A 138353-nucleotide genomic window follows, 5' to 3' on the forward strand; every position below is an offset into this window, starting at 1 on the left:
TTACATTACACTTACATTGGCATTTCAGAGAAAGTACTCTTCGTGATGTATTTCATTTTTTATTTGTTTAATGACCTCCCTAGGACCTTAAGAGGAGGTACAAGCACCACTCTGTATTGAATATTTTAATGAAGTTTTCAATGTAACGATTATATGTTGCTCACTTCTTTTTATTTTATGGCCGATTATGAGATGATTTCCAATATAGGTTCCAGCTTCTGCTTGTAGGTTGTCTTGAGATTGGGATGTGGAAAGTGATGATTTCAATTTAATCCATCTATGGTATATATAGTTCTTAAATGATGCTTTCTTTACTTAATAGTATAACTCGTTCCTAATCTCCATCAGTCCATCTTATTCACATCGGGGAAGAAACATACATAGATGATGTAAGATATGTACGAACCAATATAAAAAAATTAAGATGAGACTAGGATTTTATTTAATAGCTTGTATTGATATGAGAAGTTACGGTTATAACTTTTATAGAAATGACCATTAACTATTTAAAAATATATTGCAAAACTTGCTTGGCATCAACTGCGTGACTGCCATTGCGTGTTTGTTTTTATTCATGGTAACTAGAAAACAATACAAGTTTATGAGGATATGGCATGTTAGAAGCTTGATTTAGACGACGTTGTTCAAAGCCAGTCCAATATATAGAAGCCTAAAGTGAATTAAAAGAGAACTTTTGTTCAAATTAATTTATATATCTGCATAAAAAATGAAGGGAGGTTTATATTAACAGGAACGGTATACGGTGCTAATAGTGTTGTTATTATATAAATTTGTATACAGTAAAAGAAAGATAAAGATATCAAGTGAAATTGGACTAAACTTATGGAGATATTAGTATAAAAATTTATCCTAATTAAAAACAAAGGTACTAGACTAATTCCCTGTTCACTTCCTTTACAACTGCTATCACGTGGATTAGGTTATGGTGCTCCAGAATGATACTACAATACTTGAATTTCAATTTTAGCCTGTTTGGCCAAGCAATTTTTTTTTTTTTAATATTTCAAGCAGAGCACAAAGTTTACACTTTACAGCCACATGACTTTGCCTTCACGTGTAAATATATATAAAAAAGGTCCAGTTTCGTATATTTTTAAGACCCAACATCCCAACCCAATAAAACATGAACTGGTTGGACTGAGTTGGGTTCGTTTGTTATTTTTAGGCTATTTATATTTATACCTCCCTTTTCTTCTAACATACCTCCCTTCTGTATTTGGTTTCCTAACGTACCCATTCAACAAGAGCTCGAAGCCCTCTCTTACTATAATGCATGACGAAGAAAATGGGATTGAACGAGACTCCTAATGTGGGTTTTATGAAAGCCAGCAGTTGCAAAATTGAATGAAGTAGATTTATCATTCACTCGTGTTAATAAAAATGCATTACCCTCATCCTCATCTTTTGGACGTCAAAGCAAGCTCTAAATCCTATGGCTAACAAATATAGAACGGTCCAAGGAGCTTCCACGACCATGAGGATAATGGCAGAAATACTGAGTAATGAATTACTATAACTTTCATTGCGTAAGATGAAGCAATTCTTTGTATAGGAATGTTTTGGTATGACATTCACAAAATCATGATGGTGAGTTGCCACCATCTTCAAATTTTTAAGCTTCCTTTGATATACAATTAATTGGATAATAAAAAGGAAACATAACTTTTTTCTAAAAGTGAGAGTAACCTTGCTTATGAATATATTAACATTTAATTTAATAAATGCCTAGAGACCTAACATTTCTTTCTTTTTAAATTTTTCTATTATATATTCTTCAGATGAAATCTCGGCACCAGCTTGTGAGGTGTTGGACCACCATTCCATGATTTCTTCCTGCTCAAAAGGACACAAAATAGAATCAGGTGAAATTGGAGCAGATATCCCAAAAATAATAGCCAAAAGATAAAATGCATGCATATTAGAAATTGAATTTTTATCACTAAGATTTAGGTGACTTAAATGCAAAGTGAAATATTGCATTTTACTAGATTAAATTTATTTGAAGTTGTTTTTGTTTCAACTTTCAAGAGAACTTATTCATTATAACTAGTGACAATCTTCACTATAAACATAGAGAATTAGTGAAGAAAAAACACATGAAGAGAGTGTGTGGGAAGAGAGTCACTTTGTTGAGAGAAAAATATCTTTTGTACGAGAGTGTTATCATTTCTTAAACCATTGAGTGAGGTATTTGGATTTATAGAGTTATACACTATTTGGGATGTGTTATAATCTTGTAATCATTTTTCTAATAAGAAAATATTTTTGTCCGTGAATGTAGTTAAGAGTTGTTGAATCATGTTAAATTTTTGTGTTTGTTATTATTTGTTCTAAGGTGTTATTTTTGCTGTATTTTTAAGATTCTTTGTGGGTATGAGTAATTTTGTTTGAGAGAGTGTTGATTGATAACCACTCCATGAGTTGATGCTAATTTTGTAAATCACTGCACTAAATCTAACTACATTTCTATGATAACCCAATAGTGGAAACATCAGGAAGATAATAATTAGAATTTGATTCACGATAAACTTGCTATTTCTTTTCCATTTCCGTTATTTGAGTAGGGAAAGTTATACTTATACTTGTAAAAGGCAAAGACAGATGCCATTCTGATTTCTGACATATATTGTTGTGAGATTGATTGGGACCACGGACAGGTGTTGGTCTAGGACCTCTTAATAATTTTCGTCCCATTGGCGGTAGCTAACAGCGGTGCAAGTATAGGATGCGTTACGTCCAATACTCATGGGAGAATATTGAGATAATAGGTATGGGGGAGTACACCAAAGTTTGCAGAGAGGAAGCATGATGAGCAAAAAACACGAAGATCATTGCAATGAACATCCCTAACAGCAGGAGTTGAAAACTTTAATCGAGGAGGAATTGTTGGGAGAATAATTCAAATTTCCAACTTCAAATTTTTGGGATGTTGTTTAGATAAAAAAAATATTATTCTTATCATTTAGATCTAGAATGTTATCAGTTCACAATTTGATTTTAAAAGTAGGATGCAAGGTGTATAAAAAGGATCCATATAAAGAGAGAAGGCACCACTCAAGTGAGACGGGTCATCTAATAGGGAGGGTTCTCTCAAGTTTCTCTCAACTTATTTGAGATAATGAATATTTATTAAGATATTTCTGTGGACATAAGCAAGAAGTACTAAGAAGTACTGAACATGTTAAATTTGTGTTCTTCTACTATTTTTATGGAGTTGTAGTTAGTGTTTTTTATCCTTTGATGTGTTCTTCCCATATTTCTATTTTATGGTGGTGTTTTTAGTGTGTTCTATCTTTGATCTTCATTGTACCTAAAAGGGTTTGTTTCCCTAACAATCGCATTCAGCTACTACAATTTATCATAGCCTGAATCTCACAGTAGTTTATGGAGTCAAAATGATATGGAAACTAATAGCTTCAATACCAATAGGAACACAATGAAAACGAGTAGTTTATGGAGCCAAAATAATCATTGATTATTACCTCAAGAAAATCATGATTGGATATATACTGACTTTCGACCATACACTTGATACTCCCCACTTTCACTGAGAGAGATTTTCTTGTATTCTGCTCTGAACACTGTCTCTGGGACTGGGTCTCTGTAGATAAACCAGAGCAAGGAAGAAGAAAAAAGAAAAATAAAAGGAATAAAAACAGCAGTCTTGTATTCAGGGAAAAAAAGAAAAGAAAAGACCAGCAGTCATTACGTCTCATCAAACTAAAGAACTCCAGGGAAATTTATAATGTGGTCTAGTAATACAAGTCATGCATGCTTTACATGCAAAGAACAAGGTATGCTTTTAATTATACCATTTATGTATGCCACATGGTATCCAGTTCCCCCTGGTCCTTCTTCCCACTTTCCGAGCCGCAGTCGCAGGAAAAAACCATCAAGTTGAGAGATTGACCCACGAGTATTGATCCATCTGACGTAAAGGACATTCTGTTCAGTAAAAGTCACAAAGATCCATTTGTTTTATAAGTGACAAAAGTATACTCTATGATAACTTATCACAAATATACATCTCTGTCTCTGCCAATGATATTTTATACATTCCGGTTGGTTTCATTTCTCCTTTATATTTTCAGTTAATACTTTACCTGCTAGAAAAATTAGCAACACAAAGGCTCCTTCCCAATCAATACCAAGAGGCATAAGAAGTGTATTTGTAAATAAATATTTTACAGGTAACTTTTGGTGGCATATATGTAATCTCATTTCCTGTTCTTCCCTTATTTATTTTTTATTTCTATTACCATTCTTGTAACCTAGTGATTGTATGCCTGGTTTTTGTCTATACATGGTTCGTCTTTAACTCAATTTATTTGTTGGCCAAGTTATCTTCCATTTCAGTTAGCTTCCATGTTGCTTTAGTTAGATTATTTATATTTTAGCTGGTGTAAGACTAATTGTGAACATCTTTGAATTGTTACATTATAATTGTGATTTTATTAGGACATCGTGAAAATGTTTCTAAAAGTCCAATCTTTCACATAAAAATGGAAAGGTGTCTATAACACAATTCACCTACTTTTTTGTGTACATTATTTTTTGTGGAGTCCCTATGATCATATAGATCAGAAAGGAGTAAAGGGTGGTGACCTGATAAGAGAAATTCAACTCATGGAGCTGCATTCTGCTTTCAGTTTACTTGAATGTTTGTTTAATCAGATTGTGCAAGGAGCAATGGTATAATGGCTCTTTTCATGAGAAACAATAAAAATGCAGGAAAAGAAAATTGTGAACAGCTGAAAAAGAAGGTTCTCTATATGAAAACTTCTTGCAATAAAAAGGATGTGCAAACTACTGATTTATATACCTGACATCTACCCTTTTACCAATGCATTATGATTTAAGCATGAACACCGGGGTTAAGAATTTATTTGCACCATTGATGCAATTTGGAAATTACCATAGGGCATAGGCTATTTATAGTATATGCATTACACATGGACCATAAAGCCACATGATAACTAGCTGCACTTACATGTAATGACAAAGTATAAGTTAGTTGGCTAGTATTACTTACTTCAAGATGTCGGTGCGGGACAATTGAAGCTTTTTTACTGCTTCAAATATTTCCTTTGGCACCTGTGAAATCTGCCTTTCAGCCAATTTGGATGGAGATAATGTAGGATTTTCTCTGAATTTGTTTTCCTCTGAACTCAAACCACGGTATTTCTTGAATGATGCATTGCACCCTACCTTATGGGTTATAATTTCATTTGATTTCCACTTCAAATTAATATTTTGACCTGCTCGTTGATCTGTTTCATCATTAATAGAACCTCCAGATAAAACTCGGTCATCCTCATCAGTCAGCAGCCTGGCACTCCCTTCATTGCTCGAGATTAAATGTTTTCCACAATCATTGACCAAGGCATTAGCTTTCAGTTCATGTTTCCTAGTTGAGATTGAAGTGGGACATGAAATTGCCCAATGGTTGGGCTGAAAACATTTGATGCATAGACAATGATGTTCTTCCAATCCTCCATATGAATCTATATTCTTCTGGAGATCTTCTAACTTGTTTTCTGCAATAGCCAAGCAATCAGAGAGTTGATGTCCTCTTGTTCCACAAAAAAAACACAACATATTAACCTGTGTGGTAGTATCTGTTGCATTTGTTGGTATGATTTGTTTGATGGCACCAAATCTCCTTCCAAACATTGAAGCCGTTGGCTCTAAATTTCTGAATCCTGGGGAAGATGAAAGGGGTTTGAACAAATACATTGATTTATGATCATTATTTCCCTTATCTTCCTTAAGATCAGTAGAGACCTCTGTGTCATTGGCAGGTTGTTCTCTCAAGGGAGCAGTGAATTTTGGAGAAAAACGAGTTATCCACAGACTTCCCAGATTATCTCTTCTGTGACAGATATTCTCTTCTTCCTTTCTATCACATAGCACATTAGAATCGATGTTATCATTATTATCTGTATTTTGTTTGGTTGAAGATGAATGTGATGCCACTTCTTCCTTGTCCTTACTATGGCCCAAGATGGAATAATTTTTAGTCTCCACTGGGTTGTTTTTGCTGCTTTCATGACAGTTAAAAAAATTTAGAGGTTTAATCTTAGGCTGCGAGGACAGACCGGCATCATTTCCCCCAGTAGATACTTCAAACTTATTTGATTGCAAACACAGTTTGGAAAGGCTATTGTTTTCTGCCCAACAGGTTATTGGAGTAGCATCTATTCCATGTTCCATGTTACCTGGCACTAAATCCTGACTACTCTTTCCTTCTTGATGAGACATTCTCGTTCCTACATTCTTCAAGCTTGGACAACATATGGACTGAAAAATGGATTTGAATCCTGTATTTTTTGGCTCAGGATCTTGATTCATATTGCATGCGATAAGTTTCTCGTCAGGCGGTAGATTATGATGATCTGGATTTGCAAGGGTAAGAGCCAAAGTGTTTGAATCATTTTGAATTGATGGTGAGAGTCCTTTCACCATGTTTGAAATCCAGTTCATGAACGAGTTATCCTGTTTAACATAGGATTTGGGACCAGAAGATTCTTCAATTTGCTTTTTGACTCTTTTACTCCCAATTATCAACTGTTGTTGAAAGTTACGTCTCTTCTTACCTGTTGAAAAAAAGCCAGTACTGTTACAGCTCTCAACACTTGAATGGCTGTCATTCTCCTCCCTTGATAACATTACATTTGCATCCCCATCTGATAAGGATTTTTCCTTGCCTTTGTTTATTGCCATATGAATTCTGCTATGACATGGAGAATGCAAAACTGGAAGAATCTTATCACATGGTAGCATCATTTCAGTGTCCTGAAATTTGTTTTCAGTCTCACTAACATTAACTCTGCTTGTTCCAGCACAAGCAGCTTCACAGTTGAAAGTTTGCAAATCATTCTCTGCACTATATTCCAGTTTTTCTAAAGGATTCTTGCTGGAGGATGCTAAATTAGTCTCATGAGCACCAGAGCCTCTGTATTCAATTATAGGCTCAACTGCAGTATGTAAATCATCATCAGTTACTACAGCCTTTTTTTCAAGACCAATATTTACGCTTCCATCAGAATGTCTCCCTGGAGAAGGATTTTGGTCCATGCTAGGTTTATTTTCATCTGATTGAAGTAATAAATGATCAAATGGCCCTTGGTCAGCTTGGCCTGCAGGGAAATCGACAAATACATTTCAGTTATGCACAAAAATGTAGAACTTGATATTTTCAATAAATTTTCTTCCTTAAACAGAAAGGACATGTTTAAAATTTCAGAGCCTGTGTGTTTAGAAAAACAGCCTGCAGAACTATCAGGTATTCTTTCTTATTATTCAGCTATAACCAGCAACAAATACTACAATTAAACAAATTAGAATGTGCTACAAACATGGGTGACAAATATACTGAAATGTATGGATTCTTATCCTCACAGTACTTAAAAAGGCACCAAGAAGATGCACCTAAGGAAGGAAGCTAGAAGGGGTTAGTGCCTCTTGTAGAAGTGCATGATAAGTTGTAAGTACCCTAGTTATAAATAGAGACGCGTTAAGTCAGTTTCACACTGACGATGCCACCTCTTACTCTCAATTTCGTTTTTTCCTCTCCTCCTCCCAAAACCCTTTCTTTTTTTCGCATACCACCAAACTTATCGCATAAAAACGAGGATCTCGGACTCATTCACCGTTGGATCGTCGTGAAATTTAAACACTAGGTTCGCAACTCAATTTCGAGCCTTCTCACCGTTGGAAATTACGATTTCGGAGCTAAGAGAAATACCATTTGCATCGTAGTTTTTTTTTTTCTCGCAGAAACCCAGAATTGTCTCGATAAAACTACGATCCCGAACTCGTTAACCGTTGGATTGTCGTGAAATTTTGATATGTGGTTCTTGATTTAATTCCGCACACCTTCACCATTGGAATTTACAAAAGAATGCCTGTGAATGGAGAAAGATACATCGCACGTAGGACCAGAGCAACAGAAGAAGAGCTCTAGAGAGTAGCAAAAGCGTCACAATTGATAACGAAATTGAGGATTAATGAGAACATGTGTAGGTATGAGAGTATGAATTGGAATGATTTTTAGGGTGTTTCCGTAATTTTTTATTTATCCTTACAATTATAACTGTGAATTATATATGTTTGATGAATATGTGTTCTTGTGTTGAATGTGAACCCTTAAAAAAATTGATCTTTTTTATCAATGTGAATTATATTCTAAATAATATTATTCAATGAATTATTTTATAAAAATTATTATCTTATTCTAATTTTTTCCACGACGATGATCAACATGTTATGTGTATATATTTATTGTAATACTAAAACAATAAATTAAAGAAAGTTGTAAGGTTAATGCCTAATGTTAATTTCAATGACATTATAGGATTATTATGGAGATTGAGTAGTACAAAGTGGAATATGTCAATTTGCGAGATACATGTAAACATGAGATGATTGATTGTGACATTATGAGATGTTACATTGTGGGCATGATATTTGGTTGTAAATAAGTGTATGTGTTTAACACTTATGTGACAATAATTATGTTGTGAGCTGTGAATTATACAATAAGCCGATCAGTGTTGATATTGAGAAAATGTTTATACATAGTGTTAAAAGAGAAAGTGTAGGTTTCCTATTTAGGAACCAGTATTAAATTGTAGCAAAATATGTTAAACATGTTTAAAACATGAGTGTGAGGTTGTGGGTATTGTATAATTCATAGTTTTTGCATGCAAAAAAAAATTATTTTAGGGGTTGGACCTGAATCAGAAGGGAGAAGCCCTGACGGACTCTTCGGAGTGTAGGCCTTGGGAATAAATACACCCGGTTTGAGTGCTCCTTTAAGTTTGTGCCGATCTCACATGGTTGGAATATTCTCGCAAAACAGTGCGACCCTTAATGGTCTTCCTATGATTTTACTTAATGAGAGTAACCTGACATACCCATGTTGTGGTGTGTCTTGTTATGTACTCTTCAACACTCCAGGGTGATTTTTCATTGACATGCTACCACAATACATATAGGCTTGAGTCTTAGCATAACTGATACATACGCTTGCTAATTATTTATTATGAACTTAATGTGTTATTATGTCTTGATCGGAGTGTGTGATTCATGTGTAATGTGATTGATGATTGAAAAGTGAATTTTAAATGACAAAGTGGTAGAATAACGTGAGTTATTTTTAAGTAAGTTGTATTTCATTTATATGATATGTATATCTAGTTGTCTTGTTTCTCTATTAACTAGAAATATAGATAATTAGGTGAATTGCTTTAAGGAACCTTATGCTGAAGGACATCGGGACACAATGCTCTGATAGGATGTGACATTGAGATATAGGTTTCTATACTAATTGTATAAAGTCTTAGGCGGCCTTGTTTGAGTCGAGATGACTTTATTATTTATTTGGATAAGTTTGAATATGATGTAAAAGAGAGTGAATGTGAGCCTTTTACCCTGTTGAGAGGATTTTATTCAAATGTGTTTTAAAATTTTTTAATTAATTATGATTTCTTTTCCTTTTATTAGTATATATATATGTATGTATGGGATAGAGGATGTCACAACCTTTCTGGATAATAACTAAAAATCTCTAAAACCAGCCACGTAACTTGCCAACTGTGATACTAAGGAGTAAGAGTTTGGGACTCTTACCAGCAAGCATCTTAAGGACTTGTAAATTGAGCATCATAACCTTTTATTTTTACTGTGAATTTTTTGCTTGAACAGTTAATTTATATGGGAAAACAATTCAAAATAGTCAAATATTTAACTGTTTTAATTTTTGTAATGTTTAACACCTTTTTTTGTAAGTCTTGTGCTTTTTGGTAAATATTTTCAAATCATTAAACTCTGTGCCTTAAGGACACCTTTCACCTTTACTTACTTTGATGACAGCACATACCTGAAATAGCAGAAATTCTGTTTCCCTCTATCCCAGATACTTTATCAGTTCCACTGTTGGCTTGATCACCGGTAATCTTTTCCCAATTGTTCGTTAGATTCCCATTTTGTTCATTAGGCAAATTAGGTGCTGTTGCTGCGGTGTTTACTTTCTCCTTATTACCAACAGATCCTGCCAGATGAGAGTTCTGTAGGATTGAGAAAATGATTCAAGGAAAAAGTGACCAGAAAGACACTAATTCAAACTCACAAGTACCAGTTAAGTAGTTAACTAATTAGGATAACAGATATATTTCTTTGTCCTTCAGTAAGGTTTATTTGAACCCAAAAATATACTGTAAAACCTCGTTTCCTTTTTCATCTACACACTTACCTATATCATCTTCTTCATAGGCTTTACACTTGGCCTTGACACCTGAATCACCTGTAGGAGGCATAGTAGGAGCATCTGCTTCAGCAATATCACTCTTGGCACATACAACTGCTATAGGTTTCAGAAAATCATCATCTAAAGGTTTATCAGTGGTAGAACTGCCGCCAGTAAAATTTTGTGGCGGAGCAAAAACCATACAGCTTGTTCCAACATCCCGAAGAAGAGAACTATTTTTATGAGCAAAGCTTGAATCAGCACATTTAAGACTCAAACCTTTATCTGGAGACCAAACTATTTCAGATAGGGGGTCAGTGGCAGCAAGTGTCATGTCCGCCCTGGAGGCTGCATTTGCACCTGCACCTGAGTCATTATTCAATTTTTTCCAAATGCACTGGTTAGCATTATTGAGAAAGAGTTCAATATCAGTCTTTGGTTTTATTTTCTCGTTTTCGGCACTCATCTTCAGAAGGATAAACTCTTGACAAAAAGGCCCTGAAATATTATTACAATTAAAATTAACCTTCAGCGTAGCTCTTAAAATGAAAATTCTGAATGCAGGGTGAATGTTGAGGCAACTGATTGCGTAACACTAAGCCTAACACCAAATTACTTGACTGGATTATAGATTACTGATTGATCAGTTTTCTAAGATGCATCGTATTAGATGGCATGCTGGATAGATGCATTTGTTTCACCTTTTCCCATGCAAATTTAAGTGTTTCAACAACGGACCATTATCCTAACTTCTTTTTGCGACATTCTTAAGCCAAGTGTTTCACAAATGCAATAAGCATTACTCATCAAATAAGCAGGATAAAATGAAGGTTAAAGATAATTTTATTGACACGGATAACGTGAAGGATAAGACATACCAAAAGATCAAGTTGCTAGGTACAGGTTTATGAATGATATTTTATTTCGGAAACACTTCCTCATCACCTGGGGATTAAGTGTGGAAAAAGAACAAGGTCACCATCATCACCTTGAAATTGAATTTGATTCCATTAGAAGCAGCAAGCAAGGAGGATTCAAGTCGATCATTTGGCTACATATCTGTAAACATTTGGCTATAACCATTCATACAAGGCAAGCAAGGAAAATAACACAAGGCAATACATTAATTAATCATAGGATAAGCTAGAGTTGGTAAGAACATACAAAATCATGCTATAGCTAGACTAGACATTAGGGCGTGGAATCAGGAAACCGGAAACATGTGTTGTGTTGTGTTGTGTTGAGTAGCTGCTGCCTCCACTCCAAACACACAGCTCAGAATAGTATATATTTCCAAGCTTTAAGGAAAGGAAATTAATGGAGAAGTAAAGTAGAGAAGCGTACCAGTTTGGTTTGGTGTGATCCACAAAACAAAGACAGAGAGAGAGAGAGAGGTTGGGGTGCAGTTGTTGCAGAGCCAGACGTCCTGGTATAACAGTTACATGAAGCTATCTACCTTTTTCCTGCTCGGTGAGGTTAAGGATCTGCCACGTGGGCACACTCTCTGCCACTGACCACCCACGTACGTTGTTGGATCATTGCAATTTGCAACATTTCATCGTCAATGCTTTACTACTAGTAGTTTCTTTTTTACTAACTTGGACAAATAAATTTAAATTCAATATCTATAGCGATCAATTTTTAATGTGTATGTTTAGATTAATTTCTTGTAATTTAAAATCCTACAATAGAAAAACTCATTAATTTGTTTATTATACTCGTTGTTTAAAAGGGCGAAGAAGAAAAACTAATCTCAACTTATTTTGGCATATTAAATTAGTGTTAAAGACACGAAATTTGATAGAGTTTTTACTTTCTTCTTCTTAATTATTAATTTCGAATCATTATTATTTGTTAGAGGGGGGAGGGGGGAGGCGGGTTTAATTTCTTAATTCATACATATGAAATGTTGATAGTGGATTTAATGGACAGTGCCCGTCCATTCAGCTTATATCTGTATCAACAAATAAAATTGATTTTCTATAATCAAAACTTCACCCTCGTCATAAAAAAAAAACTTCATTTCTATGTTTCAAACAAAATATTATAATTACTATCGGGCTACACTGTAGAATTATTTTTATTAAAAATTTGTTTGGATAAATTTTTCTATAAATAGTTATAAGAGAGTAAAATAAATTAAGTTTATCCTGTAAACTAAAATTAACTTATACAGTTAACTTTCATAAAAAACTTTTCTTTTCTAACTTTCATAAAAGTTTATGTGCTTAAATTAATTTTAACTTACAAATTAAATTCAATTTTTTTTCGTATTTCATAAGTATTTAGAGAAAAATATATCTAAATAGAACCTACAATTATGATATTATCAACCTTTTTCTTTTCAATACCATGGATGGCCAATCATGAACAACGCTTAGCACATAGAGCTGCTTGACTGCTTGATTTGCGCTTGCTTATCTTTTCATTTTCCCCTAGGTCGATGACTAATTTATAACCTTAAAAAATCTTATTTCGTTTTTTCTCCGTTTCGGAGAGGATTTGCTAATTTCACAATTTCATAATTCCCATTTCAAAATGCAAACCATTTTTTTACAGGAATTATTTTAAATTAGTGCACTGCAGCAAAAAAAAAATGGACAAAATTATGTTTCCTGAATCGAACGTGCCGACGAAAAATTGGATACCGTGGTCGTGACATCCATATCATATATCCACTATTCAAAGTGCAGCTCATTATTGAACTCAATCGTTTCTAGCTTAGCATTTGACAACTGATACGATAGGACACTAGTTTTTATCTTGTGTTTGAAGATAGAACCTAGAATCACTTTAATCCGACAAAATCTGAAACACTCAATCATCAAATTACATTCTATTAATAGGTACATATTTAAATTTCAGTTCAAGATGTGATACATAAATTCCGAATTAAATTTAATGGATCACAAATTCAATTTTGCAAAAGAAAAGAACTGAATGTTTTCGCAAACTTCATTTTGCTCCAAGTATCTGTTTACAACCGAAAAATAAACATGCACTAAGTCATGCAATTGATCCTGCTAAAATATAAAATTACGCTCCACAATCTGATAACAACGCGCCGTTGAAAGGATTTCGTTGGTTATGGAAAAAAAATGGCAAGTGATTGCAGCTTTGCATTCTAAAATGCAAGAGCGAGATGAATCTAACCAGGCTGTAACTAATACAAAAAAAAAAAGAAAATATTTATAATAATAATAACCGCAAAATTAGCATTCGATACTGATAAATGATAGTCTAAATATATTTATGATGAATATTCCGAACGGTGATAAGTGGACCTTCCCATTAAGCAGATCCTAGATCAGTCACCTCCGTGCAATTCTGTGCCCTGCTCCCAACAATAACGCCCTCCCCACAGCACTAGTATGAAGACCCAAAACCAGAGCAACAGTGCCACCTACAGCCACCCACTTCCAGTCTATGCCATTACCCTTTTGTGCGGTATTACTCATGGCTTGCACCCTATCTTCCATGCCAGACGCAGGCTCTGAGGAATGCATGTTTGTGTCAGAAGAAATCTTGGTTGTTTTACTTGCCATCAATGCACATCTTGATAAAGAAGCCTCTGTTTTCCTAGCATTCTGGTAAGCTCTCATTCCAGAATGCAATTTTTTGACAGCTCCCCACATTCCATGCCGGACTCCCAACTTCGCAACATCTTTGGGAATCCCCATGTCTTCATAATGTAGCAGGGTAACCTCACATGCAGACATCTGACCATCTCCTTTGCGAGATTCCACTGCATCAATTTCCCAGAATTAGCAGTTGAAACACCACACCATTGAATTGTTTTGAGGTTAAGGAGCAAATAATAATTGTTCCGACAGTTCTTACCAGGTTTGATTACCCAACTAGAAAAATAGAGCTCCACACGTCTGGGCTTATCCCGTTTTGGCAAACTTGGATAGGGTACTCCCTACAACATTGAAGATTGAATAGGAATAAACCAAATTGAAAACCAAACAAACCGGAAAAAACAAATTTTTCATTGGATTGGATTGAAATTCAGATCCTAAGTTGAAAACCAATTTAATCCAAACCAACTAGAACATTGATTGTGTATTCAAAATTATTCAATAATTAGTTACGTATCTATGCATTTAAGAACTTGTATTAGCTATGAATTTGTCATCCATTGTATTTTTATTCCACAGTAATAAATGTTGGGCTTTAAAGGAATAATAAGAGAGAAATGTAAGAATAGAAAAAATGAGTATATTAAAATGGATGTGTGACCACACAAGAAAATATAAGATACCAATGTTTTAAATCTTGGATGGCAGCTGACTCTAAAAAAGCTATAGCGAGATAGTGTATAGCGGGGTAGCCACTATTTTGAATTTTTTTACAGTTTATATAATGTATACTATATGTATATAAATTCTCAAAAAAAGATAACAAAAATACTCAAAATTAATGACATTCATAATTAACAATAAAAAGTTAAGAGGTGTCTTTAAAAAACACACAAGTACCAACAAATGTCAAATAAAAGCTTCCTAGATAGGAACCATCAACCATCTTTTAAATCCAAGTCTTCTTTATCATTTTCACTATTATTAGTTTATTACATAAATTTTATTTTTGGAAATTAAGTATCCCTCCAAGAAAGCCCTAATGTCTATGTTCAGAGGGAATTTTTTGGAATCAACACTTAGCGCCGCTATTTGGTTTGCTATGGCCGCTACACTAAATGTTCCGCTACGGCAGTCCCAGTAGCGGGCAGGGACCACTCTGCACCGCTATAGCACGCTATTTAAAACACTGCAAGATACAAAATGATTGTATGCAAGGAGATATTGATGTAGCACTTATCAAGGAAAAGATGATAAGAAAATTGGTTAAGATGGCTTCTACAATACAAAAGAGGTTACTGAAGACACTAGTGAGGTGGGTAGATATAGCATGATTTTTAATCCTCTAGATGGAGACCAAAAGGAACATTGGAAGGGATTATTAAAAGAGATCCCATAGTGAATAATAACTCAAAATTTGATTTTTAACCGAGCCTAATGAATGTCAGTATGTGATCCATGTAGCCAGTCTCACATAGTGAGATAAAACTATTGTTGTATGTATAAACTTCAGTATAGAGGTCCTCATGCTACCTGCTTAGTGCTGACTACTACAGCAAATTTGGGGTTTGGCCACTACACTGCTATTCAGGGTGAATAACTACAATAATAACTAGTTCAAATTACATTATCAACTCAACGTGTGAAACTGGGTTTAAAAAAAAAAAAATGGAGAAAGGGGGGACCATTTTCCACTTATTCCTTTCCTTTATGCCATATAATTCATTACTCAAATGTTTCTACTGAACTGAGAAATTGAAACATTCACTGTCAGTGTCATCACATCAACAGGACTTTCTTTTCTAGCAATAGAAGAGTGGGGGCTAGTCATTGGGAGAGGAGCAGAAACAAGAGGAAAAGCCATAAAATTATAATAAATCATGTTAGAACCATACCTTCGTCACACAATAGTATGTGTTTCCAGCTTGCCATATTCTTCGAGCAATGATGTATTCTCTATCGCTACAAAAAAAGGGGAACTACAAACAAAAGGAGTAAATGACGAATCAGTGAACCATACTATTGCACACTTAAAATACAAATTTAAGATCTTTGGTGAAGATACCTTTTTAATCCAGTGAGAAATCATTGTCCCATTATGAGGGCATTCCTCCAATACTTTGCAGTATGCAAGCATAGCATCCCATTTAGGACGAAAGTCATCATCCCAGAAGAAATCCCTCACCAACTCTGGAGTTGCATCATCGAAGACAGTTCTACTACAGTAAACAGTAGGACCTGTCTGTTAACAAATCCAGGTCCAACATCAGATGGTGGTATATTTCTAATCTAAAGTGGAAATACAAAAAGAAATAAATCAAATAATCAACAACATAGATGGTGAGGATGTATTAATTATTTTGGGTAGGAAATATAGAATGGAAAAAACTGGATGACAATTCTACTTTAAACTAAGGGGTATACGTGCCACTGATAGAAGAAAAATATCCAAATTCATAATTAATACAAGATGTATGTGATTTTTGTTAGATTACAATGTATAGACAGTTGAAATGAGATGAAAATTGAACCTCAGGATCGTGACGCCAAGCTTTGTATTGCATGTTTGGTGTTGACCTTTCCATAAAACTCTGCCAGTCCATCATTTCATCCTTCCCTTCAAGAAGATGAAGAAAATGTTCCAAATCGGCCTGTGTAACAGTGTCCTGCTCCCTCTCCTCAGCCATATCACCGGACCTAATGCATGTGCAATAACAAAGTTGCCAAATGAATAAAACAATTAGTTCTTCTTCTAGCAATACAGCACAAATGCACAATATATCATAAAATCTGATAGCTAGAACTAGAAGTAAGCAATTACAAAGACAATAATTAAACACCAATAATGCAACAAAGAAGCCGATGGTCATATTGAAACAGATTAGAGACACAGAAGAAATCGCACACAGGTCAGCTGTTCTGGTAGGTAATCATTAAAATATCCCTATCCCGAACCAAACTAAATTGGATTGTCTAGATCACTTCATAAGTGTTTAAAAATAGTTTCTAGAAAACCTGAAAAACTAAATGCAAAACACAAATTATTACAAAACAAATACTACACGCCTAATACATGATACAATTCAATATTTTCATCCATCCAATCCTCTCAATAATGCGCGTCCTGGTTTCCTTTTCAAGGATTGCTTATCCTAAACTATAAAACTAGCGTACTGAATAGATGTAATCAGAGATCAACTTGTTGCGACAAACCTTTCAAATAAATCACCATTGTCAAAATTAAAAGAGATGGAAAATTGAGGAGTTACCGAGCAGTGAGTGAGATGGCGTTGGAGTCGGCAGTATCGGATTGCGAAGGCGAGGGATCTTGAGTTTTGGCCTTGGTCTTGCCTTTGAAATTGAACCAATAGGTGAAGGCGGAGAGGGCGGTGAAGGCGAGCCAGAGGCGGCGGGCGCCGAAGCCCGGCGGCGCCGTCCAGAGGAATCTGAACTTGCTGCGGAGGCCGAGGAAGACGAGCCCCGTCCAGCGCGGCCGCCACGACCAACCGATCACCAGGCCGATCATCACGGCCAGCCAAATCGGAACCGCGCATAGCAAAATGTCGACGAATGTCTCCGTTAACGAGGGTTTCTTCAGAAACTCAACCACGTCGAAGAAAGAATCCTCCATTTTCCCGAGAAAATGAAAGATCCCTCTCTCTTTCTCAATTAATCAATCTATGTTTCTCTCTGCTAACAAAAATCGAATCAGATGACGGAAACCCTGTTGCGCAGGAGGACACACCCAAGGAGTTCCCCCTCTTCCATCTTCAACAAACAAAAACAAAACGCAAACAGGATAGGCTTCGCTGAGAGAAAAAGGCACGTGGCAGCGTACCTGCCGTCGATTTGTTTGCATTCATTATTGGAAAGGATTTGTTAGGTTCGGCAGTTCAAGTCCCCAACCTTTTGTCTGATTAAAATCCAAACCAAATGCCGCCTAAATTTGTTCAAGATAGAGATATTCTTTTCTGTAACCCTCGCTGTTTACATTAGCTGTATTTCCTTCATCATGTTAAATTAGATTATTTGCTTGTTTTATTCAGGAATAATTCTAAGATAACAAATGAATATATTTTTTTACAAAATACATTATCCAATGGAATTTCTTGGATTATAATGACATTGATTTTATTTTTTAATGCACTAAGAAAGGCCCGAATCAAGCATGGGATGAGAGTTGACTGAGGCCGCATGGTCGTTTTGCAAGAGAAGCCCAAATCAATACAAACCCAATAGAGGAAGACAGAAGCATAATAACTCATGAGCAGGTAAGTAAGAAATTAATGAAAATCAATATTACTCACATAGTGTAATAATGACAGAGAGTTATTTTTTTAATCCATCACTATTTTTCAATTAAAAAGCAATGGAAATATAATTGAAACGAAGGGGAAAAGGGGGACACGTGTTCTCTTTTGATTAGTTAAGGGCTTCTATAAAGGCGCCCCCGTGAACAGAAATAGCATTTCATTTCTTGTTGTCGAAGCTTCTTAAAATTTGCTGCACAGAGGAGAGTGAGAAGGCAAGGCAATGGAGATGACGAGGGTGAATGCTAAGAGCAATAACTCCAACGCCAAGACTAATGGCGTGAAAGAGAAAGCCAAGAAGATAGTCCGAATTCAGGTTTCCAAAACCAAGAAACCTTTCTTCTTCTACCTCAATCTCGCTAAGGTGTCACTCTCTTTCATTCTCCCTCTCGTTAACTTTCAATCCCAATATTCAACACAATCTACTTTCGAATTGGTTTATTGGCAATTTTGTGTTTTCTTGATTTTTTTTTTTCATTTTTCATTTCGCTTTCCTTGGAAATTGGATTAACGCCGCTTAGAATCTTTTTCCCTTACATTTCTTCGACAAAACTTCTCTATGAAATTGGCTTATCGATCTTGTGTTTCTTTCTGATGCAGAAATACATAAAACAGGGCAATGACGTCGAGCTCTCTGCATTGGGCATGGGTATAATTTTCTTGAAACCTTTCTGTGCTTTCATTTCCCCCAACCCTCAATTTAGGCCGATAGATTCTGCTCATTACTAATTGGATTATGGTTCCCATCAAGAGCAAGTTACACTTTGAACATTAAAGGGTGTTCTTGGTTGAGCATGTAAAAAATTTAGAATAAAGATCAATTTAAATTGCACGAAAATTATTTTCAATCTGTTCTCTATTCTCCACTTGATCGAAATTAATCGTACCCAAAATGTCAAAACTGTCTGCATTGTGCATTCTTTTTATGTAATTGAGTTTCTCAATTCTTATATGTGTACTAACTGATGTCTCAGTGAAGGGTTACACACATGCATTGAAACTAATTATACCCTAATACACCCTAAATGTCAAAACTGTTTGCATTGTGCATTCTTTTTATGTGATTTTATCATATCGTAGTGACTGATGTCTCACTGAGGGTTATATAACATTACACACACACTTGCCTTTTGTTTTTCTAACTTTTTTTCTTTTTAAATTGAATCTCAGCTATTCCAACTGTTGTAATCATCTCTGAGATTTTGAAAAGCAACGGGTGGGCATTTGAGAAAAGTAAGACCAGTCTTCTCCTTACAAAGCTTGCCAAAAACTAAACGTTTTATTCTGTGTTTTAATTAAATTGGTTTTCACGTGGGTATGTGATGCAGATATTACGACATCCACTGTAGCTGCCAAGGAAGACAAGGAAGGTCGAGAGATTCCAAAGGCTAAGGTAGGTTTTTCCGCCTGAACTTTCCTTATTTGGATTATCACTCAATTGTTCAGTTTGCTATGTTATTTATGGATGACCATAATGGCATGTCATTTATTTATTACTACAGCTTGGGGTTTTGCTGGGAAAGGCTGGGGATATGGATCAAAGTACTGTTGATGCATCGTTGGGGAAGAATGCTGATGACTGATAATAAGGCATGACAGTTACAGAGTAGTGCCAAATAATGAAGCATTGAAGCTCTTCTGGTTGTAGTATATGTAAATGTAAATGAATTCCCAGTATATGATCTATAGTTCCTTTTCTTTTACTATGTCTACTGTTTAGGGAGGTAATATACAGCGCTGATAGTCCTTCGAAATGTGGTTTGGGCATAAGGCTATTAGGATTTTATCCTGTAAAAAGTGTTCCTTGTATAGATGTACTTTCTCATATTTCGTATTACTGAAGCATAATAGAGATTGGAATGTGTTAGAAGTTATGATTCCCTCTTTCTCTCTCTACGCGACTGACAAAGAAAGGCGTTTCTCAAATTTTACATTTTATAATCGCTAATGACTACAATCAGTACATAGATTACAGAAGAGACAATTTGTTAATTGGCTACGGTGAGCGCCACTACTTTGTTAGATTAGATGTTAGCTAATGGCCAACTTCATAAAGTTTTCTTCAGCCAAGAAATTTGATTGATTATACTGTGGTAACTTTTCTTCAGCCAGCATATCCACATGCATAATGTTGCTATTTCAATGTGGAATAGATGAAATTTTAATATTCTTTGCTTCTTACTCAACGTAGTTGAAAAATCAAAAGAAATAAATGTGGATAGAGAAAATAAACCCATTTACAAATTGCAATTTTGGGTGTGATTGGCGTTAAAATTGGAGCACAATAATTTGATCAAGGCTAAGTTGAGGTACACCTTTTCTTTCTCATATGTTATTTTATTTCAATAACCTTGTGATATTATTAATCACGTTGATATATGATACAGCCACGTTTATTTACTCTCAATTAATTATGAGATAAAATGATGATTAATTTTACCTCACAATACATTTTGTCACTTGTGAAACAAATTTAATCATATTTACACAGATAAATTAATCACATTTAGTCAATATTAACCACAAAAATAAAAAATTTATTTATTGTTAACTATTTATAAAATAAAATTAACTAATGTACTTAGAACGTTCATTAAAAAATTAAAAAGAAAAATTATTTGAGACCGCTTACCGTTACACCCTGAAGCACACCGAGTACATCCAGAACACCTTCTCCGTCGGCATGCCTTCTTCCCAGCCCTTGAAGGACCCTCATTACTGTCTACAATGTCAAGGTGCCAGGCCCGATTGTGTTACTGTCCAGAAGAATCTCAGTAGGGATAGGGTTGTAACCGCAGTTATTGGAGTCATGCAAGACTGTCAAGCAGTAGTCTAAGCACACGGTTCTAACTTGCTGGCGTCGGCAGATTAGTAAGAACAAGCGACCTCAAGACAAGGGCTGCAGCATTGGACGTCTGGGAGAGACTAGAAGATTTTGTACGCTCACGGTCACATTCTTGATTTTGTACCATATTTACGGATCATGTACGTACACAATGTTGCACTTTTTGCGGTCTTCATGTTTTATCAGATGATATGAGATAAATGTTTATGATAACATGCTCCGTATAATGGACGGAAATGTTTACACCTGCAGCGAACTTTTAAAGCTACATATGTCAAATTTATGCCCCCAAGTTCTTGTCCATATAAGATTAATTTCTGTGCAATGTTTGGAACATTTACCTTTACTAGTACTTCTATTTTTCATCAGGAGTTGCTGGATTTAGAGATTGAGTTGACTCAGAGTTCTAGCTCGTTCTTTATTTGTTTTCTTGTTCTTGTCTTACTTTCAAGTTGGACATTTAAGATTTACAGTGTGTTTGGGAAATGGTTGAAACCAACTTAAGCCCACGTTAACTTCAATCCAACACAACACTCATCTTTTCTATTTTTTTTTATCACCAAATGTTAGTTGTTAGAATGTTAGTTTTGTTAGCAGAAGGGATTACCTTCCCCTCCTTCCCTTCTAGCATAACCATCCAACCCACCTTATATCTCCATCCTCTCTGTTTAGTGCATTGGAAAGTGCAAACCAACAATTTTTGCCTTTGAATCAGTGATCCAAACACACTATTAGTTATCTACGTGAAATGTGGTTGTCCTGTACCTACCTATCTGTTGTGTTTCCTCATTTATGTGTTTCATGGCATATGACCTATTTATTCATCTGTTCTGCTGTGTCTAGGAGGAAATCATGCTAGTCTGCCACTGCATCATGTTCTGTAATTGAAGCCTGTTGATCTAGTAATCTACTTGAAGATGGGACCTATTAATTTGGCTTGAGTTTATTGTTGGCAGCTTTTGTGAGGGTTAATGTGTAAATGAGCTTTTATGTTATTAACACTTCTATGGCTAAGAAAATTAAAGACAATCCTTTCATTCCCATGTCTAAGAAAATAGTAGAAAATAAATGGAAAGGGTGTGTTTGGTAAAAGGAAGGGGGGAGTTGGATTGACAATAAGTTGGACCTATGGTCTAATAATGTGTTTGTAGTTTGTGGATTGCCTAAATTCAGTTTCATTGATCAGTTTCAATTAAAAGTTGATTGCCTTCATAGTGCCGCAAAGTGGTATACTCGAATTTTGTTTGTTTTATGAGGTTAGAATCCATTGACGTGTTCCGTGTGAATAAGATTATAATAGCAAACCAAGTGACAACCCATTTTATTGATAAATGAGAGAACAAATGTCTCTGATTATACAAAACTATGTAACCCAGTAGGGGTCACGAATGAATAGATTGAACCCTTCAGCATAAGGAAACTCAATAATAGCAAATGATTAAACAAGGACAATTGGCAAACAAGCAAAAAATAGCAAATGGGAAATCAACTGATTATGGAATCAGTATGATGTGAAAGTTGACACGTATGTTGCTGCCAAAATAAGTATCAGAGGAATCGATAACTTAATGGAATTTCCGCTGGATGAGCCATTATCAGTTGTGGGTAGGTTTTTGGATCCTCCAGTTCCTGCAAGTGAATGTCAACTTGAATGGTTAACACGGACAAGGGACAAATTGGATAATCAAACCGTAAAGCATCAAACCAAAATACTCCCTCAAAATGTGGTGAATTAACATCCAATACCTGATGGAGCTGAATTTGGAGATTCCGCAACTGTTCCTGTTGGTGGTGAAGCAGCAGCTGGTGACGAACAAAAAATGTTAAGTTAGCAGAAGGATATTGATTATATAGTTTTGTTTTTTTTGTTCTATCTATTGCCTCCATACACCATAGTGTGCCAAGGCTGATTGATGTTTACATAGTATCTCTGGTGTCTCAATATTCTTACTAAGGTTGGATACACATGTTTAATGGGAGAATGTTCTTTTTGTTATTTTTGTATTCAATGTAATGAAATAGAAACTTGTTGTCATATTTACCATTGTTACACTGACTGGTGGGTGGGGTCTGCACCTCGCAAGCACCAGGCAAAGCCAGAGCCTGAGTTTGGTTGATGTTGAGCCCCAGTGATGATCCACCGCCGCTAAGAACCTGACATAGGCATTGTGGTTGTGAGCGCACCACACTGGCAAGCTGTGAGCAGCATCCTGAAGATGGGGTCGAAGAATTCCCTGTGATATAGTTAAGGCATGGTGACAGGCTCACTAACACATTTGTGCAACTCGATTGTGCCACAGCTCCTGCGCACAGCATGGCCATTACCACCAAAACCAAACCCATCTCCATTTTTGTGTGTTCCATTTGAATTGTATAATGCAAATATGTTGGAATCCTTTTCCTTTTTTTTTTCTTCTTTGGGAGGGGTAAAGTAAAGTTAAGATGGGGATAGTTTGGATGAGGATGAGGATGGTTTTGGAAGAAGGAGGGAATGGGTTTTTGTAGGGAAAGGGGGAAAGAAAATGACAATGGTAAGGTGATGTGGTTGAACAACTCCTCCTACTCTCCAACGGGATCTATTTGGTATTTGGTGGCGGCCTTATATATTATGTTAGGTATTCAAACTTGGATTTATATGCTTAAGTGGGAAAATTCAAAAGGCAGTTCGGTTAAACAGATGACCGACTGAAGCATCTGAGGCTAGTCTCTATAATCTCTTTATGTTTACTAAAGCTGTAGACTTCAAAAATACCACCAATCAAGAAAGAACCACGTGTCCTACGAGATGACGAGACCACACTACCTGTATGTTTGATTCAAACGTATGTATTTTTTAATTACTTTTTTTATACAGTTTTCTGAGAATTTCTTTCAAGAAGTTATTTCATCAAAATAAAAAAACTCTCCGGAACATAAATTTAAGATAAAATGTATGTACAATTAGCGTCCTCTTGTAGCTTCAACTAGAGTGCAATTGGCATTATAAGTTATATTGATTTACCATAAAGCCAACATCTCCCAAAGAATTTAACTAGCCAAATTTTGCAGAATTATAATAATTTAAGGAATTTTTGTACCATCTATATGCAAGTAAATTTTCATTTACGCAGTCAGAAACTTTTGTTATAAGGAATAAGGAGAGGCAAAATATCGATTGTCAATATTTTCACCGAAATATTGGTTGTCATAAATCAAGTCGCCATCAAAAACAGTTTGGATATGGTTAATAAATTGGGTCTTTGAAAAAAGTCTAGCTTGGGCTTGACCCCAAAACATGTAGACCCACTGACACACACCATTTTAGTTTGCTATGTATGTTGCACGAAAGGTGAGGGCCTGGGTCCTATACCCACTTAAATGAGTTGAGTAAGTCTAATAGAAGCTGTATGTGTTAACTTAGCAGTTAGCAATACATTGGTATAATCTAAAGAATATATATTATAAAAGCAGAGAAAGGAACTACTACTAGGATTCGGTTATCCACCTAAGCAGCTGACCTAATACTTAATAAAGAATGATTTGATTTGAGAACAAATTAAGGTAGTTTGTTTCAGATGCCACTTGCAGAGCTTAACATGTCTAGTTCTACAGAGATCACAACACTCACAAAATACCAATGCTACCTACTCCATCTCTTTTCAATTTCCATTTCCCATTGAATGGTTATGGCAGTTGAGCTTTCAAACCAACTTCAACACCTCTATTTTTTCTCCCCTCCACTTCCATTCTATTCTCTCTTTATAAATTTCCTTACCCTGCTGCACTTTCCCATCATCAAACTTCCAATTCCAAACTGCACTTTTGAACACAAGCAGCCAAAGCTTCAAAACATGGAACGTTTTGTGCGCCTAACTGTGGTATTAGCCATGGCTATGGTGATGGCTGCACCAGCCTACGCTCAGATCAGCAGCACGCCTTGCAGCACATCGATGATAAACAGTTTGTTCAACCCTTGTATGAATTTCCTCACAAATAGCAGTGCCAATGGCACTTCACCTACTGCTGAGTGCTGCAATTCCATCAAGTCACTCACAAGTGGTGGCATGGACTGTTTGTGTCTCATTATCACTGGCAATGTTCCCTTTAGAATACCAATCAACCGAACCTTGGCCATCTCTCTTCCTCGTGCTTGCAATTTGCCTCGTCTTCCACTTCAATGCAAAAGTATTTATATACTATTTCTTTTCAATCTTTATTCTCTTAATTTGTCTAGTTTTTAAACAACTATTACTTCTATTCTGTTTATCATTAATGAGGCTAAGATCAAGATGAATTATCTTCTGCTTTGTTATTTTTCAGCCTCAGGCGGTTCACCACTTCCAGCTCCAGGTAATGCCAATATATATGCCTAAAACTTGCTATATTAAGTATAAATCATTATATCCTTTTCCATGTTAACTAATTAATGTTTTGAATGATTTTGATTTATATTGACAGGACCAGCGGCTTTTGGGCCATCTCTTTCTCCATCTGCTCCATCTCTTAGTCCTGAAGGTACTTACTTATGCCTTATGGTCAAGAAAAATACCATGCATGTTTTTTATGACATGCATTGTGTCAGTTTATTGAGTAATAATAGCTTCTAATGTTTGATACTAATATCAGCATGTTCTTTCTTTGAACAGCTTCCTCTGTACTTCCCTCACCTTCTTTGGCACCAGTGTCTGACACAACCCCTCCTCTTTTGACTCCGTCATCTGCAACCACTGGAAGTGGCCGTTCTGATCTGACCCCATCATCTGCCATGTCATCTTACCGTTTTCTACCTTCAGTTGTGTTGATTGTGTTAGGATTTGCTGTTCTTAAACACTACTAGGTTGCTGAGCCTTCCACAATTCCACATCCTTAATTTGTGGATGTAAATGTACCTAATAGGTTTGCAATATGTGTGGTTGTTGCGTTAGGTTTTGCTAGCTGATATTGTTTCAGACCCACCTTGGGGGAGTATTATTTGTGTCGTAATGCATATGAGTGCATGAAAAACAAATTACTATTATTTTATCGATTCAAGAAGTTTATTGAGTTTGCCGAATTTCATTACTTAATTAGTATCTAAAGAATTCTTTGTAGACTAAACAAAGTGTTTGATATGGTGTCTGATCTACCTACAGTTCCACTCGTTACGTTGGTTCATTAGGAGACCATATAGAATGCATGTAGTTAGAATAGAACATGTACCTAAATTAGGTACCGCAAAGAAACACACCATATATTTATCTCTATCTAGGAACACCTTCCACAAGAGGATCAGCGGGGGTTCCACTTCCACTTAATATGTGTATACACCATAGTGAATGGATGCCTTGCTGAAATGGTTCAATTAGGCATCAATCCCGAAACAAGTGTAACAGATCCTCCAAATGATTACCTTACCACAACCAATACATAAATCAGTTTGTGAAAAACCCAACCTATATATATTTTTTAATCATCATATTGGTATGGAGTTATTAATTTTATCGATAACTAATTTCTAAAAGGATGAAAAATTTAATTGATTATTTTTAGTAAAGTTTTTTTTAATCATATTTTTTTATTTATAAAGTTCAAATCCAAAATATTATTTAAGAAAATCAAATTCAATGTGAGAATCATATATATAAGCAAATTCAATAGTAAATTAATATTATAATATGATAAAAAAAAGATTATGTATTTTAAATTTGTTAATTTTTACAATAATTATTTAAAAGTCACATTAAGAATGATTTGTAATTATACTATTAATATTATAATTATAGCAACTAAAATAATTTATTTATGATTTTTAAAATTTATTATAAAGTTGAATAATTTTATGATATAGTAGAAGAGAGAAAATACTATGCACTCATATGATATAAATTTTTTATATTATTATCCGATGACTGTGATAAGATTATTAGTTTTAATAATAATCAGGCGAAAACTGATTTATAATTGGTTGGTTGTTACTGTAAACGAAACTGATTTATAATTGGAAAAATGGAAAGATGGTGGCGTGAGAAAGAAAATAAAGGTGATTGATTTGTTAGTGTAGAATGTAGATTGAAAAAATAGATCGTGGTAACGCAAACGCAATGATGAGAGTTCTTGATCAGTCGGCTTCGTTTCTTTCAGTAGTCACGCCAAATGATAAGCGTATTACGGCCACAACCAAAAATGCAGCGGCGGCGTTGCTCCTCCTTGTATTCTTCCTCAGTGCAGCGACGGAGGCGGCGGCAGGGTGCACGGAAGAGCTGATATCGTTTTCAGCGTGTCTGCCATACGTGTCGTACCCGCCGAACAACCTCACAGAAAGTGCTTCGAAAAAGTGCTGCGAGGAGTTCTCCTCCGCCGTAGAATCAGAATCGGTTTGCCTCTGCTATCTGATCCGGCAGCCACTGATTCTGGGGTTCCCTCTCAACACCACCAGGCTCCATTCCCTCTCTTCCCTTTGCTCAACCTCAACCTCCTTCCCTTTTCTTTGCTCCTCATCATCATCAGGTTTGTTAATTTCTTTTCTTCATTGTTAGTTAGTTAGTTAGTTAAGGTCTTAATTTGCACTGCATTGCATTGTTTGACAGAATCTTCGGCTCTGCCCCCTCTCAACAGCGCACTACCAACTCAAACTGAAGGATCTTCCGCTTCTTGTGAGTAGTCATTATATTGATTGATGTTTAACAAGAATGATAATGAACATTAACATGTATGTATACGTGGCAACAGTGTCAGGGGCAGGAGGAGGTGGGTCCCGCGGTAAGGGAGGAGGATCTTATGGGAGTGGGACTACAGTAGTACCCACATTCACCGGCGCCGGAGGAGGTTTTCACCATCGCTCCTCCCATGTTTCAACCCTCACTACCTCTCAATTCCTATCCATCCACCTTGCTACAATATTCCTCACAACATGTCACCTTTACAATTCTTGCTAATTTCTCTCTCTACCATGTTACTCTTTTTCATTTCCCGCATGGGATTGTTGAATAGCTTAATTAGGGATGTATTGCTCTCTCTCTCTCTATTATCATGACTATTTCTTGTTCATTTCTAATCCCTATTGATTGTTTCCGTCAATCACAACTTACATGCTTAGCTATTTGTAATTCACCCAGATACCATATACTGTGGGTTAGAAAAATTTCTCCCATTTTTATTTTCTTTTTCTTGTCTCCACGTGCACTCATGTTATCATTCCAAACACAAGTTTAAGTCGGATACAAACATTTTTATTTTGGTGATCATAAACATATAACTCCAATTGTTAAAACTAATATTCATTGATCATTAACATATAATTTTAGCTTGCCTAGCTTGTGATTATTTTCTTAAGCCAATAGCTAGCAGCTTTCAATTATGGCTTACCCTAAGGTCCCAGCTATTTCTGAGCCTTCTGCAGGCATAGCATAACCCTCCATATATGCTGTTTATAGTACGTATCCACTCCATATATCCGTAAAAAAAAAAAAAAAAAAAAGCCTTGTTATCTTTTTCTGAATAACTTTCATTAATTCAGTGGACCAAATAAGCTTCATTTTTATTTTTTATTTACTTTAATCTTTCTTCCTTTGCACATCCGTGAACCGATGTTTGGAATTGGTCGCATCAACACTTTTTACGTGTATGCAAACGAATATTGGTAAAATTAATTTGGAATGAAGTTAATTTTTAAAAATCAATGATTTGAATTAAAATTAATCTTAAAGTAATGTGATTTTTGTTTAAATATCTTTATTATAAAATTAAATTAAAAATAATTTTAATATAAGATTTTGAATTTAATATAAAAGTTGCTTAAAGTTATTCTAACTCAAAATTAATTATAAACATATAAAAATATATTTAAAATTAATTTTAGATTGGAAATCAATTATTTAAAATGAAATCCAACCCATTTTTACACCAAATTCTGCACTGTCTTTTGTGGCTAGCTGCACCACAATTTCAGACTTTGCCTTATGTGGCTGCACAACATCATCACTCATGATCCCCCTTAAAACATGCCTATATCTTGTCTCGATCCACTCCCCACATTTTCCTTATAGGTTACTTTCTCTACTCTTTTTTTTTTTTAATTAAAACTGTGGGGAGAAACTGTTCCAGGAATTAGAGAAATCTCTTCCTCAATGCTTTTTGCATAAATAAGAGAAAGACCTCGTTGTATAATATCCATATATATACACACACTCTCAAGCCTTGATCATGCTAAATAATCATTTTTGTCTTTGAATGTGTAAGATTTCAAAAGATGAAAATTAAATTTTTAGTCATTGAAAGTGGGAAAAAAAATGCAACAAATTCATTCATCTATTAACTTTCATCCATTAACATTAATGAAAGAGTCTACGTGGTACGTTCAAGGACGAGTTCATGTTCTATACATTTAGGGACAAAAATGATTATTTATCCAAAATATAATATAATGTGGCAGTATCTTACCCAAAATATGAAACTCAAACAAAAATGAACAGTCATTAAGTTAATTCTTACAAAAAAAATGAAACTCAACTTGATTTTGTCACTACTTAATGTTGTTACAATAAAAATTTCAAAGCAATAGATATATTATGCTTATTAACCAATATTATGTTTATTATTATGTTTGTTCTAACTTATGGTTGTTATTTTTTTAAAAGTGTTTATTGTAATGTTATACTTACAACAATTAAAAAGGGAGAAAAATTAAGGTTCAATTATATTTTGAGTAAATAACAATTTTTGTCCTTAAATGTGTAGAGGACTGACAAATTCGTCCCTGGATATACTACGTAAGCTCTTTCATTAATGGTAATGAATGGAAATTAACGAATGAATGAATTTGTTGCACTTTTTTCACTTTCAGGAACTAAAATTTGAATTTTCATCTTTCAAGGATGAATTTGCCAACGTTCTTCACATTCAGGGATAAAAATCACTATTTACCCTAGTTAGAATCATGATTGGTGAATGGTGATGGCATCCAGTTGTCTCCCAAGACCGAACTTCCATAAAAGAGAGAATCTATTGCATCTTATGCTACCATGAGGTGTAATTTGTAACATCTCAAACAAATTATACCATAATGAGAAAGACTCACAGATTGTATATGTATGAAATTATACAGTTTAGAATGATAAATGAATTAATTGGTATTACCTATACCGACAAGATGCATTTATTTTTTCGGTAGTCTATCACTTAAGAACATCACAATTGACTGTGCTTGGCTTGGAGCAATTATGAGATAAGTGACATTCTAGAAAGTTTTTCGAAAAGTGTGTGAGTAAAGACAAAACACACCAAAAAGTATCATGTTGGTTTATAGGGATAGTCATTGATCCTAGAAGCAGCTAAAACATGTTGTAAGGGACTTGAAAAGAGTTACCTATAGTGGATTATGACCGATGGATGATTTTGATCAACAAGGATGTTGGGTGAAAAGTCACTGTGTGAAGTGTCGTGAAGTGTGAGTCACCGAGAAGTAAAAAATTAGAGGCATTATAAATGGTTTCAAAGCAGACCTCTCTCACAATACGGTATGGTTCGAGGACGAACCAAGTGAAAGCTGGTGGACATGTAACACCTTAGATGAATCACACCTGAATGGAGGGATCCAAAGACTATACAGGTATGAGACTATATAATTGAAGATGACTTAAAAGGAATTAATTAGTACTATCTATACCAGTTAGATGCATCTACTTTTCGATAGTTTGTCACTTAAAAATGCCATAGTTAAATGTGTTTATCTTAGGGCAATTATGAGATGAATAACCTTCTAAGAAATTTTCCAGAAAGGATGTGAGTAATCCTAAAAGAAGTTGTGCAATGTTAGAACTGGTTGTCGAGGCCTTGAAAATGACTACTTATAGAATGTTTTTGATAAATAAGAATATTGAGTGATGTGTTACCATACAAAATGTCATAGTGTGAAACCTCTTTATGCCACTAATTCTTAGCGAAAGTAAAAGACAATAAAGCCAATTCGCGTGCCTATCCTATTGCGTGCCTTCCCTTCTTGTAAAACCCTAATGTGTGCCTTCCCTTCTTGTAAAAGTGAGTCTTCTAGAGTGTCTCTCTTTGGTAAAAGTAAGCCCACTAGAGTGCACTCTTGTACTTCAGTATTTTTTTTCATTCTAAACACAATGGAAAAGTTTCAAAAAATCTACTATCTATTTTAAGTTAGAATTCGTTAGTCAGTGTAAATTTAAATCTTAAATTGAAAATAAAAAAGAAAAAATAGAAATAAGTTAACGTCTTTCATTTGCTCTCCCTCTTTGTGTGCCTTCCCTTCTTGTAAAAGTGACTCCTCTCTCTCTTTCATTTGCTCATCATCGGTCAGGTTCGATCTTGTTCACTAATATTTCTTTCTTTCTTTCTTAATCTTGCGTTATAAGTTAACGTCTTGCATTGCATTCTTGTTGGATTTTTTCGTTTTCTGACCTGGCTTGTTTAATTCCTTTTATATAAAATTCCTCTTGTTACTCTTTTTCATTACCCCTCATTCTTTCTTTTTTAGCTTAGGGAACTAAGTATTGCTATAATGCTATTGCTGTTACGTCCCAATTGGTCTTTATTTCATGCAAACAAAATAGCACACTTTTCCCCTTGAGAAACCTTTGTTTCTAATCCGAATGACATTAATTTGCAAGGTAAAAGCTACGTGCACGTTGTTTCTTTGCAAGTAGGTACTCAAAATTTTAGACTCCCAAGAAAACTGGTCAATCACAATTTACATGGCCATGAAAAAGAAACCATGACTGGTTATGAAAAACCGGTTATATAATTGGATATATATCGATAACCGGATATTCGTATATAATCAATTTTAAAAATAAAAATAAATATATTTTTTAATATTTATAATTGATTTTATTTACTAATAACTGTGTCGTGTTTAATTAAAATTTTCAATTTTAAAGATTAAAATTATATTTTAAAGACCAAAATTAATTATCAAAGTTAGATATATAACTAGTTATAACCGGCTTTATATATATATATATATAGTTAAGTAATCAATTTTTTTTTGTAATGGTTATAGTTTGTTTATAATAATCACGTATCATATGTGATTATTTTTTATAATTATTTTTAATTAACTGATTATTTATATATGATTATGGTTAAATATTTAATAACCAGTTTTTTGGTCACCCTTACTCCTGACTGTCTCCCCATATTGATCTCCATCTACTACAATGTCGTTTTCCCTCTTAACCGAGAACTACTTCTTAACCCAAAATACAAGTTTAATTTGTGAGTTGGTCTGCCATTGATTGAAGGAATACTCAAATAACTCTTTAGCCACATCCAACTACAGTATATTACATCATGCATTACCATTTCTTTGTCAAAAGTTTCAGCCCGAAACACACAGTACAATTGTTCCTTCTCTTCCATTCCTTTATTAATTGGAACTTAATTAATTTGTTCTACTATAACTAGAGCCTAACTACAACACTTGGCCAAGGGAAAAATACTACCTTCACGGAGTTTAAATCAGTTAAAATAATACAAGGCATCATCATCACAACTTCAAATACCGCCACAGATCCAAAATTGACCAGTCATGACTTGCTAAACCTTAGTGTGATGCCATGGCTTTCATGTAGACATTCACAATTTTCTGCCCAGATTAAAGCAAAGATGACACAGATTAATTCACAATTTTCTGCCCAGGGGTTGAGGTGTATGAAGGGATCAGAGTGAGTCCAAAACTAGCAGTCCCTTAAACAATATCTTTTCTTCTTGGGGATTGGCTGATTGTAGCACCTCCACTAAGAGGCCCAAATTCATACGCATCAATGTTATGTTATTAATGCGAGATGGATCATGCTTCAATTCTTTCTTTTCAACCTTTTTCACAGCTAACAGAAGAATGCAAGACACAACTTAAACGCGTTCGTGTCTATTATAGTAACTGAACACACTAACCGAATTGAATGACAAAGTTTACTCAATTCAATCCTGAACTAACCTGAAAAGGCATATTTTATTCAAAACCGTACAATAAAAAAGAGTGTAGTGTAGATTTAGATTTTTTTTTCTTGGTAATTGACCAAGATTTTTGCTAGCCGAACATATTGGTAAATGCACGGTCCTTGTTAATGGATTTGATGGAGTTCAACTATTTGGTGAGATCTCGTATTGTGTTGAAATAGGAAGCCTGAACCTCATACAAGTGAGGATAAAACTCATAAATCTGAGTCTTAAGATTTTAGATTAAAATATACGGTCAAATTCACTTATATAATTATTTATAGCTCATTGATATAAATCTCTCTAGTATTTACCCCTCATATTGTTCAACAATTGATATCAGAATTGATTGTTCGAATTGGTGATCAACTTAAACGAGTAAATGAACTTAGCAACGGATCCATGGACATATGGATCCCTTGTGTCGAAAGTCTTCCTAGCAAGTGAATACATGCATGAGATCAGGCAACAGGTTCCTCAAGTGTTGCGGTCATGTTGACAATAATGGTTATACAAGTCGGGACAGTCATAGTTAAACTCTAAAACCATCATTAGATACATGTGGATTGAAAATAGTTTTCGCTTGAAGGAAAAATTATCATGTGGAAGAAACTCATATTTGAGGGAGAAATTGTTGAAGTTCAAGTGTAAAGTGAAATTCTACATCAGGTACAGAAGAGAACATTGAGCATCGTATAAGTGAGAATAAGACATATAAGTCTAAGTGATATAGTAGTAATCCATCGTGGTAACGCAATTATGAGAGTTCTTGGGTCGACCACGATGAATGCAGCAGCGTTGCTCTTCCTCTTCCTTGGTATTGCAGCGATGGGGTGCACGGAGGAAGAGCTAATGGTATTTCCGACATGTCTGCCATACGTTTTGTACCCATCAAATAACCTGACAGAAAATGTTTAAGTGTGACACTTTCTGTGTGAGGTTATTCGGCGGATACAAATCAGAATGGGCTTGCCTCAACACCACCAGACTGGATTCCCTCTCTTCCCTTTGCTCAACCTCAACCTCCTCCCCTTTTCTTATTTGCTCATCATCAGGTTCGATTGTGTTCATTAATAATTTATTTCTTAATCTTGCGTTATACTTTAACGTCTTGCATTGCATTGCATTCTTGTTGGATCTTTTTGTTTGACAGAATCTTATTTGGATCTGCCCCCTCTCAACAGCGCATCTGTGCAAGTAAGTACTCGAGATTTTAGACTCCAAGAAAACTGGTCAATCACAATTGGCATGGCAATGTTTGATTTATTTTTTTCATAATCACAGAGAAAAAAACTATAAGCTAAAATTAATTTAAGGAGGATGTATTAGATTAAAATTTCAAAAGTCAATTTTGACGTAATAATTTATCCAAACAGACCTGACAATTCGTAATTAATAAATTCATCCCGATATCATATCGTGGGTTAAAGTGGGTCTACTCAAACAATTATTAGCATTTTAAAATTTTCTTTTTCTTTCTCTAGTGTCGTAGACTCTGATAAACTTTACGGTATAAAGAAGATCAACTAGGGAGTGTTGCTTCCCGCACCTCCTTGTGGATAGCCCAATCCGGAATGTAAAGTTACATTTCAGTTTGGGTTTTTCGTAATTCAAGGGAAGTGCAGGAAGCAATTGTTGGAGGTGTAGGAAGTTTTATCCTCAACTAGGCCTCGTTCCAAACAAAAGTCCACAGAAACCTTTTTTGGTTATAGGCGGCGGCTAAAAGCCAGAACAAAACGCAGAACAACTAATCGAGAATGCAAAGTTCCCGAAGCATCACCTAAAAGCTTACCATGCACAAAATCAGGGTGCCCCTCAAAATCTAGTATCTAACTGCATGGAAAGAATATAAATAAACACAAAAAAGAATATAAACATCAATGTATCAAGTCCAAGTCCGAGGTGCTGGATTAATTACTTCTCCAGCCATCAGACCATTCAGCTTCATCTGTAACAGGTTTAGTGAAGGATGAATCTTGACCCCATTCTCCATTATTTGATGAATCTTGACCCCATTCTACATTGTTTGAGGGCGATGCATTATCTTCAGTAAAGCAAGTGTTCTCTCCAGTGTCCTCATCTTCATAAAGTTCCACCCTTTCAGGAAGAGAACAACCCTGATAAGATGAATTGTCCACACAGTGCCACAACATTTGGCTCCAATGGTCGTCCTGCCAAATGACAAGTGAAGAATGATTTCATAAACAATCATAATTATCAGGATAAGAATCTAGCTAACAATCAGGGTTTGAACCTGTTTTCATATTATCGGCATCTTTCTTTGAATATTTTCTAACCATAATTATCCAGCTAGAAAGACAAACTGACCAATTAATGTAGAAAATAGTAATGCAATTATCTGTAAGCATTCCAATTTCTCAGTACAACCATAAAAATCATAGTAATCTAACAGGGTACCATCTTGAAAGTAGAACACTTTCGCTTACATGCGATACAGTCAATCAATATATGAAAATATTCATTTTATAGCACAAAAGGTGATCAAGTAGGTAACTGACTTAACATATAGTCACAGCTTGTTGGATGAGATGCAATACCTTGCAGATAATATGCGGGTTCCCAATTATAACCAGCAATGATATAGCACGGGTTATAGCCACATTAAACCTTCTATAATTGCTCAAAAAGCCAAGACAGTGGACTCTGTCAAACTCATTGTGTTTGATAGTTGATCGAACTGTAGATATGATAATAACCTCCTTCTCTTGTCCTTGAAATTGTTCGACACTGCCCACTTTGATTTCAGGCATATCTAGATTTTCAAGTGTCTGTTTTATTTTCAGCACTTGTTGCCTATATGGAGTTATTATGCCAATGTTTTCCTCCTTTATATTCCCACCGGCTATCAGTCTCCTGACAACTTCTATAACCTTACTTGCTTCAATTCGATTGAACCATGATGGGTTATTCCCTTCTCTTTCATCACATCCTTGGATGCCATAGAAAATAATAGGGAAATCCTTATTAGGTAGCAAATCCCCAATCACCATGAAAGATTTGGAGTCTCTACAGGCAATCAGTTCCCCACAATAGAACAGCTTTGAAGGGAGATGTAAAATCACTGGGTGACATCGATAGTTCCTAATCAGTCGTGTTACATAATTTGTATCTCCACTGGCATATAATTCGCATTCACACAACCGTTCCATGTATGAAACCCCCAACCCATACTCATCTGCTTTCTTGGAATATATTACTGGACCCAACTGCAATTGGTCTCCAGCCAGAACAACAACAGTATCGCTTGTGCAGAGGTGGGATACAGGGATCATGGTTTCAGGTTCAGAAGCTTGGCCAGCCTCATCCAAAAAAATGTGAGAGAAGTGACCATGGGAAACATCTTCAGCATAAAGAAGAGAGGCACTCATATATGTGGATATTATGATCCTATAATGAATGAGGGCATTGACTGGGGGACACTTAAATACCATTTCATCAAAGAAGCAGAAGCGGACAAATTCAGGTTTGACATCCTCGTATGGCCTGGCAGATGCATTGAGCCTGAATATTTCATTCTCTCGAAATTCAACATCCTGTTGAGCAAGTAGTTTCTCTAGTATGTAGTCTGCTGCACTATTTGAGGGTGCACAGACAAGAATACGAGCATTCTTGTGATATTTGTAGAGCTGGAGAATTGCTTCTACCATTGTCCTTGTCTTTCCCGTACCTGGGGGCCCATGAATCATATAGGGTGGTGCACCTTTGCAACCAAGAATCATTTTGATTGAACTAATTTGCTCCTCGTTAAAAGTACCAGATATGGGAAGCAGAGAAGTGGTTTTAATGTGTCTCTTTCTGGATGTAGATGGAAAAAGAAAATCAGTTACCAACTTTTCTGCAGCCTCAGCTGCTTGATATAACCTTCTCATATTGATCCTGTTATATGTGAAGTGAACATCATAGCGATTTTCATCCCTGTGGTAAAAGTGAAATCCAGGATCAAACTTCAAATAGATCTCATCAGCTTCAACTCGGTGGATATATCCCTGCAGAATTCACAAACAATTTTATAAAGGGAAGAATCCTAACCATAAATGATAAATCCATTTGTAGACTAATGGAAAGTAAATTTGATAATTATTATGAGCAATATAAGAGACCCAAAATTAATGAATATCTGAATGCACTTCATACAGACATAGTGCTTGTTTGCAAATGATTAAACTTTGGGAAATAATAGCTTATTTTTTCAAAAATTCTCTCATTAAACTACCAAAAATAAGCTATTGTTTCCACAAAATAAAATATCAAACACACGTAGTGGATTTGGTTACTATAAAGATCATACAAACGGCTATAGAAATAGTTTGATTCACAATTTGGATCGTACAAATCAATACAACTCACTCACCCAGTAACACAAACCAGAGAGCAAATCGGAGCATGGACAGAATCATCACCTGAATTGCTGAACTTGTTCTCATTGGATTAGAAATTGCAATTCAAATGCTGCATTTTCTGCAGACGACATGTAGGCCATGCAGTCAGGTCAAATATGACCCAACATAACCCAAATAAGGAAAAAAAACTAAAATCTGGCCTTTTTAAAAACACACCAAAAAAAATATTCTGCTAAGTTTTTCTTGAATCCCAAGCAATAAAAAAATGTGCTTCTAGCTCTGGAGTTCCAGAGTAAAAAAGAATTTGAGTTTGACAACAAAATAAGACCAATTTCATTTATTTATTTATTATATTCACATCAACATCAGGTGGTTCTGTTATTGAATTACTGAATTTAAGTTTGACAAGAAAACAAAATCTGTGTATTATGGCTTCTTTATTTATTTGCTTATATCTGTGTTGATAGAAAGAATCAATTATGCACTTATGACTTTTTTATTTCCTACTCTGAGCACTATATACTTGATAATTAATATATCATTTATTTGATATATTTCTGGCTATTTTTCGTTGTTTCTAAATCCAGATGGAATATATACAATATCATATCTGGATGAGTTTTAAGATAGTCCAAGAGCTAGTTAAGTAGAACTAAGAGCCATATATCAAAAACAAAAATCATTACTCGTTGGTAATGTCTTGTTAGTAAAAGTGATTCTAATAAGAACCTTAGGAAAACCACACCACAAAAGCTAGTCATTGCAGTTGGAAAACACAAGGCTATATAAAGCTCACATTTGAATCCCTTACTTCCAATGTGGGACTCAAGACACGTACCTTGCAATGAGATCCTAACATCCCACTACACTCCACAACCCCAGCGCACACACATACTAGTTGTGCACTAGTCCTGGGTTAGCATGGCAATGCCAACATAACCATACAAATGAATATATCATTTATATGATATATTTCTAACTATTTTTCATCGTTTCTAAATCTGAGCATATGTACATGTTATATCTGAATGAATTTTAGTTAATTTGGAAGACTAAAAAGAACAAGTGTAAGAGCTAGTTAACAAGTTTAACTAAGAGCCATCTATCACATGGAATATGCAAGTCAAAAACAAAAATCATTACTTGTTGGTAATGTTCAGTTTGTATAAGTGATTTTGATAAGAACCTGAGGAGAACCATACAAAAAAAGCTAAATGTTTTAATTGGAGAACCCAAGTCCTTATAAACCCCATATTTGAATCCCAGACTTCTAATGTGGGACTCAAGTTCCAAACCTTGCGATTGGATCCCAAAATCCCACCATACTCCACAATCACAGCGCCCACACGTACTAGCCGTGCACTAGTCTTGGGCAAAGTGAGCAAATACTGCAATGCAGCCATCACCAGCCATGCCGCTCATTTGCTGTTGAACTGAGAAACATGGTGGAAGGCTCCAATACCAATTGATAAAAATCATGGGAAAACCCACCACAAAAGCTAACCATTGTAGTTGGAGAGCCCAGGGCTTTATAAACCCCATATTAGAATCTCATACTTCAAATGTGGGACTTAAATCCCATACTTCCAATTGGGACTCAAGTCCCATACCTTGCAATTGGATCCTAACAGATTGGGAGGGAGTCAAATAGAAAAAGATAAACATGTCAAATCTATTACAAGTAATCACTTTTCTTTATTCTACAATTATGTAATAATCTCTGGCTTTAATTTTATTCAAGGTTTAGAACCTACACTCAAAGGGAAGGTGCATACAAAGGTGTTCAATCCATCATAGCTGCCGCTGGATGATGTTTGTCATCGCAGAGATGAAATGCAAGAGCCATGCAGTAAATACGGAAGACAATTGACACATAACAAATGTAGCCAACATGAATACATCAACACAAATGAGATGGCATTCTATGATCAATGGTCAAGATAACAATATCACAACAACGTGTAGTTTTATGATCTACCAGATCGGCAGATCAGATTCTATATAAATATAACATCAAAAGAAAAAAAATATATAATTAAATACAGTATACATCTGCTTGTAGTATAATGACCAGATTCTGGTGCAACAACATCTAGCTAAAGATTTGATTTATCCAAATGACTGAAGTGAGAACTACCAAGTGAAAATGTGACATGCAGCCAAATGAGGACCAAACCTGGTAAACGGGTGTGGTGTTATTATCACGTTCAGATGTGAGCTTGACAAAGATAAAATCCCCATGAACCAGCGAGGGTCTTCTCTCAGCTAGCCCGGGAACCTCCAAAGTCACGAATTGATTGGCCCTCTTTCTCATAGATATGCATTCCATGTCATAAGTCCTCATGTCTTCCTGAAAGTAGAAATCAGTGGCAAGGAATTAGTAGAAAAAAAAGATCAGTCTTGAGGTTTTTGATGACTCACAAGCTGCTATAAAGTATAACAAATAAGATTACCTCCAATTGTATCTCTTCCATGATTATTAATGTTTTGAAAAAAGAAGCATAAGTCCTTTTTGTAAGACCTTCTTCTACAACTTGAGGGACCCGATTGCTCTCAAGCAACTGTCTAATGTCCCTGGGAATGTCGTATTTTGGAAGCCTATTAATGTATCTTCGAGTTGGCTTCCCTGCAGGACGTGAACCTGCAACAAAAGTATCTACAACAAATTTGTCTTTTTTCTTTCTTCTTGAATAAGGCCTGTTAGAAGCCAAAGACTTGGAGATTTTGTCTTCAACTAAGAGGAAAACCACCCTTTCGATTTTTTCATCTCCAACATCAAAATACACAACTGACGAATACATCCCCATTTCTTTTGTCTTGCAAGACAACCATATTTTTAAGTTCTCACCAGGCTGAAGCACCCTGTCCTCCAAAGTGAAAGATTCTAAACAGCTCTGATCTTCGTCTGCATTTGAATTTGCTGACGGAGGTTCTGTGAGAGAAAGAGTGAAGGTGTCCTGAGGATTAGAGGCAAAAATATGAACACTCCACAGGTCCACGGGTTCATCAGTAGTATTCCTAATGGTTATTAAATCCACAGCAGTATCTCCTACAGATACAGATTGAGGCTTGCCATCCACAAATGCAAATGGGACAGATACAATAATCGGTGCCCCTTCATTATCAATGTAACTGCAAACAGACTTCTCTTCCTCAAAATCTAGAAACCCAATTTCTGCCTTTTCTCCGATGACAGAGCATTCCTCATCTGACCATCCGGCAGTACTCATCGAAAGTATTGTATAATACCTCCCAAGTTTTGTTTGGGCTCTACACAAAATATCACCAAAAAAATATAGATGAGATTACGAGAAAGGGAAGCTACAAAACAAGAAGGTTTAGTTCCCCTTGAATAAACTACAATCACGGACTCATAAGTATACCTAAATGGATCTGAATTTTCTCCTTTTACTAGCAACAAGAGAGGCTCATACTACGAGATAAACAGACACAATTAAAGTGCATTTGTATAAAATTCGTTTCTAAATTACAGGATTTTCTTTCAGTATAACCTAAATTACATTATTATACTACTTGAGATATAATCATGTGTTCGAACAAGCAATTTTACGTTTCGTTCATGTTTCTCTAATATCCAACCATACGAGAAAGAAATAACAGTAAAAAGAAGGAGGCCAAACGAATAGAAAGAGAAAAAGAAGCAGAAATTGGGCTGCAATGAAGGTTAAGAACTTAAAACATTGAATGATCGAAGAAGTAAAGACGAGTATAATAGCATTGTAAAAAAGGGAAGGGATAGGGTTTTGGTTGGTAGAGTGAAGAATGAAGGAACACACTCCTCCTTACCTTACCGACGAAGTTTAGCTAAAGTGCTTTCTTGTTTTCTCTGCGCACTGTAGAGTGAGCCAATCGTATCCTACTCTTTGGAATCCATAGCATCTGCTTACATTCGCTGCTATGCTTATATACAGCCACTCGCAACTTTTCTTCGTTCAATTTTTTTGAAATAAATAAATAAATAAATATTTCACCCTAATTTTTAAAATAATTGAAACAATTTAGAAAATAATAAATGAAAGCATGATGAAAAAAACAAAGCAAGAAAAATGAATATCACTTTTTTCTCTTTTTTTTGTTTTCATAATAATAACATGATTATAAATTTATTTATATTAAAAAAAATCAAATGTAACCAGTAAAAAAATTAGCGTTGATAAAGAATAAGTTATGTTTAGCAGTAGAAATTATAAATAACTAAAGGCAAGTGTTGATAAACAAGTATTCGTTAAATATCTCACTTTAAATCATATAATGACTTAATATTCATATTTTTTTTGTGTGCGTGTACAAAGACAAATGACTTCATATACATATATTCTGTGCGAAAATACAACTTCATACGCACATATAAAATGACTTGGTAAGTTAGGCTATGATAGTCAAAATTAATTAAAAACTGACAAATTAGTTGGTAGTTAAAAGTTAAAAGTTTAATAATTAGTTTATTAAATTATAAATATTTGATAAGACTAATTGTTAAAATAATGAAAAGTATAAAATAATAGAAAAATAATAAAATTATGTAACTAAAAAATTGGATAAAATATTAATCGTAAAAATGAAAAAAAAAATAAAAAGTTAAAAGTTAATGTTTTGAAACATGTAACTTCAAGTAATATTTAAAAAACATTAAAAGTTATTAAAGAATTTATTTATTAAATAATCAAACAAATTTTTTAGTTAATAGAAAAAACTAATCTTTTTATGATCTAACACATAGTGTAAGTCATGTTTAACCTACTATCCTTAATATATTTTTATAAAATAAATTTTATTAATTAAGTTGTTGGTTTGATTATTCGCATTAAATAAATCAAATTTACAAATTTTAATACAATTTATAATTCAAAATATAAGTTAGCGTTGAGTATAAGATTCCATATCTATCTATCTATGCAAATATTCAATTTATCTAAAATTATATATGGGTTATCATCAAGACAATATTATTATATCTACACTTAAAAAAATAACAAGATATTATATAATTTAATGGTTGATTTTGTATTTTGTAGAAAATTACTAAGAAGTATAAGTGAACAAAACTAACTTAATAAGTGTAATTCAATTAGCAATACATGCTAAATTTGTGCGGTAAAACATGAATTTGAATCTCGCATAATACATTTCTCAAAAATGGTGAGAAACCTTAAATGTAACTAAATTTTAAACCAAGTGATTATAATTTATTTGATAGACATATCTTATTGCTTACTTACTCTCGTCGTAGTTATTATACTTAATTTCATATTTTTTTTCTTGTTTTTATTTAAAAATGCAAAATAAGAAGAAAAAAATATAAATGTCATAATTTCAATAAAAGGAGTACATACTCCCACTACATTAAAAAATATTTTCCCTTCTAGTTTTCACCACAACATTTTCCTATTGTAACTTTTGTTTTAATTTCACCCTTGCAATTCTCAAAATTTTCAAATTAGCACCCTGAGTTACATCAAAGTTTAAATATGGAAAATGACACCACATGACCATGTAGTCAACTTCACCTAATAAGATAAGACTTGTGTTATTATTAAGGTATATCAATATTGGACTTGAATTCTTACGGAGAGAAAAAAAACAATTTTAAATCCAAATCCATAAAATCAAGCCTACCTCACATTGTCATAAATCTAATTATGAATAGAATTAATCATCATGCATATGAACTATTCGACACTAGGACACCACATATTGGATGTTATTATTGATCCTTACAAAATTCCTTTTAACCCCTATCAACCAATAACAAGTACCGAAATAAATGTCATTTAAATATTTCACCCCACTTTTTCGTAACCCATCGCTCTTTCCTCCTTCCCTTTATTCATTTCTTTTATCTTTTTTCTTCTCCTTTTCTTCATTCATTCATTCTTTTATTCTATGCACTCACATTGGTGAAGGTATTTTTTTATTTTATTTTTATAAACATAATTGAATCATGATTTCATTTTTTTGTATAACACAATGGAATCGTGATTGACAATACAATAAAATCACGATTTTATTGTGTAATAATTTATGTTACTCAACGGAATCACTACAAATCTTAACACAATGAAATTATGATTCCGTTGAATAAAAAAACTTATTGTACAATGAAATTGTACTATACAAATTTTAACATAATGAAATCGTGATTCTATTAGGCTGCAAATTATGCATCAACCAATTTTTTTTTTGGAAATAACCAATTTTTTTGTGTTGATTGTGTAGGTCAATGTATTGGAATACATATATATCTGATGAGGTTCCAATGCCACCTGGATGAGAAAATATGGATGATGAAAGTCAATGTTTCTTTTACTAACCCTCCATTTTATATGGAGCCGAGCCTAATGATATTGGTATAGTGATTGATAATGACAAAAATGTGGATGGTGATGACATCGATATGCATTCGCTACCTAACTATCCTGACTTTTCTAGTTATTTCATGACTAATGAGGTATGAAAGCCTTGTGTTTTGTTATTGGATAATTGTATCGATTGTTTTGCATTTTTAAAGAGTGCAATGATTTGTTAAATTGAGTGAGGAGTCTTGGTCTCTCAAAGCGAAATGGATGATCATTCCCAACATAGATTATGGAATTGCTAGTCAGTATAATGTTGTATTTGTCCACTTATCTAGGTTGCAAAATTGGACATTCTTTTCACTTGAGAGTCTTGCGCCAATTGTGTCCCACATTATTGCAATTGAATTTGTCAATGAAAATCACTTTGTGCATGTATACATTATCCACTACGGATATCATTTACTTTTGTAAGCTAATATTGGTTTATTCGCTAACTTCAATTTTTGTATCATAATGTAGCTTTTTTAAGGGATAATTGTCATTTGCCTGCTATTGTACAACAATGGAGAATATATTGCACATTCGAAGCCCATTCACGGCAAATGCCTTACATGAAACTCATTTAAGCTTTCAATTCAATACAATTTCAATCAGGTAGAGAATCTCAATATGTAGTAGACCTTTTTAAGGATTGATATAATTTTAAATGTTCAATGTGTATCCAATTAATTTTATAGACGTGTATCTCAATATGTAGTATGTAATAGACATTTCTATGAATTTTTTTTAATACATAAGTTTTTTATTTTTGTGAAACCTATTTGTATACCCATTAGAAAAACAAAAAAAAGGTACAACATGAGTATGATTCCATTGCACAGTGTACAACAAAATCATATTCCATTGTGCAATTTTTTTACAAAAATAAATTGTAAAATGGAATCACGATTCCATTATGTAATTTTTTTTTGTAAAAAGACAAACAATGGAAGTATAATTTCGTTGTACATTGAGCAATGAAATCAACTTCTATTGTATATGTCATATTTAGCCCCCTTGCACAACATAATTATGATTTCATTATGTATTTTTTCCCTCACCTAAAAGGCACAATGAAATCAAGATTCTGCTGCTTTAGAGGTGCAAAAACTATTGTACAACATAATCAAAATTTCATTATGCAATTATATGACAGAAATACAATTCCGTTGTGCAGTTTTCGCACGCACCCCCCTAATGTAGCAGAATTGTAATTTTGTTGTGCCTTTTGAGTGAGGTAAATTTTGAATTTGAAAATATTAGTAGAGAAAGTGTTTAGGTTGGGGCCAATAGCAACTCCCTCACATCTTTATTACATTTCATAGATAGATGGGCTTCGCTGGCCAGCCCACTCTGTATAACAACACAGCCCACTCTGTAACAATCCTGTCCCAGCACTGTCTTTGTAGAGTACAGAAATGTTAAGTTGGGTGTGTGTATCACCCTCGGTTTATTTCTCTTTCTCGTAGGTACGGGTAGTAATTGTCCTTGACCTCTCCAATAAAATTCATCTCATCGATGATAAACAAAAAAGAAAGGGGCATCGGGCCATTGGTGCTTTTGCATTGTGGAGTATTACGAGTCCAGTGAAAGTGGCACGGTTTTAGGCATTAACACTAGAGCATTTATGGAGCAGCACGGGAGAACACCACTCACAATTTTGATCTCCAATAATTCAATTCAGCTTCACTAAAATACTTACTATATTACATGCCTTAGTTGTTTGATTAGTAATTTTAATCAGATAGGGGTTGACAATACTCTGAATACAGCCGATGGGGTATTATTTTGCGTTATGAAAACATAGGTCCTAACATCTGAATGTATTTTTTCCTATTAAAAAAGGAATTGATATGCATGCAGTGGTATATCAGGTATATATCCTTATAAAAAAAAACCGCTGTCGGGCTATCGAAATAATTGATGACTATTTCATATCATAGTTATTAGTTAGAAGTTTGTTACACCTTGGCCATGATGATTCCAAATACAATTTTATTTTTATATATAGTTGATGATTTAAAAAAAAATTCAAATATATTGGGAGGAGCGCAAGGTCTTAATAGAGAATGAATAGTTTAACAAAATCAAGCTTGACTTAACTATTAAAAAATGTAAATTAACTTTTTCATATTTTCTAGCAATCTAACCCCTCCTCCCCACCTTTGGTCTCGGTAGCACACTTTAAATATATGCAAAATAAAACAAAAATACAGTTGATTGAAGACGAACCCTTTTTTTAATTTTGTGACAAACCAATGTTGTGGCAGTTGATTAGCTGATCAATCAGTAGATACGCATATATATTACAAACGGATTCAGCAGCTAGCTTTTTATTTCCAGCTAAATGCTTCTTTAATTATTTATTTATTTTCGTTGCTTCTAATGACAATGACAAAAAGTATACAAAGGGAACACATGCTGGCCCTGATTAGGCTTCAACTCAATTCTTTGTGACATTTTGTCCACGGTCAGATTTTTACCAAGTCTTGGAAAATTGTTAGAATTTCGGAAAAGCTGTGTGGTCCTGAACTTAGATGAATCATAAAACAGATGAAAAGAGAGTAAGCATAAAGGACTGGATCAGAAATACAAAGCAGACAAGTCTAACAAAATGGCGCTGGGTGGCTGAGGAACTACAGCAGCAAGCAGCACTAGGAAAAGTCATATGACAAATTAATGGACCCTTTTCCAGTTCATATGCTCCATGCCACGTCTCTATCAAAACTCTAAGGATATCACTTTCTTTGAAGTAGTTCCCCACTCGCAACCACAAAATCAGGGTCACATTAAGGAACACTCTCATAACACATGCAAGCTCAGGTCATTATTTTGATTGCTTCTTCAACAACAATTTGGAGGAAAAGTAGAAAAACAGTATAATTAAAACCCATCATTAGACCTTTCTTTCTCTCCTTTTTCGGCTACCAAAATCTCATTAAATTTAATGCTAATATTTTCTTTACTTTTCTTTTCTTTTTTTAAAACTTTAATCAATGTTCTTGTTTCTTACCACTACCACTCTAACAATTCCTTCAAATTAATTATATGGCTAGATAGGCTATTTATGAAATCCGCTATGAGAGTTTATGTTCAAACCTTGTTATACACCAAAAGAAGATAAGCTATTTATTTACTTTCATTGGTGATGAAGAGTTGAGAAAATGTTGTTTGAGTTTTTGACATTCAATTATTTCGGACTTATGGACTATTAGTTAGTCCTCGTCCTTTGCTACATCATGTTGCAATAGTAGGCTACTACTCCCAACTTTTATAGGCATATATCCTCATTTATGTTTAGCCACGTGAAGTAGCTACTATTCCAAAGCATACCCTCGTTTACGTTTTAGTAACATGAAGTGTCGTTCAATGACGGCCACACTGATAAAAGGTTGAACCGTTTACCTAACACCATGTTTCACTTGTACGAATCTGAGACCATTCACCCAAAAAAAGTATGAATACACAGTCATGTAAATAGCATTTCAGAAGATTGGATAATGTCTTTCATACATTACTTTTGGATAGCAAAATTTAATTTATGAGAGAGATAAGGGGGATGTTGCATAAAATAAATAAGAAATAGAGAGATAAAAAAGAATTTTTTTTATTGAGAGTACTATTGTAAAAATCGTTATTATCCTTGTAGTAAGTTGTAAGGCGTGTATCATTACTCAATAGGAATCTCCATATACCTTCGAAATCTGTGAACCAGGTTTAAGCCTTTCTAGTTTGTTAATGAGCTCAACAATAAAAAGAAGAGCACGCAGCAGGAAAGGAGAATTATTTGATATCAAAGACACCTTTATCAATAAAATCATCAATCATGTGAACAGAGTCAGAAAATAAGGAGTGGAGGCTCTGTAATTCTATCATTAATTAACAAGATTTTGTTTTTTGTACAATTTCTTTTTCATCACTGTAGCAATCAATAAGTGGAGTATACATCAAAATTCTCATTTTCTCTGCACTTAAAAACCAAAAAAGTTAGTACCCTAATAATTATTTTGACGATCTTTTCAGCTTCATTCAGTCATCATGAATATTCTCCAAAAACAATTAAAGAATGATTAATTAAATAAAAAAATGGTCTCCTTCCGCCTCCTCCTGCACAAAAAAAGGGGGGGGGGGGGGGGGGGGGGGATTGATCATGAGTATGCGTGCGGCGTGCGTATCACTAGTAATTTATAGAAACAGAAGCCAACATTAATAAGAAAAGAATAATGTAGTACCTAATGATTGTGCAAGACTGCCAATGAAGTACGGAGTTTTGAGACATTGTAAAGTTGAGTGTTTGTTAATTGGCTATCAAATAATGCACACTTGCACAGTTGCTAACGAGATGATGATGAGGGACTGTGTGTACTGATCATGTGTTAGGCATGGCTGTATAGCAAAATTACATGTTAGCACCTCACAATGAAAAAAGTAAAGTTAAAATTAGACAAAAGAGGTTGAGACCAAAAGCAGAACCAATAAAAGCATGAAAGAGAAAAATAAAAACTAAACTAACCTTTTTCGGTATGTGGGAAATGGGTTGTCTCTATCAGTCTCCATGGATAAAATTCTTCTAAGCGAGGTGACTCCCGCTTGTTGACCAGGTGCTGAACAGTTATAGGTGCATGCATATAAGATTTCGTATTCAGAGGGGGGGAAATAATTGTGATGACAATAAGAGGGTGAAAAAAAGGACATTAAAGCAGAAAGTTTGAGAAATACACTAATCAGACTACGCAGTCATTGCACTGAACATATTCTGATTATTTTGGCTAACGGATTGATAAAATCAGTTTGTGTATCTAGAAAAGAAGGGTACAACTAGTGGCATAGAACATATCAGCATCCAGTCTATTATGCTCATATATAATATAACTCAGTTAAAGCTTCTGAATCTTGTACTTGTGGTCTAGCCAATAATAAAATAAGAAAAAGGCTCCATGAGTCCTATAAGGAGAGGGGGAGGGGGGGCATTGCTTTCCATTTGTGTTTATACCCATGCGCATGAACTTGAAGGAAAAAAAAACCATTTCAGGTACCTAAGTTTGCCATACAAGCAAGAATCTTGTATTTTTGGAATTGTGAGTATATGCACAAGGGATAGAGAATGTACCTGAAATCCCATATCTAGTCCTCTCCTTCCATTAGAAAAAACTTAGTTCAGTATATCCGTGGGAATATGGCAAGAGTTCCTCCACCTCAATTCTGTTCCGAGAACAGCTCATACTCTTTTTCAGTCTTCCATGACTTGACTCAACCTCAGCCCAAAATATGCCATAAACCGGCCTGTGGTCTGAAAACCTTGATTCTCCACGGACGTAAGATAATTGATGGAGACCTTCTCCGTACCACAAAATCCGGTCACACCTATACAAAGAAAAATATTCACATTTGCATAAGTTGCAACAATTCAGAAAAATCAGATCATAATTGGCTCCTTTTTGTTTTTTTAGCATTTATGGGGTTGGGGTGTTTCTGCTAAATTCCTATTGCTTTGGTTGGGTGACAGAAGATGATCTTACCAAGCAGGTGTTCGCCTTTTCTCCTTTGGGTGCATATCATCTCCTGCATACCTATCTGAATTAGTTGAATACTTGTATGTTGGAGGGAAATAAATCTTCCCTTCATTCCATCCCACAAATGCACGACCTCTCTTCTGCTCTATTCTCAACTGCCAAGAATGCCAATATAGATAGATATTAACATTGATTGTTTCTGTTTGACAGCAATCCAATTGAAGGTAAAAGATAGAAAATTAGAAATTAAACGAAAAGAGTTATATAGGCATACCTGGTCATTCTCCAACAATGCTCTCCAGTTTTGCATCTCAACAAGTGCCTTAGCAGAACGGTAAGAGAGAGCAATCCGATAATTCAAGTCTCCAAGCCATATAATTCGACTAAATAAATGAATCCAAAATCCAAAGTTAGAACATGTAATGCAAAACAGGCAAATGCAAGGAGGGCCTCAAATTACATGAACATGTTAAAAATATTAGTCATACTAAGCAGTATGCAAGTAAATTCTTACTCATGCTCGAGGATTGTCTCTGGAGACTTCTCGTTGTCAGCACCATGTACACGTGGAAACCTTGTCTTTTTAAGAATCTCCATCACATCAGAATTTCTTCTTAGTTCATCACCCTCTTTTTGTCCAGAGGTTAGGTGGCTACATATGAAGCAAAAGCTTGTTTCATGTAGAGACATGCTAATTGAGATGGATCCCTGAAAATACAAGCAGGGTAACTCTTATGTAAACCAATTTCAAGTAATCAGCAATTTTGCCATGAATATATCAAAGCAAAAGGGCAATGATGAGTGACTTTAAATTTACCTTATTTCCAAGATAACCCATCAATCCTCTGCCAACACAGGATACTTTCATGTTTCGTACATGATCTTTCAATTCACTTCTCACCCATATGGTAAGAAATATACCTACCATTTGCTTACTTGCAACAAGGCAGTACCTGGAACGCCCTGGCATACCATATCCATCTTCAGCAGAGGCAGGTCCACCATAAGACAATGGTGAGACTGTGCTTGGTGAATCTCCAAGGCCATTGTCATCATCAGATGAACCCCATCTTGAATAGTCACTGGGTCTGGAGTAGTCACTTGCCCTGGAATAGTCACTAGGCCTATAACCCCATCTAAAGCTGGGATCAAAGTCACTTTTCCTGTGACCAAAAATCACACGATCACAGACACTGAATCTTCGATCTAGTCGTGGCTGCATAGTTGAAGCATCATTGTCCATTCCCCAGCCACTAGAGGTAGTCTGGAAAGATCGGCGATGGAAGAATGATGAATTCTTTTGCCTAGCTGATCCCTCAAAGTCTGCATTTATTTCTACCACTGGCTGAGGGATTGGAGATGGTGTATAATACCCACCACCTCCACTAGTACCCGGAAGGTTGTTTAAGGTCTTTCCAATGAGAGCTAGCCATTTCTTGGCAGGTCCATTGTCTTCTGCGCCTAAGATATTACCAGCATTCAAGGGAACTATCTCTTGAAATCTGTAACACAAAGTTGTCATTAGTAACCACTACTAGTACTAAGTTTGCTTGGAAAAGAAAAGATGTTAAGAAGTACCAAATCCTACCCAAGAACATAAATATCTACCGGTGGTGAGGCATGAAGCCAATCATCTATACTCAAATTACTCGGTGGGGATCTTCCAGCCACATTCCACGTAGCAACAAAAATGCTGCTCATAAAGTAAGAGAAGCACTCATGAGAAATTGAACACATCAAAGCAATATTCTCTTTCCTGGTGAAAAAGTAAAGTCACAGAAGTAGCATACCTATAGTTATGGACATCAATAATTCGAGGATGGTCGAGACTCACTCTTCCTCGCCTGACCTGCTCTGTGTTCCTGCTAAACTTCTCTGCACATGAAAATGAGGGGTTGTAAACATTTTGTCTAAATGTTAGGCTAAAAGGCAAAAAAAATAAAAAATGAGACAGGTAACGATTCTGGGTAATTGTGTACCTGTTTTGCTCTTTTTGATCTCTCTCTCAGAGAAGCTGCTGTTCCTGCTTCTATATTCTACGTCATCTCCTAGAGAAGGAAACGGGTTCAGAGCATCAAATTATAATTCACAAGAAAACTTTGGGGAAGAAAAATGGGAGTGTCTTGCGTGTATTGGTGAAAGCAGCCAAAAACAGAATTAACTAACAAGTGTTTCAAATGAGCTTGCACTTTTTTTTTTGGCTGCGTAAGAAACAGAATCGGAGAATATAAAAATTCAATCAATGATTTGCAAAATATGGTTGTTGATATATAAAAACAAAATCGGCCAGAACTTAACTAATGACGCGCTAGGCTTCAATTTTGTTTTTCTATTTTTAGTTTTTTTTTTTTTTACTTCCCTCAATTTTTTCGCCACAACGCTTTTGCATCTCATTGGATTGAAGCAAGAGCATATTGGTGCCCAATTCTTGTGGGAAAAAACCACTCTTAGTAAAGTGAAATTTTTGAAGAGAACAAAACAAAGACACCCACCTCCATAAGCAACACCATTTGATTGGTAGGAGTCCTCAGCTTTGCTTTTGATATTGAAGAACTTTCTGACCATTCTCTTCGACCATGACAGCTTCACAAGGACAAAACACACAAATCAGTCAAGAAATTGCCAAAAATTGGAAGATGCAAAATGTTGAATTTCATTTTCCAGGAGAACAACAAAAAATAAAAGAAAGAAAAATCATCTTTCAGCAGCAGCAGAGTTGAGTCAAGAGTGTGAAAAAGAAAAACCTTGCTTTTCTTGGAATTCCCATCTGTCATTGTTAATCTTCTACCTCATAAAGCTCCTCAAGTATGCTATGTTGTACTCCAAGAGCTACCCAAAAATTGTCAATAATTGAAGGAACAAAATTCTCTTCTTGTGAAACCCCTTTCTCCGATTTTCAGCCTGTCTCTTTGTTTGAGAGTATAGAAACAAGAACAAGCTCTTATCCGGGTGCTCAGCTTTTCAAGTTGAGAGCAACAAAGAATCAAAGCAGCAAAATGGGTGAATGTGTTCTACTCTTAAAAATGTAAGAACAAAGAAACAAAGTCCCGGTAAATATGCAAGGAACCAACTAGAAAGAGAGGCAACGCCTTTAAGTCTTTAATGCGTGGAAGTGAGATGAGAGATTCTGAAGTGGAACAAGACAATGCGACAGGTAAACAAAGAGAGAGAAAGAGAGAGCTTCAAGCTGTGTTTCTCTCTCTTGGAAACATAGTGCCTCGTTCTCTGCAACAACAGCAAAGTATCGAATTTGAACAGAATAAAGCGCAGTGAGTGTGTAGACTGTAGAAAGAAGAGCTCTTTATGTTATGCAATTAACAAAAAATAGTAATTGTTTTCTTTATTTATTTTAAAAAAATAAAATGGTAACCTCAGTTGAAGACAAGGCAAACATGAAGGGGGCAACGGGCAGGTCGTTTAGCTTTAACGTTTCTGAACATAAAACGTTTCGGTCAGATGAACAAAGCCTGCCCCTGGTCAGCAAAGTGAGTGAGATCTAGCAGTATCTATAGCTGTAATCTTTCTTCCCGTTTTGGTCTTCCAACCAAAGCAAAAGCAGTTGAACGAGGAAAAAGATAAAAAGGGTGGTTATGATTTGGGAATATATGTATTTATTTGGACTACATATCTATCTATGATCTATGTGTGTATATTTATTTTGTTTCGTCTATTGTAACACAAGTATGCTTGTGTTGTATGTTTGCTCACGACCCCCATACAGCTCTAAAACAAAAAAACAAAAATTATATTGCAGTGTCCCATTTTGGGTATGTGAATGAATCCCTCCAAAAATTGATTTTTGTCTTTCTCATATTTCCCATCTTATGGCTAATTTATGGAGCAATGTAATGTTTTATATTTTTGCTTCCATAGATTGGTGATGGAATGGAATATAGATAGGTATGGTGCATGCCACGGACTGTGGGGGGTTATGTGTGCCAAAGCCAATAAACTACGCGGCCTTTTAGCACTTAGCTATTAACCTAGTCTCACTGTCTTTGGAAATAAGGGCAACTGACCCAAATTTGTGGTCTTGGGACTTAATCCTTAGAACCTACCACCAACTTTGTGGAGTTGCTGTATGCGCTGCAGTATATTTGTACGGCGTTAGTATTTTTTTATAGATAAAAACTTGTATAGGATTGCAAAGTGAGGGTTGAGTTTAACAAAAAAAAAAAACTAGTCTCTTGTAACGTGACAAATCAAAATTCTAATTTCCGTTTAAAGAATTGTCTACATAGATAGATAAAAAAAAAAGCTTGAGAGAACAATACCACAAAAGCTAACAGTTGTAGTTGGAGGGTCCAAAAGCTTATAAACGCAATATTAAAATCTCACTCTTCTAAATTCTAATACGGGATGCAAGTTTAGTTTCATATCTTGTAATTGGATCCCAACTCTGAATGAGGATGGCAGTTAATTATTTTTTTTGCGTATGATTAGTTTGAGTAATTTATGCATTGGGAAAAAATAGAATAAGTATGTGTTTGGATTAGATTGATGATGAAAATAATCAATTAAACTTTTATGGTAAAAATAAAATAACAAATAATTATTTATACTTTTTATGATGTCATTATAATTTTGTGGAATAAAATTAATTCTTGTGTGTTATTGAAATGCACTTTAATTTAGCGTGTGTTTTTCTTTACGGCCTCTGGCGCAGCCCAAGCAGCTGCTTTTGAATCCTCGAGCGTTCAACAGTCTACGCATCTCAAAATAATGAACTATGTGAAAACAAAATGAACTTTTTTGGCCTTGGCTCACAAGTTTGAACTCCCTCCATTGACCAGGTCAACCTGTCCAACCCTTCAACATTTTTTTTTGGGTTTTGTCTAATCCTCATTCATGATTGTTGGGACTCAAGTACCTGATTATCAAAACTATTTTAAATATGAATGACCAAATATATTTAGCTGACGGCGCAATACTGCTATTTGGAGCATAGTATCATTGTTATTTTTATTATAAAAATAAATGAAAAGGAAAGAAAGGGATTCCATTTCCATCTTACAATCCCACCGTCCAAAAGAAATTCTTAAAACAACTCCATAAGCCTCCACTAAGCACTGCCTGTGACAACATAACTAGAGAATATTGGGGATTTTTTTACACCTTAAGCCGAAGAAACATCAATAATATGACAAAATTAATACTTGTCAAAGGTTTAACTAGTTTAACCGCCATTTAGTTTCAATTTCTAAAATTCAGAATTTCAGAAACTGATGCAAGAACTGTTATAGTCTGGTCTGGTGGGATAGGTACAAATAAAATGGGTCCAATCAAACCCGAGCGAAAAAAAATCGTGGAGAATGAAATAAATGCCAAAAAAGCTAATTGGTTGAAGCTAGTAGGATCAAAGCACAAAATGGGGAGGCCAATTGGAACCCCTTTTCGGCCTTGTGAATTTTTCTAAGACATGAGTAATGGGTGGACTTCCATAGTGATCAAATCAAGTTATCTTATCAGCAAACATAATCTTCTCTTTTTGTTAAAATGTTGCATAAATTATAAACTTGTATAAAAATATCTATTTTAGTCATTAAAAAATTCAAAATAAATTAATGTGTGAAGAATATAATATATCTACTTAATGAATGGATGGAGTCACTAACATGACTCTATTCTTACATTCACAGAATAGTGTAGGTGATGATGATGTGATCTACTTTTCCTTTTTGCGGGAATTCAAGAGTATGGTTGCGTTTATGCGTCGTTAATGTGGCTCTTTGGAATGATTTGAGGCAGCAAGGAAGAAAAAGGTGGGCATTTGAATAGTCCAAATTAACTTATAAAGGGAAGAATTGGGTAGCAAAGACTACAGAGATTTGGGCCACATATGGTAATTGCATATATCTAAAGCAAAAAAGAAGTGGTCCCACAATTTCGGATGCCCAAAGTCTTCATCTATTTGTCTTCCATCTTTGATTATTGACAACCTACAAGATACAGCATATTCTTCAGTGGTATCTAACCTTGAATCAACGTTTTTGGATTCAATAAGGATATGATGAAAAAGGATGATATTTGGATGCGCAATTCATTGATGCATCATTCTTAGGAAGAGAGACATAGTTTGAAATTTTTTTGTATCCCATTATTTTGATGTGATTTTAGTTTTTTTTTTAATTTCTATTATTTTTGCCGTGACATTTAAATGAAAAACTCCTTAAAGTGTTTAACATCAACCATCAGAATGGCACGGGATAAAATTTAGATTAAAATTAAGATTGACGTATTTTAAGTAGAAAATATTTATCAAGTGTTAAAAGTCGTGTGTGTGTGTATATATATATATATATATATGTTGTGTGTGTATGTATCTAGGAGTAGGAGAGAATTTGCGTGTAGTCTTTTGTCCAGAAGTGAGGAAAACATGTGTTAATGGAGTAATTAGCGCATGTTTAGTTTTGCTGCTTGGTGAAGGAAACTCACTTAATTTTTCATGTTTACAGTGAAGTAACTTGTTATCTCTTTCATCTTTCCACAAGTTTTTACGAGTTTTTTGTCTTTATACTTTAAGTGACATTTGTTTAAAAATGTTTTGACACTTATTCATAATCTTCTTTTAACTTGTAAGTTGTCATTTTTCTTCGCCACATGCCTATATCTATATGTGTTTTCTAATATTCTTGTTTTTTTTTTGTTTAACCTCTCTCTCTGTCATTTTTATTTTATTTTATATTTAACTGTCTTCACTTAGTTATATATGCATGTTCTTAAAAAAAGTATGCATGCATGATTTCTAATATCATATGTGGGTCCTTGTTCAAATGTGAAAACTGGATATGCTACTGAACTTAATTTGACTAATTTATTTGTTAAAAAATATGTTGATATTTTGAATTTATGACCCCATATATATATATATATATCATTTAATATGTTTTGAACTCATAATGTGAGATATATAACATATATGACAAATATTTAGCCAAAAAAGAAGAAATGAGTGATTTTATAAATTTTCAGGAGTATAACCTGTAATGCGTAACTAAATGTTTGAAGTAGTTCCAACTACTATAGGATCTTAAAAGAGAATTCTACATGGAAATATGTATATGGGAAATGACTATGATAACGATATAAAAAAGAGCAGCACTAAGCACATCTTAAAAGAAACTATGATACTTTTTTTCAGAACAGAAAGGAATAGAAATATTCGTACTGTCATCAAGTGGTATCAAGGAGAACACTCTTAGTTAATTGAACGCAGAGATTTGAATCAACCTCACGGTATTGCAACAAACCTTGTCTTGTATTTGTGGCAGAATTTGATTTTAAAGGATACTCTCATTATTCAACAAAGAAGAAGAAAGAAAGGGCAAAATGGGAGTTTTACTGTGTTAATGTAAGATAGATATCTTGATGACGAAAAGGATTAATTGGTCACAATTTATCAAATTATTGTAAAACATTAATTGACTGGTTGGAACAAGGGACCACAGTATTCATTGCTGTACTCTCATGCAGGTATTCATCATAACGGACTAACAGAAGTTGGTGTTTTAAAATTGTAATTCAGCAAAAGATAAAAATTAAACATATGTTTTAGTATCATTTTCTAATGAAAATCAAAACTTCACATCCGTAACTCAAATCAACCTTGAATGCCCTGATTATCTGAATATAACTACAATTTAAATTCAAAAAAACACCAAAAATACTGCAACATAATCAAAGTTTAGTCCTAAACCAAAAGCTTAATCAATTTCCGCTCAATTCCACCCCTACCTCTTGGGGGTATTGGATAAGGAGTTCTAGCTCTCTGTCATACTTCTTTCAGTACACTTTTTTTTTTAAACTACACTCTTTTTTATTTAAAAACTACTGAAATTATAGGTTGAATTGATTAAATTAATAAGAAATAAGTTTCATATAATTTTGCGATTATTAATGAATTTAAGCTAATAATAAAAGTGTATTTAGATATAATTCGATGATGCAATTAATCAAGTCCAAGAGGAAAAAAATTGTAGAAGCAAAAATTAATAGCTTCGACCAAAATGTGAAAAGCCACGTCAAATATGATTATAAAAAAGTTTTCAAACAGTAAGACTAGTGTATGAAAAAGTGTGATAGAAAATGTATTAGTGTCATTTCTCTTATTAGATTAACATTGCATAATATGATAATACATAATAGTTTTGTACTAATACTAACAATCTTCATTCTTAATTAACATATTAGAACGTGCTCTATCTGTTTCGAGTTCATGTTTGTGAGAAAAATACATAATAATATCAACATAAAGTGTGTTAGTATGTATTTGGTTTAACGTTAAATTAAACGAGTATACATTTCTATACATATTTTGTGATAGTTACGAATTCATAATTTTTTATTCAACGGTTGTTTGAATAAATCAAACACGCATTTAGTCACACAATAAAATTTAGATTATCTTCCCCGAAAACAATTGATGTTTACACCTACAAATTAAAAAGGTCACAAAAAACCAAAAAGAAGTGCAAGAAGATCTGCTTCTTGCTTTTGCTTTTTGTCTTCTTAAATCACCCACCTTGTAAAAACGGTGGTAAAATTATCGAGGCAGTCAAAGGCGGCAGCAATGAATTTTTCTTCTCTCTCTCTTTTTTACTGTCTTCTAGTTTGATTTTTTCTTTGCTTTACCTGCTTTGAGAGGGAGACCCCATTGGGCTCCTTTTCTTCTTTCCTGCCTTACCATAGAATGGATTTTGGGTTTAGTAATTCAAAATGTGACAAAGCTATCCTCATCGGTCACTATCTTTTGCATTAAAGAGGAAGACATACACAAGCATATTGTACAATGGTATACCTCTGATGTAGACCTCTCACTTGTATAAACACATTTTTTATATTTGTTTTTCGATTCAAGGTTAAAGGAAGAATCTATCTCTCGTCTTTTTTCCCTTTTTAGATTTTTTTAATGTGTCACCAATTAAAAAATAAAATAAAAATCTAAAAACGACCAATAACATATATTTTAATAAAAAAAGTACAAGTGCTAGAGACTAGAGTGATGAAAAACTATGTAGTTCCTAGGCTGCCATAGAATTTTGATTACAAGTATACAAGGTGAAAAAGGTTGTCATAATTAGGAAAACATGGCTGGGCCAAGTGGTGTAGTTTTTGGTAACAATTTTATAGAGTAGTTCAACCGCACTTCCCATTGCGCCAACTGCAAATGCAGGTAAATCATTTATCATAATTGAATAATGATTTTGCTTGTCCACATTGTGCTGCCTTTAAGTTTCTTGTTCCCAGCTCAAGTAAGTAAATATATATGTATTCTTCTGGCTCTATATATCTTTGTTCACTTATATATCCGCTCGTGGCTAAAGTTCTTCTCTTTCAATATGAGGTAAAAATTTATTGCTGGTGGGTAAAATCTTGAATGCATTATTCGACCACTGAACTAATTTTAGCTACAAGTTTTTTTCTTCGACAAATTTTAGCTACAAGTTCAACAATACAGTTATTCACTGGAGGCGCCAGTAGCCCCAACGATTCATAGTTACCTGAAATTTAATTAGGTATAAGTACAAAACTACAAAATGTAGGTGACTCGTTAATCTTAGATTCAAAACATTTATTAGTGAAAATAAGTTATTAAAAATAACTATTGAATTAACAAAAATGATACAGATTTTTGTTTTGCAATCAATTCTATCAGGACGTGGATAGTAGTTTGGTACCAATCTTCGCAAAATCCAGAATATATTATAAGTTGATATGGGTCAGAACCTACTTTTAATATGACCTGCATTTAAGAAATATTTTATTAACTTGTTTTGACTTTTTTCCCCCCTTCAAATATCGTTAATTGAAAATGTGTCAATGACACTTTAAAAAAACATAAAATGAACAAGGAGCATCACAACAATGCACAACAATTAAATCATAGCAACTCAAGCAAATGAAACGTGATAAAATGCTTTATTTACTTATTTAGTCTTTCAATCTGGGGTTAGGTTTCTTTTAGTCTTTCAAATTTAAATTAAATAGACATCTCAACTATGTTGGCATCTGATCCTTGTTACACCTAAAACTCACCCTAAAATATATCCATCCAAATAGAAAGATAAAAAAAAAAAAAACACTTGGGAGGTCCAACCATATCTAAGGGAGACAAACTAAAGGAACCTACAAGAAGAGAGTTTATTCATATACCTGAGGAGCTCTTGAGAAACAAAGGATGGCAGGGAGACCCACCACGGTACATATATTCAAAATAATATGGAACAAAGAGTAATTCAACCCATTATGCAAGCTTAACGCGCAATCACTTATAGTAATTTTATTTTCAATGGAGGCTTAGTACGATACGCTGGGACTAAGCGCATACCATTATGCAGCAGAAACGATACTCTATTCTCTCACTCTCACATAAGTCCTCACTCAAAGAGTGAACTTCTATAAATTCTGCACTTTTCCTGCAGGTTGTATCAGGTGTTCTCAACTTCTCATGAGGTACAAAACAGTCTTATCTTGCAACGTACATGATGCACCATGCAAATGCTTATGTGCTAATAAACTTAAATATAGTTTGTTGTTCTTTATGGTAATCTGTGTAATAAAGATTTTCATCAAATGTTAATGTGAATTACTAAAAGCACCTATAAAATTGCATCTAAATGTTGTCTTTATCTATAAATTTGCAATTGCTTTGAATACATTCTCGTGGAGTGCTTTGTCTTGATAGCTGATTAGGAGTATATTTCTTAATTGAGTTTGGCTACGCATTGGTATTTTGCTCATATATAGTTTCTTATTTGGCTTGCTATTGGAATATAAGGTTCTAAAACTAGTTTAATCCAAGAACCAGAATAAAAAATGTTGTTTATTATTTCAATCATTTTAATTATTTAAACCAATAATAAAAACTTTTAACCTTTAAGTACATTTAAAATAGAGGATAAAGTAATTTTTCAGAGAACAATTTTTTTTGTCTCGGTTAGGAACAAATTTGGGTACTGAAGTAAACCTCTTTTAGCTCAAAGGTAGTATGGTATAGCAAAATCAGGTGCATAGGTTTAGTCCAACACATAATGGGGATCCAGTGACATTATTAAAACAATACTAGTCATACATACTGCATGCCCTCACATTTAGAAGATGTCCCAACTGGTTCCAAAGTGTTAGCAGAGAAGTATGTAAAGAATATGTGAATATAAGCATCCTTACACTGACCAAGCAAATTGCAGATAGGAATGAGCAAAGGAAGAATAGCTTATTAAAATTGGAGAGCCTACCCTTCCATGCTACAGCATTGGTTTCTTCATTCAAGAAAGGGGTACCGGATCATCAATGTAAAATGTCTCCCGGTTATACTTGTTGAGAGGAGCATTGAGCAGAAATCTCTTTGGCAAATCTGGATTAGTCCCTATCTCATTAACAACAGCTTCAATAACTTCCAAAGTAAATCGGCAACGGTTCTCAAGGGATCCACCGTATACATCCGTTCGGTCATTCACCTTATCTTTCATAAATTGCTCGAGCAGGTAGCCATGAGCCCCATGGATAGCATTCCTTGCTTCCAAGGTGCCAGGCGTTTGGGGATAGCCTTGAGCAGTGTCAGAAACACCAGTAGCTTCTGCAATGAGAAGGCCTCCGTTGGAAGCTCTCTGAGAGTAATAGAGGATGGCATGGTGTTGAGGGACGAAAAACAAAACGAATTGCAATTTAACTGGAAATAGGACTAAGGGACTTACGTAACCTTTTCTCAATAGGACAACTCCACAAGTGATGCAGCAAACAGTACAACAGCAACGCATAAACATAGATTGAAATAGCCCAACTTGTATGGAGTAATAAGGGGAACGGGAACAGAAGCAGCCATGGTATGTTCTCAACGAGACTTACAAACTTTTCTTATCTCATTTAGTTACAACTCATATCCATTACCTAAAACCAATAAATTTCTTCTTAATTAATCATTAACTTTAAAATTATTTAATCATATTTAATATTCATTAGCATTAAAGATTTTCAAATTTAATTATCACTTTCATAATATATAATTTAATAAATAAAATTTATTTAATAAAACCATTACATTACATATATATTAATTTATTTTGATTATTGATATTTTAATTATAATAATCTTACGATAAAAATAATTTAAATTAAAAGTATAAAAGATTATTTTTTCATTATCTTAATATCTATTATAATAAGAAGTCCATACTTTTAATTAACAACCTTATCAGATAAACTATTTTATAGTAAAATATGATAATAAAACTCTAATAATATCATATTATTAAAACTGAAATTAGGTACACAAAGTCTTTCACATACACACTTATTTCCAACGAGATGATGCATGGTTGACGTACTAACATGTCTCACTTTTCAACATTTATATAAACTGCATTTGCGTTGAATACATTATCTTGTAGTGCTTTGTCTTGACAGCTGACTTTCAATATATTAGTTAATTGGTTTTTGCTTCGAATTGGTACTTTACCTATCGTTTCTTACTAGGCTTGTTATTGGAATAGAAGGTTCTAAAACTAGTTTAACTCGAACCAGAAAAAGACTTTTGTTTATGTTTCGATCATTTTAATTATTAAGCGGAGACAAATCTTCCTCTCCTCTGACATCTTTTCAAAAAACAAAAAAATAGGTTGAGTTACACATATACATTAATTTGTGTACTGACATAATCCTCTTCTATTAGCACAAAGCTTGTATGGATTACAAATCAGGTGCATATATAGCTTTAGCCCAACACTTGTTTTGATCCAGTGACATTATTACAACAACAATAGTCCTACATACTACATGCCCTTAGAGTTTAGAAGATTTGTCAACTGGATCCAAAACCATAGCAGAAAAGAATGTAAATAACATGTGAATAAAAACCTGACCAACCAAATTGCAAATATGAATTTGCTGGGGAAGAAAGGGGTAGTCAGTATAAGTGTAAAACCAAGAACCGGATCAGAAATGTAGAATGTCTCCCTGTGATACTTGTTGAGAGGAGCATTGAGAGCAAATCTCTTTGGCAAATCTGGATTAGCCAAGAACAAACGACCGTAAGCAACAAGATCAGCCCTGTCTTCAGCTACTGCATTGATCCCATCTTGCGATCATAACCTCCTGCAACTATAAAAGTGCCATTGAAGGCCTTTCCCATAGGCACCAGGCAAGGTTATACTTATTGAGGGCATTCACCATGTACAGCCCCAATTCTTGTAAGGAGTATGAAGAAGATTGAGATCCTGAGAACTGAGAAGGTGCAGCTAGCCATTTGAGTGGATGGTAATAAGAGAAATAACGACTCGATTTCAATTTCAATGCTGGAGCCGTGCGAGTGGCTGTTATTTTTAGAAATAAACCAGACAGACCAACGCATGGTCTGTGCCATTGCCTTACCGTAGTTTGATTCCTACAGCCACCACCACGTCACATCTTACATCACCGTCCAATTATTATAGCCATCGCCCCCAAACCAAACCAAACCAATTTTGGTAAGCTCACTTTTACGTATTATTACTGCGTATCACTTTGTTAAATAGACAACTCAGCAATATTGCATCCTCTGCTACGTAATAACATCAGATCATCTATGTTTAGATTAAAATTTGTAAACTTTCGTTGGACTTAATTAAACTTAAGTAATTTTTACACACTGATATATTGTACTGGAGACCCTGAATTTGAGTCCCGGAGATATTTGGACTCAAATTCTAGGTCTTCAACCTTAATATTTACTCAGATTAAAATCTGAGTAAATCTTGTTAAGTAAGACCTTGAATTTGCACACTGATATTGTACTGGAACCATCGGAATTTTCATTAAAAATGGACGATGAACATGGTTTTGAATTTAAGATTGAAGACTAAAATTGTACTTGATTTTTTATATTAGAACTGCCTAATAATGTATTTTAGTACACCTAACTCTAATAATACAGTGAGTCTCAGGCTGAGTCATACTGGATAACACATTCATTGATGATTCTTAAAGCCTGTTAAGACTTAACAGAATCCCCCATTAACAATTGAAGGGGCATCATAGCAAAGATAATTTGAGCAATATGTGTAGGCAGTATATCCTGTACAAGTCATCGTGGAGGGTAACTTCCACCACTCCAAGTCTGAATCAGATAGGAATTTAGTAGCATAATTAGAAAGCTCCCCAATTTGAGGAATCCACTCATCCAACCACAACAAAACATCTCTGCATGTTATTGTTTGGCTTCAAAGTTCAAAGTAACCTAACTAACCAAGAGTGAGGGAAAAGATGGAACGATTTTGTTTCTTTCACAGGAAAACCTGTCACCTTGTCCAAGACATTGTTCGTAAGTACTTGCCGGGAGCAAAAAAGCATCAACAGCCAGTGCGATACTTCTCTTGGCTTCCCCATCAAGAAGGCATAATGGCCGTTGTAGCCTTGGCTGGTAAGCTGGGTAACGGTAAGTGTACTATCATGAAGGCTGAACTTTGGGCCATTTTTTTAAGATTTCAATTAGCTCTCAGCAGAGGTTTTTCAAATCTCTTTGCTGAAGGTGATTCATTAATTGCTGTTAAAATGGTTAACCAGGGGGTCCATGTAAGAACTTGATCCGGCAGATTCAGAGCTTCGGTTATTCGGTTAAAGAGTTTCAGTGTAGGCATGTTATGTCTCCAATAAATTTCAACCAATCAGAATGTGTTTAAAAGAGGATTCCTATTTCCTAGCATTTCCTTTTTTCTTTTTTTAAATTGCATTTGTGTTGAATACTTTCTTGTGAGGTAGTTTGTCTTTAGAGCTGATTTCAATGATTTGGAATATACTAGTTAATTGACTTTTTGCTTCGCATTGGTACCTTGCTCATCGTTGGTATTGCAAATTGAAATATAAGGTGCATATATAGCTTTAGGCCTTTAGCCCAACACTTACTAGGATCCAGTGATATTAATACAACAATAATAGTTCTACATATTACACTCCCTTACAATTTAGAAAATGTGTAAGGTGGATCCAAAACCATAGCAGAGAAGCATGTAAAGAACAAGTGAATGAAAATCCGACCAACCAAATTGCAAATATGAATTTGCAGGGGAAGATAAGGTTATTAAAAATGGAGGCTCTACCCTAGGATGCTACGGCATTGGATTCTTCATCATCAAGAAAGGGGTAGTCAGTATAACCAAGAACCGGATCAGAAGTGTAGAATGTCTCCCGGTGATACTTGTTGAGAGGGGCATTGAGAGCAAATCTTTTTGGCAAATCTGGATTAGCCAAGAACCAACGGCCATAAGCAACAAGATCAGCCCTGTTTTCAGCTACAGCGTTGATCCCATCTTGGCGGTCATAACCTCCTGCGGCTATAAAAGTGCCATTGAAGGCCTTTCTCATAGGCACCAGGCTATGAGGGCATTCAGTTTTTTCTCCAACAGTCTTCATTCTTGGTTCCACCATGTGACAGTAAAGAATACCATACTTATTGAGGGCATTCATCATGTAAAGCCCCAATTCTTTTGGATTAGAGTCTCCAGACTCTGAATATTCTGCGAATGGCGATAGCCTAATTCCAACTCTGTCCGCCCCTATCTCATTAACAACAGCTTCAACAACTTCCAAAGCAAATCGGCAGCGGTTCTCAAGGGATCCACCATATTCGTCTGTTCGGTCATTCACTTTATCTTTCATAAATTGCTCAAGCAGGTAGCCATGAGCCCCATGGATCTCAACCCCATCAAAACCTACAATTCGCACAACCATGGATATGATGTTAGTATTTGGCAGGGTATTTGAAACATTAGTATTTGGCAGGAGCAAAAGGTGGGGGAAATTACCAGCTTCGATGGCATTCCTTGCAGCAAGTCTGAAGTCATTTACAATATGCGGAATTTCATCAGTCCTTAATCTCCTTGGAGGGGTAAATTGTACTTGATCAATGCCATTACTTCGAATTTGGGGTGTGAGTGGCTTGTCCGTAGAAGATATGGGTGCTTGTCCATTTGGCTGATAAACTGTACAAAATTCAGAATATAATCACCCGCCATTATCAATATAATTTTGTGTGAGAGTTTTGGATAAAAAAAATAAAAATTCCATCGAGTCTTTGATAACAAATGTGAAAACTTCATCAAAGACTAAAAAATTACTAAAAAAAACAAAAAAAAAAAACTCAAAATTCAAATATTTATTGAAAATCACAACAATATGGAATCAACTAGTCTTGAATTGAATGGTTATTTTCTACTGAAACGTGTTAAAAATTGAAAGTTGAGTTAATAATATAAAGAAAAAACAAGTCTAAAGGAGGAGTTGAGGGGAATAAAGAAAAAGAAAAGACCTGAATCTGAAACTCTTCCAACGTGCCAAATCTGACAGAAGAAAACACCGCCTTTGGCGTGGACGGCATCGACAATGGGTTTCCAAGCTTGAACATGGTCTTTAGTCCATATGCCAGGGGTTTGCGGATAGCCTTGAGCCGTGTCAGAGACGCCAGTGGCTTCAGTAATGAGAAGGCCTCCGTTGGAAGTTCTCTGGGAGTAGTAGAGGATGGCATGGGGTTGTGGGACGTTGTCGTAAGACCTCTGTCTGGTCAGCGGTGCCAAAACAACTCTGCAAGCAAAATTAATCAGCAATTGAAATCTATGGAAATAGGAAGGAAAAAAAGAGATAGAGATACCTATGGGACAGATTGAATTTGCCCATCTTGTAAGGAGTAAGAAGAGGAGAAGCCATCTCTTGTGTGAATTCAATTTCAACTTTGAAGTGGAACTGCCTCTTATTTATACTAAGATTCCATTTCTGGGCGTTGAGTGTGACGTGTGCCATTGCGTTACCGCAGTCAGCTTTGACCCTTATAGCCCCCACCTCCCATCTTATTGGCCGCCTCCACAGTCACACACCGCTACCTAATAGCATCACACTCACTTTTTATTTCAACTTTCATATTTTTCTAAATTTTATCATTTTATTTTTCTTTTCACCAATTTTATTACCCAACTTTTAACCTTAACAAATTTTATCATTTATGAATGTACAAAATGACTATTTAGCAGCTGCAAAAAATATTTTCCACGTTCCAACTATTTTTGGTATTAAAATTAAAGACAACTTTTTTTAAAAAAAAAAAATCACTTGCTGATTAACGTAACTGTACCTCTCCATGAAATCGTCCACATTCGTCCATTTCTATTGACTTTGGAAGAAATGATGTCACTGTCGTCTTTAAAACTAAATAAAATAAGTCGCGTACTTATAATATAAAATAGTAGAAAGTGATTTTGCATTTTCAATTAATCACAATCACCGTATAATCGTATATAACAAGCTTTTCACTTTTACCGTAAATATTTAAAAATTATACCTACTACGATTTATAATTGGTTAATAAATTTATATTTTTAACGTATAATCATTAAACTTTACAAATAATCTGATTGAAAATTTAGGATTAATTATGTGTATTTCTTTAATTTTAAAGTAAATACTTTATTAAATAATTTTATGTCACTTTCTTTTCATTTTCTTTCCTGCACCAAACGGTGCCTTGGGTTCGGGTCTTGTTGAGAGGTTGAAGAGGCGGGAGTAAGGTTCGCAGGTTGTGTGGTCAAAGGAAGCAACGTTTTCGATCCATCCTCCGTTACCGCAATCGCACGTTCCCCACCTTTCTTCTCCTTTTCTTATTCTATCCACATTCACATTCACACTCTCTTCCCAACCCAATAACAAACAATGGCTTCTTTTCTTCTTCGCCGCAACCGCAACCTATTCGCTCGCTCTCTACTCGGTTCGCTCCCTCCACCTTCAAATCCTTATTACCATCTTTCTCATTTTGTTTTCGTTATTCTTTGTCTGCCTTTGTGCTTTTGCTCAAATTTTCACCATAAAAAAAACAGAGTTGTAATTAGGTATAGAGCATAATAACACATGGTTCAACGATCATCACATTTTTCATTTCCAGTTGGTTTTAATTAGATACGTTTTTCATTATTAAGAAGCATTGGCTGCATGACTGAACTGCCAACTAATGATTCAAGGAATAACTTACTTAATTCAGATGTGAGCAACCAAGTATTTTCCTATGAGGGGTTATAAGCTTGGTTTGTTGGTGAAGGGAGAAGGGATGGGTGGAGAGGTCGTGAGTTCGAATCCTTCCACAGACCCACTAACAAAAACTAACAACTAACATTGATGGATAAAAGAAAAAAAGTATTTTCCTATGATTTTTTCCCTTAAACTTGGAGCGATTAAAACACTAAAAGTATTCACATTGTCCATATGTTTGTTCTCGTTTGAATTCCAATATAGGGTTACTTTTGTTGTTTGTATGGTGTTGATGACCCATCTCGTCCCCATTCAGGAAATAAGGAGCCTTTTCGTCCATACTTTCAGTTAAAGTTTCGAAGTTTAGGTGGTGCTGCAAACAAGGTGCACCCATATAGCAGCTGCAATGGTCCCATCAGAAATGATTTTACTGATTTGACGTAAGCATACATGCCCCATATTTTATCAGTTTGAAAGTAAAGTTGTTTGCTTTTGTTCTCAAAAGCTGTTAAGCAAACCTTTATGTGATTATAAATCTTTATGACATGGTCATGACTTTGTAATTTTAGTTTACATATAATGGTTCTGAATCCTGATGCTTAACTGTTGGTTGTTTTAGTTGCCCTCATACATGGTATCCACAGGCCCGAAGGAAACATCGCAGGGTTATCCTGCATGTTGGTCCAACAAATAGTGGTAAAACACATCATGCTTTGAAGCAACTTGAGTCAAGTGCTTCTGGTAAGTTAGTTAATCCATCTTTTGCAACGGTAAAGGTAAACAATAGTGTGGGAGGATGAAAACTTAGTCAGCAGATTAAGTATTATTGTACTTTGCAGGTGTATATTGTGGTCCTTTAAGATTGTTGGCATGGGAGATAGCAAAACGGTTGAACAAGGCACAAGTTCCTTGTGATCTCATTACAGGTCAGGAAAGAGAGGAAGTTGACGGTGCCAATCATAAGGCTGTTACAGTTGAAATGGCTGATCTATCAGCTGATTATCAATGTGCTGTTATTGACGAAATTCAGGCAAGTAAAATTTTCGTTTGGAGATACCTTTTTCATATTATTTCTAAATAACTCCAAGAATTATTTGGTTTTATGTGAACTGACATAATAAATTTCACATTGAAAAAAGGGTAGAACTTTAGGTTCCACCTTACAGGTTTGGTTCATCATAATCTTGTAGTGTCAGATATTCAATTATAGTTGTATTACTAATTGAGAATTGGAGTAATTGTTTTATGACTGAAACATCTGCATTTGAGGAGGAATTGATGGCATTGTGGGCTTTGGTAGTTGTTATTCCATATCTAGTGATTCTATGAAAATAACTTGTAGGCTTTCCATGGTATGTTTGTTATTGTGACTTCTTTTCCCATCTAACAATTATCTTTATTTTTGCATCCAGATGATAGGGTGTACTACAAGGGGATATTCATTCACACGTGCTTTATTAGGAATTGCTGCTGATGAACTTCACCTTTGTGGTGATCCAGCTGCTGTGCCCCTTATTCAGGAGATATTGAAAATTACTGGTGACGAGATTGAGGTACCGAAACTTATGTCTTTTTGTTGAGTCTCTAAACAACATCAAGACCATTTTTGTGGGGATGGGAAGGGAGCATATACATTAGACCAATATTTTCATTAACAACTGCTGTCCTGGTCCTCTGCTTATTCATGGTATTTTCATTAAAATGTTTGGTTTCTCTCACAAAGTTTTCTTCTTCTTGTGTGCTGCAGGTTCAATTTTATGAGAGACTGTCACCTTTAGTCCCACTAAATGTTCCTCTTGGATCTTTCTCTAATGTAAGAAATGGTGATTGCATTGTAACCTTTTCACGTCAGGAGATATACAAATTGAAGGTGAGCTTCTTGTGTGTATATGCAATTTCCATGTTATTGTTATTGTTCCCTTTTTATTGTCTCGTTAAATAGTTCTGAAAAAAGAGGTCATCCATTTTGGTTAACATAAGAGAATGACACTTAGGATGATATTTTATCTCATCATAACAAATGAAAGCTTCTAATGTATTGTGAATTGTGCAAATTCAATTGCATGTGTATTAGTTTCTGCACTGCAAACTAACTAGTAAAAGTTGGTATTCATGTTTCTCAGAAAAGAATTGAGAAAGAAGGAAAGCATCTTTGTTCAGTGGTTTATGGATCACTGCCCCCAGAGACTCGAACAAGACAGGTGTGAGCTCCTATCTCTGTCCAAGTAGTGTTTGGTTTTCCATTTGAATTACACTTGTTTTGTGCTAATGTAATCTTTAGAACTTAACATTTATGGCTCGTACAAAAATTATGCCATTTGTTTTGTTCTTTTGTGATTTTTGTGTTTTCTCATTCATTGGCAGAAATGTTCTTGCTGACCATAACCGTTTTTATGTGATTTCAGTGTTATTTCGTGGTTCTGTTCTGAAATTCGTTCACTTCTTTTGTCTATAGTTTATAGGTTTACCTTAGTTTACTGCTATATTTATTGGAATATGTTGATAAATATTTCCCACTTCCTTTGTATTGCCCCTCCTCTACACCAAGAATTTGCTGAGTTTAAAGTTTCATTAGGACTGCAGGCAAGCATGTTCAATGATGCTAGTAGCGAGTTTGATGTTCTTGTGGCCAGTGATGCCATTGGAATGGGTCTTAATCTAAACATCTCTAGGATCATATTTTCAACCATGAAGAAGTTTGACGGTTTTGAGGTGCGGGATTTGAGTGTACCTGAGATCAAACAGATTGCAGGTAGCATGAAATTCGTATAAGTGGATTCGCCTTGTTCCTGAATTTGATTAAAGGATCATATCTGATATATCTTAACACTGATGTTTTATGTTGTATTAATTATTTTTGGTCAACAAAAATATATATTATTATGTTTAAGTAAGCATACAACTCAACTATTTTTGGAGATTCTGCAAATGTTACGTCAACTTTCAAGCAGTGTAGCATTGAGTATTAGCTTTTCACAGTTCTTGGTTTTTGCCACATAGTATGCAGCTGGAGCTATGTATTGAATTTAATAGCTTAGATAAGTAGACATCAAAGCATGATTATTATTTGTATTTTATCCTTGTTGGATGCTGAGTTTGCTGGATAATTCAGGGTAGGTACTTGCATTTAACATTGTGCATATAATAAAATAATATTTTGATTCTGATGCTTTTATGATACTTGTCAAATCTTCTAGGATACACCTAGGATATGTCAAGATTCTGTGGGACCTTCAAAAGATGTTTTTTTGGGGAAAATCCGTGTTACATTTTAACAATAATAATTAAACTTCTCCTTCAGACAGCAGGAATATCTCTATTAATGTCGTTGTTTTTGTGTTATTTTTGAGATATTAATTGATTCAATTTTAATGTTTATTACATTATTTAAGAATTGATTTGGAATTCACTTTGGATTCGAAAAACTTACTACTATCATCAAATGATTCAGTGTTCTAATAGATATTATTTTTTATTTTATGAATGCGTGGAGGCTTGGGCAAATATGTCCTGTCTATTTGAATAATATGTTGTTCTTGGTTGCATTGAATGCATTTATACTTGCAGGGAGAGCTGGTAGATATGGATCAAATTTTCCTGTAGGAGAAGTAACGTGCATGGATGAAGAGGATCTACTCTTGCTCCATTCATCTTTGAATTCTCCATCACCCATTTTAGAGGTAACCTAACACCTAACTACCCTACATTGAGTATGCAACCTAAATGAAACTGAAACATAGAAAGCTTCTAGTAGATATGCGCTGTTATCTGAACTTAGTTCACTTTATCTTTTATTGATGATTTGTGTATACTACTTATTCTGTTACAGCGTGCTGGCTTACTTCCTACCTTTGATCTGATGTATATGTATTCACGATTACACCCAAGAAATGGTTTCTATCAAATACTGGTAAATTATATCTGCCTGTTTCTGTTTGCATTATCTTCCATTCTGTTATGTGTCATCCATAGCACTCTCTAAATTGTTTTATTTTTCATTGTTGCCCATTACAAGTGCAAAAAAAGTCGTGTGATTGCTAGTTAGTGGGCAAGCATCTTATTCCACTCAACTGCATCTACCGAATTATTAAAGCTGAAAATCCTTAGGTGTCTTAACATTTAATGCATTATCTTATTATATCCCAAAACTAAATAATTATGCCTCTTTTTTTTCTTTAAATATTGCAGGCGCATTTTCTTGACCATGCGAAATTGTCTGAAAATTATTTCATTGTCAATTGTGAACAATTACTGGTATGTCTATTAATAGCTGCCTTGCCATCGAATTGCGACTATTTCATATCAATGATGTCTTGTTCGTCAGTTCTTAAATGCCTCAATTATTTTGTTATTATTTACTGGTTTCCCTTTTGTTTGGTGGGTGTTGTTTGTATATGTTGGTGCCTGGTACTAGAAAGTGGCTGCTGTTATTGATGAGCTTCCCCTTGGATTACATGAGAAATACCTTTTCTGTATCAGGTACTTTCTTATCTTTTCAGGAAATAACAAAATATCAGAATACAATATATGTCTCTAGGACAATTCTATGAATTGAAAACCTACTGGAATGAAAAAATTAGGGTGTCTGTATTTTATAATTTATATTAGTTAGCCTTTTCAGTTAATTTTTAACTGATCGATGTAATATTCAGCCCAGCTGACATGGATGATGAAATTTCATCTCAAGGCCTAACACAGGTAATTATCATATTGTTAAGAGTATGAAATATGTTGATGCTAGCTTGAATGGTTATAAATATGACATAACTTATGACAAACCAGTTTGCAGAGAATTATGCAAAGAAAGGCCTTGTCAGGCTTCGAGAAATATTTACACCAGGATCACTCAAAGTGCCCAAGACGCCAGCTGCTCTTAAGGAGTTGGAATCCATCCACAAGGTTTCTTTTGTTACATTTTCTTAATTCGCTTGAATGGTCCAGTGAGAGGGTGAAGGTTGTTGCCTTTATAACCTAATTGTCGGGTCAATCAATGGTTGTGGCCATGTGCAATGTCATGACTTAAATCATCATTTTAACAACCATGAGCGCTGTACTCTACTGTGTTGAGGGTATTTTTTGGTTTGTCCATTTGATGGAAAATGTTAATAAATCCATTTTTAACTGATCTTCAACCAGTTAACCTCTCAATTTTTTACGGTTTTTGGTTGGTGCTAAAACTGCAGGTCTTGGATCTGTACGTTTGGTTGAGCTTTCGGTTGGAAGAATCTTTCCCAGACCATGAGCTGGCCGTATCCCAAAAGGCCATTTGCAGCATGTGCGTGTTAGTTTTTATGTGGTTTACTGCTTTTATCCCTTAACTCTCTTTATATTTATCAATTTGAATTTATAGGTTGATTGAGGAATTCCTAGAAAGACTCGGGTGGCAAAAGCCAATGGCTAGAAGGTTGGCTTCTCATAAAATGTCAAGTCCCCTATTATCCCAACACATGAGGAAATGCCTTTAAGTGCATGTTTGGATACACATTTTCAAACAACCGATTATCATCCAGCCAGAAGCTACTATCAATTGATTCTGTCTCTTTCTTGAATTTGATGTGAAAATAACAAAGGAGGTGCGTTCGGAAGGTGTGTTAAAAAACACCGGAAGTTATTCCCTTCCCGTGCCAGTGCCACAATCCCGTGTTAAACATTACACAAATTTCAGTAACAAGATCAAATATGTTGTACATTTTTAGGTTATTTTTTTACCTTTTTCTACGTCTTAGTGGTTTTTTTTTTATCAGGATATGTTTATACACATTCGATAATGCTTCATCTAAATGGTTATTGATTATTTTATTATTTTTTTTCCCCGAACGTGTTTATGTTCTTTTTCAAGCTAGACTGGAAGCAAACCAAAATGCTTGTCAATCTCAACTCTCCTTGTAAGACACAAAACCCTGGAAATCACAAGTGTTCTAGAGACAAAAGTATATAATTAATATTATTTGAGTAACAAAAATTCATCCATTCTTCAAAATCCAAAATAATAATTGATAGGAATAAGACATCAAGACAAGAATCCAAAATAATAATTGATAGGAATAAGACATCAAGACGAAGTCGTAGAGGAGGTCCATTTTTTTTTTAACTTTTTATAAAACTGGTTGGGTTGAATCGGTTCAATCGAGATTGGTACCTAACTGACCGGGTCAATTGTATAATCAATTCAATAGTGAAACTGGATCGATTAGGTCACCGGATCCCGGTCGGACCGATCCAATAGGCCAGGCCGAATTGGATTCTGCGAAAAGCGGTCCATCCATTCCTCAACACGCACTTTCTCTTCTAACATGCTCTTGGACTCAAGCTCTCCAGCCAATTTCTTGAGCGTGCTGGGTTTCGGAGTGAATCCCCGCAAGACCATTTCCTCCAAAAACGAGTAAGCATCCTCAACTTTTCCACTTTTACGTAGAGCATTTACCAAAAGCGAGTAAGTTGCCAAATCAGGGCTTATATTGTTTTTGAACATGTGATCCAACAAAAACTTGAGCACCTTCATTCTCTTCTTTTTGCAGCACATCTTAAGCAACCGATGGTAAGTCCCAACATTCGGCTTGCACGACCCATCTTCCATTTCCTTAAGCAACCTAAGAGCAGTCTCTTCCCGCGAGTGAGCACAAGCAGTAGAAATCATACTGTTGTATGTCACCACATCTCTCACGACCCCCTGCTTAGGCATATCCTCAAACACATCACAAGCATCCTTTAACCTCCCAGCTTTGCCAAGAATAAATATCATGCTGCTATAAAATGGAGTGTCAGCCACACAGCCATCACTCTTCATTTTTTCATAAACCTCCAAAGCTTTACGCAGTTGCCCTGCTTTCCCCAGATGAAGCATCACACTAGTATAAGTCACAGCATTAGGGGGGCACCCATTTTCCCTCATCTCCTCCAAAACTTGATCAACCTTGCGGAAATCTCTCTCGTGGCCATACGCTTCAATGAAATTAGTGTACGAGAAAACATCAGGCTCAAACCCGTGTTCCTTCATGTCCTCCATGGCTTTCCTTGCATTGTCAAAGTCCCTCGCTCTGCACCAGCCATGCATCAAAACATTGAAAGAACGAGAACTCAAAGGTATCGAACCCTTAAACTCCAAAACAACCTTGTGGGCATGTTCAACACTGTCTCCTTTCACCAATGCATCAATGAGAACATTCAACGCTGCAGTGTCCTTCTTGACACCAAACTTCTCCATTCTGCGAAATGCTTCAATAGCATCTTCATGCTTGCGTGCCCTGGCAAGCCTCCTCATTACCTTGGTCATGGTTTCCAGTGTGACATACCCTTCGAGTCTTGCCATTTCCTCCACCAACTCCGACATGGAATCAAAGGATCTGCACTTTCCCAAGATGTCAACCATCAAGTTGTAGAGTTCGGGGGAATGCCGGTAACCTGTTAGAGATTTTGCCCATTTGAAAAAACCCAAAGCTGGGACCCAGTCGTTGCTGAATCTGTTGAGAACCTGCGAAACCAAACCGCTTGATGGCTGAAAACTAAGTCCATCGAGTGCTAAAGCGGCTAACTCGGGAGAAGGGTAGCGTTTTTGGAGAACTTTGGTTACTGCTTCGAGTTCGTCGAGGTTGTCTTGCTTGGGTGATTGCGTGAGGACTTTGGGCTTGGTAGTGAGCATGTGGGTGTCGACCCAGTGAGCGAGTGAAGGGATAACGAAGTTGTCGTCTGAGTCAGCGTCTGGAGGGGTCGGGGTGTCGGAGAACTTGAGCCACGGAGGGAGCTCCGGGGACTCCGCCATGGTGCAGAGAGGGTTGCCGTATAGGAAGCGGTGCGAGCCATTGGCGGCGGCGGTTCTAGGAGAGAGACGGTGAGTGAAGAGTTTTAGGAATCGGAACTTGGACGGCATTTTTGGGGGGCTACGTTCAATACGGAAACGGACGGTTTCATTTCTGTTCTTTAGGAAGGAAGAAAAAAAAAAGTTATGCACTCGCAACTGTGTATGATAAGTTTGTTGCTGTCTCTATAAGTGTTAATATTCTAAACATCATTTCTATTTTTATTTTATTGTAAATTTTTATATATGATAAATTCATTTATTTTTATAATAATTATTTTAAAAGTTAAAATTACACTTATGTTTAAATGGACTAATAAAGTAATTTTTTTACTACAGAGGATGTCTATTAAACTCAAATCCTTCTTTGTCTCATATGGGATCAAAATACCACAATTTAAATAAATTTTAAACAATGATTAACTAAGTATTCATTCTTACTTCAAAAATGTCTGTTAACTCACATATATTAACTGACTCAAATGGAGGATCAAAATACCACAACTTAAATAAATTAAAGTGATGTAGATTAAATAGTGTTTGGCTGACATTCTCTCTTTTTAAGAAGAAGAAAATTTTATAAAATATTGGATAAATACTACCTAAATTAATAAACTTTATCACATAAATTATTGAGCCACTTTGCCATATTTGAATCTTTTTAGAATATAAATACAACGATTTTTTCCTAATCGACCTGACGCAACTTTAATACAATGAGGATGATTTGATTTGTGTTGTCGTTTAAAAAGAATCTGACTTTAACTTATTACTTGTCACTAAAATCAAATTTAAATTTTTTGACTTACAAAATGAAATTTCTCTTTTTAATTATATTTTTTTATTTATAAAATTTGAATTAAAATCCTATTTATAAAGATTAAATTATTTTTATTCAGATCAACTTTTGAGTGATAATAACAATGATGCCTTTAAAGTTATCTTATGTTTGATAGAGAGGAAAAAAAGAAAATTTTAAAATTTAAATGGAGAAAAGTTTAAAAAAAATTATTGCTTATTAAAGTCAAATTCTTTGTAATTTTTTTTTCTTCAACCAAACAAAACAAAATTGTTACTCTTATTTTATTTTTTTTTCTTTTGAAATTTGTTTACTTTGGCTTAAACTCCTTCCAAACGGACATTTAAGTGAGAATAGTACTAGAGTAGTGGTGTTCGTAAACGCAGGGGAATCGAGTGCGTGAGGGTTTGCAGTGTGCAGTGTGCAGTGTGCAGTGCACTTGGATGCATCAATAACCCCCGATTCAATTTGGGTGCTTGCTTCCCCCACTTCACTTGTAGGGTTTTTGTTTCATTCAATTTAATTAATTAATATTCATCTGTTGAGCAGGACCAAGATCCTGGTTCGCGATGAAGAGGTCATTTCCATGGGAAAATCAAATTGATGTCTCTTCTTCTTCTTCTTCTCCAAACTCCCTTCGTCCCAACCCCCTAACTATCCCTAACTCCCCCATAGATACCAAGTCCCAAGGTATATTCACTTTAATTACTTATTTATAAATCTTATGCGAATTGAATTATTAATCTTCCGCTATGTATTGCCTTGCCCTATAGGGATAGATAGATAGATCAATATTCTAGAATCTAAGATTAATGATTGATGACACAAATGTATCTGTATGGATGGTTTTGTGGTTCTGTTTTATGGCTTCTTATTGCATTTTTTTTCCATTCTCAGATCAGTGTAATCAGAGGCATGATTTTAAATGGTTAAATGGTCACAATGTTGAACTCTATCTGTGATTTGTAGTTCTGTTTTAAAGCATATTGTTTCGTTCTTATTCAATGTTAATTGTTAGTGACAGGTCAATTTTGTTTTATAATGTCAATAACATGTATGATGTATTTAACTTTGAATAAGAGAATCCTTTTTTTTTGTCACCTTGTTTTGCTCAAAATATTTATTTTGACAGTTGCTTTTAAGCATATCAGCTAAGAAAACACTGTTTGAATTTTTATTTTTATTTTTATTTCGAGTTACATTGGAAATGGGATACCTTTGCCTCATTCTCTTTCAGGATCCTTAGCTTGTAACTCATTGCTGTTATCATTTGGATAAACTTCTTATTAATACTGTGGCCTGAACTCGTTTGTACTTTGGTTTGTAGATAGCTTGTATGTGTCTTCCTTAATCTTGTGTGCTTGCTATTCTTATGCATGCACTTACTTTAAGGGTCATGCTTGCACGCAGATGCACTCATCAGGCGGGCAGAAATGTATCAGGATTACATGAAGCAGATCCCAATCCCAAATCATCGAGGCACTATGATCCCATTTACCTCATGGATGGGATTAGGCAGATCCATGAAGCAGATATACGGACAGCCTCTGCATTACCTCACCAATATTCTCCTCAAGCAATGGGATCAGTTGAGAATTGGCAGTGAGGATGAATACAAGCCCTTGGACAACATAGTTCATCCACACAAAGCTGAGGCCACCATCTGGCTCATTGAAGAAATCCATCGGCAAACATCATCGCATTTTCATCTTGCTAGTCTGTGGAAGGTGGACCCAATGTACAATGGTTTTGTTGATTCCATTTTCCCAACATTAGAGCATACATCATGAAAATGAAGCCATTTAGTTTTGAGGCTTTGTGCTGTATCCTGCAAATAGTTTCGGTTATGTTGTCCTTTTCGTAAAGCAAAAATGGAACGACTTCCTTGATACTTCCCTTACTTTTTTCCTGGTTTTGGCTATTTTCCGCTTTATACATGGCTGCATCTCAGTATGTCTACTCATCTCCTGGAGGCCAGGACTCGTGATATTTAAGTCACCGCAAACCCTCGTTTACACATTTTTCAATAGCGTTTAACAAAGGAAATCCATACTTCCTTGCATGCAGAATTTAAAACAAACAGATAGATGTATGTGTTTTGATTAGAATCTGTAAACTTTATTTGTAAAATTGATTTTAGTAAAAGAAGCGAGTGGTTGAATTTATTTGTGTTTGGACTCATTTATTTGAGTAATAATTTTATCATAATGAATGTTGTTTGAATACTGTTAATCAAAATTATTTATAGATGTGTAGTTATTTAAAAAAAAAGATGATTTTTCTCATTTAATATTATTAAGTTAAAAGTATAATTTTGTCAACACATTTTATTCAACGGAAAGTTGACAAAATGTTGCTTACGGCGGAGACTTAAATCAAATTTGATGCCACTTTTTTTTTTGGCTTGAAAATTACCAGTCCGTACGCATAATGTTCAAGGCAAAATACATCTTGTAAGCGGGAATTTGACTTCTATAACGTGGTGACCTTCGCTTGATGCTAGCGCTTTTGGGATATCTATTAAGTATTTGATCTGAGGTGACCTAAAAGATATAGTCACTTGAATTGAGGTGATATCTAATACTCTAACGTTGGCCAAGTGTGGCTAAGCATGGTAGATGAGATAATGATACTTAGAAGAATGCCTTGGTGTATTTGCTTCGTCGCTATGTCAGACAAGTTAATAGTAACTTTGTGACTTTGGGGAGTCATGCCCTTAGGATTGTTTGGTTTCCTTCCCTTTTCGTGTAATTTATTGCTCTACTTTTTACACATTTTCTTTTTCAATAGGGTTGAACAAATCAACATTTCCTTCTTGCACAATTTATAACAAAAATGAAGTCCTTTGATTTCAGCCGATGATTTTGGAGTACCTGTCTTCCGAGTGATTCCAGTATTGTTTGGTGTCTTACCCTTCTGTTTGTTTTAAGAAAAAAAATAGAAGCCCAATAGTAGATGTTAACTTGAATTGCCAAGAGTAAAGTTGATTTGTAAACCAGAGGTAAGAAGTTCCCTCCTAAATACTAATAAATCTATTACCAATAATCTCTACAAGCACAGAACCCTTCCTTGAAAAAATGATACCTTTTATTGTCTCTAACTGTAATTTCCCTATCGTATAGTTTTGACACTAATTTTGCAAATGAATGACAATCAGAACACATTCGAAGATTTTTTACTACCCGTATGGGTATACCTTGATCAGTAGTGATTAATCCATAAGCCATGGCTAGTTTCGCACTATGTCTTCTGAGCATATGCTCTTTCTCCTGCTCATCAACATCGAGTAAGACATTGGTTCTATCAGAAACATACCCTGCCTCGCTTAGCCTGCAGTTTATTTCCTCAAGCATTAATCCAATCTGGGTGTTCTCTGTGTGTGATTCATCACCTGAGGTGAACTCGTGAATCAAACCGTGAACCTCTATTGAGCTTGATCCAGGAACTTTCTGGACCCCTTTCTTCTTCATTTGCAACCTTACTCTTGCTACATCAGTCCATTTTCCAGCTGATGCATATATGTTAGATAACAGCACATGAATCCCAACTCTTTCAGGGGCCAATTGTGTTAACTTTGCAGCTGCATAATGTGCCAATTCAACATTTTTGTAAGCTGCTAGCAGAGATCCCCACACAACATCATTAGGTTCTATTGGCATAGTTTGTATGAGATCAACAGCTTCTTCCAGCAGCCCAGCTCGACTCATCAAATCAACCATACATCCATAGTGGACAATCTGAGGATGTACTCCGTGGCTTTTTTCCATTGACCAAAAAAGTTCCCTCCCTTGGTCCACAGAGCCCCCATGGCTACATGCTGTCAATAGTGCCACAAAAACAACATCATCTGGTTTCACCTTTTGTTCAAGCATCTCATTAAAAAGCTCAATAGCCCCTTCTGTATTTCCCTCCATTGCCAAAGCTCCGACGGCAGCAGTCCAGGCAGACACGTCCCGTTTTTTCATTCTTTTGAAAACATGCATAGCACTTGAGGGATCACCACATCTTGAAAACATATCAACCAAAGCTGTGCCAAGCTGCAAGTCCAAGTGAATGTCATTTTTCTCAATGTAAGTACATACCCACTTGGCAAGATCAAGAGCTCCTAAATATCCACAGGCAGAAGCAATGCCCACCATTGTCACTCTATCTCCTTGAATCCCCTGGTTGTGCATCTCTCTGAATAGCTTAATTGCTTCCTCAAACATGCTCACTTGAACCAATGCACCGATCATAGTGTTCCAAGATACAAGATCCCTCTCAAGCATCTCATCAAAGACTCTCCAAGCTAATTCCATGTCACCATCTCTAACCAAACCTGCAATTAACGAATTCCAAGTCACCACCGTCTTGTTTGGCATATGCTCAAAAACTTTGCAAGCTGCTTCTCTTTTGCCACATTTCATGTACAAGTCAATGATCGCATTGGAAATGTTATCCCAACCTTCAAGTCCATTCTGTAAGACATAAGTATGGGATGACTCCCCAACAGAAAGATCATCTAACTGTGCACAAGCTGCAATAGTAGATAACATGGTCACCTTATCCGGTCGTGGTCCTTTTTGCAGCATTTCATCCAATATTACTAGCACATCACCAGCCCACCCATCTTGCACATAGTTTGACATGATAGTATTGTACATAACCAAATTCTTATCAGTACATTCATCAAAAATCCACCTTGCAGCACATATATCCCCACATTTCATGTACATATCAACCAGTGCATTCACCATGAGTGTGTTAAGTTCCACACCCAACTCACTGATATAAGCTCACACTTTCTTACCCAATTCAAGATCTTTCAACTTGGCAAAAGCAGATATAACGCAGATCATGGTAGCCGGATTGGGTTCAACACCAGCCTCAACCATTTGAAAGAAAAGAGAAACAGCCTCCCAGCATAACCATTGATCAAACTAGTCCAAGACGCAACATTTCTCTCAAGCATTCCTTCAAACATCTTTCGTCCCAAGTCAACTCTCCCGCACTCCTCATAGAAATGTATCAAAGAGTTGCTGACAAAGATATCTCCCTCCAAACCCATCTTAACAACCGCCCCATGAACTTGAACACCCTCAGGAAGTGCCATAATCTTAGACATCACATCTCCTGTTGTATATGTTTGTATAAACTGTTTTTTATTTGAAAAAATATTTTTTACTTTTTCAAGAAGCAAATTATATCGGTTATTTAATTATTTTTTAAAAAACGAAAACACTTTTAAAAAAAACATATTATTAACGTTTAAACAAACTGGCCTATAACTCCATAGTTATTGTTTAATGGCCAAAATAAACATAAAATTAAAAATCTTACAGCTTGACATTAAGAAAAATATTAACAAAGTACTGCTATCATTTCCATAAACTAATTACTAAATTTACGTGCCCATTATTTTTGGTTCATATTATGCCAAGTACAGTGCGGGTTATCTCGATCGGTTTTCAATTCAATCATTCTGGGTTTTTCTAAATACAAACAGTTTTTTTTAAAAAAAAAAATTACTTGATATTTGGCTAAGTATGTTGAAGGAGAGACTATTTTTACCTCTTCACCCCTCTTTTCCTTATTCCTTTGTGGCCAATGGTATTATAGACTCCAAGCATGTTTTATCTTTATCTTATTTATTAAAAACTTCTCAAAATTTTATTAAAAAATTGAGATACCATGTCTAGAGACAGATTAGAAATACCATATCCTATTCGGACTTCAATTCAGTTTAAGTTGCTCACCGAAGCAGGGACAAACAACCAAAGTAAACTCAGTACTCAAAATAATACTATTACTCTAGTTAGCCAGCCAGGCACAAGTAGTAGTAGTTAGTATTAGGGGAAACTTTGATTAGAGATTATAATTAATAACCCATTTTCATGCTCAAAAGAAACCAGTTTTCAGTACTAGATACAATATGTAAGAAGCAATGAAATCGCTCCTTTAGCCAAAAATTTAAAAAATAAAATACAATTCCCTTCCTTTGTTTTCACAATATTCTGGCCATAAGGAAAGGAAATTGAGCTGTGAACTGGCAAAACCATAAAATATCAATTGCCAGTTGCAGTGCTTGATATAATCTCTTGAACACGCAACAAAATGATGTTATGTTGGGTTCACGGATTAGGGACCACGGGTTGGGGCAAAACAAAAGCAACCTGAACTCTGATCTTCAGGTATCATACCACCACCTTTGCTAGTATCAAGTGCTTCCAGCATCCTCACCACCTCTTCCATTTCTGGACGCTTGTTTGGATTTGCATCCCAGCATTTCCGCATGATATTTGCCAAGGCGCTTGGACAACATCTCGGAATATCTGGTCGTAAATTCTGTGCAAGAACACAAAATTCATGTATGTATCATGGGCAACATATAGGCAAACATGATATGGAAGTGTGTTTCCATATATGAATAGTTTGTCGCGTGAACTGACCTGGCGAACAACTGCAGATGACACGTCAGCAAAGCTTAGATCTGGATAAGGCATATCACAGCAATAAATTTCCCACAAGCAAATGCCAAAGCTATAGACATCACATCTCCTGTTGTAAGGTTTTCCATCCAGAACCTACATGTGGCGTGATCTTAAGATTAAAGTTAATAACTGGAAGTGACTGTTTCAGAACAACCCTGAATGTATGCACACAAATAGTAATAGAAATAGCACCATAAGCCACTAGAATTGGGCTAGTGCTGAGGGGTTTACATAATTTTTATGAGGTCACAGGTCCAAACCTTTGTATTCCCATTATACCAAAGTAACTTGAAAGGTTGCAAGTTGTATTTGAAATAATAAAGGACTAATAGAATAGGGAGGCGATCCCATGGAAACACTTACCTCTGGAGCCATATATCCTAGGGTTCCAGTTTCACCAGTCATGTCACTTGGATTCATAGCTTCAACCCGAGCAACTCCAAAATCAGCTATTTTTAGATTCCGACTAGTATCTAGTAACATATTCTCTGTCTTAACGTCTCGGTGAACAATCTTCTTTGAATGTAGATAATTAAGACTGCACATATTGGGGAAAACAAATTATTTATATTAGTAGAAGATATGCAGTTGGTAATTGTAGAGATGTTAAAAATGGGACATACCCCCTAGCAAGGTCCAAAGCCAGCTGAATCACAATCTTATAAGCAAGTTTCCTCCTCCTACTTTTAAACAAATATTGCTTTAGTGTCCCACCAGAGACAAACTCAACAATAACACAGCATGCCCTAGAAGGAAGGGACTCTTCGTCGGCATTCATAGGGTTTTTTGGCGGAATCTTAAGATTTGAAGTACCCATTGAAGCTCCAACAAACTGTTGCAAAAATGAATGCAAAACAATAACTAATCTGAAAAAGTTATTCATCTAATCAAAATTGCTGTGCAGAACTATGAACTTAATTTATATTTCCTTTTAAACAGATAACGAGAACAGAAATCTAAGCATGCAAAAATGATATAACTAACAGTGGTGTGCTATCAGTAACAGCCACTTCTTTCTTCAACTTTGTTAAAATATGAAGTAGCAGTCATTAATTTAAATAAATGGGATTGAGGATTATGAGTTTTTACTTTTGTCACATTTGGATGGTCAAGTTTTTGCCAGACAGCAACCTCCTGCCTAAAAGATGCCCGCAAAGCAGCAGTTTCAGCAGCAGTAGCTACACCATCCTCACCCCAGTCCAACACTTTCACTATAAAATTCAAGATGACAATACAAAAGTTATAGAAATTATTTCTCGTTCTGTCCTACTCTCACAGACCAAAAAAGATAATAGAATTAGTACACTGCTATATTCCCCATACCATAAATTTATTATAAACATTAATAAAGATGCAGTTTGACATAAAGTGAATATGAGGAGTAAATATTTAAGTTTGATAAGATCTAAGGAAATCCACTACTTCTAAAAATTCTATAAGCTTTAGTTTTGACACATCCACTAGTTTCATATTTTCAGCCAACCAGCAAGGGGGCTTTAAAACACATCTTTCGACATTTAACTTCTTGCTAAAAAACTGGATGTGTCAATAGACCACCATATAATGACATGGAGAAAAAAATTGCCAAAACATACCTTGTTCTAAGAACAATTGTAACTCAAATCATAACAGAAGGACATCACATAACATTGGTCATTTTTATTCAACACTAAGCTGAAGCTATGCTCTCGCACACACAACATCCTCAAACTCAGGCAAAGATGTAAATAATAATATTATAGCAAAGCCTATATGATCGATTTAAGAAAAATTTTAAAATCCAGATTCACAGGGTATGAGGAAACCAGCCAATTTTGTCAGAAACTAGAACCGATGCAGAACATTTCAGTATTTAATGATACTGAATGGCATATTCAATCTCTATTCACTCACTTTATAAGATAAATAAAATCAAACAGAATAAAAGTGAAGAACACAACATATCTAAATGAAGTGTAAATACCTGCAACGTCTTGGGTATCATATGTACCCCTGTATACAGTACCATATGCCCCATGAGCCACAACATATCGCAGATCCAATTTGGCCAAATCAATCTCCCACTCTTCTCTAGGCCGTTTAGTCTCAATGCTCCTCGACCAAACCCTGCTCAAGTGCTTTTCCAGCTGTGCATCCAAACTCTTGAGATCAATCTTATCAGCTCTGAAAATCATATCCTTACTGCTCACGTTTCCAGCACCTTTCATCTTTGAATTCAGAGCCCCTTCTGCTTCCACTCCCATCTTTGGTGTCCTAACACCCTCGCCTTCCGAATCCATCTTCAGCACTCACAACTTCAAATTCCAAAACCAATTTTTTGTACAACCCCAACGATGTTAAAACAATTATATAAGCAGCAAGAAAATTCTAATTAGCAAAAAAAAATTTGAAATTTAATAAATATTGAAACTGATAGGAGCACGGAGCACCCTCAAAAGAGCGTGCCTTCTTCTCTACATTATATCATGTCTACGAAATTGACTTTCCGTGATTCAAACTCAGAATTTTCTCTCGCCAAACATTTGTTTTATTGACTATGTTCCCTTGAGAAAATAGTACAGGAATAAAGAAAAGTATAGCTATCAGAAAACGACCCAATTCACACTATTCGACGACCAAGACCAACGAACCAGAAAAAATAAAAAAAATTATGGTGAAAAAAAAGAGGTATCCGGCAAAGCACAAACCTTGATAGCAGCAACCACGAAACGGCCAGCTGAAGCATCAAACGAAACAAGCAAAAACAGATTAAGAATTACGCTAAATTAGAGAAAAGCCACAGACGGAAAAATTGACCTTTTTTATGGCCCCCAAAAAAAAAGGGGGTCGGTGTGTGTGTGTGTGTGGATACCTTTTTAGCTTTTCTAAGAATCAAAGGCTTTTGGCTTTTGATGCAATGAGCATTGCGGAGGTTGTCATCACCAACTCTGAGATGCCAACAGGAACCTGATCCCAACAATTCATCGCTCAAATTTTTGGTAAAGGAGCGATTTTGAAGGGTAAAGCCACAAAAAAACAAAACGAAACCAGCAAATAAACAACCCCAAAAATAAAAAACAGCTATGAGGGTCGCAGAAAGAAGCGTGGGTGTTCCCTAAAATGTGGTGGAGGAGAGAGAAGGAGAGAATGTTTCAAAATAGGAGGAAGAACGGGAGGCAACTACATGGATTACCTTGTTTGTTTGAGTTGTTTTCTTTCTGGTATGTGAATATGAATGTATGTGTCCTAAGATCTTTGATATATTAAAATGTCTGTTGACGACAACAAGTCCTTTTTTTTTCTGATTCTTATTATTCGGTTAGAAAGGACAGCTTGATTCCTAATCTTCGAATACTTGCGGTGGTTCTTATAAATCTCGCGGCATCCGAGTGTACCAAAACAACTAAACAAGGACAAATATATGGTACATTGTTTTGATTACAATGACAAAATTGTCGGTCACAAATCATTTCTGTCGTTTTACTTATTAGGGATCAAGTTTATTATTACTACAAGAAAATAAATGGGATTGGATCTGTTTCAAAAATAAAAAATGGGATTGGATTATTGGAGCACATATTATGGAGAGAAAAGAGGAGGAAAATAGTTATAAGGAGAGTTCCTACCGTGCACCCAATAATTTGGGAGATTTTAAATAATTAATTTTTTAACCAATCAAATAATTTGTTATTTTTTTAAATTAATCCTTAACTATTATTTTCTAAAATTTTACTTTTTAAAATTAGAAAAATAATTAAAAATAATTTTAGAAATTTGAATCCTAATTTTTTTTAGTTACTTTTAACATTTTTATAATACATGTGCTTGAAAAATAATAATAAGAAATTTTTATACCTGAAATCCCAAAAGATTTTTTTATAAAAAGTGTTCAAAGTAACTAAAAAGATTTTAGGGCTCAAACTCCTAAAGTTATCTCTAATCATATTTTTTAATTTAAAAAATTACAATTTTAAAATTTCAAAAAATAATAACTTAGCGAAGTAATAGTAGTGATAGAGTATTTTTATTTAGGTTTGGCGTTATTGGAGAATAACAATTTAATGTTGTTAGAGGTGGGGATTTTTCGATTAAGGAACAACACATTAAATGAAAATACGTAGAATCTTAAATACATAAAAAATAACCCAAATCGACTTATATTTTTGTCTAACCTTTATTAACTTGCTAACTTGGTTGTAAAATAGAGAGTTTATAGAGTTTGCATACTCAAAGTCTACTAAAAAAAATTGCATTTGACTCAACTTGTAACAAGTAAGTAAACTCATAAACTTATATCAGTTAAGTTGAGAGTTTGATTGAAAAATAAAAAGTCAACTTCATGTTTAATACTAGAAAAAAATTTGTATGCCAAAAAATTATGATTGGCAAGATTCATGAATTTTGGGAAACTAGAAGTAAAGGTGATTTATAGAAATAATTAAAATATGTTTTGGTTAATAAAAATATTCTTTTTTACTGCAAAAGGCTTATAAAATTTCATTCAAGATAATGATATCAATACAATTTGAAATATGCTAAAAAAAATAAAACAGGACTAACATGAAATCTAGACACCCTTGTTAAGACATGAGCAACTTTATTAGCTTGTATTCTAATAAAACTCACATGCAAGTTATGGATAAGAGATAATTTTTGCCTGTAGAAAAACAAAATGTAACCATACCCAGAGTCAATAGCAACACTCGAACTGATGTCATCAACGACTTGCTTGCAGTCTGTTTCGAACAAGACATTTATCAAATTTTTGTTCTGAGACCCATGTTACTGCTTCAAGAAGAACTCTGGTTTCCACTACACCAGGACGTTATATTTGCAATTATACTAAAATATTAATAGTTTTATTACCTTCTTGTTTAATTTAGACATAGTTTAATACGTATAATCAAAGTAATATAAAATTATATCTCAATAGGACAAAATTCACATATTACATAAATTCGTCCATGATTTTCAGGTAAACAGTAAAACTTGTTAATAAAAATGTAAGCCACCGGGTGAATTGGTCCTTAAACGATAAGAATTTTAATTTAGTTCATGAATAGTAAAATGTGTACAAATTAATCTGTAAATAATTTAATGACAAATTAATTCTTAAATTTTGTAATTTAATATCAAATTAATCCTTGAATATTACTGATAAAATGATCTGATGAACTTGCATTCAAATACTAAACTTATATATTTTTATGTTTTAAAGAACAATTTATCACTCATCCTATTTTTACTGGCAAATTGGGTTAGTTTCCTTGATTTATATTTATATTTACATCATATATAAAGTTAAACTCGACAGTAATAAATTTTGTAAGATTGAACCGGTGCATCCTTTGGCAAGCTTTGATGCGTCTATTTTATAAGTCAGCGTGGTTTAATTGTGGCTATTAAATTAAAGGGAAAGTATAGCGGCAATTGGATATATGATATACCAAAATGTCATACCCTCCAATCATTTTATTTTGTCAACGGCTGGCCTAATTCCATTTCACAATCGATTATCTGCAAGAAATATGGGTTATCGCATGACTTCATGAGTCTCATGCTTGATGCCTGTTAAATCATTCTTCTTTTTTCTTTTTTGGGAATAAAACTATCTATCTTCTGGAGGGAATAAGTTCAAGGTACAAATTACAAATTATTATAGAGGTGATTATAAAAATGCAAACAACATTACAACAAATCAAGAATTAATCATGCATTAGGATTGAAGTTACAGATACAAAATTCACAATTTATAATTGAGTTAGAGTAATTCCATGAGCAACAATAATATTATTTGGGCTAATAGAAAATAACACTTGACATTTATGTACTTGTATATGATGAAATATTTCATCAAATCTAATAGATTTTTCATAAAAATTAACATAAAAATTTAATTACAAATTTAAAATTAATATAAAAACTTAATTAAAAAATAGTATAAGAACCCAGTTAAATATTTTGTAACAGTATGAGTATGTACATGTATATGTACATAATTTATATGTACATGTATATGTCCATTATTTATATGTACGTATTTATATACAAATAAAACTTAAGAAGAATAAAATTTTAACTGATCCTTTTGTTTTTTAATATTTTAATTGATCTTATAATCAAGAAAGTATAATCTATTGTCCTAATTATTATGATAATTAAAAAAATATTGTCTTAATTATTATAATTAAGAATGCCTAAATTATTAATTCAATTACAATAACTATGAAAGCTAATAACTACAACAAAAAACTACACAAATCATGAAAACAAATCACTACTGATATAGTTAATAATAAATATACAATAAAATTAAATAAAGATATAATAAAAAATTTATCATTATTTCCACAAGTTATTGTATTTTTTTATCCATGAAAATTAAAAATATATATTAAGAGATTAATTTACAACAAATCACATGCTCTACTTAATTAGTAAGCAGTTGAGTTAAATGTATGAGTTTTGAATGCCCAGAGTTATCAAAGAAAAATAAAAGGCACGTTTTAACGATTTAGTAAACAATAAACATAATTGCAAACGTGGAAACGTAACAAGGCTAATATGTTTGTAGAAAATAGGGTTCTTCATAATTTGAAGAGAGAGCATCCTGACTATTGATCATTGGAGAATGGTACAACCGTACAAGGAAAGAACAATATTTGGAAAGCCAAGAAAATTCTAGAGAACAGTATTTACATCAGCAAGTGGCTTTGAGAATCTGCTAGAGTAGAGAACGCGACAACCCATTATATTCTGCAGATAAAATTTCAAAATCACTAAAGAACTATACCAAGGAATATTATTGTATACCAAAATAAAAGGAAAAAAGATATTATTTGTTTATAGTTTTATACATTTTTCCATTTATAATTTATTTCTGTTTCAAACTAAATTATGTCATTACGTAGAATTCTAATATACTTTATTTTGTGGTACTCTTCTATTTTCCCTTATTTCCATAAATTAAAAATAATTATGTTTTGGTCAGTTTTCTTTCCTTGTTTTTTAGTTTTTGCTAACATTGGCTTTAGTTTTGGGCTCAATTGTTTCTTATGTAGATGTATTCAATAATGATCATACTATTTAAACCCCTATATTCCTAAGTACACCCCTGTACCCCTTTCCCACTCTTAATTATCCATTATACCCTTTTTCTTAAAGAAGTACACCCCTCTTTCTTTCCAAAAATCTTTTTAGATTTACATATACCTATTATGGAAATGTATCTCCAAAATTATGATTCATAGTTTTGAAAATATACTTCCATAATAGGTATATTCTTACAATAAAATATCACTTAAGAATTAAGATAATTAATGAGAAATAAAAAAATGATAAACACTTATCTTATACCCATGTTTGTTAGTTTTATTTTTATCCTATCATTAGTGTTCTTTAATTCATATCTAAAATCTTATTTTTATCTTATCTTTATTATTCTTTAAATCCTAATTTTAAACTATTTTCCCCATATATTCATTATACAATACCGTGTTTTCATCATTACTATATAATATTTCGTGTTTTCCTTCATGTGACATTGCATATTTGCATTTCAAGGTACATCAATGATTTTCGTGTCATATGAAGTTAGTGATGAATGGACCTTGAAACGTATTGCAACATGAAGGAAAACGCAAAATGTTGTATAATAATAATAAAAAAAATAATATTATATAATGAATATACGATGAAGATAATTTAAAATTAGGATTTAAAGAATCATAAAGATAAGATGAAAATAAGATTTTAGATAGAATTTAAAGAACACTAATAATAAGATAAAAATAAGACTAATAAATATGAATATAAGATAAGTGTTTATCATTTTTTTTTAATTTCTTGTCAACCATCTTAATTCTTAAGTAATATTTTATTAAAAAATATATATATTCTTAAAGTATATCTTCAGAATTATAATTCATAATTTTAGAAATACATTTTCAAAATAGGTATATATAATTCTCAAAAGATATTTCGGAAAAGCAAAGGAATGTATTTCTATTTTATGCTTTATTTCACGTTAGGCCGATGTCCAGTAAAATTGGTACAGGCTTCATCAATATTCATAACCATTTACTGTGTTAGTAGATTCTGAATTCTAAGTAATCACTTAACACACCAATATATTTGGTTTAGTGCACTCCAATTACATGACAGATTGGATAATCCAATTCACAATGCAATTGAAGTGCACCAAAATAAATACTGCGATGCGTTAAATAATTACCTGAATTCTAACGCCAAGTTTGTTTCGTCTCAGCTTGGAGTGGTGGATTATGATAAAAAAAAAAAAAAAAAGAGTTATGTGCGTCATATGGTCCACTCCAATAAGGCATAAAATGTTTGGAAGATACTTATAGATAGGTCCAAATCTTATTTTGCTCAACACCATCCCGTAGACTGTCGTATTAATCTCATCATAACAAAATACAATTGAATGTTCCTTTCCATAGCTCAAAATGATTTCAATTGGAAGCATAAAATGCAACGTTTTGTAAACAAATAAAGAAGGGACAAATTAAATACTTGTACTTTTTACTGTCAAAAACTATTGGATTCTACAACGAATAAGAAAAGGAATCAGGCTATCTGAGAAAGTTCATTAGCAACGTGACAATGTGACATGAAGAAAATGAAAAGACTATTCATTTGGGTTTCATGATTCACGGTTCATTCACACAGACCATAGTCCATACATACAGAGAGCTGTCTCATTGTACTATGGATGTAACCATATTGTGATATTTTTTTTTTTCTGAACTCTGACATTTTCCTCTGTACACTAGTATTAACTTTTACTTTTGTCCATTTGTAACTTCCCAGAGCGCTGCCATTTGGTATATTACCATAGAGAAAAAATATAGATAACTTTTTTTAATATTAGAGAAAATTAGGGGGAGAAAAGTGATATGGACATACGAATGTAGAGAAAATAAGAAAAATAATTCTTGTATTTCTCTTCAGAAGTTACCACCGAAGTTCTTAATTAGTATGATAGAAAAAATTGTTTACTAAACAGTTTGTGTTTACGTCTAATTGTATATATCTTCTTTCTTAAGGATATATCCTTTACACATCTTTTTCTTTGATCAATATTCTATACTACTTAAAGAATTAAAATGATTTTTTTATTAAAAATATTATTAATACATTTTATCATTAAAAACATATATATATATATATATATATATATATATATATGTCAATAAAGTTGAGTTAGAAGGTGTCTGATAGGCAATTAAATTACCTACTAATTAATAAATTGTAACTAGTACTAATTAAACTTGCTATTGTTTATTTTCCATTTATAGCAAGAAAGTTTGCCGACGTATATGGATGGTTGGTTTCCAGGATTGGCAATCATGGAGTTTGAAGGATTCAAAGTCAAAGTCATAGAGCTACTCTCTAGAACTGGTTTTGATTTGACTTTGACCACTTTGTATATATAGTACTATTTACCCAGTCGTTAACGGTTGTGCCGAGTATATAGCTGTTTGGTCACAAATAATGCTCCACCACATGGTTGGTTCTTGTGATAGTCGTCAACTCTATATAAATGGAGGAGATTATGACCTAGAAATTACAATATCATTTGTGTTACCTCTTTGCTAGTTTTGATTAGATCTACAACAAGAAATTAAAGAAATGGCTTTCAGGGCAGCGGTACGTAAATTAACACCCTACCTTTCCCATTTTTTAATATAATTTCACATTTTTACGTACATGATAATTAACCTTTTTCTCACAGAAAACAAAATAAATTAAATATGTTAGAACCATTTTTCCTTTTTGACAGGCTAGAATGTGATTTGAATCAGAAATACTGTCTCTGTCTGTATATATATATATATATATATATAATATTAATTGGTTTGAATACATATATATATGCATGGATGCAGAGAAATGTAGGATTGAGGTTGGGAGGAGGAAGGCGATCAATTGCTACTGCCAGCGCTAAAAAGCATGATGATTGGGCGACTCTGAAGGCAGAGTTAGCACCGGTGTACATGGTGTGCGGAATGGTGGCAATGGCTGTGGCAATTGGATCACACACTGCGTTTCAACAACTGGCGCGTTCTCCAACTGTTCATATAAACAAGAAGAGAAGAGAGAGCATGCCAGAGGTCTCTGATCCTGATCGCACCTTCAACTCCGCCACCAAATTCATCGATGGTTCCTTCTTAAGGAAACTCTCTCACATTCAAGACAACAACCCCACACTCCACGACCCTTCCCACCCTAATCCTTTCACCACTCCTCGAACCGCTCACACCTTGAAGACTGTGGGCGTTCACCCCTCCAGCCGTTGATCCTTCTTTCATTTTCACTATTTCTAAATATGACAACTTTCTCCACCTATATATTTTTTCTAATTTTCCATTTCTATGCTAAGAAATATTGTAAATAAGCCAATTAATGTTTTATATTTATTTATTTATTGGCCCATTAGTCTTAGGATAGCTGAGACTCACGCGGCGCCACTTCAATAATTAGATCTCTGCATGATCTTCTACTCATGCAGCTTTGTGTATATATATATATATCTATATATTATATAAATAACATCTGAAATAAAGCCACCACGGCAATTCCATGAGCATCACATTCTATTTCTCTACCAAATTTTATTGTTCAACCTGGCTCTACATTATGCCAATGGGTCAAATTAGCTAGCGTTAATATGTACAAATTTTAAAAAATAAATTTAATATATAAAATCCTAAAAAATATGTATAAACTGGTAAAATATAAAATTAAATTAGTTTATAAAATTGCACCTGATAACCCGAGTTGTTTTTGGGCCAAAATTTTACTGGATCAATAAGCCCATCAAACTTGGGTACTATTTTTGGTCATGTTTACATCTATATGAAAAGGTAGTATTTTTAGCTTGGAAAAATTGAAAATAGTAAGGCGTGAGAGAAACCGACAAGTGGACAACTTTAATTTATTTATCGACAAAATTCGCAATTTCGCATGCCCTCTTTGGAATGATCATATGTTCGTATGCCCATGTAAGAAATTCCCTCCAGAAACGTACATTAAGTCAAACAAAAGAACCCAAAATAATAATGAGGACTAATTAAACAAAAGAAAAACCTTCAGTTGATTAAATATCAAGTGGAGTTCAATTTAGAAGGAAGGAAGGAAGGAACCCTCTGGGACACCGCAAATGGATTAATTATCCGTGTGTTGTCTGTCACCAACAGTTGACACGCACAATACACCTACCTTGATATTTGATCTGCCTCCCATATGTATCAATTTTTAATTAAAGACTCTTGATCTTTATTTTGGACATGTCCATGCAGCAAACAACATCCACATAATTAAGAATTGAAGAAACAAACTACCCCCCCATCTATAATAGTAATAGTATTTGTCAACTGTTTTTTTCTAAACAAAAAAATCTAGAATAATATCTCCGACACCCTCTTCCCCTCAAAAGCCCTGGAATGCTTGATTATTTATTCATTTGGAATCCAAGATCAGAATAGCAAGTGATCCGTGTTCAATTAATATTTTATTACTGAGACACCCAAAAGAAACTAAGGTTCCGCTGAATATGCTTCATTTGTCAGCAGAGTTATCTAAAAAGACCAAGACCTCGGCATTATTAGTTTGTAGCGGGGATGCCATCAATATGGCACGTGACGGACAAAGTACGCGTGTTACTCAAATAGTCAACACTATATATGATTTCTCAGTGGCATGAACTCCACCTCACTCGGAAAAGACATACATACCCTTGACCACTCCACTCTTTCATCATTGTTTGGTTCCTTTTGTCCCCATTATATATATATATATTGATGAGGGCGGGATAAATCACGTGAGCAACACCACACCGATCTAGCTAGTCATGACTTACAGGGACCACATGCCCTGTTAAAATAAAGGGAACCCAATCTTCGGGAAAGAGGAAACGGTGGATATTGGGAGGGAGCAGAAGGATAAGGTAGACGCATAAGTCGTGAACATCTTAATTTTGCACCTCTACCTCACATAAATGTAGATTTTATCACTATGACTTCACCATCAAACCATAGACCCTACACTTGTCCAGTCCTTCGCTGGGAGTATCAACTCGTTTGATTACTAGCTAGCTAGTAAAAGTACCAGTGTGTCACACCAGATTAATAATATTAATTACTGTCACATGATAAGTATCATGTTTAAAATCAATAAATCTCATGTCATTTTAACTTTTTTTTATTTATTAACTACTTTTTCTATTTATATCCTAATGGAGTACTTTCTTCATCTCATTATATTTTTCGTCCTACATTTCTTTTACATAGAACATAAAAATTAATAAATAAAAGAGACTGACAATTTATAAAATTAATCCTCTTAAATCAGTCTATAATAAATAATTTTTATTTTATAAATAATTTTGTTTCTTTTTATATTGCAATTATTGAAATAAGATATTATTATTGACCTAATAGTATTTCTTATGTCAAATATCTCAAATCACTCTTCTTTCTATCAAAGGTGACTTAGTTAATTCTTCAACCAAGATTAATTAGTTATTAATAAAACTAATATATACTTTGCATTAATAATATTGTGACCTAAAAAATTACCTTCCTTTTATCTTTAAAAAAATGTATATTTATTTTTCTTACCTATTGTTTGGATATAGGTTTCCTTTTACAGGGTTTCATGAGTTTTCTTAATCAAAGTATTCAAGTGTGTATTTGTCACTTTCTTAGATCTAAAGGAGATTTTAATTATCTCATATTAGTTGATAGTTATTAAAATTAGGTGAATATTTTGTTATTATCAATCTTATCACAAATTCAAGATGAATCAACCACAACAAACCCACAACTCAAGTAAAAAAAAGTGATTAAAACTTAAAGGGAATGTTTAGTTTGACTGTTTTTTTGTTTTCATTTTCATTGAAAATAGAAAATTGTAATGAGAATGCATTTGGTTGGATTTTTGAAAACATTTCATTTTAAGTAAAAATATTTTTTCAAATGAACCAAAAACTGAAAACAATAAAATCTCGTTTTCAGTGTGTTTTCAGCTGAAACCAAAAACTTCATTTTAGGTAAAATGAAAACGCAGTGGAATTTTAAGCAAATCTAAAAATACATTTCCTTTTGAAAATAAATTTTCAGTGTTTTTATTTCTTGAAAACAAAAAACAATAAATCAAACCAAACATGTTTTCAGAATTCCAGTTTTTTAAAAATAAAAACAATTTTTAGGAAATGAAAACCGAAAATAAAAATGTAAACCAAACACACCCTATAAGAAAACTATAACTAATATATAGCTCCACCTAAAATTGAAAGGTTACAATCACTTATCTCTTTCAATATATGAACTTGTATTTATTTTTTTTAAATTGAATTTCAATTATCAAATAATTAAAAACAATAACTTTATATCCCAATATAGCTTTAAACAATGAATAAAAACAACATAAATTATTTGCCAAAATCTAAAATAAATTTTTTCTATTAGAAAATGTTTATTCATTAGAAACTTTAATTGTAATATAATTTATATGTTTAAAATGATTATTTATTATAAAATTTAATTATATAAAAATAAAAGTTAAATATATTTCACGTTAAAAGAATTCCATTAGTTAGTTAATCGTAAAAAGTTGGATGGGAACGGCCCAAGAAACGCACGATAACGTCTTATTGGGTTGGTTGTGATCCTAACCGTGGATATTAAATTCCGTGCGTGGAAGTGCGTGTTACGGAATTGCGCTCTGATTCAGGTATGCATGATTAGCGTACCATACACGCGAGTGTTCACGACTTTCCGTGTGCCTTAGTTGCATCAGACTACACCCTTTTCAAATTCGCAGCGCGCTAAAACGCAAAGCCTTCTTATTCTTATCTCATATAGGAATAGGAGTAGCCATTAAATTTAACGGCTCCAGTTAGGTCAGTTAAAATATTACCACCATGAAAAGCAAATTATTGTTATAATTTTCAGAAACACAAAACCGTAACAACTATTTATTGGGTAATTGTACGATTTTTAATAAAAGTGAATCAAATAGTCAATCGTGGATTTTCATGAGGCCGAAACGTTTCCTAAATGATTTCTAACACAGGTTGAAAATTAAATTTTGGTTCAATTCCTTTCCTTTGCGCATTAAAACTCGAGGAGGATATGAATGTTTTCTTTTAATAGCTGTGTGTACGTAGAAGGAAGAGATTTTGGAGCTCATAAAATAGAAATATTCCAAATACGTACGTTGGCGAAATAAATATATTGAGTTTGATCTTATTCCTAGGGTGAAGTTTTAAAATATTTTTTACACCAATGAAAAAATAGAAAGAAAAAAGAGTACTGCACGGGATAAACTTAATAATATGCTAATGGAGATATAAAAGAGGGAAAAAGTTTGTAATGAAATTATTATACAAATAAAATTACTCAAATATTATTCATTGTGGTTGGAATATGATTATGACTGTAGTGCCTACCACTTTCTCTTCACACAACTGAGAATACAAATTCCACCGTATTGATTTAATTTTCAGTAAAAGTTTGGTAAACAAATTTATGGGCATCTGATGGCTACAAACTAAACATTTTATTTTGTGGTACAGCAACTAGAAACAAAACACTAGTATCCGAATATATACATTTACAAATTATGCCAGAAAGTTGAATTTCAAGGCAAAAAAAAAAGACCCGTCATAATCCGTATTGAGAGATCTAGAGCAGTTAAGTAAGACACCGATCTGGTTATAAGTTGGAGTCAAAAGAAACGGCGCTAAAAGGAAGAAAACGGCGAGTGAGAGGGAAGGAAGCATTACAGAGAAGAGTAACTGTTTATAGGTTACGTTAGCGACAAAATAGAAAAGAAAAGAGGGACAGCTATGGTTGTGGTCCCCAGCAGAAAATGTTTGTTCTCCCGCCCTCCCGCTTCTTGAATCCTAGGAGGCCTCATCTCTTACTCTTATCAACAAAACCCCTCTTACTCCCATGCATACTTAGGACAAACAAACACTGATGTAGTCTCTGGACATGGACACGCCAGAGAGGAACCAGATCACCTCTACTCTCTCTAAGTTTGAGGTTTCACTCTTCACCCTCTTCTTCTTTTACTTCCAACATTTCAAACAACTGTTTCTCTTTGTAATTCGTTCAAGTCTTAGTCACAGTTCTTTCTGCGTATAAGTTTCAATTTTGGGAGCAAATCTTCTAAGTCATCGTCTGAATTACTTAACTGCACTAGATCTCTCTTCAACTTCTACTTAGAGGTCGTTTTGTTACTTTTTTTGTTTTGTGGCCTTCGGGTTTTTTTTTCTCTCCTTTTCTTTTGCTGATACAAGCCTAAACTTTGCGGCTAGCAATACTTGCTTTTTATGAAATTTTTGTATTTGCAATGAAATTGAGAAAATTCCACCACTTTTTTTTTTCTCTGTCTCGGTCCTTTTACTTCTGCGGAAGTATATCAGAGAGAGCCAGTTAATTTGCTAAGGCGGGATTAGACTGGCTCTAAAGTTTTAAGAGTAAAGTTTCACCGCAGACTTGATAAACATTTTCTACAATCTGTTATGTACATTCTTGTATCTTTTATGTACATATTTATGATGTTCAATGAACAATACTTGTCAGATCTGGTCCGTTAACAAATTATTTATAATTTTTTTTTTCTGATTTTCTGTACTTGGTTGGTATTTGGTAACCTGTGAAATGACTTTCTCCATGTTCCCCCCCTCCCCCCTTTTTTTAACACAAGTTACTCTTCTTTTCTGCATGTCTATATGATTGTTATTATTCTTCAATTCATCGGGTTTCAGTATATTTTTAACCTTTGCTATATGCAGGATTCACCTGTTTTCAACTATATCAATAGTTTATCTCCTATAAAGCCCGTTAAGTCTGTTCCCATCAGTCAGACTTTCAATTCACTGAGCTTTTCGTCCCCTCCATCGGTTTTCACATCACCCCATGTCAGCTGTCTCAAGGAATCTAGATTCCTCCGGAGGTAATTTTGAAAATCACTTATTTTTCGTGCCATTTCTATATAAATGCTTTAGTGATCCATTTCTGATGGTTGCAATTATTCATCTTTAGACATAACCCGTTGGGCACATCAAAGCCTAAGGTTCCTTCTGAAGATGTAATTAAAGTTCACTCAAGTGAAGAGACTCTTGCAGATTCTACACGTGCACACCATAACTCAAGTAAATTAGAGGAGGAAAACACTGGTAAAGGGATTTCAGTAAGAGATGCTTCAATCGAGCTATCTAGGGAGCACATAAAATTTTCAGATGAGCTACCGCAAGCGTTAAAATATAATTGTGGTAGCCCTGGCTTTGATCCTCCACCTTGTGGTGATGAGGCTAACTCTCTTTTGGAATTGCCTGGTGAGGCAGCAACAGATGTTGGCTATGTTCAGGAAGGCTGTAAAACTGACTCGGTAGAGGTTGAAGTGCGTCTTCAGGAAGTATGTCAGATGGAGCCAAAGAGTGAAGGTCCAGACTGTTATTGGGATAGTTTAATTCCTGATGCCCTGGATATGCTAATTTTTAATTCCCCAGGTGATGCAGAAGCTTTTAAGGGTCTAATGCACAAACCCTTGGCCTCTTCTATTCGACTCAATGAATTTATGTCTATGCTACCACATTCTACCATCAATAATGGTAGGAAAATGCACATTGTTGATTCAGATGCTTCTGGTTCTGCACCTGAAATTGAAGATCATTGTTCTGAGCTGATGACAGCCACAGGCACGAACCAAACACAAGATAATTTTGCCAATGTTGCTTTAGTGACTAGCAATTCAAATGAGAAAGCAAACGACCAGGTAAGCAAATGAAATTTGTCAATGTTGAGCTGAATTATCTACATTGTGATTTTTCTTGCATATTGTTGGATATTTTCAATGAGTTTATCTCTAAGACATGATTTTCTAGGATCCCAAGCACTGGTTTGAGTATCAGTACTCATATGATGCATTATACTAGCATATGAACAAGTGCACTGTTAAATCATATAAACATCCTTTTCCACATTTTTTATGTGTACATGATTGCATCTTATTGTTGGTATCATCCTATGGTTTGTGTTGAAGTATCATTTCTAATTCTAGCAGAATACTGTATCACTGTGGTTTGTAGCCAACCAGGGCTTTATAATTTATATGTACATCACAAGATTAAATCCATTTTTTTTACAATTAATATTGTGCTGTATTTTGCATTCCCTGGTATATGCTGGTAGTAAAGAAGCATGTTATATGTCATTTTGTATTCTGTTTTTTGTTTATAAATATTTAAAACTTTTTTTTTTCTACTTGTTTTTATAAATGTATTTAACGAGTCAATCAATCTATAAACACTTTTGCGTTTTGGTTTCAGCTTGTTTCTGCCACTCACCGTACCATACGGAGGCGCTGTCTAGACTTTGAGATGGCCAATGTGCAAAGGAAGAACTCTGATGAGAATTCAAACACTGGTTCTAGTACATCTGAGTCTGATGAGAGGAATGTTGCTAATGAAAAGCAATTGCTTCCTGCAAAACGCAATGGGGATTTACAGAGGGGAATTTTGCAAGGAATTGGTCTACACTTGAATGCACTTGCTGCCTTAAAAGAATACAAGGGCATACAAATTGAAAAATTGTCTTCTGGAAGACAACTCAGTCTGCCCAGCTCTACTTCTTTGCAAATCTCTACAAGCCAAGAACATCAGAATCTATCATTGGTACCTGTGTCATCTGAAAGAGAATTGGATCCATCAGACAATGGGGTTCAGCCTGCTGAAGATTGTTCCCAGCCATCAGCTTACATGGCTGGTGAAGACTTCAATCAGAACAGCCCCAAAAAGAAAAGGCAAGTGAAGTTTTTAATTACCTGTACATTTTCTTGAGGAACTACATCCCATTATTTTGAAATTTTCCTTTCTTCATTAGCCTTATACCAAATTGGATTTGCAGGCGTAAGTCGGAGACACCAGGAGAAACCGAGGGCTGTAAACGCTGCAATTGCAAGAAATCAAAGTGTTTGAAGCTGTAAGTTAAAATTAATTTTATATTATTTTCTTTATTTTTGGGTTGCAGCAATGGAATAGTTTACTGTAGGTATATGTTGTGACGACCTTTATCTATTTTTATTAATGATCGAGATCCACTTGTACAGCAATCTTGAAATTCTCATATAGTATCATCTCTTTGATTAAAACCTAGTAAGCTATGCTTTTTATTCTATAGAATTTTAAATTTTAAATGACTTCCAACAAGTAAATTGGATTCAATTTTCCATGTTTTAATTGGTCCTGTTACGGCTACAGGCTATTGTCTGTCAATTTCTTTTGGGTTGTTTTCATTGCTTTTTTTTTTTTCACTTGTTTTCATTCAATGAAAGCTTTAGAACCAAAAAAGGGAAAGGAAATTACCTCACTGTATTTGAAATTAGCCTTGTTTTACACTTATTTTCTTTTTCTTTTCTTTTTGTATCACTTATTGCGAGTGCTTTGCTGCTGGTGTCTACTGCATAGAACCCTGCTCCTGTCAGGATTGCTTCAACAAACCTATTCATGAAGACACTGTTCTTCAAACTCGCAAGCAGATTGAATCTCGTAACCCTCTTGCATTTGCTCCTAAAGTCATCAGAAATTCTGATTCTGTACCTGAAATTGGGGTTAGAAAATAAACTTGACTTAGTTTTTCACGTAAGCAATTGAAACCACCTTTTATGGGTATTAATTATTATCTTTTTGCAGGATGACCCAAATAAAACACCAGCTTCAGCACGACACAAGAGAGGATGCAACTGCAAAAAATCAAGCTGCCTAAAGAAATATTGTGAATGTTATCAGGTTTTCACCCTTATCCCATCATGTATGTTTCCAATTTTAGTCATAACATGAGTTACAAATGGTAGTTTTCTTTTGAAGGGGGGTGTTGGTTGCTCCATTAGCTGTAGATGTGAAGGGTGCAAGAATGCTTTCGGTAGAAAGGATGGTAAGTTTTCAATGAGAACCATCAAATCGGCTATCAATTTGTCCTATTGAATTTCTTGATGCATTTTGATAATTCTGTGTGGTAATTAACATTCCTGTTGTCAATTGACTCAATTCCTTGTTTATTTTTGGTTCAGGTTCTGCTTCTGTAGGCATAGAAACTGATCCAGAAGAAACAGAAGCCACTGACAAGGGTGTGACAGAAAAAGCTTTACAGAAAACTGAAATTCAGAATACTGAAGATCATCCCGATTCTGCTACTGTGGCAACACCATTACGGCTTTCCAGGTTTGATATGCTGACTTTTTGTCAACTGAGATGATAAAATTGATGATGACCCTTATTGATTGACGTTATTTGATTTCCATGGGACAGACCATTGCTTCCATTGCCTTTTTCATCAAAGGGAAAGCCACCAAGATCTTTTGTTACAACCATCTCTGGCTCTGCATTGTTTGCCAGCCAAAAGCTTGGGAAACCAAACCCTCTTTGGTCTCAAGCTAAGCATTTTCAAACTGTTCCAGATGAAGAAATACCGGATATTCTGCAAGGTGATAGCTCTCCTATCACTTGCATCAAAACCTCTTCTCCAAATGGCAAGAGGATCTCCTCACCTAACTGTGACTTGGGATCATCTCCTAGTCGCAGAGGTGGCAGGAGGTTGATATTACAATCCATTCCTTCATTTCCTTCTCTCACCCCTCACCCTTAGAAATGGGGAAAATTTTCATTGTAAGTTAGCCCCCCCTCCCTTTTTAATCCCATGTTTTTAGTTTGTTGCTTTAGGTTTATGTATATTCGGTTCAGTTTTACTTTGGCAATAATGTGTTGCATTACTATTTAAGTAATAGTTATAATCATTCCCGGGATTAATCTTTACGTTTTTCTGTTATGATTTTGGACATTTCTTTATGAATAAGTTGCTAATGGTACTCGTTGGAGGAATTATCTTAATTTAAGCTGTTGATTTGTCCCAAAAAGTGAATGGTAACTTCATCAACCAAACAAGATGTATAGTTTTTAACCAATGCTGTGAGAAAAATCAATCGGTTCTAAGTCACAAATTCGTATATGAAGCCTACGACCAGTTGTCTAGCCTCGTTTGTTTTTTATATGGAAGAACAAAGCAAAAGACAAACTAAATATATGAAAAACAAGGAAATAGAAGAATGATAACAGAAAAACATGACAGTAACATCTCTGAAAGACTTTGACTGACAATTAATTATTTTACAACATCCATGACTGAAAAATTAAGGCATTTTCTAACAATTTTCTAGTTAATGTGGAGTTTCAGTTGAATTTCAAAGGTTCAAATACGTTTTTTATTTTTATTTTACTTATGATTTTTATCATTGTCTTTCTCAAGTTCTCTGCCTTCGCGTTCCACTTTCAGTTTTTCCTAAAAACTAAATGCAATTTTCATGGCATTCATGGTTCCCATGTCTAGTTTTTTTAATCATCTTGAGCTTCTCCTTCATTGCATTTATCCATATCCTATAGGTTTCATGATAACAACATTGCACCTTTGGTAAATGTCAAAAGATGTGCATTCCAAAGTATGGGCATCTTTGCACTAATGTTTTGATTTTGACCTTACCCCCGTTGTCTTTTTCATCTATAGTAGTGTCCTCTTTCATCATTAAATTTAAAGAATAAATAAAAAATATTTTCTTTCATTTGAACTTTAAACATGTTATGGCCTCATGCATCAAATATTGGTTGATGTTAGACACACAAAACATCATTAATGTAAATCTAATACACTTCCTTTAGCAGGCATGGCAATGGGGCGGGTCGGGGTTGGGTTTTGTTTACCCTACCCCCGCCCCTGACTCCCCATTTCCCTCTTCGCCCCCGTCCCCGAAATCGACGGGGGTGTATATTTACACCCCATCCCCGTCCCCGACGGGGTTGGGTTTGACATTTTTATAAAATTTTATTAAAAAATATAATTTTTCATAAAATAAAAAATATAATTTTAAATAAAACATAAAATTCAATTCAACACTAACATAAAATTTAATCTAATAGTTTCATATTTCAATATGTTATATATATTAATTATTAGCGGGACAGGTTCGGGTACGGGTTGGGGGCAGGTATTGAGAATCTCATCCCCGACCCCAAACCCGAATTTGGCTATCGGGGAAAACCCGACCTCGACCCCGGTCAACTCGGATTTTCTCCGTCAAAATCGGGGCGGACCCCATGGGTTCGGGCCCCGTTGCCATGCCTATCCTTTAAACATGATTCTCTTTTCCTTGTTGTGGGCACGATAATTGGTACACCAGAGGTGTATATTCTCTTTTCACTTTGAAAATGAATTTTATCAAGCTCCATGAAAAGCTCTTGATATTGGTCATATGATTCATACAACCATTGCTAATCAACCAAGAATCGCATGAGGTGTTGCTTGTTTTATGACATGGCGCGATAAACAAATTGTCTTTTTTATATTCTCAGTAACAATGTTTGCTTCTTCATGTTGTTTGATATGACTTGTAAACCTACTCCATGTGCCCAAGGTTGTAACATTTTTTGCACTTAACATCAGGCCTCCAATAACACTTCTGTCGAGAATGATTTTTCTTTTTACAACGAGAGCAAGCTAGAGAGGATTCTTCTTTGTTGTTATAGTTGTTCCTAAGTTTTTTTGCTTTTGCTTGAATTAATGCACCTTCCATGGACCCTGCCCTCTCATCATTGCCTTTGTTCTTGTGCTTACAATGCATTCACTAATTTTGCCAACAAATCCTTAATTTCTCCCTTTAAGGAAGTTTTTTTTACTTGTCTTTCTGCCACATAAGATAATTTTTTCTTAAGAAAATTCCTTACCAAACAATCTCACATGGTTAACTATACCTAGTAAATTGTTTGAATACTCTTTGATGGTCTCAACTCCTTCATTTTCAATACCTCAAACTCAAATCAAGTTGAGAATATATATATTCTTTCATTCCTCTTTGTTGGAGTATAATTATGAGATGATGTCTAACATCTGGTAGAAATGATAATATTGAACATCATATAAATGAAGAAAATATCTATAAATTTAAATCTTAAAGTTTTTGACTTCTATTTCCTCTTTGATAATTTTTTATATTCATTAACCTCATAGGTCGTCCAAGATAAAAGAAAGAAAACTCCAGTGCCAATTTATTGTTATATGGAAGAAGGAAAAAAAAACTAACTAAAAATATATGAAAAACAAGGAATACTGAAATTTTATAACTGCAGAAACAAATTACTAGCATAATTAAAATCATTAAGCAACATAATACAAAAATTAGTGTTCTTAAAAAGAAAACATCACAAAAATATCTCTTAAAGACCATCTCTGATAAAAACTTAAGGCATATATGAAAGCTTGCAACCCATCATGGCTTATGAACAAAGAAAATGCTTATTTGTAATCTGGAGTAGAGTATGGAATCCTTTATTTATTTTTAGTTACTTTTAATCATTCTTCTTGGTTCTAATCTGTGTTGAGCGGGGAATTCATTGTTAAGGAAATGGAATCTTTTCTATCATTCTGCAACTGCATATCGTCTCGTCTAGTGAATCTGAAGTGCTGCCTTCAATTTCTGTCTAAATTATAACTATTACTATCATTATTTACTAATTAATTAATTTATTTATTTTTATGTAGATTCTACGTGTTTTAATGCACACCATTTACGGCTTACAGGAAAGTGCCTTTCTTCTCAATTTTTTTTGGGGGGGGGGGGGGGGGGGGTGGGGTTAGTGCTCATACTCATCTGTTAGTTGAAATACCTATTCAGAGAGGTGAGATTTCATTCTTTCAGAGTTCGTGGTATACGCAAACTTTCCCTCAAATCGGCACAATAAAAATATTGGCTCAGATTGCTCTTAGATAAATTAAGAGAAAAATGGTCTATCCACCAAAATGTACTAGTTGTAGCAAAAAAAAAAAAAAGTGTATAAAATGTTGTAGACTTTTATATAAATACAAATGAAATAGGATCGGTTTATACTAGGTGTGTGTCTTTAAACTTATATTAAATCTTAGTCGTTCAATTTAAATAATGTAAAGTCTAAAATTAATTTATTTAAAAATTAATAAAAGCTGATTAGTATATCACGTGGCATGATTTTGCCTTATCTAATTAAACTTTTGATTAAAAGCTTATCTTGTAGAACTAAGATAATATTTCTCAATCTTATTTTGATCAGATCAAATTTCGTTTTGCTAATTGGATTTCCTAATCTTGTTTTCATCAAGACCAGATCTCATTTTGCTAATTGGTGAGCATTGCTTCTACCAATTGTTCGGCTAACATTGAAATTCTTTTTAGTTATTTTCCTAATCTATTAAATTTTAATTCATCAAATTCGCTCTAGAGTAATAATTTCTTCGATTCATCAAAGAACTCACGAGTGCAGCGGAAAGGATTTCCCCTGGGTGAATGTAATAGTAACTCATAGGATTTTGAACTGGATCACCATTTGTAATGGCTTGAATGATAGAGGTTGATCTAGAAGAATTTTGATATTTATGCATATTGATCACCGGCTTATTAGAGTTTCTTGGATAAGATTTTTTTTTAGTAAAAGAGGAGCCATTGAGGGGGTTGACTGTGTGGGAAGAAAAAAAATGTTTTAGAATAGAATTATAAAGTCACATGACTACTTATTCATATTTTTTATTTTTTATTAATATATTATGATCCGTTGGATTTATTTAGATTAAGGGTTAGAGATTTTGTAAAAGTCTAATGACTTACACTCAGTGTAAATGAATTCTATTCCAATACAAATTATTATATGTAATAATAAGTTGATTAGTTTGTACAATAACTATTTTAAAAATTGTATATAATCATAACTTTTAATTTATAAACTCATAAATTAAACGTATCGTATTTACAAGTGTTTTATAATTATAAACCGTTTTTGCCGAGAAGAATTTTACATTGTCAGTGTTAAAAATTGTTAAAAAAAAATTCCGAGGTCAATGATTTGGCATCATTGTTGTGGCATAGATGATCCAACAACTCAAGTAACTTCCGTAGACCAATCATGATAGCCTTAACCCCTAATAATGAATCTTCAATGTTGAATGTGGGCTTGGCTGTTCCATAACAATATAGGTGACAACAAAATGACTGTTGACGCAGTCTCATATGACCTGCGTATATTCCATATGTCCTCATTCTTTCATATATTCCAAAAGAAAATTATCAAGGAGTTGTCTCAAGAACGCAATAAAAGAAATAAGATGATAAATTAACATTTTTTTTAGGATGAAGATGATAAATTCACATAAATTTAATTTAATAATATTTTATTTACTTTTATAAATCTTATATAACTTTCTCAATAGTTATTACGTTTATCTGTATTATCAGTTAATCCACCTTTTTGTCTCTAAGGAGCTTTTTAGGTACAGATAAAGACTTCATTTGTACATGTTTTGATAAATGGATTATATATGTGTGTGTATATGAGCTGAATCCTTTTGGAGAGGTAGGAATTGGGATGTCAATATAGTTGAGATGTCAACTCTTTCCTCGTCTAACCCCTGCTATTTTTGCTATAAAAAAAAGGTATTATCAGTTAACATTTAAGATGACAATCTTTCTTTCTTTTTTTCCCCTTGAATTAATGGCTTTGATCAATAATAACCCAAACAAATTGACAAATTTGCATGCAAACCCAATTAATGTTGTAATAAAATGCATGTATTAGTTCTTCTTTAGAGTTGATGATATATCCACGTTTTTGTGGATTTTTTTTGGGTAGGTAGGTAGTACGGAATTTTAATTCCGACTTTATCATCTCCCAAGAGTTTATGAACAGACCCATAAAATGGGAAAAAAGCAGAAAACACTGAAATACCCAAGGGGAAAATTGAATGCATCACCGATTGCAGAATTGACTTTCGGATACACAATATACTTGTACGTGAAGAGAAGACTAAAAAACCTAACAAGTTGTACGATACTGCTGCTACTGATATTAATTGGATGACGGACGTACGTACGTGCCTCATCTTCACTATCAAGGTTTTACATTTTAGATATATAAAAAAAAATTACACGATCAAGACTATTTGGGTTATTATTGATCTCAAAACCATCATTTTATTTCTCTTAATTTTTTCCTTGAATTAATTGGGTTTGGATGCAAAATATTCACATATATTTAGTGAAATTATCAGTTCATTTTCAATCAATAATAACTTTGGTTAAACTGAGATCCTTACCAATTGTAGATCGAGGGAAATAAATTCGATTCGCCTACATATATATGTTCATATACTTATTATTATAGATTACTAGCTATTATCATATGCTGTATGTGGGTGGTGAATAAGTGGGAAATAATGACACCTTTTTTCTTATTAAGTCCTCTCTTTACAGAATGGCGGTTTGTTATTACGTGACCAAAGTTTCTTGAATCGTTATTAATCTCCTCAAGTCCACCACCCTCCCTCTCTGTTTTGTCTTCACCTTCCTAATTGATGAAATAGTTTTTCAATTCAGACTACTAAAAATTTATGAGGGAAATGGAGTGCCGGTGTCACGGCTTGAAAATTATGGCTACGAGTAAAACAAAAACAAAAAATGATTCATTAATCTTTTTTGAAATGGGGATGGGACCATCATAGAGTGCCTTTTAATTCCACAACGCCTTTCTTCTTCTAGATTTCAAAGACTAGTTGCTCTTGTGGTTGGTGAGGGTTGGGCTGGTCTTGGAAGCAAAAATTAAGAAGAGTGGTGGATAAGAATGATAACCTAAATTTCTCACAAGTACTGAACAAATATTTACATGCGTGTGGACTAATAACATGTGTTTTTATTTCATCTTTTGCGTAGAGCCAATAATGTTTAGAGAGAATGACAAATGTGTGGAGTAAAATCACATCATGTGGGTCGGTGATTTGCAACCTCTTCAAGTACTCTCTCTTAAAAGCATTTGAGTTTGGTTAGGTACGTAGTAACATCAAATGAAGTGGTACCAGCAAAAGAAAGAAAGAAAGAAGGTAGTCTTTGCCTTGTAAAGAGGTGATACTCTTGTTTTCAATCATCATGTTAATTACTTTATATATATTCTCCTGATTTCTATATGCTTAATTAGCTTGTTAGCTAGATCGATGGTCCTTCTATCTATTAGAAAATATTGAAATGATATCTAGCTAGTCTAGATTTTCCTAACATGGATTGATTGCCAGCTTCTCCCAGTAACATACTCTTGTTTTTTTACCTCAAAATCTAAGATTAGGATCATTCTTTTAGAGATGAATAAAGAGGTCATTTTCTCCTTAACACAAACAAGATGTCCTCTAATGATTTTTTTAATCTATTTAAGCCATTTAATACAGTGCTATCTATTTTTGTCTTACTAACTACATCTAGCCTTTTGTCTAACTATTCATTCACTTATTCCATGCATTTAATTGTATTACTTTATGAATTTTTACAACCCGGCCTTAAATTTATAACTTTATAACTATTTCTTCTATTCTCAATTTAATTCAACCTTTTAAAAAATATTTAATTTATATGTTCAGTTAATGTAAATTAATATGAATTCATCGTGCTACAATATCATACTAATGAATTGGATGATAGGATGTAGTAATTTTCTATTGATGACTTTGTTTATCCCTTTCCTTTGTATTTGTAGTCATTTACAATATTTATTTGCCACATGAGTAATGTAACATAATCTATGTCAGTCACACAAATTAATATCCGAAAGCTTTTTAGCGTGGATATAAGAACCCATATTGAGAACCATAGTTACTTTCTCAAATTAATGGCCTAATGAGAATCATTGAATTAGTTATTTCTGGTTCACATGAATAATTGAGTTGCATGTTTTTTGGTACAGTAATTTTCAATTTTTTTACATATTTGAGTTGCATTTGAGACCAAATAATATATTAACATAATTAGTATATGTATAAAAATTAAAACAATATTTTATCCAATTTTCAATGTAATTTACTAGTTTGTTAAATTCAACAGATAGAAAAGCAGTTTGATCTATTAATATATGGAATATTCCGAGTGACAAATTATTCCCTCCAAAAAGTTCAACCTCCCATAAAGTTCATCCAATAAAATCATAATAACACTATATTCAACGATTTGAAGCGACATATTTATTATGAATTTGTTAAAATTAATTGATATGATTAATTCTCGCAAGAACATTACACTCGTACACTACCATTACTTTACTCCATTAGAGATGTACTGTACCGTACCAGTTTAAATGACTATTGAGCGCGACAAGTTCTTACTATAATACTCCAGTAGGTATAAGATGATTTTCTTACATTAAATTTTAGGAGTATTATTTAAAAATATTTTCAATTCGCAATGCATCACGTGGGTTGTGACCTAAAATCAATAGCTTCAACTAGCTTAGCTGTCATGAAATTGCAATAGGCCTTTCTTTCTTTTAGTTTTAATTCCTTTTTCATCTTGGATTATCTCTAATATTGAAATATGTTTTGTGTTTCTTCTAATGACCATATTTGGTAAAAGTAGTTAAAAAATTAACTAAAAACTAATAAATTGTAAGTAAAAGTTATTAAATTAATTTATTAAATCCTAGGTGTTTGATAAATTTATTAGTCAAAGTAAATGATAAATCTTAAATGATAAAAACAAATATGTTTATATGGAATTTTTTTTATAAATTTTAAATTTATTTTAAAAAAAATTATACTTTTTGTTTTTAATTAATTATTTTTAATTTTAGTTATTATATTTTTCGTGTTGTGTATTTAAAATAAAATAACATATTTTAAGTAAGTATCATACTATCATTATCTTAATCATTGTAATGGTTAAAATATTATGAAATATAATGTTAAAAAACAATAGAGTAAATAATATAAATAATGTAATAATTAAAATAATATTTAATATAAAAATATTTTAAAAAAATAAATGTATCATCTATCAATATCCTTGAAGTATAATGCTGGAGTAATAAAATAAATGTTGTAAATAGTTAGGGTGTTTGTGGGGTGGTTTGGATCAATTTTGACCGAATTCAAAATTCAACTCAATCAACTTTGATTGGGTTGGTTTTGTTTGATTTTTAATTTTTTTTTTAAATTCAATTCAATCCAACTTACTTATGAATGGTTTCATTTGGTTCAGTCAACAAGTTACCCATTAAATTTGATCTTTTTTAGAATTATTATCTTATCTCATGATTCATCTAAATATTTAATACAATTAATATAATATTATCAAATGTTTAAAAGTAATAAAATTGATTCATTTAATACCATAAATATAATATTCTAAAATATACTAATATAAATTAAAATAAAATATTTTTCAATGAGATTTACTCTAATAGTCTAAATTAAATAATTTTAAAAATTTTGATCGATTTTGATCCGTTTAGACCCAAATACATAAATAACCCAACACCGTTGGAATTGGTTTGGATTAATTCGGGTTTGCGGATGACCCATACCCGTGAACACTCCTACTAAATAGCATAACATTTAAGTAAACAATTTAGTTCTTATAGTTTGAAAGTGATTTTTTTAATTCTTATAATTTCTATTTTAATTCTCTTTTAGTCCCTATAGTTTGAAAGTGATATTTTTAGTCCCTATATTTATATTTTAATTTTCTATAAAAAATATAATTAATATTATCAATTACAATTAATTATCAAAATATTAGTAATTAATTCGTAACTAATTTATTGTAAGTTAATTATTTTTATATATTTTTTTATAATAAAGACTAAAAGATAATTAAAATACAAATTATAAAGACTAAAAAAATTATTTTCAAATTATAGGGATTGGAGAATTAAAATATAATTTATAAGACTAAAAAAACCACTTTTAATCTATAAGAATTAAAAGATAGTTAATATGTAAACGATAGAGACGAAAATAAGAATTAAAACAATCACTTTTAAATTATAAAGATTAAAATGTAGTAATCATAACATTATAAGAACCAAATAAATAATTTAATTAATTATTAATTATACGGTGGGACACCTTCTCTTCCTAACCAAACACCTTGACTGTCATCATATGCATGCTTAATATTACTAGTAGACTCGAGAATCTTATGCTTAATAATATGCACGCAGAAATGTATTTTATCACATACTCTAAAATCATAATTATAGTTGAAAACAAGTATTATAATAGGATCTACAATTTGTTTAATGCATTGTATTCTACAAAAGACAAACTCTTCCAACTACGATAGCTTTTGACTTTACTTTAGCATCCCACTTTATTCCAATTATTGTCATTCTATTTGCACGGTAGGAAGAAATAGATATCAAGCAGCGAACCTCATAATTAAATTACAAACTTTATATTCCATAACCCCTTTCCTCCAATCCAATACCCTCCATATATTGTCGATTTTGTAAATGTGTCGGTCAAAAAAAAAAAAATTAAGCTGGAAGTAACCAATGATTTGTATTTGTTTTTACATTGAACACGAGAAAAACAAATATCATTGCGACAACTTTAACGATATCTTGAAGATTTGTTTTTTCACAAAATCTTGATGATACATTAGATATAAATTATTATTCTTATATTGCAATCACTCGATCTTTTAGTTTTTTTTTAAAAAAAAATCTTGTAAGGGACACTCGATGATTGTTAATAATAATACTAATGTAGATTTAACATTGTATGTACCAATTTAATATCACGTTTGCATCTCATTAGGAAATTCATTAAAAAAAAAAACTAACTTTCAAAAGCTTAAGAGAAATAAATTAAGTTTAAAAATTTATAAAGTTTAAAATTAATTAATATTTTATCACTTTTAACAATTAAATTGATAATAACAATAAAAAATACTTAATGTATCATTCATTTTATCAAATTTAACACACCGTATCAATTAATCCTCTCTGATCGATATACCAGAGAGAACGTTAGTACATAAGTGAAGTGAAATGAGTAAATTTAGACTAGCAAATTTTATAAAAGTTACTATATTTAATAACTCTATCCATAGTTTTAGTAATCAAATTATTAAATATTTTTTATGTTATCTTAACAATCGTACTACCAACCAAATTTTAGGGATTTGACTCCTAAGGTGAGCAAGGATTAAGTAAGCAATTTCAGTTATTAATAAGAAAATCAACTATTAATATTTCAATAGATTCATGATTTAGTGTGCATGTTAACATAATAACTACCATTGGTTTTCTCATTAATGACTAATATTGACTATTTTATCCTCTAATGTGAGTTTTTTTTTTAAAGAATATATGATGTGTGTTATTCACTTGAAAATATATGGATTTAAACATTAAATAAATAGAACATCTGTAATTAGGACATTTTATAATCGATATTTACTTATATTTTTAAAAAAATATATATTAAATTAAAATTATTTAAGGAAGTATCAAATAATTTTTATATTTATAAAATCATGTACATTTTATGTAGTCAAGCATTTGAGGGTGAGAGGAATAAACATAGATGATTAAGAAATTTTGTAATTTTCTGATTTGTTTGTTTAAATTATTTTTGTTAAAAATTACTTTTTAATAAGAAAATCTGATTAGCCTTAAAAAAACTTTTTTATAAGTATTTTTTTAATTTTAAGCAATCACACCTTAAATCTTATTATGAAATTATTAAATTAAAACTCACAAAGTTGTGATTTTTCTTAAAAAAATCACACATCTTAATTATCTTTTTATAATTTATTAAGTTAGATTTGTTTTTTTCACCCATTAAAATTACTCTCTCTATTAACTACAAACATGATCATAATAATAATGATAATAACAATAATATTATGAGACGACAATGATCATGTTGATATTGATAGTAATAATGATTATAATAATAACAATAACATGATAATAGAGTAATTCAATGGTTAATATTAATAATTTTGATCATCATAATAGTCGTCCCCCACACACACATATATATATATATATATATATATAAATTCCTCGATTCCCAGGGATGATGAGGGAGAAACACGAGTGTGCAAAGGAATAGTCACATTTGGGCACGGTTTTCCCTTCACACTTCAAAGTTCAAACTAAGGACAGGTGAATAATACAATGGAAGACAGACAGGCCACACAAACCTGAAGAATACGACCGTTTTAAAATGTTTAATATCCCAAATTAATTATGGTGATTAAAACATAATCATGGTTTTGGATCCCATTAATGTTTGTTGAAATGGTGGTCTCTGCTTGCTATGCATTCGCACGCATCCTTTCCTTAGAGGATACTGTAACGCTAATTATTATAATAATCTCTCCCATAACAAGATGATTATCTAAACCATAACACTCAATACTTTTCCGTGTTCTGTCTGTGTCCGTTGTCCTTTTTACAGTTGATGAGTCATATATACAGTGTCAGAGCCGACACGACACAATTCTATATTGCCTATACCCCACTTCAAAGATTTCCAGTTTGGTGTCTGGAGATTGAGAAAAAATGGGGTAAATGGAAGTTTTGCAGCTGTTGGGGGTTCTGTTTTCAGCATCAAAGCTGCTGATGAAGATCCCATTGTCAGATTTCATCGTTCTGGGTTGTGGTTGATCCCAATTGGTCCAAAGCACGATACTTTATGGTTTTCTGGAATTTTGTTCCTTGAAGTGGTAGTTGATCAAGTTCGTTCACTTGGTAAGTACTTGATCTCATATAGGCTTTTGCTCATGATCACTACCTTTAGATGTACCCCTTCTTTTCCCTGCCTATAACTTTTTTCTCTATTTCTTCACTTCTCCTTTAACTCCTCATGATCATGGATCAATTTGCATAGGATCCTACTACCCAATATTCTTTATATATATATATATATATATATATATATATATATATATATATATATATATATATAGTTCTGCTCTTAACATTTATGTTGGTCATTTGGTGAGTGCATTTTGCATTCCAGTTCACCTTCAGGGTCTGTTGTTTGATCATAGAAACTGCTCTTGCTTGAGGGCAAATTTCTCCTATCCATTCATAATTAAAGCAAGATAAAAAATGTATCTTCTGTTTGTGCTTGGATTTTGGAACCCTATTTTACATTTATAAGTATTTATCTAATACAATTCATCATGATGTAGGATTGATGCTTCTACTACGCATTTGATATTTCATGCTATGCTCTGGCCCTCTTGCTAACACTTTCTTGTTCCTTCCTTTGTGGCAGTCGCCCCCAATATCAAATTGTCTGAACAGCTGAAACAAGTTCTCAAAACTGATCAACTGGAGTTGTGTCCAATTTGGCAGGTAACAGAATGGAGAGAGTCTGCAACTTTCTTATACATTAAGCCATGGGAGTAAAGTTGGACTTCTCATGAATCTGGAGCAATTCTTATCAAATATACTTACGTTAACATTTATTTGATAATAGGTACAAGACATGGTGAAACAGGCCTGAAGAGTCTCAAGTTAGAAAGACTCTGGTGGTGGAAATCTATGATCTTATAGTCTTGCCTGGATCCAATATTAGGCTTTTGGCAAGTCAAAACTATCTGTGTTGTTATTCTTTTCTAGAGTCATGGCAACCTTGTCTCATTCCGAGTCTCTGCGCTCGTATTCTTGGTGGTGGGATAGCCACCTACCAAAGAATTCAAAATGGCTTCAGGAAAACCTTGCAGGTGTGTCTTTTTCCTCTCACTCCCTGTATATATGTGTGTCTACAATTATGCTAGAGGAATCTGAATATATTGTTTGAACTTGTTACATTTTCTTGTTAGCAACTTTGCGACCTATTCCATAACAAGATCACCAAAAAACAGAACCAGAGCTAAGTTTTAGTTGAAACTAGCTTTGCACATTAAGATCTACCAAGATAATAATAACTTTCTGCAATCCGCAACAAGAGACTACAGATAGAAAGTCCTGGATAATATCATTCATGGAGCTTTCACAGGAATGAACAATTTGAGACCATAATAGAGGTCCATAAATTTTCTATAATACGCATGCTAACTTATTTATTTTTAATCCAAAATTCATCAGAATACAATCATACAATAATTCACTCTAACAAAGTCCATAAATATCATTACAATGGAAGTAGTAAGACAATAGGCTTGAGCATTTTCGGAATCAGATTTTGATGTCAATGTCTGTTATGTTGTCTGGGAGAATGGGACTAGTTGGAATAGGCTTGAGCTACTCAAACAATTCTGTAAATGCCGAATAGTTTTTCTCTCACAAGCTTAGGCTGCTTGATTAGCATGACCCAATTTCATTACAGCATCCTTTGGCCGATCCTTTCGGATCTACCCTTGGTTGGTAGTAACTTTTTTAGTGTTGAAATCAAATTTCCTCTTCCATTGTGTCGTAAAATCATTATTATGTCTATTTATCATCATCAGGCTTCTAAAAGACAAAAGTGTGAGCCTTCAACTACCCAGCCGGAATGATATAATACGCTTTGCATTTTGCTGTTTGGATGGTAACATAATTATGAAATTGGAATTCATTACGTTTAAATTAATGATGGAGATAAATGCTCAAACTTAATTGATGAATATGGTTCTTAATTTTTTTTTCAGTTATTTAAAAATAAAATAAAAGGAAGTGGAACTCCATATTAGCCAAATCAGATACGAGATTAAATTTTTTTCTAACTCTCCCTTTTTTGTAAAACTGAAATAATAATATTCCCTACCGTGTTGGATATAAGAAAAAAAAAACCTTCTTGTTAGTTAGTCTCAAATATAAATAAATTTCACCTTATTAATGAAATTATTTTTTAAATACTTTTCATTTAATTGAGATTTTATTTCCAATGACTTTTTATTTATTTTTAATATCAAGTTCTACGGAATAGTTTATAAAAAAAACTTATTTTAAATGAGATTGATATAATTAAATAATGCTAACTAACTTATTAGGACGAAATAGTTATTTATTTATTTACTTACGAGTCCACATGAAATACATAGTGAATCTAAGAATATAAATGTGAAGAAGACAGAGAATGGAAATGACGTTTTGTACAAGATTTCCTTTTGTCGGGGTGTTTATTCTAAAGTCAGAAAATGTTGAACCAATTTTAGTTTTTACAGACTCACTGCTCGACTGTGTGGCATTAGAAGTTATGTGATTACTTTTAAACAATAAATCCAGTTGTTATAATGTGCCAAAGATGCTATAACTATAATATAAAAGTGCGAGTAATTAAGGAAATGATGGTTGATTCGGGTCTATGCTTATGTTACTTAATCCAATAACTGAAGTGATGTTATGTTTATGCAGACATAGATACCAAAGTTAAAGCAATGATCAAGCTGATTGATGAGGAAGCAGATTCATTTGCAAGGAGGGCAGAAATGTACTATAAGAAGCGTCCGGAGCTCATGAAATTAGTGGAGGAGTTCTACCGAGCATACCGTGCTTTAGCAGAGAGATACGATCATGCAATGGGAGAGCTACGCCATGCCCACAAAACAATGGCAGAAGCATTTCCCAACCAAGCACATTACATGCTGACCGATGATTCGCAGGGTGTTGAATCACACACTCCAGGAGTGCCTTGTCCAAATTATTCCGAGTCTGAGCATGCAGAGAAAGCAGATAGTGAAGTTCAAACCTTGAGGAAAGCCCTGGCCAAAATACAGTCTGACAAGGATGCTATCTTTCTTCAGTATCAGAAGAGTATGGAGAAGTTATCCGAAATGGAAAGAGATCTTAATAAGGCACAAAAAGATGCTGGAGGCCTTGATGAAAGAGCAAGTAAAGCAGAAATTGAAACTAGAGTGTTGCAGGAAGCACTGGCACATCTAAAGTCTGACAACGAAGCTAGTCAAGTTCAGTACAACCAGTGCCTAGAAAGTATAGCTAAACTGGAGACTCTGTTATCTCTTGCCCAGCTGGATGTCAAGGAATTTGATGAGAGAGCTTCTAAGGCTGAAATTGAAGCCAAAAATCTAAAGCAAGAACTAGGCCAGTTGGAAGCTCAGAAGGATGCTGGTCTTCTTAGATACAAGCAGTGTGTTGAAAAGATTTCAGTTTTGGAGGCCAAGATAACCCTTGCTGAGGAGAATTCCAGGATGTTAAATGAGCAACTTGAAAGAGCAGAACTGGAAGTTAAAGCGCTTAGAAAAGATCTTGCTGAACTGAATGAAGAGAAAGAATCTTTAGCTGTCCTTTACCATCAATGCTTGGAGAAGATATCTAAAATGGAGAATGAAATTTTGCTTGCCCAAGAAAATTCTGAAAAACTAAATAGAGAAATTGAGAAAGGGGCTGAAAAACTCAAGACTTCTGAAGAACATTGTGATATGTTGGAGAAATCGAATCAATCTCTTCGACTAGAAGCTGAAAATCTGCTGCAGAAGATAGCTATGAAGGATCAAGCACTTTTAGAGAAGCATGCTGAGATAGAGAGGCTGCAGACTCTAGTGCATGAAGAGCATTCTCACTTTCTTGAGATTGAATCTACTCTACAGACTCTGCAGAAGTTGTACTCTAAGTCACAACAGGAGCAAGGAAGTCTTGTTATGGAGCTTAAATATGGGCTTCAGTTGTTGAAGGATTTGGAGTTTCCGAAACAGGGTTTTAAGGAAGAAATGCAAGAGAATGTGGAAGAAAACAGGATCCTGAATGAACTTACTTTCTCTTCCACTAGGTCGTTATTAAGAAGGCAGCAAACAGAAATCTCTAAATTAAAGGAGATCAAAGAGAAACTGGAACGAGAGCTTGTTGTAAACTCTGAAGAAAACAATGCCCTCCAGCAGGAAGCTCATCAAATAAAGAATGATATCCAGCTCTTGAATAATAAATATCATGCTATGCTGGAACAACTACAGACTTTAGGTTTGGATCCTAAATGTTTTGCAGCATCTGTGAAAGATTTACAAAATGAGAACTCAAATCTAAAGGAGGTCTGCAAGATGGAACGTAATGAGAAAGAAGCTCTTCATGAAAAGTCAAAGGATATGGATGAACTTTTGATTGAGAATGCCTTTATGGAATTTTCCCTCTCAAGATTAAATGATGAATTAGATGGATTAAGAGTAACAGTGAGGAAATCTCAAGAGTCTTGCCAAGTTCTCCAGGAAGAAAAATCTACGGTCTTTGATGAGAAATCAGCTCTACTTTCACAGTTACAAATAGTCACTGAAAGTATGCAGAAACTATTGGAGAAGAATGCCTTGTTGGAGAAGTCCCTCTCTGATTCAAAGATTGAGCTGGAAGGTTTGAAGGCTAAATCAACTGACTTGGAAGAATTCTGCAAGTTGCTAAATGATGAGAAGTACAATCTTCTAAATGAAAGAAGCATCCTGGTATCTCAGTTGGAAAGTGTTGAGGCTAAACTAAGAAACCTGGAAAAGTTGTTTACCAAATTAGAAGAAAAATATGCTGACTCGGAGAAGGAAAAAGAAAGCACGGGCAATCAAGTAGAAGAGCTCCGTGCTTCATTTTTGGTGCAAAAGGAAAAGCATGCAAATCATAAACACTTGAGTGAAGTCCGACTGACAAATTTGGAGAATCTTTTTCATGCACTACAGGAAGAACTGTGGTTGGGGAAGATTGAATTTGAAAAAGAAGTTGACAAAGCTGTAAATGCTCAGATGGAGATGTTCATTTTGCAAAGTTGTATAGAAGATCTGGAGCAGAAGAACTTGGCCTTGTTAACTGAATGTGAAAAGCATGTTGAGGCATCAAAATTTTCTAACAAAGTTATCTCTGAGTTGGAGACTGAAAACTTTATGCAACTGATGGAAGAAGAGTTTTTGTTACATGAAATTAGAAAGCTTAAAATGGCTATTCATCAAGTGTGTGGGGCTCTTCAGATTGATCCATACGGTGTGCACGACAAAGGAATCAAGCAAGAGGAAATGCCAATATTGCATATTTTAGACAACATTGAGGGCTTGAAAAGTTCTTATGTGAAAAGCCAAGAGGAGAAGCAGAAGCTCCTTGTAGAGAATTCTGTCCTCCTAACTTCACTTGAGCAAAATCGATCTGATAGAGAAAAAATGGAGTCAGAGAAAAAGATCATGGAGCAAGAGTTTGAGAGCATGAGACAGAAGAATGCAATGTTGCAGAAAGAGAAGGTTGAACTTCTAGAGAAGAACAGGCAACTGAGGACTGAAGTAGCCAATGGAGAAGAAAGAGACAATGCATCACAGTACAAATTGGCAACCCTGCATGCGGAGTTGATAGATTTGCAGACAAAAAATCAAGTGTTTCAGGAAGAAAATAGTATGATGCTTGAGGAGAAAAATTCACTGCTTAGGAGTGTTTTGGACCTCAAAGATGCAATGTCCGTGGCTGAAGATGAAAACAGTGTAATACTCCATGAGGTACTAGCTCTAAGCAACCTCAACTTGGTTTATGAGAGCTTTCTCACCCAGAAAGTCATCGAACAAAAAGCTCTTTCTGAACATCTCAGCAGCAATCTTAGCCGTTTAAACAGTGACCTCAATCAGGAACTTGGTGTGTTAAGGAAGAAGTTTGAGCTGAAAGAAGAAGAGAGTGTTTATCTGAATGAGGCTACTAAGAGCTTGGATAAAGAGCTGCGGGAAATCAAAAATGCAAATTGTCGTTTAAGTCATCAAGTTGAAAATTCAGAGAATCTTCTCAAGAAGAAAGACATAGAGCTGCTAGAAATGGAGACAAGGCTGAAGGCTGCAGAGAAATTGAATGGGGAGTTTTGTAGATATATTGAGGAGCTGAAGATGGATCAAGAAGAATCAAGATTGATCAGAGAAAACCTAGACAGGCAGATTCTTGAACTATCAGAAAATTGCATGAATCAGAAAAGAGAAATTGAACACTTTAATGAAGAAAATAGAAGCTTTCAGTCCATGATGAGATCATTACTTCATGAAGTTGAACAACACAAGGTTAGAGAACAAGCACTGAATACAGAGTTGCAGGACAAAACAAATGAATGCCAACTTTGTGAGGCTGAGGCAGCTTCGTTCTATTTGGAGCTTCAGATTTCATCCATTAGTGAAGAACTGCTGAAAGGCAAGGTCACTGAGCTTACTGGAGTTTTCAAGAGACTTGATGATGAAAGTGCTGGAAAAGGCTTGTTGATTGAACAAATGATAGAAAGAATCAGTTTACTGGAAAAGGAAATTAGAGGACTGAAGGGGCAGTTATCTGCATATACTCCAATGATTACTTCTTTGAAAGAGGATTTGGCATCTCTAGAGCACACTTACTTTCTTTTGACCAATAAAACTTTTGCTGTAGGCAACGGAGAACAGAAGGTATCATCCTGTTTCACCTAGATATCATGTACTTGTATTTTCTTCTTCCTCTTCTCTTGTCAAAAAAGCTTATGCAGTTCACTTATATTTTCTATTTATCCATGTCTATCATGAATGTTTATCCAGGATGTAGCCATTGAGACTTGTCTCCAAGAAGAACTTAGCTATCAAAGTTTAAAAGGAAGTGAAAGCTCCTTAACACCAGATGGGGTTGCAGATTTGCTGAGCATGCAGACGAGGATTAGAGTAGTTGAAAAGTTTATGATGGATGAACTTGAAAGACGTGTGAAGAAGGAAAGTTTGACCGCAAATGTCAAAGCAGAAGCTGTAACAGAAATGAATGAGCATTCAAATTTGGAAGTTGGCACATATCCAGAAATTGACGACAGAAAAGTGGTGATGAAAATTAAGAAAGACAACAGCAAACGAGGCCATAATGCATGGAGGACAAAATCTCAGAAAAGGTTAATAATGATAGACATTCCTCTTGATGACTACAAGGATGATCCAGACTTCAACAAGTATGGCAAGAGAGATCACACTAGGATTGATAATCATATGCTTGAGTTATGTGAAACTGATCAGCATGATGTTACTGAAGAAAATAAACAGAATTCTGTTTCACTAGAGGATGTAATTACATGCCATGAGTCAGAAAGATGCCAAAATTACTCTTCAGAATTGGAGACAGAGAAGGAATTAGGGGTTGACAAGCTAGAGTTATGGAAGACTCGAAAAGAGACAACAAGTGAAGATAGCAAGAGGAAAATTCTGGAGAGGCTTGCCTCTGATTCTCAGAGGCTTGCCATTCTTAAAATGACACTGCAAGACTTGAAGAAGAAACCGGAGACACAGAAGAAAAGCAGCAAGGTAAATGAGATTGAGTATGAAACAGTAAAAAGACATATAGAAGATGTTGAGGAAGCTGTCATGAAACAAATAGGCATATATGATCAACTGGCAAAGGATACTGAAGAGTGCACATCCTCATCTTCGGACACAAGCACAATGCAGTTGGAAAAGCAAGGAGGACAAACGCAAAGAAAAAAGCTAACAGAACAAGCTCGAAGAGGTTCTGAACAGATAGGAAGGTTGCAGTTTGAGGTGCAGAACATCCAGTATATTCTGCTCAAACTGGCTGATGTGAAGAACAACAAATGCAAAAACAAAAACTCTAGACCAACAGGTGTGTTGCTGAAGGACTTTATTCGCATTGGAAGGAAAAATAGCAGAAGGCGCCGTAAGGGGTGTGTTTGTGGATGTTCAAGGCCTTCAACTAATGAGGACTAAGTCAGATACAGTATGTTGTGAGTACTTTTTTCGTTTGTGATGTTTTCTATAACATTGTTAACATAGCTAGTAAAATTGAAGGTTTGTCATAAGAAATAAGAGATCAATCAGTTTAGGCTTATCTGGATCATAGCAACTTCTTTCACATCTGTATGTATGCTTTAGCTTCCAAAAGAATTGTACTGAGTGACTTGTATGAAGAATTGCATTGTAACAGTCAATAAAACTCTCCGTGCAATAATTAGTTTGCACTGTATGTTTTCCTTCTTTTCTGAACCTGTATTGAGAATTTCCTTCTTGTTTTGAGTTTCCTTGACTTATGCTATGTGTTAATAGAAGTATCGATCAATACTTAAATTTGTTCTCCGAATATATATGGAAAATTAGTTCCTACTTCCAACTTTTATAATTTTGAACCTCACTTTAATTAGTTAATTGATTTTTAAATCGAATACCATCTTACACTTAAAAAAATTGTTTTTATGAATAAATAAAGATTTAAATTTCGTTATAGTAATAATGTAAAAAAAAAAAATACACACTCTCGACCAATTAGAAATAATGCTAAAAATGACTTTTATTTAAGCGGTAGCTATCATAAAGGCAACAATACTACTACAAATAATAATTTTTGATTAGTTGATAACGTAAGTATCCTTTTTATTGTAATATTTTCTCATTAATTAATGTTTAAAACAACTTAATGCTTTGTATTTCCAAAAAGATGAATTTGAGCACTTCCCAATCTTTCTCACTAAATAATAAAATCAGAATAACCTCTTATCTCACACCTTTTAAGGAAGAATTCGTTAATTTTTCTTATTTACTCAACTGATTTCTTTTCACACTCTTTGTCACAATAATCATAGTATTATGATTTCTTTTCTCTTTAATCTTTTTCAAAATAAAAAATATTGATATAATAATTTCATTTTTTCTTCAATTCTTTTTAAAAGAGTAAAATATGTTTGTAATTACTAATATATATTTAAATTTCATATTTATTTTTTAATAAACTTTTTCTTATTTTTGTTTTCTCATAAAATAAATTTTATTTTTAGTATTTTTTGTCCTGTAAATTAACAAATTTTATATTTATTTAATGATAATTTTTTGTTTGTTATTGATTCATTTGAAATAGACTAAAAATAAATAAAAAAATTATAAATAAAAACAAACACATAATTTATTAATTTATCAAAGAATAAAAAATAAAATTATTATTTATATTAAAAATTTAATACAAATAAAAATGATTAAAAAATATATATAAAATTCAAATATTTATTAAAAAGAAAAAAGAAAATCTTGATTGACAAGAAAGCATGGTCATCTTTGGGCGGCCTGAATAGTGAACGATGGCAGACTGGCAACTATATATTAAACAAGCCTTCTTTCTTCTTCTTCCATTCGAATTCCTATTTATCTTTCTTTTTTCCATAAAACTCACAACCAAATGGAGAAAGCAGAAGAAGAAAGCGTTGATTTGGGTGAAATATGTCTTCGGCCCCTTCAAGTCTCAGACCTGGATGATCTGTTGGTGTGGACCAGTGATGAAAAGGTTGCGGCTTTTTGCTCTTGGGATCCTTACAGCAGCAAAGACGAGGGCATTAACTTCATCCAGAATATAGCAAGCAAGTTTCTGTGGTGCAGAGCAATATGCCTCAAGGATCGTGCTATTGGCTGTATTTCCCTGTCCTCGAATTCAGAGCACGATAAAAGCAGGAGCAGATCCGCGGAACTAGGGTATGTGCTGGGTTCCAAATACTGGGGCAAAGGGGTTGCCACGGTGGCTGTGAAAAAAGTGGTTAAGGCTGCTTTGTCTGAGTTGCCACACTTGGAGAGGATCGAAGCTCTTGTTGATGTGTTCAATGTTGGGTCTCAGAGAGTGCTGGAGAAAGCTGGTTTCCAAAAGGAGGGGATTCTCAGGAAGTATATCTTCCAAAAGGGAAAACCCAGAGATATGGTCATCTTCAGTCTTCTCTCTACTGATCCCAAGCCTTCATTTCCTTAATTTGTTTTACACTTCGGAAGAAATATGTCATTTCAATTATAATTATTCCAACGAATATTTCTTTTACATTCCTTATTCATTCATTTTTAGTCGTTGTCAAATTTCAAAGAACTAATTATAAAGTTCACGATAAAAAAAATAGTTTTCATTATTTACCCATAATGTAAAGTGTCTAATTATCAAATTTTGGTCAAATATTGAAAATAAAAATAAGCAAACGATTTAATTTAAAAGAAAATTAAATTTAAAATTAACCCTAAACCAGTTAAAATTATAACAAATCTTAACGTCAAAGCACTTCCTAAGCCCAATTGAAATAATACAAGTATATTTTAACCAAGTCATAAATAAATTCGCGAGGTTTATTATTATTATTATTATATTTTGCCGAGAAAATTGGGTTTTCAATATAGATTGCAGGATTTCAGAGATGTGAAAATGCAACTACCAAGCCAATAAGAAAATTACGCCTTTCATACCGTTCTTGGTTATTGGGTTGTACCAATAAACCTTTGCCAAAAAAACAGATTTAGATTTGCAAAAACAAATGTGTTTCTAAATGTCAAAACAAAACTGAAAAATAAATATTTGTAAAAGCAACAGGAATTCTAAACAAACAAAAATGCATTATCAGCCGGATCAAGCTCCAACTACTTCAGTTGCTTCCTCAGCCAAGGTTTCATCAGCAGGTCTATCCACCTTGGCACCAACATCTTCTGAGTAATCACCATGAACCTACAAGGATCGAAAACAATAAGTATCATACCACACCACTGAACAGAAGTTTAAAACTGCATGCTTGCACCCCAAAAAAGAATTGTAAGAAAATTCTTGAAGAAATGCTTCTAATCCAAATGACTCGTTAATTTAAGAATGGTCAACATATCAACAGACAAAATAATGGAAGGGGGAAAGAGTGGATCCTAAGCATTTTTTATGATAATTTTTTGCCCCAACCAGATAAACAGTACAACTCAATAAATTCTACAATGATTGACCTTTTTCATTAAGATAGAAAAATAATGAACTCATTGTAACATTCATTAGACATAAGAAACTGCGGTCAAGGAAATTTGCGATAAAAAGCACATACCTCCATCAGTTTTCCTAGATCAAACTTTGGAGCTTTAAGAATCTTAACTTTACGAATAAACACATTCTGTAGAGGATATATGCTAGATGTTGCCTTCTCAATCTCCTTTCCAATCATTTCAGGGATGAACTTGCGCACCAATTCTTTCAAATCACAGGCAGCTGCCTGGTTTACCATTATCTCTCTCATCTTCCTGCGAATCTGAAAAGATAAAGGTGTGTTTTTTACACTATTGGATATGAATTATCCCCATCCAATAAGGAACATAGAAAATAAAATAACAAGAGACCAAAGCCATTTTCCAATTGTCAAGATCAGAAAGCAAATCAAGAAAATTGGGTATGTGGAACAAAAGTAAGTGCAATATTAAAAGTATACAAATAACAAATGATGACGTAACTTAGTTCACATCCTTTATATTCATGTTATTATCTCAGGTACTTCAATAAAGAGAATTACAATTAAAAACATGTTCAAGTTACCATAATGAATGCTTCAACATATCCCAGTCCCAGTGCATTTTAAAAAATAGATTGAAAACAAACCAATAAGAACATTGCAATGACTATACCTGTCTGACTTGGCTTGATTGTGCATAACAGGTCCTCTTCACCTGATTACTACGCCTCTTGGTAAAGCCAATGCAGAACATCCTCAACGTATAATTATCAGTGGTCTTGACATCCACATGAGCTTCAATTAAAGTTTGCCATTTCCGCACCAAGGACCTCAACTTATCAGTTGTGAAATCCATTCCCTACAAAGACACAGTCTTAGTTAGATTAAAACCATCTGAGTCAACAACAGTGATCAGAATAAGCTCAGCCACCATCATACCCAAAAGTTTGTCAGAACATTTTTCCCTTGAACATCCTCAGCTCTCAAACGAATCTTCTTGAAGGCATGGTCTTCATCTCCTTGGAGATCAGCCAATGAGACCTCAAACACTCTATGTTTGAGTCCTTCAGAAGCAATCTGTTATGTAAAATAGCCATCGCATCACCATCTATATAAGCCAGCACTAATCTCGGCAATTTATATTGCATATACACCGAATCACTAGAAGCAATTATTATAAATTATAAACAACGCATTAAAAACCACACTCGACATTGAACAATGTATATAAATAAAGTAAAACATAGCACAACAATACTAAAAGAATATAATCAACGAGACAAAAAAAAAGATGTCGTTGAGATGCAAAAAAAACCTAATACACCATTCAACAATTCTTCCTAATGCAAATCCGTACACAATTCTACTACATGTTTTTGGGAATAGATGCAGATCCAACCCAACAACTATTAAACCAGAGGCCTAATTCCATGCATAAAAATAAAATTTTCGAGATATAGAGAAAAAGTTATGGAGTGAGAGACGAAAAATAAAAAACCTTGGTTCCCTGGGTACGAGAGACGAGGGTTTTGCCAACATTCTTGACCTGAAAGACGGAAGGGGCCTTGATATCGTACCAGTCCTTCTTGGCAAAGGGATCAGCGCTGTGGATTCACGGAAGAAGAAGAAGAAACAAATCAGAGTTAAAATGGAGAATACGACAATAGAAATAAAAAAAAAAAAGTGAAGAGAATGGGCACTAACGCTTTCTTCTTGCCACCCTTCTTTCCCTTGGAAATCCTCTTATTCTTTCCGACAGCCATAGCTCTTCAAGGTCGCTCTGCTCTGAATCAAGGTGCGGCTGTAACTCGAAACCCTACCTGTCTCAGCACACCTCCTCTTTAATCTTTATATTCTTTAAAACCCTACTTGGGCTTGTTTCCCGCTTGGGCTTTGTTTATCGAAGGAAGCTATTTCTATGCCTATATCCACTCCCTTTTTCTTTTCTTTCTAAAATCAAATTAATTATATAATCTTCTCCGCTACCTTTTTCTCTCCCTCTCGCACATTCTCCTTTGTAAGGTAGCAGCACATTTTTTTTCTCTTTCCTTGTCCTCCCTGCTCTTTTTATAAAATATTTTATATTTTATATACCAGATAAGTCATGTCACATTAATTTATATAAAAATATAAAACAACGGGATTACAATTTTTATTCATAAATCATTCGTGTAACATTAAAAAAGAATATTAAATAAATAATTTAAATACAGTATTATTTAAAATATTTTCTATCTGAGTGAGAAAAATATGGAAATAAATTTAAAATATAACTTTATATATATAAGATTTGCTAACATAGATTCACCTAAAAGTTAGAAGGTATATATTAGTACTCAACACTTTTTTTTGTTAAGACCAAAAAACCACTTTTTATTTATTGAACCAACATAAATTAAGGGTAATGATGTAATTTAATTTTAAAAATAAAAATAATACAAGAACCTGATTTCTCTTTTCCAACGAATACTATTACAATGCGTATGCACAGGTAAAACCGCTGCCGAGCATTAAAGAGAGAACATGTGAGAAAGATGAAAGAAAAGATATAATGAGTATTTAAGATTTAAAAAGAAAGATTAGGGTGTACTTATCAAAAAGGGACATGTAAGTACGGGTTGGGTTTAATTAAATTAGGCGTTGATAATGGCTATCTACCGTTCTACATAAGCAGTCAAACTCAACCGTACCTGGGCAGTAACCATTTTACGGGTACATGAAGCAATGTCTAATACTCGTTCGACACGTAACCTAGCTAGTAGATACTCTGATGACTTGGGCTTTTTATTCGTATTGGGTTGCCCTTTTTCCTTCCTTAACGTCCCATCATGTCTTCACCAAGATAAGAAGCCGGCCCAATTACACCAACACACGTTGTCTTCCTCCATCATATGAAAAATACTATGTGAGAGAAAATGAAGACACAATGTGCAAATCATTTTGGCTGAAGCCACAGAGAAGGAAAACAAACCAAAATATATGAAGAACAACACATATATTCCAGTAGTAGGGCATGCTCGATCAACTCAACAACCAAAACCTAACACAAGCTTTTAGAGATTGACAGAAGAAAGGGAGCACATACTGCAATTATATGAACACATACCTTTGCCGTGCGTGCTCTCTTTTCTTGCTGTCAATCTCGTATTATTTTGTTCTGTTTCCTCTTTATTTCTCTTCTAACTTTTCTTCCTTTCCCTTTGTGCCTCCTTAATTTTCTGGAGCCCCCGTGTAACTGCAGATCGAGTGAGCTTATATATTATATAAGAATCGTGTCACATAGAACTCTTTGGTGTAAGCACCTAATTAGATTAGAAGATACATAGGAAAAAAAAAAAACAAAGACTGATAAAGATGAGTGGAATGTGAGTGTAAAAACTGAGATACAAAATAATCATAATCGTTATGTATGTTAGTAGCTAGGTTTCTCTTTTCACTTCATTTCGTTTGAGAAAAATTAAAAGATATGAATTCGTAGTTGGAAAAAAAAAACTCATAAAAGTGAAAAAAAATAAAATAACTCCTCGTGTAAAAAACATAGTTGAATTTTTCTTCTGATAATTTTTATTCTTCTTTTTATATTGTTAGTTGTACATATATATTTCCTTCTCTGGATCTCTCGGAGTGAATGAAGAGTTTCTGAAAGCAAGGATCATTGATCATGTAGCCCTAAAATGAAACATGGAGAACTAGCTTGGTTCTTGTCATTTCTTTTGATTACTTCAAATAATTTCCTTATAACATATTATTACTCGTGTGGCATATAATATTTTTATAACTAATATTGCCTTTTTTCTTTATGCTGGTAGCTTCTGTGCGGGTGACTTTGAAGTTTTGATGGTTTTCTCCATTGTGAAATAAAACAGATCGAATTGACTAAACGGAGTTCCTAACTGAAGGTACTTTTGATCATGCGAATACTTTCTCAATTTCATCATTCAAACCATTGTTTCGTTTTGTTCTTCTATTGTCGGCCATTTTTTCCCAGATTTGCCCTTGCTGTTTGAGTTTACCTATTTATACATGAGGTAAGTAAACCTTCTATTATTTTTGCCGTTAGAAATATACATATTTACACATATGTTATCAATGCATCAAGCATTAACTAGGAAGGAAATGGTGATATATATACAAGGCGACATGTTATTTTATTGATATATCATTACATACGACGCGCTTGTGGACAATGAGATCATAAACATCACCAGGTTGGTGAATATGGGCTATATGAAGTCGGAAATAATAGGTTATCAAAGAGGAATACTAAATATCAACATTTTTTGTTACAATATGATGATGAAATATAATCATTCTTCCTTCGTTGAGCTCAAGATAAGAATTTTCCTTCTTTTTAGTCAATATATATATCAACTCCGATGAAATCGAACGAGATAAGAGTTTGTTTATTCTGCCATCGTCTGTGTTTACAATTTTTTTTATCTTAATTAGGCATTGACTTTGATCAGTTTTAACAATATTATGATTATGATAGAAATAATAGCATAAAAAAATTAAAGTATTACATTATATTACCATTACCTAATCTAAATTGTGAGCGTGAGCGAGACTCGGCCTTCGTCGTTGTTATTGGATTAACAAGTTAGCTAGAGCCCAGGCCTTTTTGGTCCAGAAGCAATGGAAATTGTGTGTTTGCATAAAGGAGTCAGTCACCCCGTGATTTAAGATTTTAGGTCAAATTCAATTTTTGTTCTCCTTTAGCTTTTTAATACAACTTTTCATCTCCTTATTTTTTTCACAATTTTAATTTTTTTTTATTTTATAAAATTTGTAATTTTGATTTAATCCTCAAATTTGCATAAGTTTTGTTTATTTTATTTTGATTAAATTGAACCCTATACACAATGTATTATTTTTTTTATAAAAATTTAATATATTCATTTAAGATATTATTAAAAAGTAATTTAATTAATTCAAATATAAAGATGGGATGAAAAGAGCATATAGGGGGTGAGAAAAACAGAAGCCTGTTTAATAATTGCGCTTTTGCTGCTGGTAAATGGCAGTCATTATTCCCAAACGCGCCTTGAAATATTTCGTCACTCAGCTGGACTATCTCTATCTCGATCTTATATACAAAGTGACATAAACACTATGTAGAATGTTTATGAAAAACTTTTAAAAATTGCACAAAATAATATGAAACAAACCTAAAAAATAGATAGTTCCAAACATAGAAAAACGATTAATATTATATTATAATTACAATAATAAAGGTATATAGTGCTATGACAAAATAGATAACATGTACGGCAAGGAAAAAAAAGGAAAATTATTTTTCCAAATTTCTATGAAGACAAATAGGATAATAGAAAAGCGATTAATATGATACAATAATTACAATGATATAGGTTTACAGTGTTTTGACAAAATAGTAAACCAAAACAAAGAAATAGAGGATTAAATAAGTAAGTGTAGAAGACAAAAGATTAGGATTGAGTTAAGTATGTAACAAAGTTGTTAATATAATTGAATTTAATGTGAACAAAGTAGTACAACAAAATGGTTAATGTTTGATGGTAATCAAGCTTAACATGGATGAAACAGAAGAACTTTGATTGGACATAGATCAAATAGCTACCAGGTAAACACATAAATTATATATATTAATGTGGTCTAAGAACACAACATGGTGGGATATGAATTTTTTTTCTGATAAAGTAAATCTGAAAACAAAATATGAATATTACATGGTCTGTAAAATATAAGCACGAAAATAGGTAACGAATAAGTATGAGATGACTAAAGCAGAGAATGTCTAAGATGAACAAAACCGTTCATCAACAATTTTCAGTTTACCAAACCAAAAATTCGTAGTACAGCAGTTATAAATTACTAATATAGCAGATTAAATTAAATAAACTCATTTCATTCAAATTCAAATCATGAAAACCTTGTTTGTATATAAGATAGAGATATAAGATAGAGACAAGGCCTTGACTGTCTGTTTCTGTCCTGTTAACACGTGTTCAATAAAAAAATAATAAACCATCAAATAAAAATTATTTAATTTTCTTAAGAATGTATATAAATTGTTTTTAAAAAAAAACTAAAATCCATCTAGGCGAGACATTTCGCACTGGTAATAGTCAAAATAAAGATTTTTTTATTATTCTGGAGTCAAAATAAAGATTATACAAGAAAATCATGCCAGACTATTGTTAGTAGTTCGGCCCCGCCCGCCCGTGTTGACTCCAATCCAAATGGGACTGGGTAGAATGAATTTGGGACAATGACATCTTTCATAGTACACGTACTTGTACATTGTACCTAATTAAGTCTAATGAATATGGATTAATTATTTTTTTGTTATAAAAAATATCAGTTGAAAGATTTAAACCTCTTATCTTCCCTTCTTAATTTCACCCGCCTAACCTCATATTACATGAACTATTGATTATTGGTGTTTTTAATCTAATGTTTTTTCTCATATATCATATTGTCTTTCTCAATAAACTAGTACCTCAATTAGATAGGCAATATTCCCTTTTAGATATTGTACAAGAATTTAGTATATATTTTGACCATATATCGGCTACAAGTATGGTTGGTGAAAATGAAAGAATTATTTTGAAGGGCTGCCTTATTTCACAAATTGCATAGTTTTCATAAATTAATTATGGATCACTCAAGAATCTCTCTGAGGCCATTCAAGGCATCTGATGCGGACGATTTTCTTAAATGGGGTGGTGATGATAGAGTGACACGTTATCTGAGATGGAACTCCATCACATCTAAAGAAGAAGCTTTAGCCTATATAGAGAAGGTTGCTATTCCTCACCCATGGCGTCAATCTATATGTGTGGATGACTGCTCCATTGGATACGTTTCCGTGAAGCCAGAATCGGGTGATTACCGGTGTAAAGCACATGTTAGCTATGCACTGGCTGCGGAATACTGGGGACAAGGGATAGTTGCAGAGGCTTTGAGAAGGGCAATACCAATTGTCTTTAAAAAATTTCCGGAAGTGAAGAGACTTGAGGCTTTGGTGGAGGAGGAGAATAAGGGGTCTCAAAGGGTGCTGCACAAAGTTGGTTTTGTCATGGGAGGGGTGCTTAGGAAGTATGCATTTTGTAAAGGGGACATCAAGGATTTCCTTATCTTCAGCTTCTTGGCCACAGCTCATGATTAATCATTATCATTTTCATCGTTTGCAAAGTAGCGGTAGCTTAATAAACTATGAAGATAAGAGGGTAGGATTATTGCTGAGCCTATGCTTGGAAGCCCGGCCATCATTCAAAAATCCCCCTTCTCCCGGACTATTTGGCCTCTTATATTTAAACTACTTGTATTAATTTGTCTTAAGCAGTTGGGTAGGAGATAAATTTTAAATTTTTTCATGTCTAAAAATCATGAATCTTGAGAATCTATTTCCTGTGCGTGAATAAAATCTGTTGTATTAAGAATATTTAGATAAATTTTCTGGGTATTAAAAAATTACGTGTTTATTGTTTACCTTAATGTATAATAAGAGTAATATGATTTTTACCTTACTAAAAGAAAAATCTAACTCGAGAAAATGAGATCGTTATTTTTTCCCATAAATTTTTTGTGAACCCTGTTTAAAATAAATATAAAAAATAAGAAACTAAGACTTTCATCCTAAAATTCCAAGAAAACAAAAAGTTTTTTCCTACCAAATGCCTTCTTAGGGTGAATAGGTTTATTTATATTGTTTTTTTTAAACGATGTATTTATTTGTTTAAAATAAAATGTAATAGGAATTTTGTTTTTAACAGGTCTCTCTCTATGTATATCAACTCTATTTGAAGAAAAATACTAATAAGAACAAACAGCACTATTTCATTTGTGAATGTGCAATAGCATTTTGATTTGCATGGCCATTACGTTTAGGCTGAATATTCTAGTAAGTGCATTGGGTAGACAAAATCAAAATCATAAATGAAAAAAATGCATATTAATTTTATCTTTTTTAAGTGTTGATAAAATATGACCATGTCTGACTTATAAAAGCTGCAATTGACATCTTTGAATCAATTGCTAGCTGGGATTAAATGATATTCCCTCCATTACTATTTTTTTTATATAAATTTGGATTCTTATTTTCTATAAACAAACAAATCTAAATGTAAATATAATTTATTATATTTTTACGATTAAAAATATATTTAAATCTTATAAAAATTAGTTATCCACAAAAGGGGATGAATAATATGGTAAAAAAGAAGAAGTTATGATTACATGTATGCCCTAGACAAAGCGTTGTGTGGATATATGATGTGTATGGCTCTGATCCAATGAGGTGAAGAGGTAGCCGATGGAAGCTTCCAGTCATATAAGGCCACCTTAATTCCCTCTTGCTGCTAATTTAGGGGACACTCACACTCACCCAAACAAGCCAAAGAGAGTTAATTGCAAATTGCCATTGCTGAGAGAAAAGTCAATGTTTTTAAAAATTAAAACCACTGATTCTCATGCACACGCGTCTTCACAATAACCCACCAAACCACTTTCTGTTTTTCCCTCTCTGCGCTGCTATCTATGGGCCAATTTTTCAGGGTTTCACGATGCCTGACTCAAATAAAGAGCAACCAGGTAAAGATTAGATAAGCCCACTACTCACAAAAGGGTTAATAAATAACTAGTACTGAATAGAGAGAGAAACAAAAGGGAATTCTCACTTCATTCATCCTTTAACATTGTTACTTGTTTTCTCTTTCTTATTATTATCACTTGGCCTTTTCCGTTTTGGTGGTGAAATGCGAATCTAGGGACCAGTTTTGGTTTTACTCTCGTGTGTCTTGGTGTGTTTGTGATATGTTCTGGAAATAATGGCGCAAACCCACAAAATTGAAAGGTAGCGAAAATACAAACGACCCTCCTTTGTTTGATGCATGCACGTCTGGTCCCTTGATCATGACTACTGAGACTCTCTTTGCATGTCGTTTTTCAGACCCCTTTTGATTCTATTCTCTCTAACAGGGCGACAAAGCCGGGGAATAAGTGACCATTCCCATATTCAGTTTTTTCTCTCTTTTTTTCTTTCTTCTCCAATTTCCTCACTGGTTTATGAATGGAGGTTACAGAGGTGAAACTTGTTCCCAATTTATGGTCTCTGATTCTGCACATAAAAATGAATTTATTTGACTGCAGTTTTGCACATGTCTTGTAGACTGTAGTAGTACACCACTAGTAGTACAAGCCTCCAACACTGCAGAGAAGCATAGAATTGGTTTTGAATTTTGATGTTGTCTACTCGAAGTTATGGCACTGTCCCTTCAGGTGATTCCTACAATCTTTCACCCGTACACACACTCACACTTGTGGTATAAGTGTAACCAAAAATGTTCAATTTTTATTTTTTGGGAAGATATTTCACTATTTTGGCTATTTTCATGTAGAATAAAAATGAACCACGGTGATAAAGAGATCCATGCAAAGCATCCCCTAGTGATTGACAAGCTCTGAATCTGATGGCATTTTCTAGTTCCTCACCATCTATACCAGAAAAATACAAGAAACTCGTATCATCTTTCTTCTGTTCTCCAAAGCTATTCGCCAATTTCACATCCAAAGTGTTGTGTGAAACTGAGGCTATGATGAGTCCAACCTACATACTTGACACCAAGCCCTTCTCTGGCTTGAAGAACCCTTTTCGGTCAGAAACAAACAGCCCCAGAACCCCAGTTTGTGAACACAAGCGTTGTTGGGATAAGTTGGATTCAAAGGGGCTTGTTGATGCTCTTGGTGAAATAACATCAAAGTCACAAAGCAGAATGATTCTGTTTGGATCCCAGCTCAAGATTCAGAATCATCCTCCCCTGCCTCATGCAACACTTTCTCCTAAATCTGCTTTTGGGTGTGCCAATTCAGCTTTTGAAACCTCCAAATCTCCGAGAGTTTTCTCTGCTAGTGAAATGGAGCTTTCAGAGGACTACACTCGAGTGATTTCCCACGGGCCTAACCCTAGAACTACTCACATATATGATAACTGCATCGTTGAGAGTGGTTGTTTTGATGTTGGATGCTCTTCTTCTCCCTTGGAAAATGTGTTTCTTCCTCCTCACATCAGCTATCCCTCCGAGAGCTTCATGAGCTTCTGTTTTTACTGCAACAAAAATCTTGGGCAGGATATGGACATCTACATGTACAGGTAATTGCTTTTTTCTGTATCCATCCCCATAAACACCATTGGTATTCAATTATTAATACTACTATTTTTGGTAATATTCTAGGCACGAATGCATGTCAAGTTCAGCCAGTTGATTTTGGAACGCAAATCTAGTCAGCATGTAGGATTTAGATATGAATTAACAAAAAATTAACCTGTTTGTGGAGTACAAATTTTAATCTCTGCATAAAATTTAATGTGATATCATAATTCAAAACTGTATTAAATTATTGATCACTTGATGGGCGAAGTTTTAACTTTTAAATTGCCTGCCTCCTCTTTTGCCTTGGCTTCGGACCGCATGGCAGAGTTAAATTTTCTATAATAATGGACGTATAATTTTTCTCGTTCTTCCATCTTTGGTCTATGTCTCAATAGCATTAGCATGTCAAAAGACATTGTATTTATCCATCGACTATTAACTGATGACAAAATATTGTATTTTGCCAGCGTGATTGTTTTTGGATAAAAAGACTGATCATGAATGAAATTAAGTGAAAATATGTTGACTAATTAGTCTAAACAGCTTATGTGTGTGATTATAATTCAGGGGTGAGAGGGCATTTTGCAGCCGTGAATGCCGTAACCAGGGAATGCTGTTGGAGGAGGGGATGATCAAATTGGAAGGTGGAGATATGTATATGGGTCATAGTTGAGTTTATTTCCCGGTGCTACTAATCTGGCTTGCTTTGCTTCAAAGAGCTTATAATAACTCTCTTACTTTTATTAGTTGCCTTGCCTAGATTCATTTTTGGGAGATAAAGTGGTCCTTTCCTTGAAGATCCAGGATCACTGTACCTGGTTTTGTTCTTTCTGTGTAGTCCTGTAGAAGGTGGAAAAGATTGAAAATGAAAGCCCGAAATACTATAGAGAAGATTCTTGTGGAAACAATGAATTAGGAGCATGCTATTTGTTTTTGCATTGCTCTTGAAGCAGTTCGTATATAGTAATAATACTATGATTGCCCACGTAGGACCAATCGCATCATGTCAACTAGATTTTTTGAGGATCTGCGATTAGAGTGGGAACAGTTTTCTGACTGCACTTGAGGAATGATGCCGTGCCAATTTCGAAAGGGAGAAATGGAAGAGGCCAATTTGTGGTTTATCTTGACAAAATTAAGAAGACACTAACCATTAACGTCGAACTTTTATTTGGTTGATTGGTAGTTTTTGTAGTGAAGCACATCTTTGTCCTTGGCTGCTACCGATAAACTTCACAACCATTGTTTTTTTTTTCATGTGGTAAACTTTAGTTTTTTTTTATATCTTCTTCTTTTCCGTCAAATTATTGACATAAATAAAGAAACTGCTCACTAGTGCTAAAGGAACTTTGTATCAAAATTACCAAGTTAAATCATGGGTCATCCATGATTTTTGTCAAATCTTTTTTCCTTTCCATTTTTTCCTTTTTTATTTAATTTTTAACCAATAAAAAATAAATAATGTGTTTGATAGAAATATATTGTTAATGTAATTTTTTTTACAGTATTAATTAATTAAAAAACAATTTGTATAGTTTTTAAAACAGTTATTTTAAATATCAACCAATTTATTATATACGATACTTTATATTTCAATCACTACATTGTCAATGCATAGATTATTTATTTTTTGTTTTTAATTTTAAAAAAATAATGCAATTTGCAAGCTGAAATACTATTTTTAAATAAAATACTTTTTCATTTCTGCTAAAATAAACACTCCTATTTTTATTTTTCTATTACTTGTGTTACTCTGCTTTTTTTTTTTTTTTACTTTTTACTAATTATATATATGTTAGTTCGATTAAGAATGCTATCTTAAGTTTAATTTTAAAATTCTATAAAAATAAGTATGTAAAAGTTTAATTTTCATGCATCTACCTCCTATTAAAAAAACAAATGAAAATATTTTTTTACTATATGATTATAAGAAATATGTGATCACTTTTCTTTTAAATGGATTAATGACTATTTTTTTATATTAATTTACTGTGAAATTTATTAATGACATTTGATGAACTAACAATATAATCCATTTTCATTGTTAAAAAAAATATTCTTCAGGTGATGAGTAATGCCATTATATTTAACTACTAGTTAAATCAATTAATTTTAAGAGTATTTTTAGAACAAATTTTGAAATATGTTAGTTAACCACCACAAGCATAGGAGAGTGATGGCGGACCTGACCATAAGCATGAACAAGCATAGTTAACCACCACAATTTGTCCACACAACGACGGTGAAGGGGCACGTGGGAATGGTGATTCTGATTCCATTGAAAACATTGCAGGGTTAACATCTCGATACCAAGATATATATAAGAAACCAAGTGAGTGAACCTATAGAACTAAAATCAAGAATAAGAAACCCTTTATTTATTACTTTCAAAATTGAAAACTATGTTTTTAACCGGCTATAAAAATATCTGAACCTAATTTTACTCAAACAAATACTGTATCAACTTGTATCTTAAGAACTGAAATCGCACATTCACCCTGAACAGCATTTCAAATTTTAAAATTAGAGATCAAAATAAAACAAAAAAATTACAAGATATACCACCATAAAAAAAGTATATACTTTTTGCCTTGAAAACTTACAAGATATACCAACATTAAAAAAAAGAAAAAGTATATACTATATGTACAAGGTCACTCCCAAAGTACTGGTTTTTCCTTAAAAACAAATGGTAAATCAAAACAATTACCGCAACACATTACTGTTTCCACCTCCCCCAAGTGCAACCATGGCAAGTGTGAATATTTTGTTTTTAAATCACAATCTTACCCTCCAATTTCCATGGTCCATATCGTTTTGCTAAACTCCATCCCTTTTTCGAACCCTTTTTCAGCTTAGCTATATGCTTTTGTTGGGTTCTGTAACCGGTAACCTTTTCCATGCCACGGTGTTTGTGATGATTCCGCCATATTCCATAGCTTTTTATTCTACTTTTTTCATTTCGTGAAATACTATAATTTGTGTTGAGTTGACCGATAGCTAAGTTGCGGCGAGTCGACCAAAAGAAATGACTTTGGAGAGTGAAATTAAGTTCTGTTGTATGTGGTTGTTGAATGCAACATATATTCCTAAATCCTAAGTAATACTATAAAGTTTAGCATAAGCTTGAATGCAAATGTTTAATATTGTAATTTATAATAAATAAATATATGTACAATAAGTTACTAGCGATTTTCTGATTTTGATGCTCTGGCTCATCAAATTACAATAAGTCCCTTAACTGAGGGCAGGATCATTACATTTTCAGCTTTATACTTCTATAGTGGACTAAATTTGTATCATCTCAGTTATGCAGTGGAAGTGATTCTCTGCCACCCACTTTTTGGTTATCAGAGAAGTTCGTACCTAATTCTATATGGGCTTCTTGGTGCACTCTCATGCATGAGTGATGGCAACCTTTACTTTGATATCTTTTTGTTGCCTTCTCAGATGTTGGGCAGGTGGTGAGGAAAAATGCATATCGGGATCTCTTCACTCTTCAGTCTGTGTTGGGGCTCTTACCTTTTGTTAGAATTCTGAGCTACTTAAGTTGTTCTCTCGTGGATA

The 138353-nt window shown here is 34.0% G+C and overlaps 22 protein-coding genes and 1 pseudogene across 44 annotated transcripts in view; 12 read left to right on the forward strand and 11 right to left on the reverse strand.

Annotated features, from left to right (window-relative positions):
• Positions 1–165, forward strand: part of LOC114367335 (protein CDI-like) — a 1712-nt gene extending 1547 nt beyond the window's left edge. Inside the window, exon 2 of the mRNA XM_028324502.1 lies at positions 1–165. This exon is cut by the window's left edge and continues 986 nt beyond it. The gene's annotated coding sequence lies outside the window, so the exon portion shown is untranslated.
• A 1349-nt stretch (positions 166–1514) lies between these two features.
• Positions 1515–11747, reverse strand: LOC114367343. Of its 19 annotated transcripts, XM_028324620.1 has the most exons (10): positions 11615–11719; positions 11435–11521; positions 11259–11329; positions 10550–10768; positions 10277–10327; positions 9905–10075; positions 5054–7160; positions 3834–3949; positions 3504–3622; positions 1515–1854 (listed from the first exon to the last, which is right to left on the reverse strand). In XM_028324620.1, the coding sequence occupies exons 4-10, from the start codon at positions 10734–10736 to the stop codon at positions 1747–1749; spliced, it is 2859 nt and encodes a 952-aa protein (XP_028180421.1). In that variant the 5' UTR covers positions 10737–10768; positions 11259–11329; positions 11435–11521; positions 11615–11719; the 3' UTR covers positions 1515–1746. The 19 variants fall into 19 exon arrangements, with proteins under 19 accessions (XP_028180421.1, XP_028180325.1, XP_028180330.1 ...); XM_028324524.1 differs by having other exon boundaries at positions 10277–10768; positions 11149–11329; XM_028324529.1 differs by having other exon boundaries at positions 10277–10768; positions 11149–11329; positions 11435–11518; positions 11615–11717.
• A 1455-nt stretch (positions 11748–13202) lies between these two features.
• LOC114367452 (stAR-related lipid transfer protein 7, mitochondrial-like) lies at positions 13203–17812 on the reverse strand. The gene is made up of 6 exons (XM_028324647.1): positions 17121–17812; positions 16383–16548; positions 15917–16093; positions 15747–15830; positions 14111–14192; positions 13203–14015 (listed from the first exon to the last, which is right to left on the reverse strand). The coding sequence occupies exons 1-6, from the start codon at positions 17480–17482 to the stop codon at positions 13582–13584; spliced, it is 1305 nt and encodes a 434-aa protein (XP_028180448.1). The 5' UTR covers positions 17483–17812; the 3' UTR covers positions 13203–13581.
• A 506-nt stretch (positions 17813–18318) lies between these two features.
• Positions 18319–20035, forward strand: LOC114367462 (uncharacterized protein At2g34160-like). The gene is made up of 5 exons (XM_028324655.1): positions 18319–18525; positions 18762–18810; positions 19332–19394; positions 19490–19554; positions 19664–20035. Exons 1-5 carry the CDS (start codon positions 18385–18387, stop codon positions 19742–19744), a joined length of 399 nt encoding a protein of 132 aa, XP_028180456.1. The 5' UTR covers positions 18319–18384; the 3' UTR covers positions 19745–20035.
• Positions 20036–22297: 2262 nt separating this feature from the next.
• LOC114367473 (non-specific lipid-transfer protein-like protein At2g13820) lies at positions 22298–23487 on the reverse strand. Its single transcript, XM_028324664.1, has 3 exons — positions 23049–23487; positions 22753–22809; positions 22298–22635 (listed from the first exon to the last, which is right to left on the reverse strand). The coding sequence occupies exons 1-3, from the start codon at positions 23368–23370 to the stop codon at positions 22508–22510; spliced, it is 507 nt and encodes a 168-aa protein (XP_028180465.1). The 5' UTR covers positions 23371–23487; the 3' UTR covers positions 22298–22507.
• A 1207-nt stretch (positions 23488–24694) lies between these two features.
• LOC114367483 (non-specific lipid-transfer protein-like protein At2g13820) lies at positions 24695–26046 on the forward strand. Its single transcript, XM_028324674.1, has 4 exons — positions 24695–25170; positions 25306–25335; positions 25444–25500; positions 25632–26046. The coding sequence occupies exons 1-4, from the start codon at positions 24837–24839 to the stop codon at positions 25820–25822; spliced, it is 612 nt and encodes a 203-aa protein (XP_028180475.1). The 5' UTR covers positions 24695–24836; the 3' UTR covers positions 25823–26046.
• A 911-nt stretch (positions 26047–26957) lies between these two features.
• On the forward strand, positions 26958–28125 carry LOC114405951 (non-specific lipid-transfer protein C6). Its single transcript, XM_028368485.1, has 3 exons — positions 26958–27471; positions 27552–27617; positions 27694–28125. The coding sequence occupies exons 1-3, from the start codon at positions 27066–27068 to the stop codon at positions 27897–27899; spliced, it is 678 nt and encodes a 225-aa protein (XP_028224286.1). The 5' UTR covers positions 26958–27065; the 3' UTR covers positions 27900–28125.
• A 6451-nt stretch (positions 28126–34576) lies between these two features.
• Positions 34577–41203, reverse strand: LOC114367495 (probable RNA helicase SDE3). 3 transcript variants are annotated; one of them, XM_028324683.1, is made up of 5 exons: positions 41094–41203; positions 39740–40556; positions 39463–39636; positions 35484–36932; positions 34577–35096 (listed from the first exon to the last, which is right to left on the reverse strand). In XM_028324683.1, the coding sequence occupies exons 2-5, from the start codon at positions 40514–40516 to the stop codon at positions 34836–34838; spliced, it is 2661 nt and encodes an 886-aa protein (XP_028180484.1). In that variant the 5' UTR covers positions 40517–40556; positions 41094–41203; the 3' UTR covers positions 34577–34835. The 3 variants fall into 3 exon arrangements, with proteins under 3 accessions (XP_028180484.1, XP_028180490.1, XP_028180498.1); XM_028324689.1 differs by having other exon boundaries at positions 41099–41182; XM_028324697.1 differs by lacking the exon at positions 41094–41203 and adding an exon at positions 40670–41060.
• A 6285-nt stretch (positions 41204–47488) lies between these two features.
• Positions 47489–52693, reverse strand: LOC114367513 (type IV inositol polyphosphate 5-phosphatase 7-like). Of its 2 annotated transcripts, XM_028324710.1 has the most exons (14): positions 52526–52693; positions 51900–52380; positions 51648–51738; positions 51135–51203; positions 50946–51030; positions 50744–50848; positions 49973–50657; positions 49670–49863; positions 49430–49538; positions 49162–49310; positions 48753–49006; positions 48156–48246; positions 47875–48028; positions 47489–47749 (listed from the first exon to the last, which is right to left on the reverse strand). In XM_028324710.1, the coding sequence occupies exons 2-11, from the start codon at positions 51927–51929 to the stop codon at positions 48784–48786; spliced, it is 1740 nt and encodes a 579-aa protein (XP_028180511.1). In that variant the 5' UTR covers positions 51930–52380; positions 52526–52693; the 3' UTR covers positions 47489–47749; positions 47875–48028; positions 48156–48246; positions 48753–48783. The 2 variants fall into 2 exon arrangements, with proteins under 2 accessions (XP_028180511.1, XP_028180518.1); XM_028324717.1 differs by lacking the exon at positions 52526–52693 and having other exon boundaries at positions 47489–47746; positions 51900–52454.
• A 7488-nt stretch (positions 52694–60181) lies between these two features.
• LOC114405959 (12-oxophytodienoate reductase 2-like) lies at positions 60182–60970 on the reverse strand. The gene has a single exon (XM_028368493.1). The coding sequence runs from the start codon at positions 60915–60917 to the stop codon at positions 60420–60422; it is 498 nt and encodes a 165-aa protein (XP_028224294.1). The 5' UTR covers positions 60918–60970; the 3' UTR covers positions 60182–60419.
• Positions 60971–63970: 3000 nt separating this feature from the next.
• On the reverse strand, positions 63971–65934 carry LOC114367525 (12-oxophytodienoate reductase 2-like). The gene is made up of 4 exons (XM_028324726.1): positions 65771–65934; positions 65432–65703; positions 64929–65105; positions 63971–64835 (listed from the first exon to the last, which is right to left on the reverse strand). Exons 1-4 carry the CDS (start codon positions 65917–65919, stop codon positions 64225–64227), a joined length of 1209 nt encoding a protein of 402 aa, XP_028180527.1. The 5' UTR covers positions 65920–65934; the 3' UTR covers positions 63971–64224.
• A 687-nt stretch (positions 65935–66621) lies between these two features.
• Positions 66622–72948, forward strand: LOC114367537 (DExH-box ATP-dependent RNA helicase DExH16, mitochondrial-like). Its single transcript, XM_028324737.1, has 16 exons — positions 66622–66877; positions 67451–67574; positions 67754–67875; positions 67974–68164; positions 68547–68687; positions 68882–69004; positions 69258–69335; positions 69718–69886; positions 70702–70814; positions 70964–71044; positions 71323–71388; positions 71549–71613; positions 71787–71832; positions 71917–72033; positions 72318–72409; positions 72485–72948. Exons 1-16 carry the CDS (start codon positions 66823–66825, stop codon positions 72597–72599), a joined length of 1698 nt encoding a protein of 565 aa, XP_028180538.1. The 5' UTR covers positions 66622–66822; the 3' UTR covers positions 72600–72948.
• Positions 72949–73184: 236 nt separating this feature from the next.
• Positions 73185–75100, reverse strand: LOC114367545 (pentatricopeptide repeat-containing protein At3g22670, mitochondrial-like). Its single transcript, XM_028324747.1, has one exon. The coding sequence runs from the start codon at positions 74999–75001 to the stop codon at positions 73325–73327; it is 1677 nt and encodes a 558-aa protein (XP_028180548.1). The 5' UTR covers positions 75002–75100; the 3' UTR covers positions 73185–73324.
• A 950-nt stretch (positions 75101–76050) lies between these two features.
• LOC114367556 (protein RDM1-like) lies at positions 76051–77788 on the forward strand. Its single transcript, XM_028324757.1, has 3 exons — positions 76051–76200; positions 76278–76418; positions 77139–77788. The coding sequence occupies exons 2-3, from the start codon at positions 76298–76300 to the stop codon at positions 77516–77518; spliced, it is 501 nt and encodes a 166-aa protein (XP_028180558.1). The 5' UTR covers positions 76051–76200; positions 76278–76297; the 3' UTR covers positions 77519–77788.
• A 925-nt stretch (positions 77789–78713) lies between these two features.
• LOC114367568 lies at positions 78714–80981 on the reverse strand (annotated as a pseudogene).
• A 569-nt stretch (positions 80982–81550) lies between these two features.
• On the reverse strand, positions 81551–85531 carry LOC114367579 (serine/threonine-protein kinase STY13-like). Its single transcript, XM_028324775.1, has 9 exons — positions 85371–85531; positions 85050–85144; positions 84886–84914; positions 84162–84492; positions 83288–83409; positions 82822–83030; positions 82562–82736; positions 82157–82291; positions 81551–82052 (listed from the first exon to the last, which is right to left on the reverse strand). Exons 4-9 carry the CDS (start codon positions 84475–84477, stop codon positions 81846–81848), a joined length of 1164 nt encoding a protein of 387 aa, XP_028180576.1. The 5' UTR covers positions 84478–84492; positions 84886–84914; positions 85050–85144; positions 85371–85531; the 3' UTR covers positions 81551–81845.
• Positions 85532–91680: 6149 nt separating this feature from the next.
• On the forward strand, positions 91681–92789 carry LOC114367588. The gene is made up of 2 exons (XM_028324781.1): positions 91681–91846; positions 92086–92789. The coding sequence occupies exons 1-2, from the start codon at positions 91829–91831 to the stop codon at positions 92494–92496; spliced, it is 429 nt and encodes a 142-aa protein (XP_028180582.1). The 5' UTR covers positions 91681–91828; the 3' UTR covers positions 92497–92789.
• Positions 92790–97024: 4235 nt separating this feature from the next.
• Positions 97025–102095, forward strand: LOC114367599 (protein tesmin/TSO1-like CXC 2). The gene is made up of 10 exons (XM_028324792.1): positions 97025–97248; positions 98004–98164; positions 98254–98986; positions 99540–100012; positions 100117–100191; positions 100639–100819; positions 100902–100997; positions 101076–101142; positions 101279–101429; positions 101517–102095. The coding sequence occupies exons 1-10, from the start codon at positions 97198–97200 to the stop codon at positions 101851–101853; spliced, it is 2325 nt and encodes a 774-aa protein (XP_028180593.1). The 5' UTR covers positions 97025–97197; the 3' UTR covers positions 101854–102095.
• An 11084-nt stretch (positions 102096–113179) lies between these two features.
• LOC114367609 (protein NETWORKED 1A-like) lies at positions 113180–121954 on the forward strand. Its single transcript, XM_028324799.1, has 5 exons — positions 113180–113795; positions 114328–114407; positions 114532–114778; positions 116391–120358; positions 120485–121954. Exons 3-5 carry the CDS (start codon positions 114679–114681, stop codon positions 121646–121648), a joined length of 5232 nt encoding a protein of 1743 aa, XP_028180600.1. The 5' UTR covers positions 113180–113795; positions 114328–114407; positions 114532–114678; the 3' UTR covers positions 121649–121954.
• A 1061-nt stretch (positions 121955–123015) lies between these two features.
• On the forward strand, positions 123016–123815 carry LOC114367632 (uncharacterized N-acetyltransferase p20-like). Its single transcript, XM_028324817.1, has one exon. It carries the CDS (start codon positions 123105–123107, stop codon positions 123660–123662), a length of 558 nt encoding a protein of 185 aa, XP_028180618.1. The 5' UTR covers positions 123016–123104; the 3' UTR covers positions 123663–123815.
• A 292-nt stretch (positions 123816–124107) lies between these two features.
• Positions 124108–126547, reverse strand: LOC114367621 (40S ribosomal protein S3a). The gene is made up of 6 exons (XM_028324807.1): positions 126358–126547; positions 126152–126257; positions 125593–125730; positions 125327–125512; positions 124756–124956; positions 124108–124397 (listed from the first exon to the last, which is right to left on the reverse strand). Exons 1-6 carry the CDS (start codon positions 126414–126416, stop codon positions 124302–124304), a joined length of 786 nt encoding a protein of 261 aa, XP_028180608.1. The 5' UTR covers positions 126417–126547; the 3' UTR covers positions 124108–124301.
• Positions 126548–131183: 4636 nt separating this feature from the next.
• On the forward strand, positions 131184–132146 carry LOC114405970. Its single transcript, XM_028368504.1, has one exon. It carries the CDS (start codon positions 131291–131293, stop codon positions 131801–131803), a length of 513 nt encoding a protein of 170 aa, XP_028224305.1. The 5' UTR covers positions 131184–131290; the 3' UTR covers positions 131804–132146.
• Positions 132147–133270: 1124 nt separating this feature from the next.
• Positions 133271–136146, forward strand: LOC114367641 (FCS-Like Zinc finger 8-like). 2 transcript variants are annotated; one of them, XM_028324834.1, is made up of 4 exons: positions 133271–133720; positions 133805–133914; positions 134034–134785; positions 135354–136146. In XM_028324834.1, exons 3-4 carry the CDS (start codon positions 134106–134108, stop codon positions 135457–135459), a joined length of 786 nt encoding a protein of 261 aa, XP_028180635.1. In that variant the 5' UTR covers positions 133271–133720; positions 133805–133914; positions 134034–134105; the 3' UTR covers positions 135460–136146. The 2 variants fall into 2 exon arrangements, with proteins under 2 accessions (XP_028180635.1, XP_028180627.1); XM_028324826.1 differs by having other exon boundaries at positions 133271–133914.
• The last annotated feature ends 2207 nt before the right edge of the window (positions 136147–138353 follow it).

Source organism: Glycine soja, chromosome 1 (genome assembly GCF_004193775.1).
Source record: "Glycine soja cultivar W05 chromosome 1, ASM419377v2, whole genome shotgun sequence".
Taxonomy (NCBI): Eukaryota; Viridiplantae; Streptophyta; class Magnoliopsida; order Fabales; family Fabaceae; genus Glycine; species Glycine soja.

What these genes read in the sequence shown, in the direction of transcription:
- LOC114367537 (XM_028324737.1), top strand. Translation starts at nt 66,823, where the DNA reads ATGGCTTCTTTTCTTCTTCGCCGCAACCGCAACCTATTCGCTCGCTCT. An exon ending in ACTTGAGTCAAGTGCTTCTG is followed by an intron (nt 67,876 to 67,973) that starts GTAAGTTAGTTA and finishes TGTACTTTGCAG; the next exon opens with GTGTATATTGTGGTCCTTTA. An exon ending in TCAATTGTGAACAATTACTG is followed by an intron (nt 71,389 to 71,548) that starts GTATGTCTATTA and finishes GCCTGGTACTAG; the next exon opens with AAAGTGGCTGCTGTTATTGA.
- LOC114367545 (XM_028324747.1), bottom strand. Translation starts at nt 75,001, where the DNA reads ATGCCGTCCAAGTTCCGATTCCTAAAACTCTTCACTCACCGTCTCTCT.
- LOC114367609 (XM_028324799.1), top strand. Translation starts at nt 114,679, where the DNA reads ATGGCAACCTTGTCTCATTCCGAGTCTCTGCGCTCGTATTCTTGGTGG. An exon ending in GCTTCAGGAAAACCTTGCAG is followed by an intron (nt 114,779 to 116,390) that starts GTGTGTCTTTTT and finishes ATGTTTATGCAG; the next exon opens with ACATAGATACCAAAGTTAAA. An exon ending in TAGGCAACGGAGAACAGAAG is followed by an intron (nt 120,359 to 120,484) that starts GTATCATCCTGT and finishes ATGTTTATCCAG; the next exon opens with GATGTAGCCATTGAGACTTG.
- LOC114367495 (XM_028324683.1), bottom strand. Translation starts at nt 40,516, where the DNA reads ATGAGTACTGCCGGATGGTCAGATGAGGAATGCTCTGTCATCGGAGAA. An exon ending in TGGAAGAGATACAATTGGAG is followed by an intron (nt 39,637 to 39,739) that starts GTAATCTTATTT and finishes TTCTACTTTCAG; the next exon opens with GAAGACATGAGGACTTATGA. An exon ending in ACACCACACCCGTTTACCAG is followed by an intron (nt 36,933 to 39,462) that starts GTTTGGTCCTCA and finishes TGAATTCTGCAG; the next exon opens with GGATATATCCACCGAGTTGA.
- LOC114367632 (XM_028324817.1), top strand. Translation starts at nt 123,105, where the DNA reads ATGGAGAAAGCAGAAGAAGAAAGCGTTGATTTGGGTGAAATATGTCTT.
- LOC114367599 (XM_028324792.1), top strand. Translation starts at nt 97,198, where the DNA reads ATGGACACGCCAGAGAGGAACCAGATCACCTCTACTCTCTCTAAGTTT. An exon ending in AAATCAAAGTGTTTGAAGCT is followed by an intron (nt 100,192 to 100,638) that starts GTAAGTTAAAAT and finishes TTTTTGTATCAC; the next exon opens with TTATTGCGAGTGCTTTGCTG. An exon ending in ACACCATTACGGCTTTCCAG is followed by an intron (nt 101,430 to 101,516) that starts GTTTGATATGCT and finishes TCCATGGGACAG; the next exon opens with ACCATTGCTTCCATTGCCTT.
- LOC114405959 (XM_028368493.1), bottom strand. Translation starts at nt 60,917, where the DNA reads ATGTTTATGCGTTGCTGTTGTACTGTTTGCTGCATCACTTGTGGAGTT.
- LOC114405970 (XM_028368504.1), top strand. Translation starts at nt 131,291, where the DNA reads ATGGATCACTCAAGAATCTCTCTGAGGCCATTCAAGGCATCTGATGCG.
- LOC114367556 (XM_028324757.1), top strand. Translation starts at nt 76,298, where the DNA reads ATGAAGAGGTCATTTCCATGGGAAAATCAAATTGATGTCTCTTCTTCT. An exon ending in CATAGATACCAAGTCCCAAG is followed by an intron (nt 76,419 to 77,138) that starts GTATATTCACTT and finishes GCTTGCACGCAG; the next exon opens with ATGCACTCATCAGGCGGGCA.
- LOC114367452 (XM_028324647.1), bottom strand. Translation starts at nt 17,482, where the DNA reads ATGGAGGATTCTTTCTTCGACGTGGTTGAGTTTCTGAAGAAACCCTCG. An exon ending in CTTGGCGTCACGATCCTGAG is followed by an intron (nt 16,094 to 16,382) that starts GTTCAATTTTCA and finishes ATTTGTTAACAG; the next exon opens with ACAGGTCCTACTGTTTACTG. An exon ending in TAGTTGGGTAATCAAACCTG is followed by an intron (nt 14,016 to 14,110) that starts GTAAGAACTGTC and finishes AAATTGATGCAG; the next exon opens with TGGAATCTCGCAAAGGAGAT.
- LOC114367641 (XM_028324826.1), top strand. Translation starts at nt 134,106, where the DNA reads ATGGCATTTTCTAGTTCCTCACCATCTATACCAGAAAAATACAAGAAA. An exon ending in ATGGACATCTACATGTACAG is followed by an intron (nt 134,786 to 135,353) that starts GTAATTGCTTTT and finishes ATTATAATTCAG; the next exon opens with GGGTGAGAGGGCATTTTGCA.
- LOC114367621 (XM_028324807.1), bottom strand. Translation starts at nt 126,416, where the DNA reads ATGGCTGTCGGAAAGAATAAGAGGATTTCCAAGGGAAAGAAGGGTGGC. An exon ending in CTCGTACCCAGGGAACCAAG is followed by an intron (nt 125,731 to 126,151) that starts GTTTTTTATTTT and finishes TTTACATAACAG; the next exon opens with ATTGCTTCTGAAGGACTCAA. An exon ending in AATCAAGCCAAGTCAGACAG is followed by an intron (nt 124,957 to 125,326) that starts GTATAGTCATTG and finishes TTATCTTTTCAG; the next exon opens with ATTCGCAGGAAGATGAGAGA.
- LOC114367525 (XM_028324726.1), bottom strand. Translation starts at nt 65,919, where the DNA reads ATGGCACACGTCACACTCAACGCCCAGAAATGGAATCTTAGTATAAAT. An exon ending in AAATTCAATCTGTCCCATAG is followed by an intron (nt 65,704 to 65,770) that starts GTATCTCTATCT and finishes TTTTGCTTGCAG; the next exon opens with AGTTGTTTTGGCACCGCTGA. An exon ending in AAGGAATGCCATCGAAGCTG is followed by an intron (nt 64,836 to 64,928) that starts GTAATTTCCCCC and finishes TGCGAATTGTAG; the next exon opens with GTTTTGATGGGGTTGAGATC.
- LOC114405951 (XM_028368485.1), top strand. Translation starts at nt 27,066, where the DNA reads ATGATGAGAGTTCTTGATCAGTCGGCTTCGTTTCTTTCAGTAGTCACG. An exon ending in TTGCTCCTCATCATCATCAG is followed by an intron (nt 27,472 to 27,551) that starts GTTTGTTAATTT and finishes ATTGTTTGACAG; the next exon opens with AATCTTCGGCTCTGCCCCCT. An exon ending in TGAAGGATCTTCCGCTTCTT is followed by an intron (nt 27,618 to 27,693) that starts GTGAGTAGTCAT and finishes ACGTGGCAACAG; the next exon opens with TGTCAGGGGCAGGAGGAGGT.
- LOC114367343 (XM_028324582.1), bottom strand. Translation starts at nt 10,736, where the DNA reads ATGAGTGCCGAAAACGAGAAAATAAAACCAAAGACTGATATTGAACTC. An exon ending in CTATGAAGAAGATGATATAG is followed by an intron (nt 10,076 to 10,276) that starts GTAAGTGTGTAG and finishes CTCATCTGGCAG; the next exon opens with GATCTGTTGGTAATAAGGAG. An exon ending in CAGAATTTCTGCTATTTCAG is followed by an intron (nt 7,161 to 9,904) that starts GTATGTGCTGTC and finishes ATTTCCCTGCAG; the next exon opens with GCCAAGCTGACCAAGGGCCA.
- LOC114367579 (XM_028324775.1), bottom strand. Translation starts at nt 84,477, where the DNA reads ATGGATTCGGAAGGCGAGGGTGTTAGGACACCAAAGATGGGAGTGGAA. An exon ending in TGATACCCAAGACGTTGCAG is followed by an intron (nt 83,410 to 84,161) that starts GTATTTACACTT and finishes TGAATTTTATAG; the next exon opens with TGAAAGTGTTGGACTGGGGT. An exon ending in TAGGATATATGGCTCCAGAG is followed by an intron (nt 82,292 to 82,561) that starts GTAAGTGTTTCC and finishes CGCCACATGTAG; the next exon opens with GTTCTGGATGGAAAACCTTA.
- LOC114367473 (XM_028324664.1), bottom strand. Translation starts at nt 23,370, where the DNA reads ATGGAACACACAAAAATGGAGATGGGTTTGGTTTTGGTGGTAATGGCC. An exon ending in CACCAGTCAGTGTAACAATG is followed by an intron (nt 22,810 to 23,048) that starts GTAAATATGACA and finishes GTTCGTCACCAG; the next exon opens with CTGCTGCTTCACCACCAACA. An exon ending in TCCAAATTCAGCTCCATCAG is followed by an intron (nt 22,636 to 22,752) that starts GTATTGGATGTT and finishes ATTCACTTGCAG; the next exon opens with GAACTGGAGGATCCAAAAAC.
- LOC114367483 (XM_028324674.1), top strand. Translation starts at nt 24,837, where the DNA reads ATGGAACGTTTTGTGCGCCTAACTGTGGTATTAGCCATGGCTATGGTG. An exon ending in TCTTCCACTTCAATGCAAAA is followed by an intron (nt 25,171 to 25,305) that starts GTATTTATATAC and finishes GTTATTTTTCAG; the next exon opens with CCTCAGGCGGTTCACCACTT. An exon ending in TCCATCTCTTAGTCCTGAAG is followed by an intron (nt 25,501 to 25,631) that starts GTACTTACTTAT and finishes TTCTTTGAACAG; the next exon opens with CTTCCTCTGTACTTCCCTCA.
- LOC114367462 (XM_028324655.1), top strand. Translation starts at nt 18,385, where the DNA reads ATGGAGATGACGAGGGTGAATGCTAAGAGCAATAACTCCAACGCCAAG. An exon ending in TCTACCTCAATCTCGCTAAG is followed by an intron (nt 18,526 to 18,761) that starts GTGTCACTCTCT and finishes TTTCTGATGCAG; the next exon opens with AAATACATAAAACAGGGCAA. An exon ending in CGGGTGGGCATTTGAGAAAA is followed by an intron (nt 19,395 to 19,489) that starts GTAAGACCAGTC and finishes TATGTGATGCAG; the next exon opens with ATATTACGACATCCACTGTA.
- LOC114367513 (XM_028324710.1), bottom strand. Translation starts at nt 51,929, where the DNA reads ATGACAGATGGGAATTCCAAGAAAAGCAAG. An exon ending in ATTGATGTCCATAACTATAG is followed by an intron (nt 50,849 to 50,945) that starts GTATGCTACTTC and finishes CTTTATGAGCAG; the next exon opens with CATTTTTGTTGCTACGTGGA. An exon ending in GTAGATATTTATGTTCTTGG is followed by an intron (nt 50,658 to 50,743) that starts GTAGGATTTGGT and finishes TTTGTGTTACAG; the next exon opens with ATTTCAAGAGATAGTTCCCT.